Here is a 121,896-nt window from a genome sequence, read left to right as displayed (position 1 = left end):
ATATTTCAGAGCTGGACAAGTACAGAAAATCAGTGGTGCACAGTATTGGTTTGTGATCCATATTACACATGCTTGGGTACTGTGAAATATACTTTGGATATAATCAGGATATAACTGTGCTGTTCAAGGATTTTTTCAGATCTGCTGGGAAATGTGGATTAGTGGCAGGTAGCTGAGAGAGGGAGTATCTGGGGAACAGCAGGAATAAATCAGAAATTCACTCAAGAGAGAAAAACATTGATCCAGTAAAGGGCAGAACAAGGCATGTATATCTAAGGAGGTATTTATCGGGATGGAAGTATGAAAAGGAGAATTTTAAATTGAGTCCTGCCATAATCAGGCAAATCTTCACACAGTCAGGGGAAAGATAGGTTGAATATCAGAAGAAGGTCCTTCACAAGAGAGTGACTGGACACTGGTACGGGCTGCCCAGGGCATTGGTCATGGCACCACGCTGCTTGAGTTCAAGGAGCGCTTGGACAGCACTCTCAGACACATGGTCTGATTTTTGATTGATCCTGCGTGGAGTCAGGAATTGGAAGCAGTGCTCCTTATGGGTCCCTTCCAAATCAGGATATGACTGTATGATATTGAACTCTTCACTGTAGGATTGCCAGGGCAAAGGCAAATTTGTATCAGCACTTTCCTAGCGCTAGGCAATCCTGTCTTTCAGTTGGTGCTCAGGAAAGGCTTAATGACTGTGAATACTGTCTTAAACCTGCAGACTTAGGAATGATCACAGAGAATTGTTCATCTAAACATACTTCACTGGTTCACGAAGAGTGGAACTGATTTCTCACTATTCTCAAAGTGTCTTTACATTCTCTTGATGTGAAGCTTCAAGGTATCTAGTGTGTGAGGAATGGTAAACTTTTGTCTTAAGCTGGTGTCATTGTCCAGAGTGAAGGATAGAAGTAGGGGTGTATTCTGAAGATGTGACTTTTCTCTCAAATTTGATGTTGATTCTGCTTTGTATGAGCAAGTCTCCACATGACTTTCTCTGCATGGACATTATGAACACCACTGGATGTCTTTTTTCTTTTAAATAAAAACAAACAAACAACACCAAAACAACTTAGTTTCTTTTCTACAAAAGAAAGCATCCCAATCTAAGCAAAGGAGCTATTATCTAGCCAAAACCCATTTCCCTCTTCCGTGTCAATACAGCTGTCAGATATATCTTACAGTTACAAAGTCCTTAAGCTGCGGAATGTTTTCTATTGTAATTATATATGTGCTTAGACAAAGTGTTGAGAGATGCCACCAATACCTCTTTTTAATTTATTTTATTTATTTATTTTATTTATTTTTTAAGGTTCTGAGTGTTGTAGTGAAATGAAAGTCAAACAGTTTCTTGGAATACTAACAGACATTGCTTGCCTCAAGAGTGACACCTACCTTGAGCAGATGGTGCCAACATTTCTGTGCAGCATTTGCCACAACTCTGTGTGCACGGAAATGCACAAAGAGGCCCTCTGGCAAAATGTTTCCTTTTTATTCCGTATTGAAGACATTTACAGAGTAGCTGACTGTCCTGCCATACTCAGTGAAAAGAAATGAATTACTTTATCTTTACTACTCTATTGTTCAGTACATTTCTGCTACTGCAATTAGCTGCTTTAAATCTCAGCCTAAAAATTAGATTAGGACAATGAATAAGTCTTCACATTGCAAAATTTTAAAAGAAAGAAAAAAGATATGAAGAGATTCAGATTGTTTTTAAAGTATGTTGAAACTGCTGGAATACAAACATATTAAAATAGTATTGCTGCCTTTGTTCCCTTTAGATTCACAGGAGATATCTGCTTTCGAAGTATAATGTCAAGTACAGCATAAAAATGTGTCTTTTTCAGGTAGTTTGCCAGGAAGAAATGAGACATTCTGTTACTACCTAAAATCTTATAGAGGATTTGTGTGCTCCTTGAGGCATTCAGAATGACATGCAAGACGTGCAGTATTTGCATAGCAAACATGTTACGTTAGGGGTTTGTGCATGTAGCTGAGGCACACAGAGAAAGAAGTTAAATGAGGAAAGAACCCATTCACAAGAGCTAGATTAAAATAAGAAGCTTATGCCCATGCTGGAAATATCCCTCTTGGGATACTGTGCTTCTCCAGATAAAAAAATAATTGTAGCATCATCCATCCGTAACAGCCTGTGTTGCAAAGGTTTAGATAGATTCAAATTAATGACAGTGTTCCTCAAGAATCTAGGAAGAACAGGAGTGTGTTCTGCCAAAAAAACTTGTTTCAGGAACTTGTTTAATGCACTGTTTTGGTCAGGTTCTGTTTAAAAAGTGCCTGTGGCTTCTTTACATGTAGTGCTGATGTCCTTGTTTTGTGTATAAATCTGGGGATGAGAGCACACATCCTAGAGGATGAACCCTTGGGGCCAGAGTGATTCTCAGCTTGGAGGGGTTTTCAAACTTCTGTCTGCAGTCCCTGAACTGTCAGTTCATAGGCGAATGGCTGAGTCATCTTCAAGTGGAATGTTTTATCTTCAGGCATCTTCAAGTGCACGTTTCTAGTCTTTACATTGTTATTATTTGTGTGAATTTTGCATTAATCCAGCCACTATTAATGCAAAATGCTTGGCTCTGATCTTCTTTTTGATATTTAAGTGTGTGAAGAGGAGATATCATTGCCTTTTAAGAGAAGAACCATGGGAACAAAGTATATCTTTGCAGTTATCAATCAGCTCTTAAGGAGACACATGGTTTAAGTTCACTCTCTCAGCACTTGTCCATAGCCACACACCAGGCAGCTGGCCAAGTTGCTTGCATTCATGGGCACTCTTCTCAACCTCTACACACCTCATGTACTACGAAGAAAGACTGGTATCTAGCTCAGCTTCAGGTTCCTTTCTGAGGATGAAGTGCCTAAATTGCAGCTTAAGCAGCTACAGTCACTGGAAGTCTAAAAGTGCTTGCTACATGTAGGCTGCTGTAATCAAAGTATACTATGCATCTCTCTAACAATTATCTTCAAGCTGTAGGATTCAGCTGAAATTAGGTTTTTACTCTCTGAAAGTGCACAGAATAATAAGCAGAAGATGGCATGCCTTGTCTGTGGAAACACTTTCAAGTGGGAGAATACTTGCAAATGCTGCAGTTCCTTTTGCACACCTCTACTACAGAAGTGTTCTTATCTTTTACTGAACGCCTGCTCCAATCCTGGAAGTGATAAAAGTGATAACTGGTAGCAGTGTCTTATGTCTGTATGTCTGAAGTCATTCAGAGCTTATACCAGAGGCAGTATCCATTAGAGAATGACTGTGGGTTCCTTTGGATTATGTAGATGAAGTAAAAGTAATTACATGCATTTTTCACATGATACATCTTTGTTTCAGATGCACTTCCATGTCAGACGCCATTCTGTCAGATAGCCCCTCTGCTGCCATCCATCACATGGCAACAGCCTCTTCTTAAATTCCTTTATCAAAACAGAAACCTGGCTGTGTTCAGTCAGTGTATCAAATGGCATACAATTATTTGCCATCACCTGAGTCAGCACTGCGTTGTGCCCTCCCAGTGCCCTGGTCTTAGCCCATAAAGTGCCAGTCCCACAGTGATGTTCAGGGGGTGCTGGGTGCACAGGCTGCTTGGCAGGGCACTGCTGCTGCCACGATGACACAAGGCAAAGGGTGGCTGAAAGGCAGGCTGGCCAGGCCACAAGTGGCCGACTCAGTACATGCCCTGGGTGTGTGGGCTCACAAAGCCCAGGAGATGCAGGCAAACTTCTATAAAACTGCAGCTCCTTAGTGGCTCTGAATCATTCTGAATATTTTGTTCTAATGACTGTAGTACCCCACATGGATCTCCTCCAAAACTTGCCTAGCATGACAAGAAGCTGCTGAGTTATAAACACTCAGCTGTCTTTTGGTTAATGTGAGAGGTCCTGGGGCAAGATGTCTGCTCCGTGGTACAGGCAGTGTGACAGCACACTGAGTTCAAAGAAGAAGCATGCAGCTGTGCTGGCTATGGCCCTTCATTTCAAGAAGCTGTAATAATAATATGTGTGCCTGTGTTGGTGAGGCATGAAAGTATGTAGTGCTGTACCACAGGATACTCTTGCAAAATGTAGTGTGAATATGGCTATTGTGGAACAAAGAAGGCTGGGACTTCTCTGGTCTGGATGTGACAGGGTCATTCCTACCAGCCTAGGCAGTGATGTGTTCATCTGAACAAAGTCAGTACGTGTGTAGCCAGGTTGAAATTTATGTAGATTTCTGAACTTAAACTCCTACAAAAGAAGTCACAATATCTGACTACTTGGGTATATCTAGCAATATGCTTATCCTAACTTTTGTTTCCAGATAATACTCATTGTACATACTTGAGAATGGTGGTATCTCTTGAGATACCAGGATACAAATCACATGAGAATGGAAATAGAAATTGTGCTGTCAGTGCTGCTGACCAAAGCATTTGTCTGGTGACAGAAATGTGCTAAGAAACACCAGAGAGAGTGAGAAAGGAGAAAATGTAATAATAGTGAGTGACACCAGTCACTTCTATGGAAATGAAGGAGTGTTACCCTGAGGGCTGATAGAGAAACTTAATCAGTATAAGCACTATAAATGACTTAAGCGCATTAAATGACTGTTGCTTAGAGCGAGTCATCATAGACCCCATAGGAAGAAAAGAGCTCTTGGTTCTTTTCCAAGCTGCCACTTAAAAAGCCACTCTTCAATAGTGGCACAAGTTCAACATCCAAAAACTGTGCAACGCTGAAGTTTGAATAAAAAGGTAACTAGATAAAATGAACAAGTGTTCAAAAGGCACTTAAAAGAAGCAACTGAAAGGGTTGAACTAGACAAAATGAACAAGTGTCCAAAAGGAAATCAAAAGGAGCAACTTCAAGCATAGAAGCTTTTCAGGCTCATAGATTTTGTTTTAAAGTAATATAGTGAAAGCTCAGAAGAGAACATACTTAAGATATCTCCCGAAACTCCTCCAGTAAGTCATCATTGGCAAATTTAATGAATGAGTAGTTTTAAGAAAGGTGAAATATACTATCTTTTTTTTTTTTTTTTTTTTTAAACCAAAGATGAGAATGAAGACCCATAAGGAGTCTACAGAGCTGGCTAGAAATGGAGATGTGAAAGGACACCTTATGCTTAAAGCATCTGAAGGCACAATGAAGTTCTTGCTTGCAGTAGTGTTCATTACAGGGAAATATACTAAAGGGTAAGCTGGTGGAAATGTCTCAGAGTCAGTGTTCTACAGGGTCCCATAAATTGCAATTGAAGCCGAAGTTGCAAAACGACTAACAGTGGTGTATGCTGAACTGGCTTTTCTGCAGTAAATATACTGGTAAATGTGATACGCCAAGGGAGAGGCACAATGCCTTTTTGTTGGAAGCAAATCATGCCACTGATGTTTCGGCCAACATCACTGTGCTATTGTATTAATGGTCTTTGGGCTGATTGCTCCTGAACAGTACTGAGTAGGACCTCCATCTTATAAAAGGGTATAGTGAAAATTAGGAGGTATATTCTTAATTTTAAAAATAATATTAATAATAATAATAAGGCAATGCTCAACTTTGTAATGCAAGAACAAGAGAAGAACCCTACTGACCCATTTAGAAGCAGTTTAAACTCAAAACAAAGCAAGTAAACATAGTTTTATAGTGTAACTCATTGCCACAGGGTAATTAGAAGGATAAATAGATGCCATTTGTACAAATGTTATTACAGACGTTATTGAACAAATTCATGTAAGAAAGGTCCAGAAATAGCTATTCAAAATAGTGACATTCACATGGCTTTCAGTTCAAGAAATTCATAAGTTATGGATCACTGGAAATTGGAAGTATTTATGTAAAAAATATTCATAAAAGTAACATATTATATTTAATTACTTTCTTCTTTTGTCCAAGTATGTGCTCTGGATCTTGCTTGCCGTTGGAGAGTAGACTGGGTGGATTTCATGTGTGGATCTGATGAAGTGCATTTTTATGTTTACAAGTGATGACATTTACTTGTTATTTTTTAGCCAAAATAATCTAATGACAATTTGGGCAGTAATGTGACTGTTACCACTTTTCATCTTAAAATAAAATAAAATAAAAAAATTGGAAAACCAACAAACTGGACTCATGTGACAGTGTCGAAAATACTGAAATACAAATGCAGTAGTAGACATCATCTCTAACCAAAAGAAATATTGGTAATGCTTCATCCTATCAGATGGAGTTAAATGTGATTCTTCTACTGTTATTAATGTGAAAATTTTAATTAGAGCATGGAAGGTGTGTGTTCTAGCCCTGTCCTGCTGGAGGATATCCCTAAGTTGTCAGCATACCCTCTTTGGAGTAATACTTCTCTATTCCACCTCAGGCATAACATACCACATATCCTCCATATGAACCAGAAGTGTGTGTTATTGAATACATATTCCCTGCGGTTGATTCTTTGTTAAGATAGCACCAAGAAATGCATTCCTAAGCTATGTATTATTGAGGTGTTGTAGCTCTTGCATACACAGCTTTAAGAGCTGGTGGTGGTCAGCTTCTTCAGCAAAGCCTAATTCACAAATGTGATGAAAATCCAAAAACTGGAGGTAGGCCAATAGGACAAGAGGCTTCTGTTGATACAATTATACAATATGCAAAATAAATCCAAGACACAGATTCCTAGGAAAAAAGAAGCTGTTTTTCTTCTTGATGAGAAGCAAGAAATCAGTCTTCGAAGACTACTTATCCCAACACAAAAACACAAATGTTTTTTTTTGTTTTTTTTTTTTAAAGATACATTTTTATTTTGGTGCATTAGAAAACCAAGAAAGGCAGTAGACACAATAGTAGACAATAATGCATTTTGATTTCAGTGAAGTTGCCTGCTAGAAACAAAATTCCCATAAATATACAGAATTACAGAAAAAAAATGCATTAAACTTCATTCAAATCTGACATGGTGAAACCCAGAAGAAAAAGGCTTTTACTGCAATTGTCAGAAATTCAAGTTTCTCATTTTTCAGTAAGGCACACAATAAATGAACTGAGCATGCTTTATATTTCCCACAACCAGCAATTTTCTGTCTTTGGAAACTTTCAGTGGGAGGAGTTGAAAGGTGCTGTGGGAGGGACTAAAATTCATACTGAAGTTTTGGCTTGAGAGAGAGAATTGTCAGAGTAGAAGATTTCTTCTGACGTTTTTCTTTTCCCTTTTCCCTTTTACTTTTTCTTTTTCTTTTGTTTTTGTTTTCAGTTTAGGATGATAAGTGTTCATGTTCTGATTCTTCTTGTAATTCTATTTTGGAATTATGATTGTCATATTATTCCCAGGATTGAAGAATGTGGACTTTCATGTTCTCAGGTAACCTCTTACTTGTTCTTTGCTACCTCTTAATATAACAGTTGTATTCTGATATAATAATTGTAAACAAAGCAATAAAGGAAAAGTCAAAACATATTTCAACTGTCCTGACCATTTACTTTGTATTCCTGTCATTCTGCATTAAGTATCTGAAGTGGCAATGATGACTTTTATAAGAAAATTAGGAATTGCTCTCTTTCCAGCTCTTGTTTTTGTTATTACCTTAAAAAAAATGACTTGTGTTTGGAGAGCAGTAATGAAACTGATTTAATTTACATTAATTACTTTGGAGATTCGATTTTTACAACAGCAGTGGTGTCAAAGAAGTGACAGGAGGAGGAATGGGAAGTTGCAGAAATTGCTAATTATGTTAGTCATATAGGAAACACAGATTTTCCTGTGAATAAATGGATTAAACTTGAGGAACAGTAAAACCTGTTTTTCATTTTGTGGAATGAATGTGACTGGACTATTGCATTTAATGACTTATGTATGTGCGAAAAATTGGAGTGTGGATTATACTCATCACTTCAAAAGCTTTGAATTCTGAATGCTTCCAAATATCCCCACAAAGGGGCAGCATAGGGACATTCTGCTTCTGTTGGCTTTCAGAAAGTTCAAAAATATGGAAAGACATATCAGAAAATAAAAGAATAGGGCATAAATAACAGGCTATCTGATATTTTCAGTCTGAGTAAGCAAGGATAGCTATGTAGTTGCTATGGAGAAGTGGAATTAATTTCATAAAAGAATTTGGCTGAATGTGGACTTCTGCTTGAAAATACCACAGTACTCTGCAGTCCCTGGGACAGACAGCTGGGACATACTAAGCACTGTCTAAATGTGATAGTGTTGTCTAGATATTGTCAGTATGTTACAGCAGTTAACTCTGTATTTTATATGTGTATTCTAGGATGTATCTGGAGTGAAGATGCTTATAAAACACTGGAGTTGAGAGGAAATAAATTCTCTATTTCAAATACTGTTTTATATTCCCGAATTTAAATTCTGTGCAGTCTCACCACCTTTAGACATTGCTTTTAAACTTATAAAATGTAGTAATCAGAGATCCATTTCTGGATGTACTTGAGCACTTCCCAGCAAATTATGTACTTCTGAATGTAAAGGTGCAGGCATTTAAAAGTATCTATTCTCCCTGGTCTACAACGAGTATTTAAAAAAGGTCTAACTTTCTTATTTATTTCTCCAGAGTGGTTTGCTCTCAGACTCAGAATGTGAAAAACAACAATGATTTTTAATCTGGAGCCCTAGGGAGGCATCCTTCTCTGTCCTATCATAGGTATCTATTTTAGGAAGGCTGGTTCACTAGCTGCCTAAGATGTTGACATAAAGAAAGGACCCCTTTCTTTGCCTTCCAGATATTGTATTGCAACTTTCCAGTGCTGAAGGTTGGATAAATGAGAAAGATCTATATATATCTTTTTTGTTTTCAGCTTACAAGGAAAACACATTCTTTCCAGTGTAACAGAATCAAGTATAAACACCATCTGTGATGTTAAAAGATAGAATTTCAGTTCATGTTCTGTATGTTATGTTTCTGCTAGTTGTATTCAGTAGAATCTTGAATGTATTAATGACTTTTTAAGACAAAAATGTTGTCTTACTGGAAACAATAATGATCTCAACAGGACAAATTACTGCCAGCTTAGCATTTGCAATCCAGTGCAAAGCGTTTTGAGCATTTTGAACTCAAGAGTCTCGTGACTAGGTTCTTAGAGAAAACTCCCTCTTCCTTTTCCAATGGAAACAACATCAGTTTTTCTACATAAACCCTTACAGTTCCATGGTTTCAATCTTATTCCTACCTGAGTTGCTTTAACAAGCTGTGCTTTATGTTCTCTGTAATTCAGAACTCAATGGTCTTTGTCAGAGCACTAGCCAGGGGTTACCGCTAGTCTTTCAGTGAATGTCTGGTAAAGCCCGTTGTCTTCTATAGCGCACAGGTCTTAAGGTAGATAATTAATAGAAGTTAATTGAATTAACTTCACTAGCAATTTACTTAATGAAATAATGAGAAACTGTGATTTTAAAGGTATAAGATACTTTCTGTTGCTGTTATAAATGTATATTATAGGCATTCTTTGTCTTTTATGAAATCTTCCCATAAGTCTGCATAGTGATTTTCTCTTCTGCAGAGTCAGCCTTGCGGTTGTATGGTTCCTCATAAAGTAATAGGGAAACAGAAAGCTTTTTCACCTTTTTTTCTACATTTTTCAAGCTGTGGGTATTGTCAGAGGGATTTTGAGAAGGTTCAGGAGCTAAAAATGTTGAGTTTGACCACCAGACTGGACTTTAGAGTGACAGTGTCTCATAAGTATTTATAAGCAGTTTTGACTTCCTTGGATACTCGTTAGCAAAGTAGGGCTTTGGTTACACTTAGGAGGGAAATAGCAACCTAACTGTTTTGAGGTATGTTACCTAATAAAACCTTTATACTCGGCTGTTTAGAGTTTGGATCCTACTGCAACTTAACAAATCATTCTTAGCTTACCAGGAGTATTTCAGCAAGGCATTTTTGCCTTATACAATATCCAGGTACCATTACTATAGCACAAATTACTTTATCCAGTCTAGGAAAGAGGAAACAAAAGATCACTTCATATTTATGCAAGTATTATGCAAGCATGAAAATATACAGTTGTGGTTGAATGATGGCAAAGGAACATACAAGTTTTTATTATGCATTGCAATTTTTTTCTTCTTTCTTATTTTAATGTCTTTAAAGCTTGCATTATATTCTGGTATTTGAAGGTTAACTACCATGGGCTTGGTCTTCAGACCTCACCCAAAAGCAAATACAACTATCAACCAAGATTCTCTGTAGAAGCACAGGGGAATCCCAGCCTGCAATTGATACTGTCTTTGTGCTCTACTTGCTTTACAATCCACATTGTTTGCAGGCTGTACACAAAGGAATAAGCTTACGCCAAGTTTGACTCAACAGCTGGTAAAGATCATGAGCACTACATTTTAAAAACTTTCCAGAAAACAATGAAATAGTATGAGTATTGTCTGCCTTTAAGTGTAGCAACATTTCCGAAGTTCACAAATAAAGAAGAAATGAATGAAGAAAAGAAACTGAATGTGGGATTTTCCTCCAACTTTAAAGGTTATTGGCAAACAGTTTTTGATACAGCTGTTGTCTGTTCATGCTACTCATAGTGCAAATATGTAGTGTTTCTTGTTTGCATATTTATATAATGGATCAGACTGTTCTGACTGAATACTACACACTACAAAACCAGTGATATATTACAGCTCGCAGGCTACTAACTCAGCTGACATAAGTTGATTGTTCTTTGTCAAGGTAAGCAATTTGTATTTTAAAAGTAATCTTAAGACACTCAACAGTGTAAATGAATATCTAGTATCTGGTTTTATCAGACTGTGATGTATCAGCATGAAGACAAAAGAATGGAAGAATTGCCGCAGGTGTTTTTGTGTGTGAAGGTGTATCAGTGACTGGAGGACACGTGTAAAAAATATGAAAAATATACTCTGCTAACATCTGCTGCTTTGCAGTGCAATCCATGAGAGCATGCCGTTAATGGAAAGCCTGGGTTTTACATCCCTGCCTGTCAATGACTTGTGTGAGCCTAGTCAAGTAGTTTTGCCTCTACAGTTTTCACAAGTACAGAATAGTGCTGACTTTTCTGTGTGATGTGTCTTAATTACATTTTTTACATTTGCTCCTTTGAATACTATAATTAAATATTAAGTTTTTATTAGTCAAAACAGTCATACTTAAGAAGCTCTTAAATCACTGTATTAGAGTGATATTAACCCATTTTCTTTCCTGCTCTGCTCGTAGTCTGGAGAGCTGCTATTTAGCAAGGTTATGTGTCTGTGTTTTGCAGGATCAAAAATAGCTTGGCAATGACAGGGGACTATTAGCTTTTATGTTTCCTGCTGTTTCCTGTGCTATTTATTGGTTATCATCTCATTTCTTCACCCCTAATAAAAGAGTCAGATACGGATACAAACAGGGTCTTAAACTCTCAAATGTTCCTCATAGTTAAAGGATCTGTTACCACTTCTTTCAGGAGAGGTGAAGATGGAGAAAGGTCTGCAGTTCAAAACTTGCAAAAAATGCAGCAGTAGCTCTTATTTCTTTCTTTCTCACTTCTCCTTCCTCGAGAACTCTGGGAAGAGATTACAAGGTTGGGAAGGAGATGAGCCGCTGCAGTAGCAAAAGCAAAGGCACTACAGACAGTCATGAAAGTTTGGGACACAAAACTAGCTGATTTTGAAAATGGACCTCACAAGGTGCCCTGAACTTCAAATACAAGGCACTACTATATGTAATTTGGTCTGAATTGTGGCTTCAAATCTCAAAATCATGGAATAGTTGAAGTTGGAAGGGACCTCTAGAGGTCATCTTGCCCGACCCCTATGACAGTGAAAGGAGACTACCAGGATTGTGCCCATTTGACTTTTAAATATTTCAAAGGAAGAAGATAATTTAGGCAGGACAAATTTTGCAGAGAGAGATAGTAACTTATTCTAGAGAAGGTGGTGTGACCTAGATGGAATTCTTGCCGTGAAGTCAAGAATTGGCTTAATGTGTAAATTTGCAGGAGCTGGCAGTACTGTACCTATTACTTTGTCATGTTGAGTTATACAGTTTCTTTCTCCTACACTTGACTGAATACCTGTGCTGGTGAGAGAATCAAGAGTGATCCAAAATGAGTAGAACTAAGAAGAGGTTTTAAATAATTCCTTTCTTCAGATAGTCTTTGATTGTCTGCTGGCTTTTTGTTGTTTGCCCCAGCATTGAGAAGCTCCCAGATAGGTAGAAAACTTGGACTGAGGGAAGGAAGTAAAAGTTTTCTATCACTGATTGAAAATCATTTGATTTTGGGGAGCCATGAATTCTCAGGTGCATTACGATGGGTACCAAACTGTAAAAAGCAGGAACCCACATGTAAAATTGTATGTGTTGTGATAGCATCATCCCCAGAGTAGATGCCTTGTTTTATACATCAATTTTGGCACAGATCAATCATAAAGTTATAAAACATCCCAGCCCAGATCCAACTTTTTTAAGCAACGGAGCCTGAATGAGATTCTAGTACCCTGTCCAGTTGCATCTTAAAAAACTCCAATGCTGAGGACTTCATCCTGTTCCTGTGTAGGCTGTTGTAGTGATTTTCCGTGAAAATTTTCTTTCTTATATAAGAAACCTTATATAAAGAACCTTTCCTGGTAAAACTTGTACCTTTTGTTGTTTGGCTTCTCCATGTGGCTTCTTGTGAGATAAGAGCCTTTGTCCTCTTCATAGCCACCCTTTAAATACTGGGAAACTGAAAATGTCATTCCTGAGACATCTTTTCTTCAACAAACTCCTTCAGTATTTCATCGTAGAACTTCTCCAGTCATTTGATCATCTTCATAAATAATTTTATAGCACTTTTCTACTTTCCAGAAACCTTATTTATTTGTAAAAGTAAATTTTTTTTCCTTCAATTTTGACAACATTTATTAGATGTTTTTTGAAGACCAGTACAATAGTTGACTTCTTAAAAGTTTAGATAAAACAAAAACCAGAAAATGTTCATAAACAGTAGTGTGTGGCAGAGGAGGTTCCAGAGTAGTTCTGAGCTACTTGGCTAGGAATGATCACAGGACCAGTACATTCATGTATACTCAGCTGGCTCATCATCTCCCTGACTCTGCCTTCACAGATATCTGATTTTACTGGGCCTGGATTTTGTAAAGTTGTGAATGATCTGGAAAGTCACAGTGGCTAATAATGCTGAGCATGCTAATTGATTGCCTATGGAGCTTGTAGAGGTCTTCTCACATGCTAGGCAAATCTCAGATAAAGGTCACTCTTCCTAAGGCAGAAGTGATGAGTAGATGGCATCTTGAATTTTTTTCTAACCACAGTGTCTCTATCTTTATGTGCAACTTTGTCTTTTGGGGGATCTAAAGACGGTCATATTCAAGTCATAATTAACTTACTGCTTTGATCCAAAGACCCATTTTCATCTATTGTATGTGTCATCCTTTCAGTATGCAAAATACAGGACTCACAATTTCATTCAGGAAGTGTCTGCACAAAAGCGAATGAAGTTTAAGTTTCACTTAACGAATGATCAGCGGCTATTTCTCCTGCAGGAAAGTGTTTCAGATTAGTTACTTTGAATATGTGTGGCAAGTTTCAATACCTTCTGGAAAACTGATTGTTTTGGAATTGTCTCTACTTGCCTACATATTTTCAGAAAGTATGAATCATATAAACACCATTGTACAATACTAGATCTGCATTCAGTGTCTTTTCTTGGAAAAGCATTGAGGAAATAGAACTTATTAAAACTGCCTCCAATTTTGTTTTTCCCTTTCATTCCTGTGTATGAAAACTTCCTTGATCTTTTTCCCACTTCCTCATCTTCCTGACCTGCTGTTCTCCCTTCTGTGATGGTAATGACAGATTTCTTCATTGCTTTACAAATATTAATATCTTTGTATTATGATTTTTATTATTTCTACCTTTTTTTCCTTCTTTTTTTTTTTTTTTTTTTTAAATTTTAGCAATTCTCATTGGAGTATCAAGCTTAATGCTGAATTTTGATCAGCAGCACATGTACTTTTCATTTTTTCCCTTGATTTTCATGTATTATTTTTCTGCAGGATATCATAGAATGGCTTGGGTTTGAAGGGACCTCAAGGATCATCAAACCCCAGTGCCCCTGCAGGGCCACCGGTCTCCATGTCTAATACTTGATCAGGACAGATATGATATAGAATATAGTTTTAGATCTTGGTCACATCTGTGTTAGCACCTAGTCTGCTTTTGTAGCTTATTTTCTCATCCACTTTGGAGAAAAAGTAATACATACACTTTTTATGAAAATGTGTGACATAGGTCATTTTTAGTGAGTAAAGCTATCATTAATAATGAGAAGTAAGGTGAAGAAGCATAGGAAGGTACTGAACACTGGTGGGTTCACTAAGCTGAGGCCATACCCAGGAATCATTGCTACCTCCAAGGATAACTGCATGATCAGGAGAGTCAAGTGAAACAATGCTGCTGTTGTAAAGCTGGTGAAATCCTTCCTCTTTGGAACCACTTCTTTTGGACCTCTGCCATCTCTAATTGGACCTGTGCTAACTTTAGCAACTACTGATTTGCAAGATAAAGTTGAACTAGATGAATAGTCCTTAGTTGTTTTTTTTAAGACTTCTTCTCCTCAAATTGAGTTAACTGCACAAAAATGAAGTAGACTAGAGAATGACTTTTAAAGTAATTATTATTTAAAAAAATATTTTATATGATTTATTCTTCCTTAGAATTTCCATTTTCATTCCTTTTTCAATTATCTCAAATTGCAGATCTTTCAACTGAAATGCCCATTATATGTATTTTCCTTAGGATTTTTCAACATAGGGGAAGATTGCTTTGGCTTTTGCTACTCATGGCAATACATGCAGAGAATCTGACATGAATTTTTTGACATGGATTAAGACTTTCAGATGGCATTAAAGTATAAATTGCTCTTTACAAAATAAGTCATCTCCCTCTGAGAGCTCCAAGTGTACAACAGCAAAAAGGTTTTCATCTTCATATGCTAAGACAACTTTCCCTCCTCTGCTACGGTTAGTGTGTTTCTGTAACTCAAGCAAGCACAATTAGTGCTAGTCAGATAACTTTATCATGAGCTCTATAATGGAAGTGTTTCCTTAACTGATACTATGGCACCAAGGAAGAATGCAGATCTCTCAGGATTGCCATGTGAGACTACTTTACTGCTGCTTCTAGCATGGCCTGAGGGATCATTTGCATGACCTTATCTCCTTACACAACAACATAACAAGCTAAGGCTAGAATAAAAACAAAATCAACATAATTTTTTTTTTTCTTACCAGGAAGAACTGTAACTGGAGGTACTCCTAAGTTTATTTCAGTTTCAAATTCTTTTGTGTCTATGGACAAGAGGTAGAAACACCATATTTGTGGAAGCTGCAACAAACAGAAGCATGTTCCTGTATTTTTCTCAATCGCTTTGATGTCTGTCTCCAACCTGATATGTGACTTACAAAGTCTTGAAACTTTTATAGGAAATTATTGTCAAGTTTTCTTTCTTATTCTAAGCTTTGGTATTATTTTGTGATCCACACTGGCAGAGATGGGAAAGGATTAGCATTCTCATTTTTAAGAATTTCCTCTTTTCTACACCCCAAAATTTAGGACAGTGTCTGTAGATCTTTCACACATTCTGTAATCCAGCTGATAGTTCTTTTTCTGTAGTTCTAGGTTATTAAATGCAGGCCAAATGGAGATTGTGAGACAGCATTAAATATCTGCTAACACAGTATGAGAAACCTGAATGTTGAGTGTCATGATGCCCCATGGAAGTTAGAAGTTAAGCACAAGCTTAATCTGAACTCCACTCTCTGGAACCCACACCTGGGGTTAGGAGCCTCCTCACTTGAGTTAGGAACCAGAGTTTGGTGTTCTCTTTTCAGAGCAGCTTTTGAGTTCCACTGCTCCAGAATTTCAGGTTTTCTTTCTGTTTTGTTTTCCTGGTGAAAATGGAAATGGCCTTTGAAGTAAGAAACAGATCTTGTATTTGAATGTTAAAAGAACTCCATCTTAAAAATTACTCTCTCTCTTCCCTATTCTCTCAAACATTTTTTCATTTCCATACAGTATCATTGCTTTAATTGGAGACCTGGGAAACTCTTGTTTAATGGGAAAGCGTTGCAAAAAGAAAACTTGTGTAAGGCTAGAACTTCAGGCTATGGAAGGTGTTGAACTTGTCTGCCTCTTGAGGTCAGGATTTGAATAGCCACAGTGTAACCTCATTGCACTCTACAACTTCCTGAAGGGAGGTTGTGATGAGGAGGGATGTGGCCTCTACTCTCAGGCAATAAACAGGACCCAAGGAAATGGCCACAAGTTGTATCAGATGAGTTTTAGACTGGGTATAGGAAGGAATTTTTTGTCTTAGAGAGTGGTCAGGCACTGGAATGGCTGCCCAGGGAGATGGTGAAGTCGCCATCCCTGGCAGTGTTCAAGAGGTGTCTGGACAGGGATCTAGCATATATTATTTAGTGTTTTTTTCTGTAGGTATGATATAGGAGGACAGTTAGACCAGATGATCTTGTAGGTCCTTTGCAACCTTTTGATTCTATGTTTCTGTCACTTCTCAGTGCTGTTTGTGCTGCTCTAAACTTTTCTTGTAGCCTCTTTTGGGCTACAGAGATCATTATGCCATTCAAATCTTAAAGTACTTGACACCAGTGGATGTCTAAAGAGGTTGCAGAACCTACATCCTTGATTTTTTCAAGAAATGGGAAAATTTTTGTCTGCCTTGGTCTGGTATTGGTCATAGTACTGCTTTTAGCAGGAGGTTGGACTTGGTGACCTACAAAGACTCCTGCCCAAAATTTCCTTGATTCCATTTTATCATCCTATGTTTGCGAAATCCAGTTATTCACTGAAATAGGCATTAATGCTGTGTTAGATTGTTCCTGTCTTGTTGTTAGACTAGAAGTGCTGATTTGGTAGATTAGTTGTGCTTTCAAGTAGCTGAGTGGTCTGAAATTTTTGACACTCTGTGCATGGGATGGTGCTGATTTACACCAGCTGAGAGTTTGGCATTCAAAGTGCATTGTAATTTTACTTTGCCTATTGTATGCAATTCTGTTTTGTTAACAACTTGTTTTAATGTTTTAGGAAACATGACATTAAAATGATTTATTTATTTATTTATTTATTTATGTTTTTTATTTCTAAAAACAAAAACAAAACAACAACAACAACAACCAACCAACCAAACAAACAAAAAAACTGCCACTACCAACAACAAAAACCAAAAAACCCATGCTAGAGCATGCTGTTGCTCAAAGCAAATTCCGTTTCCAGTCCTGGAGCTGAAGCTCACAATAGATCAGGCAGCCTTTATTTCAGACTGTCAGCTCCTTTTGGTCCAGTAATTTTAAAAGCAAGTGTTTTCTTTGTAAGTCTTTTGGTATCATAGGATTATTTTTACATACAGTTCACTTAAGCAAAGTACGAGTTGGGTATATTCCTCCCAGTTGTAAGACCTCAATAAATGGATGTTCTGATTGGACATTCAGTTGTAGGATGAATGCATACCTCTGCAAAGAGTTCCCAGAGATACAATTACTGTGCTGCTCAATTCTTTCACTTGTTCTGTCCTGCAAAAGGGAAACAGATAAAGAGAAGACAATGATTTCTGTTGTACCTGAACAGTAGCAAGTAAACAAAAATCTGAGAGTCCTGAAGAACTTGTGTTAGTCATATACACTATCAAAATACTCCTAGTCTGTAATGGAAACACTGACTTTCAGTTTTGACAAACACCAGGTTGTGAAGGATGGGGTCATACGTTTGCATCAGTGAAGCTTTACTGAGAATTATCCAGTAATCTTCAGTAAACCCAGTATCTTTTTTCCTGTTTATTCATTGCACAGGGAAATATATCAGTGTGGCATTAGCACAGGCAAGAAGTTGTATTTTTTCAACAACTCTTACCAAAAAGTGCGTGTGGCCTCATTAGCCCTGGTCCTGATAATATGCTACTTCTCAGCTGTGCTTATCCTCTCAGTTTCTACATTACACTAATGTGATAAGTTTGTTCAGTTTGGAATACATGTAAAGAGAATAATTTCAGCTCAGAGCTGGATATTCTTGACTCAGAAATTCTTTGTTTTCAGCATTCTATAATAAAATCAGTCAATTAAGTGCTCTTGTAGAAATAGTAGTGCAAAGTAGTCCAAAACAATGTTTTGCTCTAAGTTCTAATGCTCTAATTTCTTTTCTGCTCAGACATCAGTCCAATTGTTTTCTTCTGTGATTGCATAGCTGCTCCCATTATATGCTATTCATGTGTATCTGATTACCACACTGTCAGTACAAGCTGAAGAACAACCTTGTGGTTTGCCTGAAAGATAGTTTTACCTTGGCAATGAAAGTAATTGCAGATGACATCCAAACAAACACAGATGCTCCTTTTGAGAAAAGGTCTCTTGGGGACAATGCATCAGTAGAACTAACCAAATACACAGCAGTTCTAAATGTTCATATTATGTGTATTAATTGTTATAATTTCTCTAGATCTCAGTAAATATTATAATTGATTCAATTGCTAAGTGCGTTCTGTGGGTAAATTATTTTTCATTTTCACTCATTAAGTAACATACTCTTTTGCATAAGTATGTGGCCGAGATGTAATTAAGATTTTTTTAGTGGCACAGGAATAATTACAGTATGCTTTCTCTTACTATAAAGGATTCTGTTTCCTACTTTTCGTAAGATAAATACAGGGGTGATCTTCATACCTGTCTTAAAATGAAATAAAAAAGTGTGAGAAAAATTTCCTGAGGTTTCAGTTCTCACCGTCATGAAGGATATGTAAAATCTGAAGTTATTATCTCATGCGTGTATGAAAACAGCTCTGGGAAAAGCTACAGTATATGCAGTTGTTTCTATCCACAAAGTTTTCCTTAGATGATTTGGATATGAACATTTTTATAAGAAATTACTGTAATGTGTTGAAAGTCTAAGATCATGAGACAGCACTTAATTTTCTCTTTCCATCCAGCAGCTGTTTACCCCTCAAAGACATTTTTTCCTCGTGAAAGTGACTGAAATGACATTAGCATTTTCAGGTTTTTCAGTAGAGACCTTGACAAATCACTTAGAACTTTTAAAAGTCCGGTATCCATAGGCTCTTTTCTCTGCAGAGTGAATGGAATAAGCTGATGGAGAAGGGAAAGTGGATTGCTGGAGGTGGATTGCTTACATGGGAAGGGGTAAATAGATCCCTATCTGTGTTGCAGGATAGCCACCAATATGACGTCACTGAGACAAAGAATATTACCACTTTACAAGGCATCAAATAAACCCTTGTGGAAAACTCTTTTCAGAACTGTGCATGGCTCTGCTCACGTCATTAGGAATAGAGTAGAGTAGAGTAGAGTAGAGTAGAATAGAATGGAATAGAATAGAATAGAATAGAATAGAATAGAATAGAATAGAATAGAATAGAATAGAATAGAATAGAATAGAATAGAACAGAACAGAATAGAATAGAATAGAATAATTCTTCAATGGTCATCTATTCCAACTGTTTGATTTCAGAGTAGATGTGTTAACACACATGAAAAGAAGGAAAAGCTATTTTATTTGAGGAGGATAAAAGAGCTTGCCTCTCATAGCCTCACAAAATAAAATCTGAGAAAAGTTAAATTACTGGCTGCAGATAAATGGAAAGTAAATTCCAGGGTGGAAAGCATCTATTTAAGTGAAAAGCATCTATTTAAGTGAAAAGCTGACAAACACAATCAGAAATCAATACAAACAAACCATTATTGTATTTGCCTTAGAAAAAAAAAGTTTTGTTGCTGAGCAGAGCAACCTCTCTTGAATGAAGAACTTGTCTGGATTCATCAGCCTCGTGAGCTTTTTGGTTACAAACTGAGCACCAGTTTTTGCAAGACCCTGTGCAGTAAGACTACATACAGCTTCATGTTTGCTTTTTATGGTGATTAAAGAATAGAAATTACTGGACTAGAGGGAAATTTCATAAGATGGTCATGTTCCTTCTTCTCTCTGATAGTTGGTCTTTAGGTAGGAGTGTAGGTAATAGTTTTGCCACTGAGAATCTCTCAAAAGATTTACTTTACTTTCCCTAACATTAATGTAGACATCTTGAAAGATTGAATATTGAGTGTCTGACAGCCTGGCCCAAATTATGATCAAAATACATTTAAAAGCATTCTCAGGCATTTCACTACTCTTTTTGGAATTGTGGAAGAGCTGTCATGAGGTGTTCTATGAACCAAGTATAGCAGAGATAGGGAACAGACTAGGAAACAAAATTTATCTCAGACTCTTCCCTGTGTTGACTGGACATTCAGGGAAGAATTTCTACAGTTCTGCTTTTGCTTCAGTGCCTGGAAGTATAAAAGGAAGTGGGAAATAGATTTAATCTTTGTTTCTTTTCCTCAGCAATTTTATTTCATGAAATAACTCCTTGAGCCCTCAAATCCAAATCTTTCTCTGCCAATCTTACTTTCTGCTCTACAATCTTTAAGAGCATAATGTGCTATTACAGTTGAATTAATTGAGAAGTTGCTGGGCTAGCTAAAAAGTTGGCACCACACCTCCTATTCAGAATGATGCATATTGGTGGTGTCTGTTCAGATAACCTCTAGCTACAGTTGAGTAATGCCACAAGTGGGGAAAACCCTAGAGAAATAGGAAAATCCCTAACTGTTTGTGCATTGTGTAAGTGTACATTGCTTAGGATCTTTGCCAAAGCAGATATGAATCAGAGATGTTCTCTGTATTGCACTAAATTGTACCATCATGTTTAAGATTTCATTTTTGCATAAAAGACACCCACAGCATTTGTGAAAGGAGAAGAAAATTTCCATTTTTTAAAAAATTTATTTTTGTTGCATTCATCACTGAAAATTCCTGAAAACAAAAGATATAGAAAGTGGGAAGGGAACGTGGTTCATTTATTTGAGTTCTTCTTTCAGACAAATGGTCTCTCTCTTGACTATTTTGCAAAATGATTATAAAAGAGGGGAAAAAAAGCAACAAAACCCTATGGCATTGTGCAATAAAAATAATCTTATTAAAAAAAGAATTGAACTGTGACTGAGTTCTTGGTTTAACTGGCAAGTGTTTGAGAAAATGCTTGATTATTTATGTAAACCTTCCCAACAACTCCTCATTCAGAACAAATCTAAACACCCATGAACCACAAAATATCTCCTTACCAGAACAAAAGTCACTACTGGATATATTACTTTTTCCCCATGGAGTACATGAGTAAATAGATACAAGATGTTACTAAAAAGTGATTGGAGACCAGGGTTCATATAAATAGTGAAAAATAGAGTTCACTGGGACAGAAGATGTATTTCTGCATCATACTGCAGCCCCTGAGAAGTTGGTGGTTTGTTTTCTCACTTGTAACTTAATTTATTTACCTACAATTTGCATTTTTCAGGTGTCAGAACAGAAGATCTTAAACTTTGGATGTTGAGTATAGTCTAGATGCTTTGAGTTATTTCATTTTTTTTTTGTTTAGTTCAGTGAAAATGGTTTTTTATTCAATGAATTTTTGTAGTGCGATTGTAAGGAGAAGATAGTAGACAACTAGTTTCTTCTGAGAATTTTTCACTTGCAGTTGGGATCTCTCTCAAACCACTTGACTAGAACATTTTCAGTAGTTTGGCTGCAAAATGGGAAGTTAAATATACAAAGATAACTTACTAAATTGTCAGCCTCACTAGAGAATTCCTTCCAGTGAGCAGTAGCTCATCAATTTGCTGATCCAACAGTTAGATTTTCTTACCACAAAGCTTGCTCACTCAATGAATTTTTTGCAGTTTGTTTATTTGCTTGTTCCATTTCCTAAGGCCATCAAGAACATCAAGCAAAAGAGGCTGAATTCACAGAATCACAGAATCACCACGGTTGGAAAAGACCTACAAGATCACTCAGTCCAATCATCCACCCATCACCAATAGTTCTCACTAAACCATGTCCCTCAGCAGGACATCCAAACGTTCCTTGAATGCCTCCAGGGTCAGTGACTCCACCACCTCCCTGGGCAGCCCATTCCACTGCCTGACCACTCTTTCAGAGAAGTAGTATTTCCTAACGTCCAGCCTGGTGCAGCTTGAAGCTATTCCTTCTAGTCCTACCACCAGTTACACGAAAGAAGAGGCCAACCTCCAGCTCACTACAAGCTCCCTTCAGGTAGTTATAGAGAGCAATAAGGCATCCCCTGAGCCTCCTCTTCTCCAGGCTGAACAATCCCATCTCCTTCAGCCTCATAAAGCTCCAGACCCCTCACCAGCTTTGTTGCACTTCTTTGAACACACTCCAGGGCCTCAATGTCTTTCCTGCAGTGAGGGGCCCAAAATGGGACACAGTATTCAAGGTGCAGCCTCACCAGAGCTGCCTCACCAGGGGGACAGTCACTTCTCTGTCCTTCTGTGTACTCCTGCAGGGTCTGATTAGAAATTAACTCAAAATCAGGGCTTTGAAACTGCAGTTAAAATTCCAGTGGAGTTTTGTATGAGTTAGCATGTTCCACTTCTATTAGATTAGTGTTACATGAAGTGAGAAAGCTATACTTTTCTTTCTGTTGATAAATATGCATTGTGAAAATCAGCGAACTACAAACTAAGTCTTTCTTCAGAAATTGGAAGTGACAAATATATCAGTGAACACACTGCAGCAGAAATAAGGTTACATCAGTTACAATTTTACTCCTTTGGGGAATCTGAGGTATTTATGAAATCATTGAAATGGAAGCTCCCCACTTTTAGAATAGTTAAGTAAAGATTGATTTCCTTGGGGGTCCTGATGGATGAAAAGCTGGACATGAGCTTCCTCACTTGGTGCCATCTGTAAACTTATGCACTTGTGCACTCAATTTCTTCATCCAAATCATCAGTAAAGATATAAAACAGGACTGGCCCCAACACTTACCCCCCTGGGGCACACCACTTGTGATAAGTCACCAGCTGGATTTAACTCTATTCACCACTGCTCTCTAGGCCTGGACCTCCAGCCAGTTCTTAACACAGCCAAGTTTGTACCTGTTCAAGCCATTGGCTTCCAGCTTCTCCAGGAGAATACTGTGGGAGACAGTGTCAAAGGCTTTGCTGAAGTGTAGATAGACTACTAAAACAGCCTTCCCCTCATCTACCAGGAGGGTCACTCAGTCATGCAGGGAGATTGAGTTGGTTAAGCAGGACCTGCCTTTTGTAAACCAGGTTCTCTAGGCCTGATTCCTTGGTTGTCTTGTACATGCCTTGTGATCTCACTCAAGGTGATCTGTTCCATAGTCTTCCCTGACATCGAGGTCAGGCTGACATTACAGTCCTTCTTTCTTGTAAATGGCAGCCACATCGGCAAGTCTCCAGTCCTTTGGGACCTCTCCAGTTGACCAGGAAATATTATAGATGGTGGAAAGTGGCTCGGCAGTCACCTCCGACAGCTCCCTCAGCACCCTCGGGTGGATTCCTTCCAGCCCCATGGACTTGTGATGGCCCAGGCGGATTAGTAGGTCTCTGTTTCCACCTGAATTGCGGGGAAGTCTATTCTGCTCCCCATCCAAGACTTCCAGGCCAAGGGTTAGAGTACCCTGAGGATAACTGGTCTGGCTTTTAAAGACAGATGTAAAGATGGCACTGAGAACCTCAGCCTTTTCCTTATTCCCATTTGGTCACGTTCCCTGATGCATCTAATAAAGGATAGAGATTCTCCTTACCCTCCTCTTAACTGTTAATATATTTATAAAAAAAGTTTTTTGTTCTCTTTTACTACAGTGGCCAAATGTAGCCATGAAGGACAGAAACACTTCTCAGCTACTCTGGGGTAAGACCATACATGTGTAGAACTACCACAGGGCTGTCATTTCACACTTTCAGAAATAAGATTTTACAGCTGTGTTTATGAGGTGGACAGAGAAACCCGTGGGTGACAGCCACATAGAAAACCAAGTAATAGTTCTTTTATGATGTGCTAGTACTCTCCCAGGCTGCCGACTCTATTTGTGTACAACTTGAGAACTTCCAAATGTCTGCTGAGAGACTTTTTCTGGCTCTAAATCTCACAGATTGCTGGCTTACTGACAGGATCCTGAAATGCTTTAAAAGGACTAACAGCTGCCAGTCCATGTGAGGGTAGAGGAGACAAGGTGATGTCTGCTTCTTTTGCAGTTGTGACAAAAGCATCTCTGTGAATAATGCACTGATTTTAAAAGGAAGAGGAGGGGAATGTACTTTACAACATACACCAGAAAGGATCACTAGTAGAAGTGTTATATCAGAAGCTTGAATGCCAGAGCAGCAGGAAAGTACAGTTTTTGGTTTAGTAATAGCCCGTATTTAGAAAATGATGCATAGTATTCAAAATAATATTTGTTATTTTTATATTCTACAGAATAGTGGTGTGTGGTTGAGTGTTTATTTTACTTGGAAAATGTGTGCAGCCTGTCTGAAAAACATCTGGAAACCTGCTCAAATCTCAATGTCAGGTTCACTTTGCCTCTTGTAAAAAAACTTACTCACTTGACATAGTGAGTATTGTGCTTGAATAATTTCAGTTTCAGGATTATGAGCCAAATAGTTCTCAGAAATAAAATGGCAAGTCCTATTCCTCAACTTCATTTGCAGTTGATTGTAATATGTTCTGTTGACCTGATGTGACCTTCTAAAACTCATCTAATATTCAAGTGTTACAGATATCTTGCATTAAAAAAATCACTTGGTTTCTTTGCCCAATTTATTTATTTATACCAGAATCAATAAACTATTGGTAATTTATTTTTAATTTTTTTTATTATTATTTTTTATTTTTTTTATTGGGTGACATCTGATTGGGGTCTTTATTTGTTGGAACCTTAGACTTGTAGCAATTACAATTCAGTAGAAAATACATGAAAATATGGATAACACTGATTTTGTGTCCATAAAGTTATCTGGCCATTGTAGGAAGTAGTAATGTACATTTGTACTGTATTTGAAAAACTGTTTTGATTTCAAAATTGATTTGTGTTATGAGCTGTGAATGTGCTTACTTTTTAAACCTATAATAATATATATATTTTTTCTGTTTTCAGGGGATTCATTGTAAAAGCAAACCTTCCAGTGAGTATACATCATTTGCTTTTTACTGCATTTATTTTTGGAAAATAAAGATAATTTGTTGCAGATAATAGATGCACTTTCTTGGTCACTTCAGTTCATTGTGTCATAGAATCATAGAATCATAGAATCATAGAATGGCTTTGGTTGAAAGCAACCTTAAATACTATATAATTCCAACTCCCCTGCCATGAGCAAGGTTGCCTACCTCTGGATCAGTCTGATCAGTACCTCAGGAGTGGGGCATCTACAACTTCTCTGGGCAGCCTGTTCCACTTTCTACAACCCTGTGAGTAATGAATTTCTTCCTAACATCAAACCTAAATCTGCCCTCTTTCAATGTGAATCCAAGTTTCTCTGTACAAAACATAGGAAATTAGTAGGCTGTAGTAAATAATAGGTTAATTATTGCACATTACTGATTAACAATTTTCTTAATCATAGATAGCCATTGGGAGAATTTGCTTTGACATTTCACTCACACGTTTACATTGCTTTTGCTTATTATTTTTGGTACAGTAACAATATAGGCTCATGAATTTCCTAAACTGTGAAGCTTCCGTCAGTCACTTCTCCAATATGTATACTTGCTTGACAAGGAAGTATGACGCAACTGCCTTGCAGGTTGTCCCCTTTCAGAGGACAGTTAGTTATACCTGAAGGCTCAGCTCTGAGTGCTGTTTGTCTTCAGCAAGTTTGTCATTGCAGAATACCCATGGACAGAGAGAAGCTTTGTTAGTGAAACACAAGCATGAGAGGTTCTGGTGCTATGGGGTAGGGCAGTGAGCTGGGTGACAGTTGTCCTGATTCTTATTCTGAAAGTGTGATGTTTACTGGACACATAATATTGAGGTGTAGAGAAAGAACATGGCTTTGGGGGGAATGCAATTCGAAATTGCGCTTGAAAAAGCCATTAGATGTAAAGATGTTGAACCATCAGTGACTGGATCAGGGCTGTGAATGAGCCTTATTTGAGTTAGACAGCTGACCTGCAAGTTGCATAACCTGCACAGAAGGAGTCACAGAATAAGAGAGAAACTGGGATATTGAACTTTGCCAAGCTGAAGCATGCCTTCATGCCTTTGGGTAGCACAGGCTGAGAAAACCAAACCCTGCAACTCTGGCCTCTAAGGGAAGGACACTTGCAATACTGTTGATTATGAGCTAAAATAATTGCTAGGTATTACACAAATGCAAATCTAGATAGTGGAGACACTACTGGTAACAGAAGGGGGTGATTCATTCTAAGGACAAAATGAATTATGTGCTGGGAGGAACGCAAGAGAGATTCTTCCTCTCCTTTGCACACCAAAGGTATCACCTAATGATATGTATGAGCTTAAACTAGTTGTATAACTCTGAGCTAGGTATACTCTTTGGGCCTGAAGAGCATGTAAACTGAAGATGATTATCTTGAATACAGTGTACATCAAGCAGAGCTGGTTGTAGGTTTCCATTGCTGCCTGAAAATGGCTTATCAGCTGTCTTTATTATGAGCAACACGTAGGATGACTCAGCCTTACCAGCGTGATGAAAAAACATTTTTTTCAGTCTTCATCCTAGTTGTCTTGTGCAACACTGGGTGTATACTTATTTCCATACTTCCTTCTCAATAGTCATACTTTGTATTAATTATTTTTGAGGTAAACTTACCTCAAAAGACCTTTAATGTGTAATACTGTGTAGTAGTCATTGCTGCACCAAAAAGATGACTGTATTCTGCAGAATTTACAGGTATCACCTCTGTAGTGTTTGGCAGTTGAGTTTTGTTTCTGTCTTCTCCATCCCCTTCCTACAAACTATTAGTAGTACATTAAGGCTACTGCAGTATTTAAAATTAGCTGTGCTTTATCATGATTCTTTAATTTTAAAATCACTTCTAAAATATATTTGACATAGTGTAAGATCATGCAATTAATTAGTCTTGCAAGTCTGAAATACTGCCTGAACATACAACTGTGGAACTCTTCTTAGTGTACTCTGCATTGAAATCTATAATAGCTGTGTAATGTATCTGTATGATATCTCCATAATATGTCTGTAAAAGAGAAAACTAAATTGTAATCAATTTCATGACTGGTTCAAGTACTTTTAAGTTGCAGATTTTGATATTTGTTAACATAAATGCATCATCTTGTTATCTTAGGTGAGTTACCTAGTCTGTTTATGAAGGCTCCTGAATCATCATAATACGCAGATGCAGTAGATACTGTGGTAAATCATATGTAAATCAGTTTGAAATGTTACTGCAATTCATAGTTGTGGAATGATGCCCCAGTGAAGCAATTTCAGTGCACTGTAGATAAGCTAACAGATTTATCTCTGTTTGTATCCTAAGTAGTTGAGATTCTTACAATTCTTGTAGGGAAGAAATAACAAAACAAACAAACAAACAAAAACAGTTAGGAGTTTCTTCTGGGAGTTGCCCTGGGCCTATTCTTAATAGGTTTTCTCTGCATTTTTTTTTCCTGTTCTCCAATTTCATCTCCTTGCCTCGGGCTTCAAATTATCCGTCTAATCATTTCCACTGCAAATTTATTGCTCAGCTCTTACTTCTATTATCCAAGGATACAAAAGGTGTGTTTTGCTGTCGTGACAGTTCTAGGTTGATTGCTGCATCAACAGATAGATAAAAAAATAATCTGCTGTGGTTAAGCTGATGGCAAAAGTACAAGGAAAGTGTCTACATGCTAAATAATAAGTCTTGGCCTCTTTATGTCTCAGTTTATATCTGTCCATAATTAAGGATTCTTTTATTACAGTAACAGTCTTTCTCTCACGTAGGGCTAATTGCAGTTATAATTCACAAACATAAAGTTTAGGCAAGATTTACTCAGAATATGGTTTGTGTAGCCAGATGTACCTTCATGTGTTCTGGGGTGTAGATCAAACTACTCATTGGAAAGAGGTGTGTGTCCCAGAGAAAGCTATTTAAGGAGGTTTAAAATGTGATAAGGGAAGAGTTTACAGAAGAATTAGTCAGAAGTGAGTCTCCTTTTGTGATTACTGAAATGTCTGTGATGATTTATGGCAAGGAATTTCTTTTGTGTAAGCTTTTTGCTTGTATCATGCATTCATTGAGATTCAAGCTAGTATTTTCATGCATGATATGATCCATTTAAATTATTCTTGATAAGTTTTGTGGCATCTTTTGCAATTCACAAAATTAATGTGAAAAATTCCTAAAATTAATGGAAAAAAATCCAAAGTAAAAGAGTATTTTCACTTTATCCAGTGTATTACTTGCTTTTTTTTTTTTTTTCAGTTTGAATGCAAAACCCATGACCCTGCTTACTGATGCAGTAGTTCTAAAACTGTACTGAGGCAGTGTTGGTAATGCACCTAGGTATGATCTGGGATTCTCCTTAGAGAGGCAGAGCTTCTGGCATCTGGTAATTCAATATCTCAAGCAGTAATAACTAAGGATAAAATTCAATTGGCTCAAAACAATCTCCCCTAAAAGTATATAGGATAAAATAACATGGTCAAGCTTGCTCAGATTCACTTTGCCAAGAAGTATGGCATTTCCCTTGAATCATTTCTACAGACATAAAGGCAGGCAAGATAAGGCCTTGATCGAGAAATTTACACTGACAACTGGGGAACTAAATGAAATAATTTATTGGCTTATTTCATTTTCTTATGAAAATAATATAGGCTGGTTATTTAGGGCAGGTGCGCATAACTGTATGTCATTCAGTATATTTAATGTAGGTAAATCGGGCAGCCCTGATCTGAAATAGGTGGTCCTGGTGGCCGGAGAAGTCCAAGAAAATAAGTTTTGAACAAAGATCTGGAAAAAAAATAGTTATTACATTTTTAGTACATTAGTAATAATAATTATTATCAAGTAGTTCTGCAATATAATTAACTGGGTGGATAGACTGCGTGTTGTAGAATAACTCTCCATCCTGAGACACCTTCAGGATTACTACACAACCCATTCTTGGAAGATGGAATACAGTGTTCACATCTGGCTGCTATGCAAAGTACTTCTTAAATTTGCTTAGTTGAAACACGTTTAAAAATGCTAGAAAAGTCCTTGTACTCTTCTTATGGCCTCATTTTGTGTATTTTGAATGATCGGTGCTTGTTCTTTGTTTTGCTTCTCTCACTTGTTGGTATTACCTTCGATAACTGAGGGTTGGCGTAACTGTCAGTTGAGGTAAAGTGTCCTTGTTTCCTTACTTTTCCACTTAGTTGAGGTCAGAATAACATGTTACCTCCACAGTGTGCTCAATGGCAAGAAAACCACAGGCTAACAGAGTGAAGATACAGATGTTTAGTATTTTCTGATTTGTGATATCCCCTGATTACAAGTGTGAGGGCGCTTTAAGGCCTGACAGAGTCAAGCCAAAGTACAACATTTATATCAGCTTGTCTTCATGTTCTGCATATATCAGAATTTGATCCCTGACAATAGGCTCCTTCTTGAAATGGGAAGTGCTAGAAACTACTCTTGTACAGGTTATTATTCTTTCAGTCATTACACTTAGAGAGCTTTCTTCACAACTGAAGGAGTAAACAAGAATATGCTTTGCCTTCCATCTTATCTTTCCTCTAGTAGAACAGTGGATGCATCTTCCATGTGTATCAATGAGAATCCATGCCTTGACAATAATTATTGTCTAGACACTGAAGGTTGCACACTTTTCTAATAATTTAAGGTAGGATTGTTAGAATGTGAGGAAATTGTCCCAAGCCGTGGGAGAGGAAAGACCATGGCAGGTCAGGTTCACGTTTGGTCTTGATGATCTCAAAGGTCAACCAAGACAATTCTACGATTCCATGCTATTCTGTATTTTTACTGCAAGCACAGTATCATGCCATTGCACTTACATACTCAGCTTTTCTCCTTAATAGCTGGATGCTTTCCAAGAGTATGTTTAACAGTATGACTAACAAGAGTCAAAAGGTTGAAAAGGAGAATGAGCTGTGAAGTACTTTGTTTTACTTGAATGTTTTGAACTTTCATGCTGAAGTTGGGAGGATAATAAATATTTCAAAGAAACTACTAGCATGTATTTGCAGATAAAATGAGGTGTGTTTTTCCCTGCTTTCCCCAGGGAGGTGGTTCAATCGCTGTCCCTGAATGTGTTTAAGAGCCATTTGGATGTGGTGCTCAGGGACATGATTTAGCAGAGGGTTGTTAGAATTAGGGTACTATGGTTAGGCTGTGGTTGGACTTGATGATCTTCAAGGTCTTTTCCAACCTGGGTAATTCTATGATTCTATGATTCATTGTAAACCACAAAACCAAGGGACAAAACCCAATTCCCTGGCTATTCATTTTGGAAGTCTCTTAAACTCTGGTTTATGAGACTACAAACAATGCACTGGAGATAGAGAAGCCTCAGGCAGGCACTGGGAATTACATCCACTGTACCAACATAAACTCATAACTGAATGACCAGCTTTTTTGTTGAGCAGATTGGGAAGTAGAAAGAGATGAAATATGGCTAATGGTGAGACATGGGGCTTTAAGTCTGGTTCTTCTTTTACGTTAGTTTACAGAATGCTGATGTGCAAACCCATGGCCAAAGGATTTGAGGCAGAACTAAATTGGCATAAGAAAATAAGACTAGACATGGTAGTTCTATTTAGAGGCTTCTGTTTACACCTTGAAGAAAGCCTGGGTAATGGATTGTTTTGTTTTATTTTTGTTTTTCATTTCTTAATGGAAAGAAATCTTGTAGGTGTGGGTTTTTTTTTTGGGTTTTTTTTTTTTGTTTTTTTTCATCACTATGAATGCAATGGTGCCCTCTTGTGTGAAAATTGTATTTAACATCAGCTGAGACTATCAGCCAATGACTCCTAAAAGTGAAATAATACCTGTGACAGCACTCACAACATGCAGGCAAATTTTTTTGAAGAAAAAAAAATAAAAATCTCATATGATTAGTCTAGCCGTGATTGGAAAGATGCAATTGCTTAGAATGCTGTTTGTCTAGCTGCACTCTGCTAAACATAACTGTTAGAAATACAATTTTCTTTTTGGAATTCATACTTTCCTAAGCCAGGAAATTTATCATCAAACCCCATCTGTAATGTAGTTCTTTCCCACTGCATTGCTGTTGAAATCAATCAGCCATGAGCTTGCTGTGGTCACATGAGTATCTTAGATACAGTACTAGTGTTACTGGTGATTTCCCACTGACTTCTGAAGAGCTGGAGTTTCATCTTTGGTGCTTCTTTCCCCAGAAATAACCTGTGCACACTGATTTCTCTTTGTGTTTTATGTTTGCAGGTGGCATTTTTAACAGCTTCTGCCACAGTGCTCCTGCATCTTTGTCTTCTATGGTACTGAAGAGCATGAAGATCTCAACAGTTATTAAATGTGTCCAAGGAAGCCCATGCTCTCTTCATTTAAACATTAAAGGATCTCTGAGTCTGGATGGTAGGAAGTGGATTTGCTACTGAATCATTTCTGTTTACTTCTTAGTATTTTTCTGCCAGTTTTTGTTCCAAAGCGTAATGCTTGCGTCCAAGCTGTTTTCATATGGTTGTGTTAGATTTTTTAATGGAACTTTTAAACTACAAACTGGGATAAAGTCCTGGAATTTCTCAAAGGAATGAGAAGTGAGTTTTTTACTTCCAACATATTACAGTTTCCTCTACCAATGCCCCTACAGTACTGCTGTGCTTTCCTTCTTGCTCTCTTACATGTGAGTATTTACATGCACACATAAAGATACCATCTGCCCTGGCAACACGGGCATGAGTGACTGCACCAACAGAACAAACTGTATTTTGTTCTGAATTTACAATTCTAAACCAAAATAAAATGCAGGCACTCAGTTTTTATGGGGCATAGTTTATTTTTACCAACATCCTGCCATTCATGCAGTTTGTGTGTTATTGTTTAGATATTTCCTGGTGCACTCCACTCATTGTGTGATTTGTGCTTAATCATTTGCATGACAGTTTGCATAATTAAAGCCTTAATTTGTAGCAATCTGTATTTAATCCATGGAGGCTTCTCCCTTATACATGTTGTCCCCTTTTTTTAACAGAGGTAAAATACATGTACTTTTCACTTGGAAAGCTTAGAATTTGGTATGTCTTATTTTTCTGTTAAAGATGTTCAAACCACGTTTTTGAAATGTATTCCTAACTTATTTCAGAAAATATTCGTGGTCTGGAAATATGTTCTTTTTCACTGGACACACAGCAATCTCAGTGCACAAATGTGAGATTTGCCAGGAAAAAAAGCAAGATGCTTAACGGAAAGAAGGTAGATTCATTTTTATAGAGTTGTTTTTCATTTAAATGTTTAAAAATCTTTGGAAAAACAAAGTTTTTGTATTTCTCTTTACTATCTTAATGATTTTCTGGAAAACAGCAATGAAATGCGTGCTTCAGTAGTGTCAAATGAGACTTTGAAACAAATGTCTTCTGTATGTGATTCTCCACCACTTTTATATTTCTTCCACTTTTATCAAGAGAAGATGCCTCTATAAATTCTGTTCTTCAAATTGATCTTGTTTCCTTTCTTACTGTACCCATGAAATTATGGGGAAGCTGTTGTTACTCCATTTGCTAGGAAGCACAATGTCACAGGGACCATTAAGTGCATATGCTCCCATCCCACCCACATTTATTTAGATCCAACCATGTCAATAGAATTTGCATATCTAGAAGACAGCCAAGTGCCTAAACACTTGTACACATCTGTTCTAAACTCATCATAATAATTGCAACAGCAGAGTATGATTTTCTATTAAACTAAACCCAGAAGTATTTGTTATTAAAATCTGCAGCTGGCAAAAAAGAAAGAAAGAAAGAAAGAAAGAAAGAAAGAAAGAAAGAAAGAAAGAAAGAAAGAAAGAAAGAAAGAAAGAAAGAAAGAAAGAAAGAAAGAAAGAAAGAAAGAAATCCTTGACCCACTGTTTGAAAGAGGAATTTTTGCTGTCAGCTAGTGGTGAATAACTCTTTTTAATCCCATACAAAACATGTTACTTCATGTGCTCTGTTATATTGATTGCATATGTGAAAGCAATTTCTATTCCCAGACTGCAATTGCAGTCTACACTCAGTATCATCAGTTGATGATCAAAAATCCCTGCAGGCAATGCAGAGCTGGCGTTCAACAATTATTGGCTTTCAGAGAAAGGTGAGTTTTATAGGTGTGACTCAGCAAGTGAATTGAGGAAGATTTTCTTACTTTCAGTTTAATGAGTAGAAACATGACAAATCTTTTACCCTCCAAAGGCATTTGTGTCAAATGGAAGTTACATACATTTGAAAGTCTATCTGGAATATAGTAGTTACTGCTATTGGTGAGGGAATTACCCACTATAATTGGACCTCAACTTTTGCCTCATAAAGTGCTTTCCCAGAACCTTACTGGAACGAATAAATTTTATAGAATCACAGAATCATAGAACAGCGTAGGTTGGAAAAGACCTCGAAGATCATCAAGTCCAACCGCAGCCTAACCATAGTACCCTAACTCTAACAACCCCCTGCTAAGTCATATCCCTGAGCACCACATCCAAATAGCTCTTAAACACATTCAGGGATGGCGATTCAACCACCTCCCTGGGGAGCCTATTCCAGTACTTAACTACTCTTTCTGTAAAGAAGTGTTACCTAATATCCAACCTAAACTTGCCCTGGCGCAACTTGAGGCCATTTCCCCTCGTCCTGTCACTTGTCACCAGTAAGACTTGCCCCACTCTCACTGTAAGCACCTTTCAGGTACTGGAAGAGGGTGATAAGGTCTAAATTTGCCAAAGTTGATGGTAAATGTTTTAACAGACATATTTTTCTATTCTGCAATTGTTTGTGCTTGCAAAATGCTTACAGCTCAGGACTTTTGGTAGTATAAAAGACATTTTATCCTTTTTTTTTTTTTTTTTTTTTTCAGTTCTGTAAGTTCTGTGCTTTTACTATAATTCTTTTACTATAATTTGATAGCTCACGGATCTTTGTTTTTCTGGAAGTAAAGTTGACGCCAAGCTCCTAGATTAGGAGTAATGATGCTCTTTGAAATCCTTCAATTAAACTGCTTAATGCTCCTTTCAAATGTAAATCAATTTAAATCAAAATATTGCTTAACTCTCATAACTAGTGGTTTTCATGCATTGTGGAAGTCACACACAAACTTTATTTTGTAAAATTTTAAACAGGTGCAGGTTCAATTCAATTGCTTTGAAGTCAACGTAGCACAACACATCTATGTGACCATGAAAACAGTACCAAATTACTGTGAAGTTAAGATGAGTCAGGAATACTATGTTGAAGGTAGGAATACATCTACAAACAAATGTTTTTCTAAAGACGTCTTTTCAAAGAGAAGAGCAAGATAAGACTAAACAAAACAAAGCCAAAAATTCCAAACAAAATCAAAATCTGAATGCAGACAAATTATATTTTAGGATACACTGATCAAAATGGTACCATTTTATGTCTGAAATAATCAATATTGTACTACATTTTGGTGATTTACTTAGTGCATGTAAATGTCCGACTTGCCAAAAACAAAACAAAACAAGATCAAACAACACCAGATACCAGAGTCTGTATTTCAAAATATTTGGAAAACATTATGCATTTATCGCAGATTGCATTCCTGTGATTGGAATGTGATCGATCTCTGCCAGCATGCTCAGTCCTACATGTTCTCTGTGCATAAGATGGAAATTATGCTGTTTTCTGTTAGGCCCCTGTTGGTTTCAGAGCTTTTGGAAAGTTTAATAAGAATTATCTCCTTTTCACTAGCTATCTGTTCTGTCACCTGTTTCTATGTAACTGAGTGAGATAAGATACCGTTTGTCCTTGTTTTGGGTGTAAATTGCCAATCATATGCATACTGAAATAGATTCAGTACAAGTGGTCCAACCAGTGTGGCTGATGCAGGCAAGTGGTGGTGGAAAATATGAACTGGGACCCCTTATTCAGCCTATTGCCTGTGCTTGTCCTGCCATCCCGTTGCCAGAGTCTGTGGGCTGCTGCTCTCACCTGTGGCCATTGGTGTTGTACCATCCCTTGCATACCATATCAGACATGTCGTGGCTGCTCAGGTAAAGCTTTGTTCTAATTTAAAAGCACCTCATTTTCTTGCTAAGGCCGCCCCTTCAGTTTGCTACTGAAGGAGAAATGTACCTTGTGAATGAAGAGGGGAAAACGTAAGGCTTTATTGAGCCTAGTTTTAAGCCACTTCAGAGAAAAGAGCAAACAAACAAATGAAAACAAAGGAAAGTACTTTCCTGTAGAAAATTGCAGTGTGAGGGCAATTAAAGCAAATACTGCTCTAATGCACATTTTAGCAAAATATTTTAAAATCAAGATTTAGATTGCGAAGATACAAGTATTAGATACTAGTTCTGAAGATGCTGGTTGGCCTCTAGTTCTGGCAGGCTCCCTGGGAACTAAATAAAGGTAATTCTTTGCAAGTCTAGAGGAAAACCAAAATTGAAATAATGCAGTTGTTTCCAGCAGAGGAATGAGTCTAGTAAATAACTGGAGTGAGTTTCAAGTAAAGGACAACTGAAATTGTTATTACTTATATTATTATTAGCTACTGGATAAAGAAGTGCACTGTTGTATCTTAGTTTGCAACCATAAATGGCTGAAGAGGTTTAACAGTAGAAACCCCACACTGGTGAGATAGCTCCTTAATGCAAGTTAAGACACAGTCATTGTGTGTGGTACTTCCTCCACTTCCTTCACTATCTGGAAGTGGATCTAAACCTACCTTTAAAAGGGATGAATGAGATTGTTTTACTGTTGGGAAACTATTGGATAATTTGGAAGTCTTAGTTACATGCCTGTATAAATAAAGAAATACTGAAGAAAATTCTGGCCTCTATTTTGCAGACTGCAGAAACATTGACGTGGGAAAACATATTCCAGCTTGTTTGGGTGAGCTCATTTTCTGTATAACTAACTTGAAGTTGTGGGATATTCCTTGTGACCTCTACAGTGATGTTTTCATAGCTGAATAAGCAGAAAAAAATATTTACAGCTGCTACTTAAAATTATACATTGGGTATGTTGGAAAAATTCAGCATTTCTCTATATTGACTTATAAATAAATGCTAGATAGCAGATAAAGATATTGACAACCTATTCAATACTTCAACATTTGGAAGCAGGTTTGTGTCTTTTTCATGAACTTTAGATTACAAGTTTCATATTTTGTCTATAAACAGATCTCATGATTAGATTAAAGCGAATTGGCCAAACTGCTGTCCTGATCTTGAGATATCTGTGAATAAGAACAATAAAGAAAAAGCTCCCGTATGTCATATTTGTCCAACATAGCTGCACATATTCTCAAAGAAATAAGATTTCAGCCTTAGGATGATCAATTTTTGAAGTAGCATTAGTGTGTATATTTCAGGTATTTGTGCATTAACCACATAAGATTTCAAGTAATGAAGTTGAGGTTCAATCTGTAGGTGTCTCGGCCTCTCATTATCGACAGTGTTAATTAAAAATTAGTAATATTGAAATTAATTCTTTTGAAAATTATTTTGTCATAAAATAAGATTACCTATAAGAATATCAGGATATGAAAATAATGATTTCAAATATCCTAGGTAAGAAATCTTATTTTATCACTATCAAGTTTTTAAACACATTTTGTATTTTTATAAAGCATCAATGAAATCAGAAATATACAAAGTAATAAAGAACTAGATATAATAATTCAGTGCCTGAGTTTTCTTTTTCAGCTGGAAAGTTAGACTATAATGTAGACAGGACAAGAAAAATCATATCAGTGAATGTATCCAACTTTCTTCGAGATCAAGATTATTACATTCGTTTGTGTCACAAATGGTTTACCTGTGAAGATGTGGGACAGTTTGCTGTGGTGAGTTAAGGCATTGCTTTCTTGAGGTGTCTGGGGGAGAAATGCCAATCGAGATCATATTTATATGAAATTGTTTTATGTTTTTTAACTTTATTACATTGGCCTGGATTAGTGATCGTCTTTTTCATTTCAGATAAAAGGGAAGGATTCTTTAAAATCAGTTTCTCTGAAGTACTCTCAGCTACTTCCTTGTCTTTGTATTGAGGTAACAGTTTGGATTTTATACATGCTTGTGTTTCCGATTAGATAAATTTTATGTGAGCATGTGCTAAAAAAGGTGGGAAAATCTGTAGGAAAAAGCTCTATGCATATTTTTATGATTAAAGCATGTTTGACCTTATGGTTATGGGAAGGTTGAACAGATTTTTCAGAAAACACTAATTAAAGGTGGAGATAAAAGGAAATTAATTTATAGCAGGTTTATTTAACTGAGTTTATATAGGTAATGAAAATGCAACAGGTTTGATCTGAATTTCAGCATAGCATTTGAGGTAGTTTCACATTCAAAGCTAAGAGGTGATTTGAGGAAGCTGGGGTAGATTTTGCTTTTCCTTGGAGAACTACATCAGCTGCTCCTGTTGAATGGTGCAGTGATAATAGGAAAGTTGTTTAAGGATCGCTCTTGGGTCTTATATAAATGTTTTCATCAGCCACAAGGGCACAAAAGGAAGAAACATGTTAATGAGATTTGCTAGTAATACAGTTAAGTGGTATAATCAAAATAGAAAAGAATCAAAATAATTGGAAGAGAATAGAGATCTTCATATATGAAATAACTAAATGAGGATAAAGTATAATGGTGTGAAGTACAAGTTCATGCATTTGCCCTAATAAAAACATTTCATATTGTAAAATATGTGTCCTTATTTGGAAATAACATGGGAGAAAAAAGGTCAGGGTATAATGCTTCATCATAGAATGATTAAAAGAACATGCTTGCATTATGTAAATGTGAAAAAAAGATCTAGGTGACTAGATTATCACAAGTGAGAAGGAAAATATAGGTAAGACCTTCTATGAAATAATGTAGGCAATTATTGCATTCATATTTAATAAACATTAATAAAATGAAAGATGTACATAAAAAATCTAGAATGGCTGGGGAATAGAATGGCTGTCTTAAAAAGGAGATTCAAAGGACATGTTTTCTTTAGCCTGGTAAAACAAGTGTGAAAAGAATGAAAAGAAACTATGTTTTTTAATTAAATACTTCTCAGAATGGTTTTTAATATGAACAGATTTTTTAAGCTAAAGCCATTTTTGACCTAGTCATGAAGGATGATAAGCTCCATTCTTGTAATCACAGTATCTACACTTTTAACTGATAATCTGACAAGCAAGAAGAAGTAAAAAGTCACCAAACTAATATAAAATGAACAAAAGTACTAGTTTCACACTGAGTACTGGAGTAGTATTTTCCTTGTGGCTTAACTATGTTAATAAATGTAGATGTCCATATGTAAATACCTACCTTTTTAATTAGATGTCTAAACCCGTTAGTCATTGATAATCTAATTAATGTGGTTAGTGAAGCCTGTAAAGATACTCAGAGGACCAAATGTAATTGCTTATTTTTGAATGAACTGATTAGCACCATGAAAACTCCATTGCCTGCATTGACTGGACCTTCATGTGGCTACTGTAATCTGAATTTGGGCAGTCTAGTTACATTCAGATGTATACACTGTAGACACATATCATTAATAGTACCTTAATATATGAATTGGACCAGGAGATCTCTTCCAAATCTAGTAATTTTTTTTTCTTTTAGTTTCACTCTGAAAGCTGGGAGGTCACTGGAAAATATTCCACTTAGCATATATACAGAGAAACCCACAATGTGATTGCTGAGCAAACAAATGAGAACTGTGAGCAATAAAAAAAACATTTGTGCATTAGTCTAAACAATTAGGTCATACAAACTTTCATGCATAGATTCCTGCAAGATTTGGTTTAATGTTAGTCCTCGACTTCAAGACTGCATCCTTAGCTATAACAAAGATAATGAGATCTGCCATTATGGTTCTTAAATGTCTTTTGTTACCCCTAGAATATGCACTGTAAGAAACAATAAATATCTAGTTAGAAGTCTTTTTAAATAAAATATGGTCCAAATAGATGACTCAGAAATAGTAGACATATAGGACTGGCTGCAAGGGATCACATCTTCAGCTCCAGGTCATCAGATTCTAGCTAGGCTAGTTCATCATCCCCAGTCTGAAGAATGTTAGATACCAGTGCAAAACAACCTTTTACAAAAATACTTCCCCAAATAACATAATTGACATAATATATGTGCCTTTAGTGGGGAGGCTGGTCTTTCACATCCTTTCTGAAATGTTAAAAATTGTTGTATCTGAAGATCTTTAGTTAAGCGCTAATTTTTTGTTTGTAGGGTTGGCTGGCAATTCCAGATGCCAGGAGGTTACAACTTTGTCCCTTTGAAAATGGCAAGTATTTTTTGATTACTCTTTATCTGAGTGTGTTTTGTCTCAATTTGAAATTCGTCTAAGGTGAAAATCATACATTGCAAAACTGCAAGAAAATTGTCATACTGGCTTGTTATATTGTGGTAGATTAAATACCTTTGGGTCTTAAGATTAACGTATCTTTCCCTGATTGCATTTTTTTGACATTTTAAATAATATTTCCACTTTTTTTTGGTGCACAGATACAAAGGCATTATGGGATAATATTGTTTATAACCCAGTGACGCAAACCCTAGCCTGGGAACCAGCCTGCCCTGTGCTTGTCATTGTTAACCTGTGCAGATTAATGAACTCTAATGACCACTGTGAAGATATACAAGATTCTTTCAAACGTTTCCCTGAGAAGGTAAGGGCTATACAGCTCTTCATTCAAGTAGTGAGATTGGCCAGTGCATAAAGTGATGCTAGACTTTGGAATAAGAGCAGTTGCAAATTCCTCTTTTCTTCTCTGAAACTTTAAACTATTTGTAACCACAGTCTGTTCTTGAACACTAACCACATAATTTATTCAGAAAGTTCAATACTGGTTGACTCACTATTAAGAAATAAAACATGGACATGACTGTGAAGCTAGTAATGTTCACTACATTCTTTGGGGTCGATAGATTCTGCTTTTCATTTATAGTAAAGGCATGATTCATCTGCTCTGACTTTGCTGTCTAAAAATTATGTGTTTGAGTCTAAACTATTCATCTCAGATTTCTTTAAAGTAAGGAAATGAAGCAGACACATTCAGAGGACAACTCTTTTCATCTGACAATAGGTATTTAAGAAAGGTTGGAGGGATATGTCTCTGATGTTTCTCTTCACTATGACAAGAGCATATTATGACTGGATATCATAATATCATAATCTTTATATTTAATGTTAGATATCTAAAATGGAAGTCAGATAAATCAAAATCTCTTTAGATCTTACAAGAGATGCAAATGTACCCTGATGGTAGTTTTATACTCCATAATGTTCTCTTTGAAGTGCTGCCTCAAGCTGGATTCAATGCCTTGAAGTTGTGGGTGTTGAAATACTGTGTTCCTTAGTTCTTTCAGCAATTATATTCCTAATCTGGAAAGGATTTTTAATTCATGTGTCTTGAACTGCTACATATTTCAGTCTGAAGTATTATGGGACTGAATGCATTGGATTTATGAAATTGCATGAAATTTGAGCTTACGTTTTGAAAAGTAAATTTCAGACTTTATTGTGGAGAGAAGCCAGTAAAATCCATGTAACATCTCAAAAGGCAAATAAAATCATATACATATACAATGGTTTTGAAACATTATCAGACTGATTCTGATTACATAATGGCAAGGGAGTATAGGGTTAAAATGTGTTTTTTGTTTTTTTTTTTTGTTAAGGAACTCCTGGCCAAGTGTTCAGTGATTGTTCAGATTCACCATTTTATGCGCTTCAACAAAGATTTGATCTTGCAAAAACACATAAGCTTAATTTTACATATGTGAATGGGCAGTGTGGGATACATCATCTGCTGACAACAAGCACAAATCATTGCTTGCAGGAAAGAAAAAAAAAAACAAAGAAAAAAGAAAGGGATCTTAAAATGAGAAGTGTCTAATAATGGTCATAATGGTCATATCAATTAACCAAAACATTGTCCAAGGTTGTTTTATTACAGACAATGAGTGTTTTCCTGTACTTACTCATTGCTTGTAATTGCTGAATTCATGGACAGGATGATTCCTTTTTCTTCTTCTTTTTTTTTTCTTTCTTTTCTCTCTCTCTCTCTCTCTCTTTTTTTTTTTTTTTTAATTTTTCCTTTTAATTTCTCTAATTTAATTGTGAAAGGTATTGAATTTTGACCATTTCTTGAAGAATATCTTTATAGTATGATGGAGAGATTACTCAGATAATGCCGGCTTTCCCAGTAAGCACACATGATGCCACAAACTCTTGTACATGTACTGACTTAGGCAATTCAACCCTTCCCTTTAATTAGGCTGTGCCTTTCTTTTTTTTGATGTCTCCATCTCTGAACAGATAGTTTCCATTGCACTATTTTCTGCAACCTTACTGTAGATGTGCTTAAGGATGATCACTGTGAGGTTATCAAAAAACATACAAGAAGGAGGTGTTACTTTGGTTGTGACAGTATGTTCTGTGCATTGGATCCACTGTGCTCAACTGCTTGAGCAATGGTGTTTGTCTTTGTAAGTGCACTTCCGTGGGTAGCTGCTGTTTATATGAGATGAGGCTTTTTATAATGAACTTCATAGGAAGGTGAACTCCTGTTAATCAAGAAAGAAACATTTTGTAGATCATTTAAGTGGGTTTCTGAAGTTCATTCTATGTTTAAGTCTTTTCTTGAATAGGGATACTGAAAATTGAGAATTAACTGAAGGTAAAAGTGTTAATCCAACAGCACTCTGGAATGAATGTTTAAACATTCTGCAGCAGTATTGATGAATAAGGGACTGGAAGAAGACTACTGTGTAATCAGAATTTTGTACACAAGTCACAACAAAATCAATTAATTAAACTCTAATGGGTTAGACTGACTGTAGAAATGCTACATGTTATGGATAAATATAAGCGAATTATTCAGGAATCCAAAATAGCAGTTGTTTCTATTTTTAGTATTTCATGCCAGTAAGTAAACCAGTTCCTTTCTCTGTTATCAAATCAAGAACATCTGGGGTAATTAATTTTCTGAAAACAGTCAATGAACCAAGCTAATGCTCAGTACTCTCTTTCAAGCAGGTTAAGTATTCTCGTGTGGACACTCACCCAAGACTTTGCATGAAGGTAGTTTCTTTGTTAAAAACCTCTTTCCTGTCCTCTTTCTCAACTGATATTATTATTCAGGATTTATATATATATATATCTGATGAATGGGAAATAGAAATGAAGGAAATGTGAAAGATTAGATTAAAAGGAGGTTCTTTGATAGTGCAGCTGCAATGATCTGACAAATGTCAGATAGTGCCCAGATTTGTCCACTTAAGAAAAGCAGTGAAAATGCTTTCGGTCATACACGTAAACTCGAAAGCATATATTAAAATTAATGTAGACATTTTTCATATTAAATATTTGATAATAAAAATGATTGATTGAAATGCTACATTTACTGGAGCACTGTTTATTATTGGTGAGGAAAAAATGCCACGTAAGATTAATGTTGGCACATTATTATTACATTGTAGACTACTTTTAAGTCAACAGAACTACATGCTTCTGTAAAATTGAGCATGCAGGGATCTAATTTAAATAAAATGTTAGAGGATACCATAGAGCAGAAAAGCTGTGAATTCATCTTCCTTTTCTGGAGTGCAGTGATATTGTGTACTTGAATCTGTACCCACAGACTGAAATTAAAAAAAACAACAAAGCAGTTTTCCTAACTGGAAATTATTTTCTAATTTCCCTGGTTTCAGTTTACAACCAAACAAGGCTCTTGGGTTAAGTGTCCATTTGCTCATGGAGAATTTCCAGGTAAATATATATTTTTAAAATGACGTAATATTGATTTGTGAATTGCTTTCTCCATTAAGCAAGTTTTCTCTTTTCTTATGTATTCACATCATTGTAGCCTGTAAATTATAGCAAAGAGTTTTGACAGTTCTTTACTTCTATGTATAAACTTCCCAGTAGGTCCAGTGTTGATCAGTATGAAAAGTAATTATTTTTCCCTATTGTCAGCTTGGAAGATGAGAACATCTGCAGCTGCAGATCAAATACAAGTTTTCTTCACATCGCAAACCAAAGCACACTTCTCAGTGCTGGTGTGTAACAGGACACAGCTGGCCTCGTGTGAATCTGCTGGGCTGCGCCATTCAGTCTCTGTGGTTTGTATATCTTCAAATTCTGTAATACTTTTCACCAAATCTAACTGCATTTTTTTATTATTTCTTTTATTGCTATGCAGCTTGAAAGAGTTAATAAGCACATGCATGTACTTATTGGAACAATTGCTGGAACATTTTTAAACCATGAAGTTCTAATTCTGATCTCACACTGATGGAAGATATAAATAAGGAGGCTGAGGTCAAATGAATCATGTCAAAGAAAGTAACTAGCATTGAGCAGAACCTTAATATTTTTTAACATCATTTTTGTGGCACAGTATTTGTGTTATGAATATAGCAAAAGTAACTGTTAGCTTTTCATATATGGGTCACTGATGTAGCTGACCACACATGTCTCACATCATTAAATTTAAGACTTAAGGCACAATTCTACAAAGGTCTTGAGCTACTCTAAATCTCATGGTTGCCAAAAGAAATCCACTACAGCACACACAAAAAGGAAAGTTTTCAGACAATTACACTTTTTCAGACAGCTGACTGGGACTGCACAACAACTTCTGACTGCACAACTGTTTCTTCCAGAAAAAAGAAGGGAGAGAGGAAAAAGACTGTGGGAGGGCAAGACTGCTTTTTCAGTCCTTGATCCTTTCAGCATGCAGCATGCACACAGCAGGGGGTTGTTGACAGGAGGGCAGCTTAAGCAAGCAGTTGACTTCTTAAACTCAAAGGGATGGACACTGAAAACTGAAACTGAATTTATTTTCTAAAGAATCAGTTTAGATTTTTTATTACATCCCTTGTTCTGAGTGTAGCTAAGCATTTGTTCCAAGCTGAGTTTTCCAACTCTGGGTTTTGTTAACAAGTTGAAGCTGAGTTTAAGTGAAACACGGTATCTCCTCCAAGAGATCTGAGAAATGGGGGCACATGTCTATCAAAAGTCACAGACTCACAGAATCACAGAATGTCAGGGATTGAAAGGGACCTCAAAAGATCATCTAGGTGGATGTCACTGAGAAGAGTAGGAGAATTCTGTCCTTATGGAGCAAGACATGCTTATTACTGGCAGAGATGGAGACCAATGTAGAAACAGTTGACAAACAATGTGTTCTGTGAACATTTATCAGTGTAGTTTCCCTTCAATTGGCTTATTTCAAATAAAATCTGTGGAATTTAGACTTTTGGTTTTAAATGCTCACTGTGTGAATTGCAAAGTGAGAAGGCTAATGGTACAATACTGATAAGGCAGAGCAAGGTGTTGTGCAGTGTCTTTCATGAAGGGCACTGATATGTTTAGAAATGCTTTTTTTCTTCCTTCTCGTGCAAAGTTGTGATTTCCTTTGTGTACTGTGACACAGTGGGAGCCCACATAAGTTACACACAGTTCCCGCCTCACCGCTGTGAGCAATATACACAAAATTTTCATAATGACTTAGCTCTGTGTTCCCAGAAACTGATGTTCTTTCTAGTAATCCCAGTTTGGTTGTGCTTGAGTAAGAACACATTCACCTAATTTACCCGAAATTATTTTAGGAGTTTGCCACACTAAAGAAAACAGTGTGAGATGCAAATCTATTAGTGAACTAACCAAAATTAGTTTGAGGACAAACTAGAAACAATCAAATGTTAAGTGTCAGAACAGTCATTTAGGACAATTTTACCCTAAGGCTGAGCTTGTTCTTGGCATACAATATGATGGGAAACCCACAAGAACTGAGAAGAAAGGGTCATTCCTTCAACTCACGTACACCAGGGAAAAGAAGTGAAGATACTTGGTGCTAACATGGTGTCAGCAGCCTTGGTGGGAGGGTGTCCTCCCTCATGGTACTTCACAAAGTACAGGAAGGAATATTTGCCTCGTTCCTATGCACAATCCAGACTGTGCTTGGCAAAACTACCCTGGCTGATTATGGTCATTGAGAGCCAGAGATATTTTCAGATATATTTTCAGATATCTCTGAAAATATGTAACCTTCCATGAGGAATGTGTACTCTTATATTTTTTACTTTATATGTTAATTTTCCAAAACAGTAAAACAGGAAAGAAAAAAGAAAAAAAAAAAAGTTGGAAAGACAATATGTTTTCACTGTTTCAGGATATGGAAAATAATAGTTTTTTTTTTCTTTTTTTTTCCCCTTTCTTTCTTTCTTTCTTTCTTTCTTTCTTTCTTTCTTTCTTTCTTTCTTTCTTTCTTTCTTTCTTTCTTTCTTTCTTTCTTTCTTTCTTTCTTTCTTTCTTTCTTTCTTTCTTTCTTCCTTCCTTCCTTCCTTCCTTCCTTCCTTCCTTCCTTCCTTCCTTCCTTCCTTCCTTCCTTCCTTCCTTCCTTCCTTCCTTCCTTCCTTCCTTCCTTCCTTCCTTCCTTCCTTCCTTCCTTCCTTCCTTCCTTCTTCCTTCCTTCCTTCCTTCCTTCCTTCCTTCCTTCCTTCCTTCCTTCCTTCCTTCCTTCCTTCCTTCCTTCCTTCCTTCCTTCCTTCCTTCCTTCCTTCCTTCCTTCCTTCCTTCCTTCCTTCCTTCCTTCCTTCCTTCCTTCCTTCCTTCCTTCCTTCCTTCCTTCCTTCCTTCCTTCCTTCCTTCCTTCCTTCCTTCCTTCCTTCCTTCCTTCCTTCCTTCCTTCCTTCCTTCCTTCCTTCCTTCCTTCCTTCCTTCCTCCCTTCCTCCCTCCCTCCCTCCCTCCCTCCCTCCCTCCCTCCCTCCCTCCCTCCCTTCCTTCCTTTTTCTTTCTTTTCTTCCTTTCTTTTTCTTTCTTTTCTTAAGGGAGATTCTGTGTCAATCGCAGTGTCACGGGAAATGTGTGGGTCAACAATTTGCATTCAGGTACGTATATTGATTTTGCCAGGTACTGTGTACAAAATAAACAAGTCATAATAAAGAAAAAAAAGAACAAAAGAAAAATAAAAAAATTTTAAAAAAAGGAAATCATCAGGCACCCTCCCAACTTCCTCCTCCTAGCCAGATCTGATTGCTGTGCAAATGGAGTTGGCAGAGAGCATTATTTATAGCTTGAAGTGCTGCCACCACCTCTTGTAGAGATGATTTAATTAACAGAGAAGTTGCTGTCAGTGATCCTGCTGCTTTGTAAGTGGCAGATAAAGGGATATCGACAGGAAACTGTTAATCCTGTCTCTGTATGTTCCTTTGTTTCTAATACAAGGTTAGTTAAGAGATCCAAGTAAATCATAGATGAATCTTTGAAATTTTGACATCAGCTGAAAAAGGTTAGGCATATAGCTAACATAACAGTAAGTACGTAGTATTCTAGAATTAGCGCTCCTGAAAGCACAGCAGTACCAAATCACTGATTGTTTTGCACACTAACTGTAGCTGAACTTCATTAAGACATCATTGATAGAAAATAATATGAAGCTGATTGGTTTTCTCCTCTCTGGAATTAAGAGTTCTCAACTTGGTGTTTCTTGAGTCTCTTGAGTTCTTGAGTTGATATTTTCCTGCATAAATTGTCTGTTGTGTAAATAAGATAACATCTGTCAGAACATAACTCTTCAAACAAGAAAAAACGGATTGATTTTAACATTTAGAAGCCTAAAAATGATAGTGACTCACTGGACTGAAGTCTCCGTGCACATTTCTTTAAAAATAGAATAAAAATGTACTCAGTCAAGTAGACTAATAAAGCAGCATTTTATTATTGATGTAAACAGAATTGTTTAGTAACAGTACTGCTGAAAGGGGAATAAGACTCAGTTCTTTCTTTTACAAGGGCTGGAGGACAGATGTAGATTATTCAGTTCCACTGCAGATCTGTGATATCCACTGTGGTAAGTACTTACAGTGACAAAAGAAAAACCAGGTTATGACTGAATGGAAGAAATCATCTCAAGTGAGGGATGCTTTCATTGGGAAATGAAGATCGGGTTCATCTGACTGAATGTAGATGTCTACATGTGAGCTAGAGATGCTCAGCTTCCTTTATAGACAATGGATTCCTACCTAAACCAGCTTTTAATTAGCTACTGTAAGGGCAACTTGTGTGGCTGTCTGTCTTCTCTGCTCCCTGGGTGAATTTACCAGCCTGTGCCAAGTGCTGCATGCCACACCTACATTTGCCGTGCTCTCGGTAGATGAAGTAACTAGTTTAAAAACAATCCTTGGCAAGTGGGCATGCACTTCCATCATTGTAGTGATTGCAGCATAGCTCTACTGTTAATTCTCCACCTCTGCAAATGGAACAGCAGGAGTTTTCTCCACTGAAGAAGTACTGCCAAGGATAGTATTATGAGTTCAAGTGCACTCACATTCACTCAAGAAGTCATAATATTCTGAAATCTCCAACCCCTGATGGTTGCACTGTAAAATCTGATCAATCTGAAGTAAATAAGCCTCCAGGGTTCACGGTGAAGAACACAGCCTTAGGTTTTGCAGAACTAAAAAGTCTAAAAAGGAGTCGAGCTGAGAGAAAGCTCAATCTGAGCACTGCAAGAAAAAAACACACCCCAAACTCACACAAAGACTTCCCCTCCCAGTTCATTGTAAACATAGCAATTCCTATGAAAGATTTGCTCTGTGTGTAGTTAACTGTAGTTTCAGATTCATAAGCCTGATACTTGGCACTTGAATTTGCAATCCAACTGCGGTTCTCTGTGCAAACACTGCTTGTTCAGTTTTCTTCTATACTCACGATAAGTCCACTCGAGATGAATCAGTTAATTTTTGAATGTTGTGATTCATGCAATCTGGATGCATTCTCCTTATTCATAGTTTCCATTTAACAAATGTGAAAAATATGAAAAAAAGCATCAAAAATAATAGGTTTCAAGGATGACAGTCAGGGAATTCTCTCCTGCCTTCTAATAGGAGAAAATGGATCTATGTATTAAATGAAAATGGTGGAACACTGAAAACTGAATAAAGAGTTTTCTGGACATGTTTGATTAAAATGTGGAATTTGTCATCATAATTTCTGTTCTTATCAAGAATTTGTGGAGATTAATAATAATAACAACATCTTTCCATTAAGAGATTGCTGAAACTTCCTTCTGAGATAGCTCGTGCAAACTTTCTCAGTGGTGAGATTCTAAACTGTGTGGCTCCAACTCATAATCTTTGTGCTCTTACTGGCTCATCAGGAGTCATCAACTGCCTGTTTTGTCATGTGTCAGATACTGAATGCAACAGCATTACTACTAAGAATTTTGAATTCTCAAGTGCTTATTTTCAGAAGTTAAGACATCTTCTCAAGTAAGAGCTTTCAAAAATCAAGAGATGAAGAATGTTCCTTAAAGACAACCTCATCTAGGGTGGTAGTTCTTACAGTGTGGTACCATTTGTCCTTGAACCCAATATGCTAAAAGAAAGAAAGACATATTAAATGTAGAATTTGTCCATAACTTGCGGCAGCTCAATTCTACTAAATGTCAAATGATTGAGAAACAGTCTTACAAAAGTGAAAATATCTATTGTCTGCATCTTTGTGAAATAGGAACTTATATCGTTACTACATTTTAGTAAAGATTCCATGTAGTGTCAGTGTGCCAAAAGAGCAATGATGTTGTTGACATGCATTTTATTTCTCAAACACAAAACCCAAAGGCAAAACTTGCTTCTCTTTCCAGTTTTATTATTCCTTTGCCCACTTCCTTGGACTGCATTAGAAGCAAAATATTCTAAAACATTATTTCGCTGATTTAAGACGAAACATATCCATTCCAAATGAAAAAATAACTGGAGTCAGTTAATGTGAAAAAAATGTATGAGCTGAAATGAAAACAAAATGACACTTTACATTTTGACTTGCTTCTTCAGGTTTTCGTGGACAGACATACGGTAATGAAAACCCTGCAAAGGCCATGACACACAGGTATTCAGCCATTCTCTTCAATGCATTGTTAACAGAATTTAAGAGTTGGCACAGTTAATTCTGGAAACGTCATTTTACTGTCTCTAAGGAATGGAAGAAGAGTGAATTTTTTTTACTTGCTGACAGGAATGTCAGGTTCCTATCTCTCCCCTTTCCTTCTCTCTCCTGTTGGCACCTCTTACTCCTTTGTTCTAGCTCTCATGCAGTCTGGCCTGAGAGATAGCTGCTAGAGAGACAAAAAGACAAACGGTGATAAATAACCAATGGAAGTGAGAAATTTGTAAAACAACCATTCAGCCTTCAAGAGCCCTGGAAAAATCAGATTTACTGAGGATGGCTTTCATATTATTAGCACTTATCTCCTGCCTTTCTCCTGATATTTGCAGGGGGGATCACAACACCCTGTTCTCTCTGCTGTACTTGCTCAGCTGTTCCAGTCTTTTTTCTTTTTCTTTTTTTTCTTTTTTCTTTTTTTTTTTTTTTTTTCCCCACATCCATCACAAAACACTTATTCCTAGGCTGTAAAGAAGTCAGTAATTAATGGAGTCAATGAATGTATGATTTGGTAAGACCCTGAGCTTCTCAAAAAGCTCTTTCTTTAAGGATGTCCTTTTGGAGGCAACTTGGAACAATGGGAGCAACCTAGAACACAAGAAAGAGTAGAGTTTTTCTGAAAAGTTGTCGTTCAAAGATGTTTAAAATACACAGCCTTGCCAAAGTTAGGCAAATCATGTGGTTGAAAAGCTGCTGCCATCTTCGATTTGGGGTTGTCTTTGCTTTTTGCCTTGCTAGATGGTACCACTAAGAACAAAGTATCTCATTTTTGTGCATTTGTTCAAAGTCACTGTGTGGTTTGGGCAGTCAAGTCCTCAAGCTATAGGTAAATCGTTACAGTTATTGCTAACTCCAACTATGTAAGAATGCAACCAACTCTTTCTCAGTGCAAAGAAAAAAATTATCTTTCATTTTCTGTTTCTCCCCTAGAATGAAGAGTGTGCATTCCTTGCATTGAATTTAACAACACATTTTCAATCTCCTTAGCAGCTTATCAACATCGAGTTGCTTTTTGGTATAACTTGCAAACTGGCATCTCACATCTTAATAAATTCTCCTAATTCTGTGGGATTATTCTTATGGGTGGAGAATTTAGCAAGTTAGACCTACATTAATGTCCAAAAGAAGCTGAATTATGATTCCTCATTTCACAGTATTTCAAAACAAAGCACATTTTAGATCATGTAGTTAGAGAATCAGGTTCACATTTTCCTTCTAAAATAATATTTTATATATGATGTGCTTTAAATGAATAATTTCACAGTACCTATAGAACAAGAATTTCAGATGTGCTTATTTGTAACTCTTCTTTTTAAACCATAAGAAAAAGTTTTTGGGAAATGAAGAAAGGAAGTTTTCTCATCTTTTTACAATATCCTTCTTTGTTTTCTGATGCCACTCTGTTGACCTCATTGTGACAGACCATGTTCCTTAAATATATCTAATAACTGATTTCTGTGTTTACATTTGCATTTGACTTGGAGATAACTCCTATTTATCGGAGGAGGTCTTTGGTTTGATAGTTACTTAAAACAGTCACATGAAAATCCAGCCTAGAAGGAAACAGTTAGGTGGAAATAACTGAAGTTTTTTGTTTGTTTTTGTTGTTGTTGTTGTTTTCCCATTATATCAGTATTTATATGTAACATTTGAGAATAATATTACACTTTGTACTGATTATAAAACATTTGGCCTACGTTTTGAGGAACACTCCTGTCAAACATCCTTACTTCCTGTTGTGTAAAAAGGAAATAAAGTCATTTAAAAGATTATTAATAACAAATCCTAAAACCATGTAGAATTGCTCATGTGAGATCAAAAAGATGGGAGGGGAGTGAGGGTGTGGAACAAGAATTTGATCAATAAAAAATATTTTCCATCTGAATGTGTTTGTTTTTTTTTTTTCTCATGATTTTCAGAGAATTTACGGAGTACAAATAAGGTATGAGTCATTTCTGCTATGGTGAAACAAGGTTTTAGTTGGACTCTCAAGAGGACAAACACTACCTGGCTCATTTGATATTAAAACTTCACTGTGTAGAGCACACATCTACTAGATAGATTCCTATTCAGTGCAGTGCTACAGCTCCAAAAGCAGATGTGGAAAGGCAGCCTTTGAGAAGCATTTATTTACTTGCTTTGACTGTGAAATAGAAGCACCGATCTATTCAAACATCTGCTTTTTCCTTTAATGCCTTCCAGACTGCAGCCAGAAACATCGTGTTTGACTAAGGGAGCATTAACATTACTCTTTAGTGGAAAAGCCTTTTCCAAAAGGCAAAAGGTTGATTTGTACAGTATACTGCTTTTTATTGCTGCTAAGTCTTATGAGGAACTTTTTGCCTCTGTTCTCAGACTGAAAATGAATTCAGATTATCATGGCATGGTAGGATCTGAAAACCAAAGTGTAGCTAAGACAAAACCCCACCTCCAATGTCAAGTCCTGAAGCAGCAGTATCTGCACTGGAGGTTGCTGGATACTTTAAATTGCAAAATCTTATTTTGGCTGCACAAGTGCTAAAATTCTTGGGGAAATCTTTTCTTGTTGATGGTAGCAGACATGCTGCTTCATTGAAATGTCTGAAGTTTAACTGTTCATTCAAAGGTAGCAATCTAGATTCCAGTGTGGCCGCTGCAGTGACATGTACTTCTCAAGCATATTTTGTTCTGACCAGACACTTAAGTTAGAGATAGCCTAGACAGCTCAGCCTAGATGCTTACCATTAACACATTCTTGACTGTAGCAATGCTTGCAAATAATTCCTGTTTGTATTTCTGTACTTTGTCTCAGATCTGCCTGTTTGCATTTGTATAGCAGGAAAGTTGATTATGGTTGACTCCTTACCTGAACCTTAAGAGTCCTGCTTATAATACATCACTTTGGATAACCTTTCTCTACTTTGATTACAAAATTATTGCTCCATCTGAGACTAGCTCTTACTGTTCCTTCGAACTGGAATGCCCTGGAAGAGAGTTCCATGTGATGCTTTTTTTGTTCAGAAGTTAAGAGTTCTACATTACTCAGCTACCAGATGCTAGTGTACTTGTGACAATATAGCCACAGATATACATGTAACTATACGTATTTTTTTTCCCCATGAGGCATTTCAAATACTAGTAGATCAATCCTGAAAGAATCAGGTATAGAAATACATTCTAGCGCTAAATGTATTCACTAAACTCTGCTAGACACTGAAAAATTTTCTCACCCAAACTATGCAATAGTTTTGCAATATTGACCAATGCACAATACTGCAATAGAAGTCAAATCCAAAAATCTCATGTGTGATTGCTTATAGACTTGGCTAATTATATAGGGCTTCCTTTTTGTATTTTTTTTTTTGTTTGTTTTAATTGAATTGAATTCTTTTCTTGCTGATAATTGACCCAGTCGGATCACTCTGTCTCGAGACAATTCACAGTTATTTGTTTTCCATGTCATATAGATATCTCTTATTTGCAGTTGTGGATATATCTACTTTATTACGAGTTACAGTTTAATTACATGCACAAATTGCCACATAATAATGAGAAGCTGTGTTTCTGAATATCTTGGAGTATTTTTAGATCATGTAAGATTTTCTCTTAGCACTCTAAGATGGCTGCATGCTACAGTCCTGGAAGTCATTTATACACATTTGTGCATCAGTGTGCTGCGCCTAAGCTAATAAAACTTGCTGAAAGGCAGGAGAGAACAGTTTGACCGCAGCACTGCTGATTCAATATGAAGCATCCTTCTTTTAAGTTTGTATGAGTTAACAATGAGCAGAAAACTGTCCTAAGCATGTAATCTGACTCAATTCCTTGGACTAGCTCACCAGTTCTCGCATTGGATACTTTGGGATTTAGTCCTCTGTGGAGTGCCCAAAGCCTGACAAAGACCAAGTGCAAATCAAGAATGCCTGCTTTCACAGCTAAAGCCTCTATTAGTTCCTCACCAATGAGGAAAGGTAACAACTGTCTAACTTTTTCTTCCTGTGAGCACAGTAACTGGAGCTGAGTGAGAGCTTTATTCCTCTGCTTTTCTTTTGTCCAGGAATGACAGTGGAGATCTATGAATTAAGTTATTAATCAGTCTTCTTCTTCCTCTCTTGTCCTTCTGTTTTATCCATCTGCCGAGCTAGAAACTTGTCTTTTCTCTCCATGTAAAATCTTACAGATATTTTCCCGTGTCCTGTGAAGTGGAATGTCGCTGAGGAGGCAGCACTTTCAATTGCAGCCAGCTGGATCCAACTTAAAGAAATACTTTGCAGAGACAAACACAAGTAGGACACTGAAGTAAATGTGTTTCAGTTGCAACAAAGTTCTTATCAGGAACTTAGAAAAGATAGAAGGATAACTATCTGCAAACTGGCTCTTAATGGGAATTATGAAAGAACCTACAATTTTGGGGAATGCAGAAATCTTTGATTTTTATTTTTTTTTTTAACTTATCTAAGAAAAGAATTTTAGCCTCTATGGTGAGCCTTTGATGTTACAGTTTACTTCAGGGTTCTGATTATCTGCATTACATTCCTTACAGTTTTCTCCAAGGCTTTCATTTGTAGCAAACCAACTTTTCCCATCTGAGAGAAAGCTTGAGTATACCTTTGGCTCTAGGGTGTTTTCCCCTCCTTCAGGAGATATAGACATAGTCATTCTGCTCTTGAAAGAGCCCTGGAATGCTCTATATACCACCTAGTCTGAACAAATTATATTTCAGACTAAGATTTACTCCATTGCAGTGAAAAAGATAGTGTACATGTATTTGTGAGAGCTGTTTATCACTCGTCATTATCTCCTTGGTATAGAGACACTGGCTATCATGGGAAACAGCTGCCACTGCAGCTGTCACTGCTTGAGATGAGAGAGGAAATTGAGATTCCAGAATGGGTGCTGTACTCCAATGAAGCACTGCTCTGTCATCGTTAGAAAGGAAATGCAGTCACTGTGTTTGAAGAACATTAGCTTTTATCTACATTTATTTATAAAACTTATTTATAAAACTCAGATGCTACGGATTTGTTTGATATAGATTCTTACTAGATTTAATTGTCTTTCACTGTTAGATGACTCAAAACTAGATGATCTTGTAGGTCCTCTCCAAAGCTGTGATTTTATGATTCTATGATACAGCTCTCAGAAAAGGAGAACTTTTGCACCAGGTTTTTCCTGGACATAGATAAGTTGTGTAAGATACTTACAAGGTGGTAGTGTTCCTTTATCTATACCTTAAGGTTTTTATAGAAACTTCTTTTATATTTAATAGGCCATTTTAAGGAATTCATTCAGAAGTCCAACAAAATGAGAAGGGCCCTTAGACAATGTTCATTGTAATATAGTTCACAAGCACAATTCTCATCCCTAATCTGTCAGTTGTAAATTCTTGTGAAGCTTGTGCGTGTACATGCATGTGCATGTGTGAGAGTGTGAGACAAAGGGAGAGAATTGTACTCACTGGGAGAAACTTTCTCTTGACTTAACTGATCTGTGAACCACTGCTTGACAGCAGCAGTTGCTGGGCCTGCCAGAAACAACAGCGTTCACTACTCACTTAGCATTGGCATGAAGAAAACAGCCTTGGTCCAGCCCACAGAAGTATGCCTCTAATCTGTAAGTCATCTGTAATAATTACTAGTAAACCCCAGTAAAGTATGGATTCCATTTGTCTTTTGAGGCATTTTTTCTTTTGCTTGGCAATACATGCACAATACTGGGTTTTGTTTCCCGGAAGAACAAAAGTATTTAATTCTGCAAAGTTGTGCAGCGATTCATTCCCAGGTAAGTGGAAAACAGAGCATTTTGAGACCATAAGACATACAGAATAGCTTCCCAAATGTGAGATATTAAGTTTTGTCCAGGGGGTAAAAAAGATATGTATATAGTAAATGAGCATGAGAAATCAAAGACTCAGTAAATAAGCTTTGATGGGCACTGTATTTGGACTTCATGAACTTCCATGCTTTTTCTGGCATCCTTTCTGGGCTTATCTAAAGGCTCAACTTTAGTTCCCCATTGATTTAAGTGTGTGCAAACTTATTTTTTGTGGGGGTCACTTACTTTGTTGCAGTTGCCAAAACTGTGTCCTGTGATTAATCTTCTCCTCATTCAACCATGTTGTGTCATGATGAGACTAATACCTTCCCTTTTGCCATCTCCAAATCAAATCAATCTGGTGGAAGGATTGTCACATTGGAGGTAGGGGCACAAATTCCCTTTTTGCCATACAGCACTGCACCATCTCTCCTATTCTGGGAGCCCATGAATAGATGGCATGTGGGAAACTAAGGTTTAGAATCACAGAATTATAGAATCACCAATGTTGGAAAAGATCTCCAAGATCATCTACTCCAACCTTCCACCTAACACCAATATTTCCCCACTAATCCATATGCCTCAGTACAACATTTAAACTTTTCTTGAACACATCCAGGGACAGTAACTACACTGCTTCCCTGGGCAGCCCGTTCCACTGCCTGACCACTCTTTTGGAGAAGTATTTCCTAACACCCAACCTGAATCTTCTCTGGTGCAACTTGAGGCCATTCCCTCTCTTCTTGCTAGTTAACACTAGTTAAAATTTGAAGGGGAAAGAACTACCAGAATTCACACTGTTTTAGAAAATAAAACAGAAATGACCTGTAATATTTTTCTGCAATATAGATAGCTTTGGAAAAGCTTTGCAACCCACTCATTATGGATTATTATTTTTTCCCACAAATGTACTGAGTTATTAAGCCAGAACAGAATGTGTTCTGTATGTAGATAAGGCTTTGTAGTACAGGTAGTGATTGTGGTATCGATGAAGTTTTTTGTGGTTGATAAACTAAGATTGTTTTCTTTTTCCTCACGTATAACTTTATTTATCAGCATTCTATGTCAGCTACCAGTTTCTTATCAGCTGTACACTAATGTGAAACCCATTTACAATTTGATGATCATCACCTGGTTTGTATTAGTACCTTGACAATTTATGAACTTGCTGAACAACTGAGAAACTAACTCACATTTCTCTAAAGCAGTAAGAATTTACATCATTATTTCTTCTTAAGCTGTTGGATATCTTTTGCATTCCCTTTTTCTGATTCTGATCTTCTATCTATTTTTCATTTTCATTTTCTTTTTCTTTTTTTAGTAGTAGAAGATATCTGTGTTTCTGGATAAATTGCTTAATAACACAATTGGGGCCAAAAATGAAAACCATGGACTGGAATTGCACTTACTTGCAATTGGCTCTGGAGTGCTCAAAAAAGAAGTGTCTCCTGGTATTTATTTCTTAATTTATGCAGATTGCTGTTTACTTTGGATTAGTCATTCTCTTTCACACATTCAGCTATGAATTTTATGAAGTGTGTCTTAGCAGCTCAGTAAGTTTAACATTTGTTTGATTAATTGTGAAAAACCAAACATAACATTCAACTCTAATGACTTGTAGGGAAGGAGAGTACCTATTGGATGTAGTAGTTTTGCTGATAGGGGAAATTTCAGTCTATGTTGAAATGTACTTCACCCATCACACAGTTCTTCCAAAACTGCCTAGCAAAATTTTCCAGATCATCTAATTATTCAGTTGTTCCTCTCTTCCTTCTTTGTCATCCTTCCTTGCCACCCTCCCTTTATTTCCATCCTTCCTTTCTTCCATTTCTTCCTTCAGTTTCTTTGATTTTTGAGACAAGACATGTAGAAAACTTTCTAGACACCATTTATCTGTGTGTTTTAAAGGCCTAGTGGGACTCCTCAGAGGCAATTTAACCTGTTGTTCCTCTTAAAAGTTCTCTCTCAGTGCACTTGTGTGTTGAAGGTTATAGTATAACAGGAGATAACTTGTTTTGTACAATGTGCAGCTAGGTGATAATCGCTAGTTCTGTGTCTGTTTGAGCTGTGGTATCTGACCTCAATCACAACTTGACTTTTTGCACTGTCCTATCTCCAGACTGAGAATTACACAAAATACGCATTTGGTTCTGGAAGAAAATAAGAGGAAGAAGAACTTCCATCCGACTATGCAATAATGAATATAAAGTAGGAACTTGAGGTACTGTGAGGAGAACAAGAAAGTCTGGAATTTCCCCCTGGGAAAATGATAAGACTTAATCTCAGTTCAATTTTTTTTTTTATGGTCAGTACCTCAACACTGATGTATCTCATGTCTTGCATCTCAGTAACTTTAGAGAAGTAACAGGACCTTTCAGTCAGGGCTGAAAAGCTGTGTCCTAAATAGATGGCTATGCTGTGGTACCTCTGCAAAACTGCAGCTTTGGTGGGAATGACCCTTGGGCAGATGAGGAGTACAATGTTTTTGCTGTGTGTGCTGAAAACAGACTGTAAAACCTGGGGCCTGGGCCAGCCTGCAGACTGGGAGAACCTACTGTGTGCCAAGAATTAATCTTTGAAGCATTTATTTGGAAAAGAAGATAGATAATTGGTACGCAAAATGTTCTTCCGGTTTTAATATGCATTTCATAAAAAGCAAACACGTATGCATGTGATGTCATTTGACACAAGGCACAGGAATTAAGCCCAGGTGAGGCACTCTTTGGGCTGTTGCTCCTAGAGGAGAGCTTGTTCATCACAGAGTGGAGGGATTACTTTGGAGATGACTTCCCTGCTGTTTCACTGAAAAAGAAAAATGGCTTTGTGAAAGCAGATCGAAATTAATTACAGGTTGAACAGTTATACTGTGATGGGTCATGATATTTTTTAGTGGTGGCTTTGCTGTGATGGCTATGGGAAATGGATGCATTTTCCATACATGTGGCTTCTCTGTTTCCCCAGTTACTCCACATATAGCTTTCAGAAGGAAAAATGAGCACATGGTGTTGAATCATCATAAAAGTTTTGGCATAGCTTTAAATCCACAGTTTCCTGATATTTTTCTGCAAAGGTGTCAAAAGAAACCTCCCAAATCTCTTTTTTCTTTTTCTTTTTTCTTTTTTCTTTTTCCTTTTTCTTTTTTCTTTTTTCTTTTTCTTTTTCTTTTTTCTTTTTTCTTTTTTCTTTTTTCTTTTTTCTTTTTTTCTTTTTTTTCTTTTTTCTTTTTTTTATTTTTTGTTTTTTCTTTTTTTCTTTTTCTCTTTTCCTTTTTTCTTTTTTTTTTCTTTTTCCTTTTTCTTTTCTCATCTCTTTTCAAACATCCACTTCCCATCCACTTCTATCTACTGTAGATCATCCCCAGCAGTTCTCTTTTCATGATGTTTCAGTTTCAGTTCTAGGATTACCAAAGCATTCTCCCAGTCTGAACATGAAACCGCATTCAGAATAGCAAGTACTGCTGTTTATTTCACAGCTTTGTAGTATAGCAATGACAGATGCCCTGAGGTAGTCCCTCCAGTTTGCAGAGACAAGAATGGGAACTGAATACAAGTTTGCAAACATCTTTTTAATTTTTTTATTTTTATTTTTTTTTTCCCTATAAAAATCTAATTTCCTCTTAGATGCGAGAGGAACGAAAGAAAAATGTTAAAATGATATAAAAGAGTGGAATATGCAACCTATGACTACTTCGGTATCTTTGGAAACAAAATACAAAGGATCTATCTGCTGTCAGATTATCCCCTCCTATGAGGTAATGACTGAGGTATGAATTGCAGAGACAAGCCTTCAGGGTCAACACATGCACAGATTAAGGAATAATTACATACTAAGGAATGGGAATAGCTTGACTGTGAGTACTGACTTCAAACATCAACTGGCTCTCCTCCCTCAGATTTCCTCATTATAAAAGAACTAGTTTATATTAATACTTCTCGAATACTACACAAATAATTTTCTCCTGGTCTGTTCATAACCCAAAGATTTGCTGCCATCTCTGCACACTTCCTGGCTTCCCTCTTTTAGCTTCCACTGGGGGAAAAATGAGCCATCAGTCATCATGCTGTTTTATTACATTGTGACGACTCTTTTGTTTAACTTTTATTCCTTTCCTCCTTTAATTGCCAGATAATTCCAAATGTTTCTTTTATTCTATAAATGCCTTGCAGTGAGAAACTGGCTTCAGGAGTAGTTTCTACATGTTCTTCTTACCAATTATCTGTTTAATTTTAATCATTTGTGTCCTTCAACTGTTTATGCAGAAGGGCATAAGTCATTGATAATGAAGGGGCGCAGTATCTATGTTTGTCTTTCAGGTGAGTTTTTATTTGTTAAAAATATCTTTCAGAATTACTTCATTATCAAGCAGAAAGTTAAAACGTGAAACCTTTTATCTTTCTTTTATCTCTTTCCTCATTTTCTTTCTTCTAGGCCTGTCTGAAGATTGTTCCAAGAAGTCCTTAAACTGTTAGCTCTGTGCTCTGTGCTGAATTCATGGATTGATTCACCACTCATAACATCCATCCCAATGTAAAATCTTTATCTGTAATTTGATTTTTAGCTTCTGCAGGCAGTATAAGAGGATTCTGGAGATAATTCCAGGTGCTCTTTCAAGAGAGCATGTGAACAGGAAAACTGCCCAATTTCAGGGATCTATACCATAATCTGTGCCATGGTGGCTATATCTCTGCAGGGAACAGCCTATTGCTGTTTCTAGGTAATAATGTTACCTGTAATAATATTATCAGTAATAACAACATCACATGTCACCTTCCAGTTAACAATTTCTCTGAGCCTGAACTCAGAAAGTGCACACACTGAGGTTATGATCTGTCACAGAACCCACTTCAGAGCTGCTTATTCTTGTCCACTCTCCAGTTACAATAGAACTTCTTTTTCACTTGTTTTTTGATCAGAGGAGGTAGCTCAAAGAAAGTACCCAGCTGATTCTGAATCCACAATATGCACTCAGTGTCCTGCATGGAAAACTACACAAATGTAATTTAGACCGTAAACCATGTAAGTTTGTTCAAAGTTGAGAATTTCCCCTCAGCAAACATTTCTGAAAACTGGTGCAATAATCATGAATGGTGAATTCTGTCAAGAGTGATAACAACAGGAATGATAGCTTCCAGTAAAATTTTGGAGATACAAACAAGTTAGCTTGTGCTGGGAACTGCTAACAGAACCCAAGAACAACACGCTGTGACAAAAGGAGAAATTACTGCAGGACAGTAAATACCATTAGTGTCAATGATTTTTCATGTGGGACTGTGAGGAAGTGTAACTTCCTCTTCTCTACTGATTATGAGTTATTTTGCATGAGAAAAACCCCTTGGCACTTACATAGATAACACTGAGCAAACCAGGGCCTTTGAAGGCTGGGATCCTTCTGCACATCTTGGGGCAATGCCCTTGCCCAGGCTGTGCTCAGCTGAATGGAAACTAGAAAAAATCACTGCACCTAATGAGAGCACAGATCAACCTGAGAGGTCTAAATCACTGTTATTTGCCATGCTAATAAATCTTGTTCTCATTAAATGCTAGTAATTAACAGCTACTCAAATTACAAGGTAATGAAAGGGAATTAAAAAAGATTAAGACTCTCTACAGAAGTTTTCTTAACATTGTCCTATTAAATGCGCAAGATAAGGAACTTCCAGAGGAAGTCAAAGATATGGCATCCCAACTTCTAGGGTGTTTGGGACATATGGAAGAAGAAGAAGCCCTGAGTGTAGTACTGTCTTGCTGCTGGAGACTACCCTTTCAAATAGGCTGTTTTCTATATGGGGTAGGTAGAAGGCTGCCTAATCTAGTGATAGTTGCCTGCTCACATTTAACCCTGCTGGCATTTTGAACTAGAAATCTGGAGTTAACCAGTACCTCAGTAAGTTGGAATTGTTGCTCCTAAGCTGCAGTCAGGAGATACCATAAGTTTTATTTTCCATGGATCCCCAGGGACCTCAGAGATCTGGGCTACTGAGGACAGTCATCAAGACATCAAGCTGCGTGATTTATGATTGCTCCTCTCCACATGGGTGTGAAGGGAATGAAGAAGTATTTTTACTTGTAATGAAGCATATTATCTGTGTAAGCTAAGAAAGGGATAATGATCACAGTCTGGATACACTCTACTTGCGGTACATCTTTTCTCTTTTTGGGTTAGCTTATTCCAGGTTATTGGATGGTAACACACTGATCACAACTATGGAAACATTAACAGGAATTTCTTGCTGGTACGTAGTAAGCTAGATGACTGTAAGCAAATTGATGTGATAAGAACTGACCACTTCCTCTTTTGAGTAAACTTCTCAACTTTCATTTGTTTGCTAGAATAATTTTGCAATCCTAAGCATTACAACATGTTCTTCTTTGATAAATATACATCTAATTACTTGTTTGGTAAAGAATGACCTATGACTATGTCAGACTGATGAGACCTATCTGAAATATCCATGACAAATTTGTGCTAAACAGGAAAGGATTTTTTTTTTTTCTCTGGAGTTTGAATCATGACAGACTTGATCACATACACAATACACATTCCGAAGTTGGTGTGAAAAGGAAACAGCAGTGTTTTTCCCAATTGAATGTACATTTGAAATGCACTTTCAGATCAGCTGCAGTGGTCAGGAGTTCTCCCTGAGCCAAAAGGATTTATAGGAGCCCTTTCATAAAGGATCCTCACTGCAATTTGTTACATAGAATCAAAAAAAGGAGTGAATTTCTAGTAAATGTCTTTCTCAGTCAGGAGGAGCCCCATCTCAGGAGCACCAGAAACTTAACAACTTCAATTCTGATACAAGCAGTGAAAAGTCCTCTGGAGACAGGGAAATAAAACTAGAGGATAAGGTCATGTATCACATTTGTATCATTCACCAGGCTCTTTAACAGCCAAGTACAGTGTGCTGGTTTTATGTCATAGATAGCAGTGCCTGTGAAACGAGGAAATGTGCCTGTGAAATGGCCTTACAGATCAGGAATAGATGGGTACAAGCTTGGCATTTGGAGGGTAAATAACAGTGTGCTGTCATGCCAGGGAACAATTCCTTCTGGCAACAGCAGTCCCTCCTACTGTCCAAAGGTTTCGTATGGATGGCCTCAGGCTATCAGTCATTTGGTGTTTTATATCTGCTCTGTGCTCATCTCCCTTCCTGTACATGCTGATTCCAGAAAGGAACTGTCTCCTGCAGAAGGCATTTTCTCACCAAATGACAAGGTTATTTACAGAAATTCTTCCCTCTCCTCTCTCGGGAGCATAATATCTCCACTTCCTTGGCCTTTTCTTCCTTTACCTTCTGTGGAGTCTAAAGAAAGATGTTCAATTTTTGCCTCTTGTCAAAACGGGAAAACTAATATTTTTAAAAAAGGAGAGGTGGTTTTGGGGGAAAAAAAAAAAGACAAATTTTCATTCCAAAAGCTGAACTGCAGGAAAATTTGAGACATTTTAAGTTGTGGTAGCTAATAACTTTGATTTAATTTAAATAATGATTGATAAAACTGAATTATAGAGACAGAATTTTGTGGGACTGGTAAAAGAAGTGTGAGTGGGGATTTTGGGAATAAGGAAGAGGTAAATACAAGTTATTTGAAAGGCTGTTTATTTACAATATAATATAATAAGGTAAAAAGTATTACATGCTGTGTTTAGCCATGTGTTTCTAATGTTTGGTTTCATGCAGCTCGTGGTTGCTCCCATGCCAGCAGAGCTACACCCTAGTCAGTCACTTCCCTCCTTTATTAGCATATTAAAGTGCCTGGATTCAACTCCTTTTCAGTAGTGCAGGGATAATCTAGCCCATAAGCTCATCTGGGAAACTCCTAGTTTTATCTTACTCCCAATATTTTCATAATATCATTTCTTCCTAGAAACAAAACTATTTATGCGTTACTTAATTCCTAGCATCAGCTTTCCCAAGCTTGTTTTTGGTTATTATCACCAAGTCAGTGAAACTCTTGAAACTCCTTTACTTGTGTATTTTGGCTGGTCATCCTCTTTACTGTGACATGCTGTCTGAAAAAGGAACCTTGAGATCAAAACACACAGGTGGTTGATGCAGCAGTGAGTGCAAGGTACACACTACACAGCTCCTTGTTGGCTCTACCACCCTGAAACTCTGCAGTTTGTAATCATATATATTCACTAATAATTCTGGTGGATAAAGGATTGACAGGGATTATGTGCGGGACTGGGAACTGAATCAGTTTATGAAAGGTTGGAGACTGTACTTGTGCTGCTATGAGGAGTTGGTTTTAGGTATACTGAAGATTATTGGACATTTTGAATGATATGTAAGAGGGAGCGATGTGGTGGCATGCGGGGATTTCAGACAGATGGTAGGTGCATCTGTGGGGTACCTGAAGGTGTCTGGAGAAATGGGGTAAGTGAGGGCTTTGTAAATGTCTATGAGTGCCTGGCCCGGCAATTGGAACCCCTACACACCCACCTCCCAGCCCAGGTAAAGGGAAAGGCCCTGGGCTCGGATGAAAAAAGAATTTGTCTTCATTAGTTTGACAACAGATGCTATTGCACAGATCCAAAAAGATTTCATGTTTATTACACTGTTTATTGCTATTGCTTTGAAATATGGTTTCAAAGCATATGAAATATGGTGAGCAGTCACCATTCAGCTAGGAGATGATTCAAACATAAAAGACAGTGTGTAAAAAGAGTGACTCCTGAGGGTGTTTCTCAGTAGATTACAAACCTGTATCCACAAGCTTTAGCATAGAGTCTCGGTAATTGTAATTAGTGTTTTTACTAAGACAATGAAAATACCATGCTGGAATTTGGCTGTGAAATACCAGTCCACCTCACAGGTTTATTGGTCCACAAAAATTAAAGGCAGAAACCAAGACTGCTTTTGGGATTTTCTGAAATATTTAAAAGAAAAAAAGAATCGAACACTATAGAAACGTGATATGATTTGTGACCACCCTGAAGTTATCAAAAATACAAAAAAGACCGAATCAGGGCAAACCAACTCAAATTTAAAAATGCTGTCTATGCTACTGCCAAAAAATATAAAATCATGCTTGAGTGCACAGCCTTATTTTATAGCACATGCCTGAAGATAAATTTTATGGTTCAGATAAGGCCTTCTGAAAAGAGACATGCATGAATCTTTTATAATAGGGAACTCTTTGCTGGGCACTACCCTAATAAAATCACATTTCTGTAAAACAGCTAATAACCTCATATTGTTTCCACTCAGCAGAGTATTATTTCAAAGCCTGGGCACAAACATATGCAGAAGTGTTCTAGTTTAGATCAGCACATATATAAGTTATCCTTTGAGCTGAAATTGTGGGTTCTCCTCAACTCCAGTTTTTCTAAATTTGAAGGTGAATTTTGACTTGATATTGGAATGTTTTGGCTTTAGGGAATCTGAGAGTTAACCATGGTTTCACTCTTGGGTTCAACTCTTCAGTCCACGAAGATGATGACTGACAACTGTTAATTGTTTTATGAGAACCTGAAGGTGCTGCTGCTGAATGCACAAGGGCAAAGGAGACAGATTTTCACTATTCACTCTGCTTAGCTGTAGTTTTACTCCTTGGCTCCATTATGGGCTTCCCCAACCTGCTGTAGTTAGGATGAGGCTCTAAATAGTTCTGGGGACCACTCTAGGCTCTTTTCTCAAAAAGTAGTACATAAGCGACTATCCTGCCTCTTGCTCTCTTCTACAGAGCAAACTTTCCACAAAATGACAGCAACTTTTGCCCTCTAACACATCTTCACACATTCTACATCACTCACTATCAAAATATCTTTGAGACGACACCTGGAGTACTGTGTCCAGATCTGGGACCCACAACACACGAAGGACATGGAGTTGTTGGATTGGGTCCAGAAGAGGGCCACAAAGATGATCAGAGGGCTGGAGCACCTTCCCTACGAGGACAGGCTGAGGGAGCTGGGGCTTTTCAGCCTGGGGAAGTGAAGGTTCTGAGGAGACCTTATAGTGACCTGCCAGTACCAGAAGGGGCCTACAGGAAAGCTGAGGAGGAACTTTTTATAAGGGCATGTAGTTGACAGGATGTGGGGAAATGGCTTTAAACTGCAAGAGGGTAGATTTAGATTAGATGTTAGGAAGAAATACTTTATTGTGAGGGTGGTGAGACTCTGGAGCAGGGGGGATCACATGATCCCCAGATTTTCCTTCCAACCTTAACCATTCTGTGATTCTGAGAGACACAACAGTTACTTGAATTCCTTAGCAATGGTAAACTAAAAGCAAGTCAGAAACTATCTCACCAGCAACAAGGCATTGACTTGAGAAGGAGCATCAGTCATTCACACTGATGTTTAACTCCGCTCTCCATGATCCAGATTTGACTCCTGGCTTTTTAACAAATGCTTCCTCAGATGATGGCCAGGGTTGTCTTAAATAATTCAAGTCAGGAGGTTGTGGTAAGTGGTATAGATAAGGCTACACTGCTCTGGAGAAAGAAAAGGTCTATCAAGGTTGAAGCAAAGAAGCCCAGCTGTCCCATTCATTTGCATGGTCAGAAAACATACTCCAACTCTCCAGCTTAATACAGATGTGGTCAGTCTTTCATGGCAATCAGCATTATGTTACCTGACATAAAAGGGAAAACACTACAGACCCGTTCTTCTCCACCATAATGCCCATCTGAAACTTTGTGACTGAATTGGCTGAATGTGGTAGGTTTTTTGCATAGTTAAAGAGAATCCAGTTTTGATCCAAAGCAAAATTCCAACATTTCAACATTTGTTCTTGATACTTGTGAAGAAAAAAATGCAGTTCTTCACAGAACAGATGTTCCCACAGAAGTTTAATTAAGATTCTAAATGTTTTTCTGCTGTTTTTAAAATCTGAATGAAATATTATCATAGTCCACAATCAAAAGAATTCACTTTTTCTTATTGAAGTAAGCCCAAATGATTCATTTTCAGGTTTTCACCTCCCATTGCACACCCAAAATAATTAAGTAATATGACTATGAAGAGTGATCAAAAGAAAACAAACATTCACAATGGAAATTGTAAGGATTGAGAACCTTGTACTTCAGTATTCAGGGCAATGATTTGGCTGACAATGAGATGCAGCTGATCAGGTGTAGACATCTACAACTGAGCTGGCCGCCTACTCTTTTATAATCACATTTTGGAATGTATCTCAACTGTACAAAGACTCAGCTAATAATCTAATTCTGTGTAATTTTAATGAATAGAAGCAGACCTTTTGAAGTTAAATCTATAGTCAGTGTTTGCTTTGGAGTGACAGAAAAGGACCTACAGACAGGCATGAAACACTGAACTTTCCATTTGTATTTTATCATGTTTGAATTCATTTCTGTCAGGTATTTTACTGTCTATACAGTCTGGAAAAGCCATGAATGATCTCTATAGCATATTTCAGTACAATCAGTACAAGTAATAATAGACAACAACAATGAAGGGAGAAACAGTAAAATCTTTTCTCAGTGCCAGGAGGAAATCAAGCTTTTGATCTCAAACATCTGGCACGACATAAGTCTGTGCTGCAGTTATTAGAATGGTCTGGTGGATAACTTCTAACTTCATCAGACATGTCTTTAAACATCAGAAGTGAACAGTCATAGATTCTGAACAACAAGACCTTTTTATTTTTTTCCACCAACTTACTGCAGATTTGACTTCTTTACATGGCTAACCAAAAGAAAATGTAAATGTTTCCATTTTGGAAGAGTTTGGAGTTAGGAATGTCTTTGCAGTGTCTCATGGACAATGGAGGAACTTCTGTATGTTTGCTCCTTGCTCCTGATTACTACAGCTTTTTCCAAAATCAGATGGGTATTCCATGACTTGTCCATCCAACCCAAACCTCTGGTACCACACAGGATGGAGGATGGAAGAAAAACATTCCTCAGCCTAAAGCAAATTTGTTGCAGTGAAACTGTCAATCTCTTCCCTGTTAATCTTCACCACCTCAACTGTCACCAGTAAAAAACCTTTATAGACAGGATCACCAGGCTTTCTGATAACAATAATGATGACTGAGACTTTCTAATACTGTATGTGATGCTGCAAATCTATGCTTCAAAGTATTTTCTGGAGGTGTTAGAAGCACTGAGGAAACCTTTTCTTAAATGTGCTCATGCTACACAGTTTCTGCCTGAACAAAGTATTTTGTTTAGACTGCAAGGCTGGGTACCAAGTGCCATGCAGATGCCAAGAGCTGTCACGTAGTTCCACGTGCAGCTAAAATGACTTCTCATTTCTAAAACAGATTTTCTTCCTGTAATCTTGTCTATGACTGGCAGCTCATTGTGATGGTAGCTCTTCTAGCTTCACTCACGTAAATTTTCTACCAGATTGACTGGCAGAAATGAAGGCCCAGTTCAGCCTATTGGCTGAGTGCAGTCCCTAGGGACCCTTAATAAATGAGCTCAGGCATACACTGTTTTGCACTCCCACGCAGGACTGTAAGGAAATCAAATTAAATTGAAGAAATGAAATAAAGCTCTCAAAGCTTTGAAGAAAAGGTTTCCTCCCAGTCATAAGCAATGTATCGAACAAATGGATCTAAACAAAGAGAAAATGATGGGAGGGGAGAAACAAAACACACATCATGAATATCCCGAGAGGCGAACCATCACCATCAGAGTATCCTGTGTCAGTCTAAACCCAAGCTGTTCCCCTGTAAGAGAGGAAGCAGGAGGCAGGGGCTTACCTCAAACAAATACAGCAGCCACCACATGGTGTGCTCAGTAATTTGGATGATTGTGGCCTCTGCTTCTGAAACTTATTTTTTAGGTTGTGGTTGAAAATGAAGATTCGGGTTTTCTTGGAGAACTGCCTGAAATTTCTCTAAGCCAGCTGCCAGTGAGTAAGAAAAGTCCTCTTCACCTCTAGCTGTTCTGGGTATCACCACACCTGGACAGAGGGCAAGCTGTTAACACTTCATATAGCAAAAAGGATGAAGGAAAACAATATGACAAGAAAAATTAACAGGTCACTTTGATGAATAATCTCACTTCCCACTCTGACATCTTCCATTGCAAATGAGAAAAGGTAATGTCCTCTGTAAGATCTGTTAGCCACTAATATTTTCATGGTAAAAATTTTCCACTGTTGCACTTTCAGCCTCCCACTTGTATCCTGCTATTCTGCTCAGAACAGATACTGTTGGCTATTTGAGAAAGCTGTGTTGCGTATTCAAAAGCCTCTCTGAAGAATTTACACATCAGTGTTAACACTGTTGAGAGCACAGAAATTTAACTACAATGGTAATTGCATCCACTGAGCTAAGTAGGGGATTAAATATGTGCAAAAATATAGGGCCAGAAATGCTTGCTGCTTAAAACTGAGGTTTAGTTTTATATAGAAACATATCCTTATAATAGGATAATAAGCAGGTGAGATAATAAGCAGGTGAAGACACATTTAGGTTATGGAAATGAACTCTATGTTTCATAAGAAGAAGTGCAGAAATTGCAGCTGTGAATGAGAAGACTGTGTTCCTGTGGCTTATGGACATGCTCCCACAGCAGCGGAGCTCAGATCTGCCTGAGCTTGCTGCCTTTACTCCTCAGCTGGCAATGCTGAGATTTCCACTGGTTATGTAGATCCTCTCTGACTGGTTGATATTGCCTGTATAGGGCATGTCAGCTTGTGGTGAACAGCCAATGTATTGACAAGTGGTAATTCTCAGTGCAGTCACAGAGCAATGCAGAAGCAAAGGGAGTTTCTCCTTGTAGTTGATTTGTAATTCCATTGAAGCAATTCAAAATACTGCTGAAGCAGCTGCTTGTGTATAGGAGAACAGGGCTCTTTAAGACTGCTGCTCTTCTGGAGGTGATGGTCACTATCATGAGAACCCACGGTGCTGCCATGTGTGTTACTGTCCTTCACTGGGGCGTGAAACAGCTTTGGTAGAAAAGGATTTCTCAAGAATGGTTAAGAAAAAGCCAAAAGCCAGAGTGGTATGTGCTGCCCTTCCTGCACAAGCACAGTTCTGGGGAACTGGGAAAAAAGTAAAACCAGGAAATTCCATCATAAGATGGGCCTACATCATTTAGCAGCAGTGAGAGCTTCTGATTCTTTTGGCAGATGGTTTGATTAACACTGTTTAGCCAACAAGATGGGGGGAAATATCTAAAGTCAGGACAATCTCTTGTACTTGGGGACAAGGGAGGTTTTGTTTGTGCATGGATTTCATCTTTTGATAGAACCTGTTGAGAAATAAACCATGAAAGTAAAAGAGGTGATGTACACAGTTTTTCATCTACTGGTGGAGGAAATTCTTGGCACTGGATGGCTTGAGCCATCATCACTGCTGAAGAAATAAGGTCTTTCTTCCTGCATGTCTCTTCCCTTGCTCTCAGTTACATCATCTTACTGTTCAACTTGCACCAGTCTGCACACATGAGACCCTGATCATCCTTAGAGACAGGTTAGGCCTGCATGAGACTGATGAGAAGAACACATCTTCTGGAGACCACATCTCCTCAGTAACTTTATTTACATTTAACTCTGGTTTCATGGGTAGGGTTGATCTCTGCACTGAGAAAAGCTTCTATACCCAGGGATGCTGGACTGTAAGTTTTAATGTTTTCCCTACTATTTTGCATGTACGATGAGTACCTGGGCCTGCAGAAAAGGCAGGAGCTGGCTTTAGTTGAACCATGATACTGCCTTTATCTCTGCCCATAAAGTTGCTGAGAATGCTAATTAATATCAGTGCCCTGAGCTGATAATGGCTCTTTACTGCCTTTCAAAGACATAAAGTAATAAAGTACACAAATTCTAAGTAATAGTTTCACATCATGGGACATTCCTGAAGTCTGCATCTTAAAGGGAAGTACACCCCTCTGTACCAAACCTGCCCCTGCTTTTAACAAACCACAGGTTTTCTGTTTACTCAAATGTACAAACTCTCTCAGAATTTTGTCCCAGAGACAGTTCTCTACTCACGACCACATTTTGATTCGCTCAGTAGTTTGACAACGATCAGAAATGGTGTTTCTGGGATGCCATCTGCTCTTGCACAGGAACATAGGGACACTCAGCACCCCTAACTGCCTCTCCCCAGCTCCTGCTCCGTTCGCTAGAGAGCTTGCTAACACTGCAGCTCAGGGATGCTAAATAATCCCCCTTCCATTGTGATGCTGACATGGGCTCTGCCGCGCCTGCCCCTCCGCGGCACTTGAGCACCACCTGGCGGCGGCGGTGGGCGCAGAGGATGCTTGCTGGGCCTGATCCTCCTCCCGTGCGATGGCCCCGTCCCCAGGTATTGGGCTGCTTCAAGGGGATGGGCTGAGTTTGGGCTGGAACGTGGGCCCACGGGTGGGTCCAGCTTGGTGAGGCCCATGGCCTGGCAAGGCGGTGCTGTGGGGAGATGGAGACCAGCACTGGGACAGAGACTGATGACCCTGCAGGCTGAAATGAGATTGTGTGCCACTAAGGCTCCAGGTGGCAGGGCAGGTACAGTGAGGCATATTAGTATCTTTGAGGCCCTGACAATATGATTTCCTCAGGAATGTTGCCTTTTGTAGTATTACCCTGTATCCCAGAGTAGTGCTGTCATTCTACTCTACGGATGGAGAAATGAGACAGAGGAGTTAAAGACCAGATCTACAAAAGCACTTTGGTGCCCACTTTACACTGCAGCCCAAGTTCTGCATCTCAGAACATCTCTGCTGTGCTCAAGGGCCTGAAATGAGATTTCCTGAACTGAGATTTCAGGTTCCTATTGGAATAAGGATGCTTATTTAACTATCAGGGTTAGGTAGAGAAAAAAATAATGTACGTTGAACATATGCATGGCTCTGTTGGGCAGAACTCATTTGGGAATAGTCTCAGTCACCGGTCCTTTTCCACTAAGTCATTCATGGCTCTTAATATCCTTAGGGAATAGAATCAATGCTTTCCAACAGATGTATTTCTTATCCAGTATACTAGAAAGTCATTGTTCTTTGCTCTGAACTAAACACTGAACTTTGGCCAGTAGAACCTGCCCTAGCTGGCCCTACTTTGATCTGAGAGGTGATCTCCAGAGTTGCCTTCCAACACCAGCCATTGTGACCCTCCGATTCCATGCAAAGAGAGTAAGAATGGGAAGGGCTAGTGGATATAGTACTTCTCCTATTATTCAGTTTAAATAATTGCAAGTCTAAGATGGGGAGTTTTTTCCATTGGTCTGTATATCTGCTGGGAAAAACATGTTTTGGCTGTCTGCCCTTTTTGGGAAGATTAGCAGTAGGTTTGTTTGTCTTCATTAGACTAGTCCAAGCTACTTTTACCATTTTAATAGTTTGTGTGGGCATGTTCACACTGCCACATTTATAAATTCATTTAACTGCATATTTTGAATGCTGCAGGAATGAAAATTAACATAGCAATCATGCTCTTTCTGTTAAACTGCATGCTGCAAGATTCTTATCCAAGGAAAACCTCAGCTTCAGTTTTTGTGTTGCTAATCCACTTAATAACTTTTCCATAAATACTACATAGACAGTAAATGCATGAAGTTGCTTTTTGATCTGGCTTTCAGGAGGAGCATTTTATATGACCTAGCTAGAAAATCCACTGCTCAAATGCTACTGCTTTCCTCAGTTCCTAAGTCCACCAGTAAAAACACCATGAGATGGGCAAAAACCTAACAGTAGCACAGTGGAAATAAAGATTATCAGATATTTTGTCTGTGATGGACATTATTAGACTATTCAAGGCAGAATGTGAAAAAGTATCCTAAAAAATCCAGATACGGAAATCCACCCAATTTACTCTTAAAAAAATTATTTATGAGAATGTTTTTTATGTACATGTTTCAAAAACTTTGCTTTGATGTCGGGACTTGAGCAAGTCCAAGAACCTAAAAGTGAATGAAAATGTTGATGAAAACAAATGTCCTGTGGGAAGGAATGCTGTCTGCATATAAGGCTGTCCTTTCTATACTGTTTTAGTCTATAAAATATTAGTCCACATTCAGCAACATGGTGGTAGAAGTAAAATTGTTCCTATGTCAGTACAAGTGAAACCCTATGTTTCTTTTCCAGGTTGTATAGAGTTCTTTTTCAGAAAGCCGGTCTTCTAAAGATTGTACATTCAGTATCCCTATAAAAAGTTTATGCACCATAGATGAATTTTGCCTGGGGATGTATGGTGAGCCAACTGAGAGCTCTTGGGTTAGGATTAACAGCCATTGCAGCAAGTGTCTGCTATAGACAGACAGAAGTAGATGCAGCCTCTGGGCTTAAAAAACCAAAACCAACACGTAATAAAGGAATATAGAAGAGTTAGAAGCAGGATCAGGACATTTCTGAAAACCTTAGTGGAAAAGAGACGCTATCTGAGTGTATAGGAAAACTCTCTGAGCATGAACTTTCTAAACTATATGTGCTTAGGAAAGTGAAAGACCACTTGGAGTTGACCCTTTTAAGGGGATAGATACATCAGGATATGTAACAAAATGTACTTGGATTACAAATGTCAGTGTTATTCATGCATGGCAAAATAACCTGAAATGAGCATTTTTCATAAGGAATGCATTCCATTCAAATAGAAAGATTATATTTTCTTCAAGGAGATTATCTTCTTTGACATGAGTTCACAGCAACCTGAAGATTAAATTCCTTCCAGCTTTCTGTTTATGTATTATGCATTCAATATTTATTCTCCCTTAGCACATCAACACTGTTGTACCAGATATCCATTCTGAATGAAACAACCAACAATGTAGTAACGTTTCCAAGTGTGATTTTCCTGCTTGCATATCTACCTTCTGTCACATAGATTCCATTTACTTATCATTTTGTAGCCAAAATTCATGATTCTGGAAAAGAAGAAAACTTCCCTTGCAGGATCAGAAATGTGTGAGAGTAATTGATAGCAGGATCTCTGGGCCACAACGTGGAGTGAGGAGTACAGATGTTTGGAAAAGGAATTGCTTTCTAAGAGTAACATTTTCCTTTTTATTTTCACTAGTTTGATGAAAAATTACTGTTCTTCAGGTTGAAAATCTTTGAACATCCTTGTAGCATGTGACTCTACGACAGGGACAGGCTGTCTCTTCTTGGACTGATCAGAGTTCAGCCATTCTTGGTGACAAGGTCTGTCCCTTCAGACACAGCATGTTGGGTCTCCTACCTTTGTGTCCCAGCATGTAATCAGGACAGACACTTGGAAGCAAGTCTAAGTGATGTGGTTTGATTTCTAGCCTTGTTTCCATTTCCTTGAGATCTTTGTGTTTTTGATAGGCTGTGAAGCACATTGCTAGTCTTGGCTGGAGTGTCCTGCCACATTCACTGTATAGTCCAGTGTTGGCACCTTCTTACTTCCATCTGTTCAGGCCAATGAAAGATGGACTGTGTGGGCAACATTTTCCCAGCAACAATTGCATCATAGCAGCAGTGAAACACTGGGTCACCTCATCTGGGACAGGTTTTTAAGGGCATGGCATGCACGCCTTTGTTCACTGATGGTGAAAATGCACAGCTAATTGTGGTGACTATGCTGAAAAATAGTGTTTTGTATCTGAGAATTTGCTCTATCAAGTAGTGTTATTGTGTTCTCTGTCCCTGTTGAACTTTCGATGGAAATAAGAAATTAGACCAGAGCAACCCACATAGAGCACTTGAAAAGTTCAGTTAAACATAGGTTTCCCACATCTGGAACAAAGTTGAATGCATCTGCAAGTAAAAAGCCTCAAAACAAAATTTGCAGATTACCAAAACATGTAGTTAAAGGTACAAATGTTGAGCTGATGAACTATTTTGGAATACGTTTACTGGACTCATACATCAAAAACATTTGAACTCTGTAACAGTTTAGACACTCGAACATAAGGCCCCTTGGATTCTCAGATACTTGAAATTACCCAAAGGGAGGTTGTGGTGGGGTGGGGGTTGGGCTCTTCTACAATGTAACTAGTGATAGAATGGGAAGAAATGGCCTCAAATTGCATCATGGGACCATTCCTTAACATGCTGGGTGTTAAGGAATAATTCTTCTCCTACGGAGCAGTCTGGAGGTGGAATGGGCTGCTCAGGAAGGTGGTGGAGTCACCATCAGTGGAGGTGTTCAAGAAAAATTTAGATGTTGTACTGAGGAACATGGTTCAGTGGGAAATATTGGCGATGGGTGGACAGTTGGACTGGATGATCTTAGAGGCCTTTTCCAATTTTGGTGATTCTATGATTCTACACTCCAGAATTAGAATTTTCCCCAATTCTGTGCTGCCTGCTTCCCTAAGCATGTAAATATGCTTGTAACTCTATTCCTAGAGTTAGAAAATGTTCAGGCATATTACTGGGCAAAGCCTAGTGGAAGTAAATATTCATAGCTTGGACTAGAATAAATTTCCTGTAAAATGAATGTTGCTGAATGTCTCATTCTGCTTTTAGAAATGCATTACTTCACTTGAAGCCAGAAGAACTCGGGTGAAGTTGGAAGATAGTTCTCTCTTACTTTTAAAGAAACTACTTAAACTAGGATTATCTCTTGCCTGTAGCCCATAAAGGAAATTTCCTAGGTGTTAAGGCATAAATAGCTTTATGGAAGATTGGCACAATGTGTGCTATACATATTTATAGTTAAAAAGCCTAAGGTCTGTATTTTAAACATGTAGTTCTGATCAAATAGTGTCAGTAAGCTGAAGATTGACTTTAAAATATAACTTGATCAGGCTACAGATCTAGAGTTGTGGCAGTACGTTTTATATCTGGCTGCCTGCTCTGCACAACATGGATTTTAGTGCTGTTCCAGCATTTCATATGCTTTTTTAATAGAACGACCAACATTACAAAAACCATCCCTGATGGGTAGCAGTGCAGTAAAATCATAGTATAAGGCTCTACTACTTGTAAGCAAGTCCACTAGATGTCCTTCCAGCTCTTTCTGATGAAAACACATGGCTGATTTACTCTGACCAAGCGTTTCTAAGATGAAGAGCACTGCATTCCACATTACATATCTTGCATATGTATCATTTCCCAGTTTCCTGCAGAAGTAATAAGTACAACATAAAATCAGTTTCAGCAGGTGACTGAATGTAGGTGCCTGCCTTCCATCTGTGTACGCATGCAGTTTTAATCTTTCAAATTCTTTTAGTCCCAGTTTTCTTTGCAACATAAATTCTGCAGTAATTCATGTGGAAAAAAAATGCACTCTCGCCATATGAGTAGTGAGATAGTGGGCAGATATAACACCAGAATGGAAAAATGAATGCATTTGTAGACCTTGGCTGGCTTTTTATTGGAAAAAGACAACTCAGCTTCAACAAGTTTCTACCCTGCAGGTGAAGGCTAGCCCAGGAGTTAATCTAACACAGCAATCTAGTCAGGTGGCCTGATCGGCCATTCTGTCTTACTATGAAAGTGTGTAACCAAGACACCTCAGAAAAGTTAAGACACTTTTCGACTACACCCTTAATCATGGAGATTAATTTCCTCTGAAGTACTGTTAGCCCTATTCCACAGTTTCTTATGCTATCTCTGAACATGTAATCTACTTTTCCTTCTTGATGTGCTCTTAATCTTTTTAACATCTGGAAATGTAGTTCCAGAATTTGAGTAAATATCATGTGAGAGGTTATTCTGTTTTGACTGAATAAGCCCTTACTTATCTACTTTGACACAGAGAACGTGAATCTTCTATTCTTGCTATTTTTTAGTATTTTTATCACAGTCTTTTATAATAATTCTTATATATTCTATGATTTCTACCTATATTCCTACTTTTTCTGATCAGACTTTCCTTGTTTTTCCTCCTTCAGTTTCCCAGTATTATGTTTTTCTTCATAAAGTGACTTGATATTCTTTAGATAAAAGTAACACAGGAGATGAAGCTGCTGACTTCTTAACAGTCACCAGTTTACACATAGATTCCCTCATCAACAAGATGTGAATGGAACAGTGCATCCCTATTTCTGTTGGCGTGATAATATGCAAGGAATATTGGATGTAGGAAAAATAAATTAAGAAGCAGAAAAATAGTCCTTTGGGTAGCTTCATCTGCAGTACTACTCATCTGATGATTACAGAGACTGATAGTTGTTTTTAATAGAGACAAATTGTGTTGAAAATGAGGGATATTACTTTATAATTAGGAGGTGCTTCTGTTGTTAAATTTAATGTGACCACTCCATTATCTTGTTTGTTGTTCATGCCCAGTCTCCCAAAACATGTATTCCGTACAGTGACATAGCAGATGTATCTAGACATAGAGCTAATAGGGAGTTATTAAGTGCTCTGGAGAAACTTTTGCTGGATGTCTGGGATGTAAATATTGTAGGGTAGGCTCTTGCATAATAATGTACTGCTGCAGGTTTGTACTATAATCTCAGAGAAAAGAGGTGTTTTATTAAGTCATGTAGTAACTAAGAAAAATAGATTCCAGTCAATAAAAACTGGTTACTCAAACAAAAATGAAAAGTGCTATTTAGAACCAGAGCAATAGATCCTCAGATCTACTACACTACTGGTTGCTTCTGCTCCAGCAGTGATCGGCATAATCTGGTTTTGAAATCTAGTATTACTGAGTTGAAGATGTGGCTGAGACATGAGAAAAAGAATCATTTTCTCTATGTAGAGGTGCCAAAACCCTTGAAAATATTTGGCAATGACAGTAGTTTGGAGTGAGGATAGGGGTAGGAGACAATACAAAGGTGCATAGTGCTGCGACCATTTACATCCAAAGATCAGATCCTTGGATAGTGGATCAGCTCAGACACACAAGTGCACTACTTTCAGCTTAAGAGAGGCTAGTCCATATCCAAAACAGAAGGTGGTAATATGACCTCTCCATTAAAAGCAAAGATAAAATACTGCTTTTCTCTGTCTAGAATTAGGCACAAATCACATGAGACTTTTTTTTTCTCTGACTACTGAAACACAGGAAGTTTAGAAAAATGCAAACATTCACTGTGGGAAAAATATCTTGATATATGTATTTAAAATAATAACAGCAACAACAACAACAACAAAGAGAGAGAGAAAGATAGAATGACCAGATGGATAAGTTATTTCTGTACATGTAGGACTTCCTAAGCAAAAGTAGAGCTTATTAACTAGAATTGTCATTTGTTAGTTGGTTAGTCATATCTATTATGTAAATCTTCAGGAGGACAATACTCGAATTCTTTGCTGTTGAAGGTATTCATACTTTCATGAGTATCTTGATGTCAGTTCTGAGAGTCTATATTAAAATAGATTTCAGGATCAAAGTTTTATTGAAATTGGCTCAAATTGTTTAGGTAGGAAAAAGTTGTCTGCAGAAAAATTTTCACTTTGCCTCAGAGATGCAAGCTGCTGCACTTGTAATGGACTGAGGGTGCTATTTGCTGTTTTAGACTCATAAAGATGGATGCATAAACTTCTGACCTTGCTTTACTTTGTGAAAGAAGCCGTAATGCCAATCCTTGCCTGGACAGATGGTCATCATTTATCAAGTGAAAAGAAACATCAGGCTATGTAGGATTCTTTGTATAATATTCTTCAGTGTGACTGGCACAAGGAAATAATGCACTTTTAGTTATTTACAAAATAGCTTTTACTAGGTCCCTGCTTGTTATGCCTCATCTTCCCTGCAGATCTAAGACAGAGAACAAGTCAACCAAGTGAATAACATACACAGAATATTTTTTCCTACTTTAGACTGACTGTCAGGAGTAATATAATCTTTGTCTTGTGTATCAGGTGAATGTAATGTGATAATGGTAAATCAAGAGATAAACAGTCATTAAACACTCTGAAATATATTTTGTAGTTCAGATGAACATAACAGATTATTCATGGCGAAAAAATCAAGTAAGAACAATATTACTTAACTTTCTTGGAAATATTCCCGTGACCAAATGGCATTAAGGTTTTTCTACATATGACTCTTTGTTTTCTTTACCTTTTAAAAATCTACTATTTGATAAGTAACTCAAATTCACAGCAGGTTATATTTTAGTACTTTGAAAGAGGTAGGATCATAACGGCCTAAATCCACTTGAAATATGTCTTTTTTTTGTATTATTATTATTTTCCTTTTTTTGCACAGTTTTTTGTGGGCTGAGCAATAGTCTTGTTTTTTATTTTATTTTATTTTATTTTATTTTATTTTATTTTATTTTATTTTATTTTATTTTATTTTATTTTATTTTATTTTATTTTATTTAATTTTTGAAAATCTGGATTAATTTTTCTTCCTCATTCTCTCAACACTTTCTATTGTTAATTTCTAGGTGAAGAAATACAGGACTGGAAGTGATCTTATCCTTCTTCTTACTGCTATCAGAGTTTTTAAAGATACTATTTCTTGTCTTTAATAAGCTATAAGAAAAAAATCTACAATTTGACTTGTCACAGCTTGCATGGAATATAAGGCTTTATACTACAGCTGGTGACAGCATTAATAAGTTAAGTGGTTTAGGAACAATCCTAATATGACACTTCTTTCTTTTAAAAATAAACTGCAATTTACAAGACTGTTCTCTGATCTTAATTATCTTCTCTTCACAGTAGAATCTGAAAATAAATGCTACAGGCAGTCCAGGGCCACCGATGACTGTCTTGACTTTATCTAACTCTGCACTGGAACAAGATGTAAATATCTCCCTTCTTCCATCCTCCACAGAAGTAAATTCATGTAGGTAGGTAGGGAAGGAGGAGGGAGGCTATGTCATCCTTCCATTGCTCCCACATGGCAAAAGATTGGGACAGCAAGGTTAATGATGACTGTGGAACTTTCTTATAATTTTTGGAAGAAATAGGTGCCAATAAGATGAGCTTATTTGTAAAAGACACATCAAGCTTTGCTCTTCTGTAGCCTGCTCTACTACTTATATTTTGGAGTAGTCATGGCTGTCAGGAAAAGTCCTCAGTGACTGGAAAAGGGAAAACATCATTCCCATTTTCAGGAAAGGGAGGAAGGAAGGCCCAGGGAGCTACAGGCCAGTGGGCCTCATCTGTGTTCTTGGAAAGATCATGGAGCCGATCCTCCTAGAAGAGGTGTTATGCACATGTGAAATGAGGAGTTGATCCAAGACAACCAGGAAGGCATCACCAAGGGCAGATTGTGCCTGATCAATTTGTTGGCCTTCTGCGATTATTGAGAGCTGGCATCAAGGGGCAGAGGAAGGGCAACCAGTGTAACCTAGCTGGACTTGTGTAAGGGCTTTGTCATGATCCCATATCAAATTCTTATCTCTAAATTGGAGATGATTGGATTTCAATGGTGGACTATTAGGTGGATAAAGAATTGGTTGGATAGTCACAGCCATAAGGTTGTGGTCAATGGCTCTATGTCCAGGTGGAAGCCAGTCATGAGAGACATTCCCCAGGAGTCCATCCTGGGACAGGTATTCTTCAACATCTTTATCAGTGACATGGACAGTGGGATCAAGTATAGTCTCAAAACATTTGCTGATGACAACAATCTGAGTGGTGTAGCTGATAGAATGGAACAAAGGGATGCCATTCAGAGAGACCTGGACAGGTTTGGAAATTGGATCCATATGAACCTATTGGGGTTCAACAAGACCATTTGTAAGAGCCCCATTGCAGCCTTCCTATACTTGAAGGGATCTTATGAGCAGAAGGAAGACCAACATTTTACATTGTCTGATAGTGACAGGAGAAGGGGTAATGGTTTTAAAATAAAATAAGTGAGATTTGGGTTTGATGCTAAGGGGAAATTTCTTTACTCAGAGTGTGGTGAGCTTCTGGCACAGATACCCAGAGAATCTGCAGATGCCCCATCCCTGGAAGTGTTCAAGGACAGGCTGGATGGGCCTTGGGCAGCCTGAGCTGATGGGTGGCAACCACAGCAGGGGTTGGAACTGAGTGATCTTTAAAGTTCCTTCCTAAGCCATTCTGTGATTCTATGATTTTATGCTAACATGAGTTTAAACTGAAAGTGTAGGGCAGATTCTGAGATTAACTGGCACTTGTGCTTCTTGTGAAGTGATGAAAAGGACAGTACCAATCATGTAGGAACACATCACCTTTACCCTAATTTCAACAGACCCAAAGTTATCTCTTCACAATTTTATGCATGAGCATGGTGTTAGCAAATGCATTATTAATTTGGTTATTAGTGGGATAACGGATGTTTATTGAAAGATGTAGCTCATTAAACAGTGTCTGAACTGAATTTCTCAGAAGTCAAAGATTTGTCTTCTGTGCTGAATGTCATGGAAAACACTTCCCTTTTTCATTTTATTCATCCTATTTATGATGTGCTGCTTCTCGGATCTTGTTCTTGCCTCATGTTTTCATACTTTTCTTTCTGTACATTAGGTTATTTTGATCCAGGCTTTTATTTTCTTTCAGTTGGGTAATTAAGAGAGCTGGCTTAGCTTCATTTTGTTGTCAAAGCTGAATTTGCCTCATTTCTATTATGCTTTTTGATTCATACGTCAGCAGAGATCTCTAGTTACAGCAGCTTCATATTTCCTGGAAGTTCTGCGTCACAGGGCCAGATTTATGCCTGGTGCATTTTCCACTGACACTGAAATTACATCAAGAATGAATCATTCTCTGGTGTTTATGTTCATCTGGTCTTATTTTTTTCCTCGGACATTCATGGTTTATATTAATATTGCAATCCTGGTAGTCATTTAATTACGTTAAATCAAATTATGTTGTTTTGGGGACTTTTCAAAGACAAGAACACTGAAATAAAATTACAGAGGTCACAAATCTAGGTTAAACCTGTTTCTTTCACATAATGTATCTAGTGCTCATGTTAAGTACTTAACCTTCTGGCAGTCTATTTTTCACTTTTCTAAACAAAAGAATTATAAGAGTGGAAAAAGATTTTAGAGATATAAATGCATTTGGGAGTCCAAAAGCTGCAGACCTCTGACCCCTGCACAGGTCCAAAAGATGACGAGCAGTCAGATAACTTTAAAGTGATGCATACTTAAAAATGCAGAGAACAGTGCTTCTGAGGGCTGGGATGGGTGTCTAATATGGAGTTATCCAATTGCATTTTTCTTTACATTTGCTAATAATCCTAGAAAACTATAAATAAATAAATTAATAAATTAAAATATTACCAAAGCTGCAAAATATTTAAATATAACGGCTTCCCTCTTGTCAGTCTGGTTGTGAACATCTGGAAGAGACAAGCATACAAAAAATGCTATCTTTTATTCTTAGTTCAGTGCCTGTCTTCACAAGCCTTAAGTAGCTGATAAATAAATTACCTAAATCCCTGTATCTCTTGGCAGTAGTACATTCAGTGAGGCTGTGGGGACGGTCCCTGCACTGCTGATGTTGCAGGAGCAGCTGTAAGAGGGCAGAAGGGCATCTGAAGCTGTGTTTTTGTTTATCCTCTTACTTGAGATGCAGCAGTAACAAGCAGCTCTTATGTACTTCTTGTCAGCTGGACAGTATTTCAACACATGGAGATGGAATGGGTCCTGGCTGTGAGGTCCTGGCCTGACTGCCACTTCCAGGAAGGATAAAGGGATGCTGGAAAGTAATATAGCTTTTATCTGGATCATCAGTAGGAGTTGAACTCTGTTATCCTTGGTCCCTTCCAACTTGGGATATCCTATGATGAGAAACTGTTGTCCCCTGCTGTATTAATACTGAATTTTAACTTTCCATGAGGGGCCTTTTCTTTAGTGCATTGCAGGGAGCACTCTGCAAAGGAAAAAACAAATAGTGCTAATTGAATTAACAAAATCTTCACACATAACAAAACGTACTCTGGAATTTTTCTTTTCTTCATATATGTGTATTGCACAACAACTACTTGTTTCTTATAAAATGTGCTTAGATTGGGGTAATAGTTGGGGTGAGCAATAATTACAGAAGGTGAAATTATGGGATCTCTGTAGCCTGCTTGCTGCTTTTTAAGCTCACTCAGGCTGTTTCTGCCTGCTTTCTGCAGCTTAAACTCATTCTGAAGCTGTTTCTGCTTCAGTCATATAGCAGAACTGTGATCTGGGATGAAGGAATTTCTGCTTCTTTAACAATTAAGTGCTGTGATGAGTCTAGTATCTTTGGCTTAGAAGTAAAGCAGATGGGGCCAGGACAAATGTACATATGGGTGCTGGAGTGAGTCACTAGGTGGTTCTTCTTGCAATGATTTCTGGGAGAGCTGGTGAGGGAATCAAGGTGAGAGTCATTTCTAGTGCATATGTTCCAGTGCCCTTGGAGTCATACATATTTTTGTAAAACCTGGCATAACTAATCCTTGCATGCTTTGTTATTTTAAATTGCAAATGAAATCAGGAATAATACTTAGGGCCTTAATATAATTTGTTAGTTTTGGTATTGTAAAAGTAAGTTTAATCCCAAATTCACTAAAACATTTTGTCCAAAGTAAAAGGACAAGCTTTGCAAATGTATATTTGGAAATTTATGGTAAAAGCATGAAGAAACGGCATACATTATTTGCTGAATAAACAGACAAGAGAAAGACTTATTTCTTGCTTTTCCCTTTCCAGTCACTTCAGACTGGGATGCATGTTGATCATGTGAGAAACCCAGATTCAGTTCCTTTGTAGCTCAATGAGATGTGATTCCATATGTCTTAACATTTGACTAAGTACTGTTGAATGCGTTATTCCAGTGTGGATTTGTCTCACATACTGTGTTAATGAAGTTCAGGATTACACAGAATGCTAAACCTTTTGGAGGAGAAGGGATAACTTAGTTGTCTTATCTATTTTTTCTCTTTTTACCTTAGTGGGTATTTATTTTATGTAAAGTGGTCCTACGCTAAAAGGAAAGACTAAGAGTAACATTTGGGAATCCCTTGGAGTGGTTCAAATGCTCTCTGGGATATGGGGGATTAATTTAACTGCTCCTAAGAAGTGCAGGGGTCCTGTATCCTCTAAATAGCCATAACTCTGAGTATCCCATATCTTTCACTCCCACTCTGCACTTTTAGTGTGATATGGGGAGAAAGCATTCGTTATTTGTTATCCCAGACCTATTTTCTCTTGTACTGTAAGTGCAAAACCCTAAGTGCTTTGAATAATGTTTCTTCCTGGGATATTTATCTGTGAATGAGTGAGAGTGAAAGATGTAAGGCTACACTTTACTTATGAAAGCCTTTAGGGAACAGATACAAATGCCCGTCACAACCTTCTGGTAGCAACCAGGAGTGAACAGGCTGTTTTAAAATACTTCTGCTCAGCCTTAGCAGGTTCTGCAGGCAAATCAGTAGTACCTCCACAACAGAGACTGATGAGGGATAAAGCCAAATTGGCAGGAATACTTACTGTTTTGAACAATAAATAGTTATAATGGGGAAATGTAAAATAAAGCAGAAGTAATGTGCAAAACTACAAAGCCTAATGTGGACATTTGCACATGAATGTTACTTGAAGTTCTTTATTTCTCAGTATGTGATCTTGAGCAAATTCATACCAAGTACTGTCTTTGTTCACTGCTGTTATAGCTAAAAACCTCCTTAATGAAAGATGCTTTTACATTTATCATCTGACCATCTTATCAACTTTGCGTGAAATAGAAGCTGGCTTTCTGATATAGCCTTGTGTCTCAACGTGCTCTACAAAGTAAGAGCTTTGTAGACACCGATTGTGTGTTGACATATAAGTAAATGGAATGGACAGGTGTTTTTGACAATAACTTCTACACAGTGTTTTGTTTGAAAGCCTGGAAGAGTTGTCCAGCTGTGCTGCATAATCTTGTTACATTTTTTTCATGTCATAAAGTCAGTCTGACAGAACTAGAATGTGATGAAAAGAAACAGCTCTTACACACTTTTAAGCCGACCTCTAGCTTATCAGGCTGTTGCTAAACAATGGCAACTTGTGCAGATGGTTTCTGTGTGGTGATAGGTCTGTCTTTGTGTGGTTCTGACATAAGAATGTCATTTTCAGTATGAATTAATGTATAACAAACTGTTCATATGTTGATTAAAAATTTATGTCTTGCAATACAAGTTCTTCAGTGTTTGAAACAGTTATTGACATGATGGCAGTATTAAAAATAGCAGCATTCCTAAATGCTAATATTTCCCCACATCAGCTAATATCATTGTCATTTAATTGTTAAAATATATAAACTATATATAATAGAAGAAGCAATATATAAACTTCAATTGCAGTTCAAAAATGCAGACATCATAAAAGACAAGACTTGTTTTTGTTTGTTTGGATTTTTTTTTGTCAACTGAAAAAGCAGGAGGGGGCTGAAAGAATTTATTCCTAGATTTAATTTGAAGAGGATTGCTGATTAGGGCAATGCATTTCATCTTTGTTTTGCTTGCAGGTTTTGGAACAACATGTCCATATTATGAATTCAGTCTGATAAATATTTCTTGTCTCTCTCTTTTGAACGGGAATCCAGTGCACAGCATGAACAAATGTGTCTCATATTTGGAGAAGTGAGATAAGCATTTCAAAATTTAGCCGAAATACCATCAAATATATTTCTTATTGGAAAGAAGGAATATAATTAATCTAGAAATGCTCTTCACTGTGGACAACCATAGTTGCTTTCATTTCTTTCAGGAGTGCATCTTTGGAAATACGTGGCATTTTAAACTATGGGTAAAACCTAGTGGTCTGTGTTTTACTTTGAGAAGACATTTATTATCAGCTTCTAGAGTTCTCAGAGATACCTTTTCATAGGATACTCATATTTTTTTAATGAACAATGAAGGATATACATTCTTCCAAATTTGTACTCCAGTGACAACGCTTTTCTGCGAGTATAGGATAACATGAATTCTGATTTCTTTCTCTCTCTGAGTGACTATTATGCACACATCAGAGCTTTCACAGAAGTTTTGAAACTTGTACTAGGGTTCTTTATTCTCCATAGATTCTCTTTAAGGAACAGAGTTCACTGCACTTAGATATCAATAGTCACTGGGTAGCAGAGTGCAACTGTCTCTGGCACTGGAGTTTTTGAGCATCCTAACCCAGACTAACTCTAACAGTGTCTTTGAGATTTCAGGTGACCTGGATCCTCCCATCAGAAATGGAATGGTAGAGTTTGTTGATTTTATCAGTCTTTTCTTTCACTGAAGAACCTGTGTTATGGTTCTAGGTAACAAGCCTAACTCAGCATACCCTGCCATCAGCAGTGACTTAATAGCAGCTTATTTTCCATTCATAGCACTGCAATTGTTCTTCTGGGTTTAGAGGCATTATCAGGTTGGTTTCCAACGATCTGTGATAAGATTACACTCCCAGTAATACTTGGGGGTGATTAAACTATTCATTTTCAAAACCCATAGCCAATGAAAGATAGTCCCTTATGCTGATTCTACATGTATTTTATCCAGTAATCAGTCCTGGGAAGAAATGTCAGGTTCTTCTAGAGGGAGTGAACTGGTCACTAGTATTAGCACCCTCCTCTTCTCTTGGATTCATTAATTATTAATTCAGCTCTTTCCATTATCAACATCAGGGTTGGAGTGTACTCTTTGCTTTGTTGTAGCCTCTGGCTTGGTTGTGATGACGCTCTTCGGAGAAATTAAAGTAGGAAATGCCATCAAAGTATGGTAAGACTACAGCTGACTCTAGAACATTTGCCAAACCATTAGGATAAAAGAGGAATTACAAACCATAGGTGGTAGCATGAGCAATCTCATTAGAAACTCTTGGTAATGGGGTACATCAGGTAAGCCTTGTTTGCTTCTGCAATACAGAGGGCTGTGTTTTAACACTAAGGCTATTGCAGTATCATGGCCAGTTTGAATGGGTAATGTAACCTTATGGAAATTATACTGATTTCAGGAAAGCTGTTGGACTGTTCAGGCAGCATTTATTTAGTACTGCAAGACTAATACAATCTGAGATTTACCCTTCCCAGCAGATAACTGTTTCCCTACCTTGAAGAATGAAGGTGTACCCAGTTGTGTTAAATCAGAGCTAAAGGGCACTGTGCTTATGCTCTAAATATTCTACTTGCAGTAATGTTAAATGCTTTTTCTCCACAGAGATGTATAATCTAAATCACAATCCTGCAGAAAGTAAATGTTGCTTTAAGCCTTGTGTCTTAATTTATGCAAATTCTAATTGCATGAACAATTACCTCTCATGTAATAGTATATCATAAGGTCAGAGCGAGCATTCCTAGATATCCACTTGTGTTTTGGCTTACAGGTTGTGACTTCTTGCAAAAAACAAACTGGGTTTAAATTCCTCGTAGCTGTTGAAGTGGAGCTGGGCTCACATTGGCTGTGATTTTACAGAAGATAGTGGGGACATACCATACCTCATGTTGTAGTTTCAGAGGAGTTTTTGTTACAGGCATTGCAGTGATGTCTCTTGTTCAGAACATGCATTTAATTTCAAGTAGGCTCTGCTAGTCCAGTGTCATTAGACATATTGTTTGCATTGTTGGTGGAATTCTGAGAAGTGTTAGAAGTAACAAGTGGATTCACTTTTATCTTTAACATGCAACCATACAATCAGTTCTGCCTGCAATATTGCCATCCTCATCCAGCTTTGTTGAAAGAATGTAGCTTCAACATGTCAAGCATTGATGACTTTAGTTATTCTCTATTGTGTCTGGAGAAATGCCATTTGTGTTTTACAGTAACTGGGAAACTTGCTGCACAGTGAATTGAAATCAATGAAGTTAAAGAGTTTCTGTTGTTGTTTTCCAGTGAGGCAGAAGGATTTGTTTTGGGACTTGTAATATTGTATGAGGGAAGGAAAGTTAAACATTGAGGTGCTTATGGAGAAAGAGCAACAGCATAACAGCATTCAGCAATCATTTAGAAAGTAGCAGGAGTCTGACTTGTTCATAATCAGGCTAGAAGGACCTGGGAAAATAGCTCTATGAAGTGATTTGTGAGTGCTCCATCAAGGCAGCTGAGAATACGCACTCAGAAGAGAGTGTGACTAGTGACTTCTGAATTGTCAATGAGTGGTTCAGGAAAAGCAGTAAGTCATGTCAGTGGCTGTAGAAGTAAGCTTGATTTCTGTCTTCTTTTAATTGTAGCTATATAATTCTTTTAGCCTTCCCTTCCCTTCCCTTCCCTTCCCTTCCCTTCCCTTCCCTTCCCTTCCCTTCCCTTCCCTTCCCTTCCCTTCCCTTCCCTTCCCTTCCCTTCCCTTCCCTTCCCTTCCCTTCCCTTCCCTTCCCTTCCCTTCCCTTCCCTTCCCTTCCCTTCCCCAAATTCTCTGCAATATACCAAATGAATTATTCTATTATTTACTTAAAAATATGTATTTGATATCTTGCAAGATTTGAGTAAATGGTTCAAGGACTGATGTCACTGACACTGCCCCAGAAAAGCAGTCTGCTTCTGCTGTTGTATTTCCTTGCACTGTTACAGAAGAGACTTTGAACGAAGTATGAATTTTATTTGAATTTAGTTTTATCACATTTTATCATTTCTATTCTTTTGTTGTAGAAATTGTATTAGTCCATCTTTATAGCAGCTTTCAAGAGCAAGGATCAAAAATCTCCCATCTTCCAAGAGAGCACTATGGATGGTGGAAGCAGTGAATGTTCTTTCTGTTCAGTTTTATTCCTGCATTTGTGCTGTTATTGCCATCCAGATCTTTAATTATTTCTCAGTATCTCAGTCAGGAACCTGTTGCTCCTGATGTTTAATACAACAAAACTCATTTTGTAACATTTGTCAGGCAGTGAAGGATAAAACGGAACTTTTAACCATATCTGATGCTGTGTGTGTCTCATGTAACTTCTGGAGCTGCTGGAATCCAGGCAATCCCATTTTCTTCTGCAGTGTGGGAAAATTGAATGCTGTAATGCCTATTTCCCCCTATTCTTCTCTCTAGTCCCCTTTTTCTAACACAATACTTTGTGTCTAGATAGTTTTTTCAGTTCTCACTAGGTGATGTTAGTTTCCAGACTTGTGCTCAATGACTACTCATTCTAGAACAGAGAATGCTTGGAAAAGGCTTGGAAACTTGAGATGCTGCTTCAGAACAGGGTCCAATTTGGCTTTCAGTCTCAAATTGCAGTTTTCAGAGGCTTTAATCCAACTAGCTGAGTATTTCATTGGCACAGTTATACAAAGGGATTGAGAAACAGTAATCTGCAAAGCACCCTTTAATATGCATATGTTTTAAGGCAAGCTAGCTCATCTCTGTAAATGCCAAAAATTACATGATTTTTGCAGTGCCTTAGGAAGTTCAGCTGGTTTTCCGCCTTATTGTTAATTCATATCTTTCCTTTTGCCACCAAAAACTGAAGAAGTCATACTGCCTTTTTCAGAAAAATAATAATAATAATAATAAAACAATATTTAAGGGATAAGAATGCAAAACAAGCCTGCAGGAGACCCCTTTTTCAACATCCTTTTTGGCTGACTTGTGGTTTGGCTTTTTGTTTTTAACTCAACGGGTGACCTACACACAGCTTATCCCTCTCAGAGAGCTTATTCTATTTCCTCTGAAATATTTGACCAGCCCAACTCTTGCACAAAGGTTCATACAGAGCAAGAATTTTATTTCCTGAAAATCTTTCATTAGTTGAGAGCCAGGATGAATGTATACATCTTTTGTTCTGAAATTTCAAGGGGATAGGGTAAGAAAATACTATTAAATGCAGTCTTGCTCCAGCTTTGTTGTAACTTGCTGCCTATGGCCTAACTTCCTATTGTAACTTTCACGCTGAAACGCTCAGTCATCTGAACTGTGTACACAAGGTATTCATATATAGAGAGAAAGATACACTGACATAGCAGAGCAGTCTGCTTTGTTGCACAGAGGAATTAGTGTCATGTATAGATTCTTGCAAGGATAAATTGCATGCAAGTTCAATGTTGAAACTGCAATTCTGAAATGTATGGGTGCTGCCTACAATTCTTTTTAGTGCCACACGCATTCTCTTATTTCTATTCAAAAGGTTCATTTTCAGTTTTTTACTACTTTTCAAGTGTTTGACTTCTCAATTACTAGTGTCATACCTATTTCAAACTATGGCTTTTTCCTGTATCTCAATTCTTAGTAAAAAGAAGATCCAATTGGAATATTATCTTAATAATATTTTATAAGTAATCACTAAAATTAAGCCAAATCTTTGATCTCGGTAAAAATCTCCTTTCATGAACTTGCACACATTTATATAGACACTTGTATGAATCAACTATGTAGGTGACATAAAGGGCCTGGACCACATTCTGATCCAGTTGCTATACCACTTCTTTAGCTAGAACAAGAACTGATTTGTTTAATAACAACAACAATAATAAAAAAAAGGGGGCTACTTCAAAAGTAATACCTTCTATATTATTATGTTGGCCCACAACGTCAGAGGAAGATGGTGGTATGTCAGTAGAGGCTTAGCCTTCTTGCTGATATTCTGTTACATTTTGTTGCTTTGTGACAGTGGCTGAGTAAGAACCATAGAATCATAGAATGGTTTGTGTTGGAAGGCATATTTAATGACCATCTAGTCCAACTCCTTTGCTATAGGAAAGGATACCTTTCACTGGATCACATTTCTTAAAGCCCCATTCAATCTTATCTTGAACACTTTGAGTGATGGGGCATTTAAAACTTCTTTGACAGCTCTTTCAGTGTCCCATCATCCTCATCATGAAAAATCTGTTTCTTGTATCCAACGTAAGTATAGTCTTTTCCAGTTTAAAAACATTTCCACTTGCGTTGTCACTGCAGGTCCTGCTGAAAAGTCTTTCTCCAACTTTCTTGTAAGTTCCTTTTGTATATTGGAAGACAACAGTAAAGTGTCCCTGGAGCATTCTCATCTCCAAGGTGAACAACCCCACCTCACTCAACTTCTCCAATCCCTTAAAAGCAACAATATTTAAATGATGTAGAAAACAGGGGGTGCTTATTAACACCACATTAATTCATTCATTGTAATAAATAAGTAAATAAATAAATAAAAAGGAAACATTTTTCTTCCAGTTCAAAGTTCGTGTTCACAACTTTTGTCCTCTCACTATTTGCAATGAATTCAGTGGTGCAGATTGAGCTGTGATTCATTTGCCTTGCTCCAAATCGCCAAAATTCTTTATTATTAGCAGGCATTAAATCTTGTTCAAGTGGGAAGGGTAACTCAAGTTTAAGGCATCCTTGTAAGTCAGTGGTATGTGTAGGAAGCAGAGAAGCATTGTATAAAGGGAAGAGCAGCCTGGAATCCATCTTGACAGCTTTTCAAAGGGAAAACTGCCAGAGATTTGATCTGTTAAGTCAATGTTGCCTTTTAATGAATATCCTGGCACATCTGATGCTACAAGTCCCCTCAAGGGAAAATATTGTAAATCTGGCTGGTAGTGCTAGAAACAAGGCTTATAGGCTGGGAAGGAGGTTGTTTCTTCTAGCGTATACTGGGAGCTGAGGAAAGATGTTGCTTCCCATCCCGTGAGGCTAGCCCTGAGGAAGTGTGGCCGGGAATGGCCATACAGTCACTTGCTGCCAAAGGAGAGTTTGCTGTGATTGCTGGAGGTGGCACTGAGCCAGAATGTGAGCAGGGAGCCAACAGTGTCCAATGGAACCCCCACATGGAAAAACATGCCAATAAATAGCATAACATGTGAAATAAACTATCTGCAGATAAAAAGAATATACATACCAGGATGCCTGTGAGTCCTGTGTGTTTCAAAAATATGGCAGTGCACAATGAACTTCATGATTGTATGCACAAAAGTGTAAGGAACATTAGAAAAAATATTTAAAACAAAGAAGAAAGTTTTACTTCAAGGATAGCTTATAGGCATCAGTCGGTTTAACTTTAAACAGTTATGAATTTCCAAAACAATTTTTATGTACTTGCACTTGGAAAATGTAGGCGAACATACTAATGCAATATCTATTACATATCTATTTAATAATAATGAGATTGTCATTTGAGACTGATAAGTACTGAAACAGTAAGTACAAAACATCATGCGTGCATAGGTGGTTGTTCAGCTTCATGGTCTCAGCTGTCAAGGCTTGCTGTAGCCTATTGTGTAGTATCTCCCTGTCTTCTTATCTGATATGCTTCTGTGAAATTCCCCTGTTCTGAAGAAATAAAAGCTTTAGTTACAATAATATATATATATTTTTTCAGAGAATCATGTTCTCCTAATTAGGTGAGGGCTTTCTCCATATTTGTGCTTATCTCATCACTGCCTACTGCACATTTTGGGCTGAAGCAACAGGATTATGGTTTATCTGATATAGATAACTTAATAAAATACACCAGTGACCTTCTGATAGAGAGCGTATTCTATGTTTCTATTTTTCATAATGGATAAATGGCTCAAAATAATGTCTTACTTTCTGTAAATATTCGTTTTTAATCCTCAAAAAACCTGTTAGGAACATCAGTTTATTCATAGGTACTTAGAAATCAGTCAACTTATTTTAATCTAAGTGTGAATTAATCATTCTACTCCAATTATCTTCTCTTAAAACTGTGTGCAGTCTGTGATTGAGTCAGTTGAAATCAAGAGTTCAAAACTTTATTTCTTAATGGTTACTTTAGATGTTACATAAAACAGATCCTTTGTCTTAGAAATCTTTAGTATCTATAATAAGAAAAGCAAACCAGTGGGTATTTACATCAACAGGTTATTTCTTTTTTCTTTTGCTTTTTAAGGTAGCTGTCTGTTTTCTCCATTCTCCTCGTGTAGTCTGTGTGAGAAGTGATCAAGAAAGCTCCAGGAGCAGTTCAGAGCGGGAATCTTTGTTTCTCACTGTATATTTCCCTCTAGTAAAAGCCCTATTTTCTTTCCTATTGGCTGAAAGTGAGAAGAGATGGTTAAATTAGGTGCCTAAAATTGCAGAACTCTATGGTTTGTGTACACATCTCTGTGTATTGCAAACGTTGTAGCCTATGTCTTATTACTACTTCTCAGTTTCAGGTTTCTCTCTGCTATTTAACCTTTCTACAGGATTCCACTGCAGTGAAACAAAAGCACTTCTGTCCCTGCCGGAGTGGGACCCAGGTACAATCCTGCTTCTGTTAACTCTGTATGGAACTGGGCCAGCTCAGCTACATTACTCTCCTTTCAGAAAATGCAACCATACAGTTCTATTGAAAATAGGAGGTTAGTTATCCAGTGGAACAAAAGATCACTTTAGAGAGGCAAATTTTATGATCTTAAGTGTCCTATGTATAATTTTCTCCCATGATCTTGTACATTATCAAAAGCTAATTTGAATGGGATTCCTCCACTAAGATAAAGGAAAGGAACAGATCCAGCCTGCAGTCTTCTGGCAAGCACAAAACTTCTTGAGGCTTGGTGTAGGCTGCTTTGTTTTCAAAGGAACAGATAGAGTGTGTTTTTTTGATTATTCTCTTTATATAATTTTCTTTATTTATTTAGATAATCCACACTCCAATAAGAGTTTTGATTCTCAAATTACACCCTATTTTCCAGAGTTTTAAAGACTAAACATGGGAGGGTTGCTTTGCAAATAACATTTTCAAGCATGTTGGCCATCCTCTTGTGCATTGACATGCATCTTCAGAGAAGTAAAGAAACTCAAGTGGGAACAAACAGTTTATGTGTGGGAAAGGCTGCGACAGATCACAGTTACTCACATCAGTATGGAAGCTTGTCAGGTCTTGAAAATAATTTCAAGAAAAACCCATTTTATGTGGCAGCAGAGTTTTCTCTGAGACAGCTCTGTTCTGTGAATCAAACACTGATTAATGGGGACAATTTGGAAATTTCCTTCGAAATTTCCACCAGACCACAAGTGCAGACATCTGGTTTTAAGTTTCAGCTGCTGCATAGAAGTTTGCAGTCTTTTGAACACTCCTAAGTCTTAATAAGACAGAGAGACACTTGAGTCCACAACTTCTTAATTGCCTGGTAAAGTCACTACATGCTGCAGCAGGAACCAATAAGAACACTGCAATGTAAAACAATGTATAAACCTGGAAATAGGAAGCAGGTTGAACCAAGAAGGAGATAGGTGGCAAGGTATGAAACAGCTCTTCCTTAGTGTTTGGAATTCAAAATTTTACTGCAGTCCTTTCACTAGCTTAAAATCATGTTCAGGAAAGTTTACCTTATTATCAGCCATTCAAGTAGGTACAAAGAAATTCTGTTTCTAATATTCAAATATGTTCTTGGTTTTGGAATGCTCTTTCTTCCTCCTCTTTTTGTGTCTTTTTATGTAATTTGAATATGTATGTATGTTTTCTAAAATACAAGATGTAGAAAAACAGGCAAGGAAAGTTCTTGGGTTGCATTTTACAGTACTTGGATATTTTGTTATCAGTGTTCTCATTTTTGACATTGATGTTTGTCTTTATTAATGGATCTCCTGGAATTACTGGAGGTTCCTTCATATTTCAGTTAACACACTGAGCAACCTTATTCACTCCACCTGTCTGTTATGATATTTTCCATATATAGAATCCCATAAAACTCAGTAGAGATGCAAGAAAGTTTGCTGTCTTGTAATGTCTGTTACATGTATTCTGTGTTTGAATCAATACTGAGGTTTGCTATGTATGGTTGTGGTCAAATCTATGATAAATGATCTTTCCATCAGTGCTTATAGACAATTTATTTATTAACATGCTGTTTTCTTGGAGGAATTCATATTAAATTAGAATATACTTGCAGAAAGAATTCCTGTAGTTTCATCAGATTCTAACAAATTGCATTTAGGATTCATCTTTCCTCTTCTTTTCTTTCCCTCCCCCCAACAACTTTTTTCTTTTCCCCTCCTTCTCTGTTGATATACTCATTATTTTCTGAATGAATGCCAACATCGTAGCAGATTTTTCAAAGACTCTCATTGTAGCAGACATTTTGAGCTGTGGCTTTGACAGATTGCACATTTTGAAAGTGCGATACTGTAGCAAGCTTTTTAGTAAATTTGGCAGACTACATACTGTCTTGAAATCCACTGATGAAAAGTGAAAAATCTATTAGATGGAGGTTGGCAGGATACATGTGACCTGCTGACAGTCTGTGCACATATTTTATTCGATTCCAGGGGCAAGGAATCCAATTCTCAAGGGTTTATGAAGAATTGCAGTAAATGTCACTTAGAGAATGAAAAAAAGACAGTCTTGGAAGAGTCGGATTGTAGGAGATGACTAAAAAAAAGAGTTGTAAAAGCCTTTGTCTTACATATAGGAGTTTTACTGAAAATGTAATCATATTTGCAAAGAGGAAAAAAGAAGTGTAATAGTAGTAGTTATACTACTGAAGAGCTCATTGAATTCTACTCCCCTGTTGGAAAAAGAATTTGCAAGTACGGGAAACCCTTTCATTTTCCAGTGCTCAAAATACAGAAATACAGACGTACAGTTAAGATCTTGACTCTTTGTTCTGATGCTGTGTCTGGGACACTCAGCAGCCCGTGATTTTTTCTGCAGGAAAGAAGTCAGCTTCCAAAAATAGAGGGGTTTCTAAAACAGCTTATTTGCAGACAGAAAAGCTGCTCTGATGAATTTCCCCTGTGGCTTTAAAATCTCTTATTTTGCTTGGTGATTCCTCAAAATATGCTTCCTGTTTTGTATGAAAAGATGTTGAAGTAAAGACTCAGTGAGTTTGTGTACAAGAAGCATCCAAAGCAGAAAAAAAAGCCAAGAGTTCATAACTGGATCAGGAGGCTTGATGGACACACAGGTGCTATTTCTGATGCAAAGGGGAGGAAATGTACTTTCACAGCAAATAAAGGGTAGAATTGCATTTTTGGTGTCCACTTCACCTGGTAGTTTTTTAATTCAGTGAAGTCTAATGTACCTGTCAGAGAAATGAATGGCTTACCCAATTCTCTCCTAGACTGTTGTTGTACGTAAGCTGCTATTCAAAGTGTCACATGAGAAACTGGAGGCATCTACACTGCAGTTCATTGCACTATGAGTGAATCTTATCAGATGCTTTTCTACTGCCTTCATAAAATTTGTACATTAAGTAATTGTGGAATATTAAAATAGGCCTAACTGAAATAGGTAATTGGCTATCAGAATTTCTGCCTTTTGTGGAAGTACATTTCATCATGCAGTCATGCTCATTTCCTTTTCTAAAGAGAAGTGACTGCGCTTCATGTATATTCTGGATTTTTTTTAATGCAAAAACAATATCTGTGTTCTGATTTGTAGTATTTGATAATCCTCTGGAAAACATGTGGCCTTAGCACAGAGCATGTGGTGATGGAGCAAAACATTGCACATATTACTTGTTGATTAACATTTGCTCAAGCAGGGCAAAGTTGACAGATTTTTCATGTCTATTCCTTTCTGTATAATTTTTTTTTGGATGTTAAACTGAGGAGGAGGAAAATAAATGAACAAAATGAGAGAAAGATTCTTTAACAAGAAAAAGGAATATAAACATTTTTTGCAGGTCAGAACTACTGAATTTTGAGTCTATGGTATGCATTCTAGTATTTGAAACTGATTTCTACTTCTAATATTTACTTTTATGTTTTTCAGAAAGAAATAGAATGTAGGGATTATGTTTCTTACTGAATTCCCTAAGTTAAGCTTTGTGTTCTTCTATATCAGATTTGATTTGGAGACTTTGTACTGTTTTAGAGAGGCTTATTCTGTTTTAGAAAGATCAATGCTGGCACCAAAGACAAACAATAACATAAGAAGACAAGGGAGTTATCAAATAGAAATGTCCTAAGGAGTTAAAAAATATTTCTAATTTCTGTGAGTGGGATAAGATGTAAGGGAGAGCTCATAATTATAGGCTTATAATTATGCTTACAAGGACATTTCATAGAATTATTTTACACAGATATGCACTGTTGATCTGATCCCTGTGGTTGTTTTACATGGCATCTCTAAACTCAAGAGAAGGGTTGCCCAGTTTGTAGCATGCTGAACAATTAGTTCTCTTGGCCAAGAGAAAAGGATATGAGGATGCAGGGAAAAGTAGCTGATACAGAAAAGTGGTCAGGTTGCTTATCTGGTTGTCACTGGCATGTGAAGTCTCCTTGCCAGTGCCCCACATTGTCCCAAAGCCACATCAGAAACTTCTTCAGCAGCATGGGTTAGGCAGCCTGGTGGTGGTGTCTGCAAACACTGGGGAAGACAAATAGGTGACCTGGATTTATGAATATGTGGAATATGGTCAAGGAAATGGATGTGTGGAAATAAAGGTGAGGAGGAAATGAAGATGCAAGGAGGAAAGTTAAAGACACTGAGATGAAGTGAAAGGGGATGAGTGGAGAAGATGTTTTGGTTTTGGAAAACTTAGCAGTGAAATGCAGCAATCTGAGCTGCAGAGAACTGTGCTGTAGTTACATAATTAGAAATTTGGGTCTGACATTGTAAATAGGAATACCTAATTAAAAATTGAGATGATTTTCGTTTGTATGATTTGGGTTATAAAGAAGATATTTACAAAGAGTTTAGAGTGTATTTTATTTTTTTCTATAAACAATGTGGTGAAGTATCCTCTGAACTTTCAGTACAGGCTGTAATGAAGGGTAGCATTTCACATAAAATACGGCATTTTTTGTTTTATTCCTCTGTGTCAGCTCCCAGTTTAAATACTAGTCTGGGATCATGTACCACCTATCTATCAATCACAACATCCATGTCTCCATACTTTCCTTTGTTGTCATCTTGAACTGGCATGTTCCAAATATGTGTCATTTTTAATCAGTGTAGCCAGAATGGCATCCAACCTTTTGCAAGTTGTAGTGTACTTTTTCTGAACTGACATCTGATCTGTCAAATTCACACCTCTTGAAAATGTGAAGATGTAGGCAACAGGGTTAGTGTAAGAATTATGTAATCATGTATAAAATGTATAAAAGATTTTCAGTACATTTTTTTTAAACACTATGTATTTGAATACTGGCATTTCATCATTTGAATTACACACACACATATATATACATATATATATTTCAAAGTAATTCCCACAATTAAAATTGCTCTCCAGATATAAATACATGAAATTATCACCCTTAAAACTGAACCACTATCAGCAGGAAAAATACATTTCAAGATATTGCAACTCTTTGCTTGCAAGTTACAAAGTAATTGTGAACAGCAAGAGTTGAGAACTGACTTCCAAAGGCAGAAAAAAGGAAATCCTCTGCAGATTTGGAAACAGCAGTCCTATTCACATCTTTGTTTTTGACTTTTGTTTTCACTTTGAATACAAACTTTAACGTGTTTTACTGAGCTATGAAACTGCTTTCTTCAATTCACTGGGGAAGATGTGACATTCTTGCAGATGCATGAACTAGCTGTGTAGTTACAGAAAGAGGAATCAAAAACACCTTTCAAGTCACATACATTTGCATTAGAAACCATATGCAATATATTTGAACTTCTCTCTTCTGCACTTTTGTCACAGACAGAATCACTACTGCAGAAGGACAGACTGCACTGAATTGAAACACTTATGCAGACAGACAAACAGCACTAAAATTTATTAGGACTGAAATGAGAGCAAGCATATGAGGTCTACTTGAATCTGTAAATGACTGAAGGTTAAACTTACCATGTGTACAGTTCACTTGCTCTGTTCAGAACTATGAAGTCCCCATCCAAGCTTTGTTGGACCTGAGAAGCCAGGAGAGAAGTGTGTGAAAGATGCCGGTCCTTGGAAGGGTTTGGTTTACTAAGCATCTGAATTACACACTGAGACTGAGTTTGGTTCAAAGTAAAGAAATACTGTCCATCTTGGACAAGTAATTAGAGGACTTGGTGAAAAATATAGGACTGAATTCGTAGCTTTTGTTGCAGGGACTTGAATCCTGAACACCTCTTCAAAAAAAAAATATTCCATAGCCATTTTGATACAAGCACACCTGCAAAGATGAATAATTTCATCTGTGACTATATTAATTCCTCTGTGCAGAAGGGAGGGCTGGAGACACCACAGAATAGCAAGTAGAAATTGAAGCATAGACACTGCTGTGCATGTTACTTACTGGAGAAGAGATGTTTCTTGAGCTGCCTGTGGGTTTAGTATTAAGGACTGATTGAAAGGAGTGCATCATCAGCACTGGAAAGCAGGATCTCACCCCAGAACAGCAAATCCACAAAGGAGTGGATTAATTTTCATATCAGTGTAAAAATGTCACTGGAAGCACTTACTTACTCATTTACATCTCTCTTGTCCTAATCAGAAGTACTCTGAATTTGATGAGCTTTGCCATTGATTTTTATACTGTTGGCACAGGCTGTATATTTAAATTTGACTCTGCCTCTGTCAAAGAAGTATCATGGCAGATTTCAAACAATATTTACCACTGATGATATGAGTTGTCATTTTGATTACAAAAAGAGGCTCTGTGGAGAGTAGCTCTAATAAAGTGTCAGGCCATAAAAATCCATAACTCAGTATAAATTATAACTGTTCTTTAATTTATAATTGCAGTCTAACAAAGTGTTCTCTAAGGAACATTTTCAAAATAAATCATCCATGCAGATATTCTTAACGGAAGTGGAATGAAATGTTGCATTTTATATATGGACAATAAAATATATAGAAATAATTACCTTTTTATAATGCAGCAGAAAAGAAAATATTTGAAATGCCAAATAAAACATTTAGAATTCAAGACTTTTTAAGGACTGTGGTTCCAGTTGTCTTTCTCAGCAAAATGTGGTCTATTCCTTTATTCCTTCCGGGAGCAATAGCACATTAACACCAGGCAGCATCAGCAATAAAGTCAGGGTGGCAGGACTGTACTCCTCAAGGCGAGAAGTTAGGGTGCTTCTTATATTTTTATTAAGGATCAAAGCACAATTTTGGATGGGTGTTGACTGAATGTACAAAATTCATAAGACATTTAAGGCTAATAGCTCTAATAAGTAATTTAACAGATGTGAAAATGTTGGAATGGGAATTTAATGTAGCAGAAGGTAAAGAAAAGATGCTCTTTATCTTAAAGTAAATGAAGATCTGTGTTCAACCAAATACTTGCCTGATAAAGACTTTTAAAAATGTTTCTTTTCTACTGTGGAATCAGCTTGAAAACAGAACTTTGGTTAATATGTAACAACTCTCACCTTTCAAAACAACCAGTGTAAATTAAAGGCAGCAAAATATTTTTCATTCAGTGGCAAGGAGCTGTATACATTACCAGATAAGTGATAGTGTGTCATTAATTATGTCCTTGTACTTTCTGCAAGGCAGGAATGGGCAAACCACATTCTGCCCACAGCTCATTAATAGTGGACCTTCTCCCTGGGTGCTGAGCTCCAGGAGGGCTGGCTGCAGTCCGTCATCCCCAGCCTTTCCTTCTCTGTGACCAAGGACAGTAAACACAGTGGCATTAATATTTAGACTGCAATCAAGAGATCATGCTGTTTTAAATCATCCTATTACCATATTTATTTCTTCTTGTCATTCTTTCCTGTGGTGAATTTAACTATCTGCTGTTTATGTAATTTCTTACATAAAGCCTCTATTTCAGAGGTTCTACAACTAGAAGTAAAACACAAACACACAAATCAGAACAGATAAGATGTCTGTTCACATCTGTTGCTTACACAATTTAAAATGATGCATGTTGAAAATAAGGTTATTCAATATTCTGTGGATTCTTACAGGAGTGACACAAAGCTGTACTGTGTTTCTACTGTAATTGTAATGCAGGAAAATATGAGTTTTCAATTACTTGTTTTGGCGCAGTTTGAAATGTGTCCTTTAAAATGCAAAAAACATTTGACAAAGAAATGAAAAGGAACCTAAGAACTGTAACGTATCTGCAAGTTTATTTATGCTTTCTTTGTCTAATATCTGCTTTGCCTTTTTCTGTCAGCTTTCCTAGCTCTGAACTAAAGCCAGGTACTAGTATGGGGATGGACAAATATGCTTATAAAGGCAATCTGATACCAGGTGGCCTTGGGGTGGTTGTGAAATGAGTACAGGTTTCAAAAGGGAAACCACAAATAAAATAATAGTAATAAAAAAACATGTTTGTCATTGGCCTTTGAGTTGGCATGGCAGGACTGGGAGAACTCTACTGCTTGGGTATTTTGAAGGTGGACGTAAAATGTTATACATACCAAGAACTGGAACTCTTGGTCTGGAAGGCTTAAATCTTTAAACAAATAGAGTATTTTGCATATTTAATCAATTAAAATAAAGTGGATTTGTTTAATTTCCCCTGTCAAAACAATGAACCCATGATATGGGGATGGTGTGGTGCAGGAATCTCTAATTTGAATACTTGATGAAGTACTAGTTCTGGGAGACTTGATAAGTCCATCAGAGCAGTTCTAATTTCTATCCATTTCTTTGCGTTTTTGTTACTGGCTATTTCCATGCCTCAGCCTAGTGCCTGTGATACTTTGGAGTGGTCTTAAGGCTTGTGCTTCGCTGCATGCTAAATTTTCTTATTAATATCAAAAATACGACCTCAGAAAATGACAGTTTTTGGAACTCTCTTGCTCATCTCATTAAAAGCTGTACAGATATTGGAACATTGCTCTTTTGGGAGATCTGAAGGTGTGCATTAATCTTTTAATTAATAATTTAAAAGAAAAATGATTCTCTTTGTGCATATGCCCTTATTCTTAACTGAATGATCAAAATGAAATGCAAGGGACAAAAAAAGCAGGTCTGAAGTAGCTGGCACAGCATGTTATACCTGTGGTTAGAATTCAGACACTTTCTATATGCAATTAAAATTCATTATATTTTGGTACAAGAGAGTATTTAGGAAGTCTGACATAGAGAAATTACTTGAGAGATTTTACTTACTGTATTTTTATGTATATAGAAATCTTAGGTTTTTATTAGAGTGTTCAGAATTAACAATAGTTTCACATTTAACTTCCAACTGTAGCAGATATAATGTAACCTAACATATTTTTAAAGGCAAGTCTAAGCATTTCTTATCAGTTCAATTCAATTCATCTCACTGAATTCTTAAAATATGAAAATTATTTTTTTAAATATGTCTTTAAAGAAACCACCAGAAAAGGAAATATTGATGTGAAACGTGAGAGCAGTGCCTCACCATTTGTTTGATGTGAGATGCTTCCAGTTCTCATGTAAACAAATGACTTTTTCCTGCTATACACATCATAGATTTTCAGACTTAGATTTTATTTGGTAATGAACCCACCACAAGTGATGGTCCTTTGGTCCTTTCAAGGTGATGTTATTAGCTGTGCATCTGGATGCAGGTGAGTCAGGAGAGGAGGGAAGCAAACAGTGGAGGAGTGTACAAGCCAGCCTGTAACTAACCAGGCCACAAGCACAAATCCATAAGTTAATTAGCTGGAAGTGGTTAATTTCATCCAATTAACACATATTCCATGGTAAATGGAATGTGCTTTTCATCACAACAGATACATTTACTCACATGAAATACAAAATCTGAGATCAAAGCCACCTAAACACTACATTAAATATGCCTGCTGAAGGTATGTTGCTTAAAGTACCTGGCACCTGTCATAACATTTTAGGTCAAGAAGGTGACTTTGGAGGGCTTATTGTCCACAACTTCCAAATGCTTACTTTCTAGATTAAGAGAGCTAAATTTACAGCTGTCACATTACAAGTACATCAGGGTGATATGACAGTTCCTTCTCCCTTTTTTTTTGCCCCCATCACAGTCTACAAAATTCTCAGTTAGTAAAGAAAAGGAGAAATACTGGGGATCTTTCTTGGCACAAGAAATATTGTACTAAACACATCAGGACCTAGATCATTATTTTTAGTAAAGCGCTCTTGACTGATTTTGTTCTGAAAACACTTATAACTAAGAATTGGCCCCTGTGTGAAGTAGAATCCTGCTGATATTGGATTGATGCTCTCCATGGAATTTGAACTGCAGAGTTTTGGCCACAAAGCATCTCTCATTATGGGCTTTTTATTTATTTATTTATTTATTTGGCTCAAGAGGCCATTTGCTAAATTAGAAGCTGTAATTTGTGTTCCAAGTTAAGACAGAAGAATACAGAAGGATGTCTACTAACTTTTAATATAATTGCTTATGTTGCTGAGTAGGTTGTGCTTGAAGTGTTTCTAGCACAGCAGTGACAGTTCTGCAGCAGACTGGTGGATGTCTGCTCGTGCAAATTAGGCAGTGCTTCTTCAGCTCAGAAGAGGAAAGCTGAATGTATTGATTTCTCCCTATGTTTGGAATACCATGACAAAAAAAACATGCCTTGTGTATCTGTGCCTTAACTGAATAGACTGGAGGATGCTGTATTAATTGCAAAGACAATCTTTTAAGGCTTCAGTTTAAAAAGGAAATTGAAATATCCTTTTGTCACCTGACACAAATGCCAGAACACTTAGTAATATTAGTTTTGATTCTGTAGAAGTGATATTAGGAACTTGCAAGAGCTTAGTTTGCTCCCGATCACTTTCTCGCCTTCTAAGAATCAAGTAGGAAAAGATCTGAGAGTGTTTAAAAATTGGAATCAAATTTGGGAGAATGGGAATATACTTATCGGAATAATATTTATGTCTCTTCTTCAAATGGGAAATATGAAGAAAAAAAGGGCTTGAATTAGAATAATCATGAAGGTATTCCTCTACATAAACAGTGAGAGCATAACCCAGTGCTGTTGACTGTTATTATTATTATTTTTTTTTTACACTTTATGCACCAGATTGTACTGGGTAATAGCCCAGTTCTCTCTGTAGGTTCATTAGCATCTGGATAGGGAGCTATGAGATATGGTTTAGGGGTTTTCTGTAGGTATGGTGGAGGGAGGATGGTTGGGCTAGATGATCTCATAGGTCCTGTCCAACCTTGTGATTCTGTGTGTGATTCTGTGTGTGATTCTGCTGGTTTTGATAAAGCTTGTAAATTCTACAAAGGAGACACTGAATACAAGGCCTATGGCGGTCTTTTTACTTAAAAGTACGCATGCGGTCTATACTCCAGATAGAAATGGATCTCATCTCTGTGCTAATCACAACAATTCATGAAATGGAGGCAAACAATTGCGGAAACTACAGCAGCAAGGCTTTTTTACTGGTCATTTCAAACTGTAGTGCATAGATGTCCTTTCAGTGTTCCCAAGAGATTTGTAAGCATGTGCCAGAAACAAACAGCTGACCAAAAGAAGAGAGTTTTCCCCTGTGCATCTGCTTGGGTTATAGGTTTATGGCAGTAACGAGCTGTGGAAATCAATCTTTTGTAATCTCTGCCCTTTTTGCTTTACTCAGAGGGCTGCTTTCACATCTATAAATAATCCATTTGTGGATCTGTTTGAAGATAAAAGAGACTGGCAAACAAAAAAGCTTTGCCACACTCTCCAGTTACTCATCCAAAAATGAATGTGCAAAGCATGGAGTGATTCAGGTGCATCTTATTGATTTAGATGTTCCTTCCTACAAAATCTTGTTAACGCAGATTGCATTTCAAGACAGGACTTGCAGTACAGGCAAGACTTAAAATTTATATTGCCTATAAAATCCTAAAAGAATAAACCCGTCCAATTCTATCTTGTAAGCAAGGACTTAAAACAGAGGCAACACAAAGGAAATGTTACATCTTGCAGATACAGCTATTTATGTGTATGTGCTTTATTTGCGCTTTGAAGTGCAAGACAAAAGATGGGTGGGAACATTGGTAGAATTACTGTATCATTCTTACAGTTTTATGTAGCTCATTTTTCCTGCTTCAGCCGTGCTGACTAATTGAAACCTTAACAACTCTAAACTGGAAAAAGAGACGAACAAGCCCTTTAAAATGGATCTTTTTCCAGAATTTCTTATATAATTAGCTCAATGACTTTTTTTTTTTTTTTAATCATCATTAATGTTCTTATTTTATTTTATTTTTTTTTCATTAACAGTACTTTCTTTATTTTGATGTCTTTTATTCTTTTACCCTGTCATGCTGCCTTCTCCATGTGCCCACTGGCAAAGTCACTTTCCTTTATGTGTCTATATGGGGGAAAAACTCTCCTGGTATGTAATGAACAGGTTTCACAGGTGGGACTGCTTCTTCCTTGTTGCCTTAGCTTTGCTCTCTTATGAGAGTAGGAGTTTTCTGTATGTATCTTGGATGGAGGATATTATTTACAGCCTAGATGCTCCTTGTCTCATAACTTTCAGGGCAGGACTGTCCTACATTTAGGTTTCCATATATTTTCAGAGAAGCTGAAGTGCCCTTTAAATACTCACGGAGTAGGTACTGTGGTGCTCCAAACTTACATCTCCTCCTTCATGGGTGGCTTTTATCTCTAATTCTTACTGATGATTGGACTAACCTTCTGATACACCTGTTTCCCTGATGTTATTTCCACTAGTCTGAGCAAGCTAGATCTCTGTGGAGACAGCAGTTGTCGTTTTACTGAGATGATAGAGAATTCTAATGATGCAGAAGTGCAGCTCTTCTCTGCTTCGTGACTCTCTGCTTGCCTCTATCCTCACAAAGCACTGTGTTAGCATTTTCTGACTTAGGATCACTTAGGAAGATACCCAGGAAGGTATTCTAATGTAGTTTATCTGTCACTTCTGTGATGTATGAGCTTACCTTTAGAAAACAAAGTAACAAACAAGTGAAGCTGTGAAATGCACCCCTTTCATCACTGGATACAAGCTAGAAGTGGTCCGACTGAAGATGATGGCTTCTGTGAATCATAGTGGTCTTGAGGCACAAATAGTGCTCTGAGGGACCTCCTCCTGTTTTCTGTTTGATTCATGTCTATTATTTTGGGTGCCACTGCTGCACTTGACTCATTGTAGATCAGCATTTTTAATTAAGTGGATGTCTTCAAGTTTCACTGAGATGGGAAAAGAATATCATTTCTGGGGGGTATTTTTTAGAAACGTGATTGGTGTAACAACAGGGAGAGGAAGTACTTTACTGGAAGAGGAGGGGAAGAAAAAAAGTGCATTTATGTCTGACAGAATGAAACAATTATGTAGAAAGAAGTAAGCATATTACTGACTATGGTGAGGATCGAAATTATCTAGGCTGGTAAACTGGCTCAAATTACAGTCTGTGTTCTTTGAAAGGGGAGATGAAAGCATATATGTGCTTCTGTTGTCCTGATTCCTAATAGAGCTCTATGCAATCAAAGAATAGAAGTAATTGGATTTGCCATTGTGAATGGCAGCAGTACCATCACCCTGTGTAACTACTGTGTTTAGCAGATGTTGTGTTGTGATTACCATGTTGTGCGAGTGGTCATTCTTCACCCACAGCATTCTTCATAATAGGCAAATTCAACCAAATCTGATTTAAGCTTTCATTCCAGTTGGTTTCTCATCCTCCTTTAACCTTGTCAAAGCCAAAGCAAAGTGCTTGACATAGTGCACAGGATGTTGCCTGCTGGAGAAGAGCATCACAGATACATTCCAAGCTTGGACAAAGCATTGCTCTTTGAGAAGAGACCTAAAAATTAAAATACAGTTTAAATAATCTTAAAGAAACTTTTAGGAACTATAATTTAAAAATATTTACATTATTGTCTTCCTTACGGAGGAGTTGTTCCTTTTAACATTCTGAGGATATGTAAGAATGGTCCCTGGTTGTATGTCTTTCTCATAGCAAACACTGAGGTAATGAGATGTGCAATAGCACTGAAAAGACATTGGGGTTTTCCAACACCTGTGAATTCTGTCTACTCAGAGAAGATGAAACCTCACTGAAGAAGCTGACAGAAACTGTATAATGCAGAAGGAATTTCCAAAGAACATGCTCTCCAAAGCTTAATTTAGTACAGGCAACTGAAGGACAGAATGGTAACACTGTAAGAAGCTCCATATCATAGAATGCACATGTGAGTCTATTTGTAAGCATGTGAAAGGGGAGAGAGTGAATATCCTCTAAAAATGAGCTTTCTATGAGAAGCTATGAAGTGCCTTTGTAAAGATTAATTGGCTCATCATTCTTCCAAGTTAAAGTATGTATGGGGTAGCTGTACTATGTTTTCTAACTCTAGAGATATTCAAACTTCAGATCTCTCTAAAATGCTGGAATTAGTGAGTTTTGCTAATCATGGTTCTCAGTAAAGCTGATGGGAGGCTTCCTGCTGACAAGAATGATTGGAACTTTAACTCTGGTTTTCAGCTATGATGAAAAGGCTGTTATTGATGTATTACGATAAGCTACAGATAAGATATAACTTCAAGTATTTGATGTTGATTTATACCAGAAATTCCTATATCCTGCTGAAGTTCATTTAGTTTTTGCCTTGACCTTTCTATATATTTAGTACAGTTATTGGCTTTAAAAACATACATGCATGAAATTTCTGTTTAGAGACCTCATTCTTCAGAGACTGTATCATACCCAGTAGTACAAAACAGAAAATAGAAGAATATTGCCAGGCCTTTAGAGAAACAATCTTGCTTTACTGCTGACTTAATTATGAGACATGTATGGAAATTTTATGTTCCTAAAAGAATGTGTTGGACTGCAAATAGAAATGCAGAGTGCAGAAATTCAGACAGTTAATTTCCATACTACATTATGAAATTAGAAATATACCGATCTGAATAGGAACTATAAAAATGGATAATGACTTTTGACAGAAATCATAAATTATGGGCTTTTCAAGGTTATTAAAACAAATTCCATCCACACGGGTACAGCTGCCTTTAAAATACTTGTGTTAGCTAATAGCAGTGCTCTGTTTTGAAAAGCCTGGTTTCCCTTCCCGAATTACTCAAGTGATTGAAATAACTTAATTCCATAGTTAAACTTGTAACAAAGCCCACGGTTCTATAATGTGGTTGTTCTAAATTTGTTGATACATTAAGAATAGTGCTTATGAGAGCACAATGAAATGCTAAAGATAAGACCAGTTTATTCAGTGATATTGTAACACCATCCAGAATACAGTAAAACAGAGATGTAAAAATAAGTGGCTAAGATCATTTTTCTCTGGAATTAATAATGTACATCTTTTTGATTTTATTTCTAGATTTAAAAACATTTTCAGATAAATAATTCTGGAAGGATTTAATAATATTAGTGCATCAGAGTTTTATGTTGAACAATACCTTCCTCTGAAACCTATTGGCTAGGTACTACTCAGAATCAGAATTGTCTACAATTACTGCATAAAACATTTTGCATGACTGAAGACTGTTCATAGGAGAGAAAGGCTCACAATGTTCAATTCCTTCAGGAAATTTACAGATATACTGAAACCCTGCTTAAAACTTCTACAATATTCTTTTTTTCTCCTCAAAATGAAGAATTAAAGAAGTTTTTATGTAGGTTATAGAAAAGATGAAGAGTCTTTTTCTTAATTTTGGGAGTCCATGTTTATGGACTCACTGCAAAATGACACTTTGCTAAGGAAAAAAAAAAAAGCCAACAAGAATAAAACATATTTTTAAGGGGAAAAAAAAAAAAGAGTAATTCAGCTAAATGTCTGTACATACAAAAATGGTGTTCACAAACTTCAGTCTTTTTCACAGAAAGCCCTTAACAAAAGCTGACATAGAATAAGCTTACAACTAAATACTTAAAGATAAGGGTGTGCTTGTACTTCTGTTTAACAGAAAAAGGAGAGAATAACAGAGCAGACACTGATTTCCTGGTGTTACAAACAGCCTCACTGGCAGAGTCATGAAAATTGCCCAAACTGTTCATTTCTTGTCCTTGGTTTTGGGCACAGAAACACAAGTTCTCCAGCATGATTGAAGTCTGAAGTTAAAAGTGGCAAAAGGCAGATGAAAGCAAGAAAATGCAATTTGTATTTCAACAGAATGAAGACTCACTTTTAAAGGAAAATGTGAGTTCAAAAGCTGTATTTTGTGGTTGGAGTAGCTTTCTTAGGAGTGAATTTCTGGCATTGTGTTTGAAACAGTTCTTCAGTTCCTGAAGGTTGCTGTAAATAAAATAGTCCATACATTTATTTGGAAATGAAAACGGTCTAAAAGATTATCCTGCATTTGAAATATAAATTTCTAAGACCGTACCTATTTTTTCTAAAGAAAAAACAAGAGAAGAATCAAAGCTCAACAGAACTATCTGTTGGCTAGAAAGAAGGAAATACTTCAGAAAATGGTGTTTACAAAGCTCGTGCTCTACAGCTTTCTCTCATATCTTAGGCCACAACTAAGGAAATATTTTCATCTGGGGCCAGGCTAGCTGGCACGTGTTGTTGCCCTGAGCCGTCCATATTAGTGCCCCAGATCGCTCCTGGCAGAGCAATCTTCAAGAACTGCAAAATCTTAGTCACCACCTGAACTTCTGTCCGCGACGATGTCCCTTACTTCATCCTGGTATTTCAGGTAGTACCTACAGCATACTTGATCTCTTTTACCTGTCACTTCCAGACTGGTGAGCTGTCTCTCCATCTCCAGCTTGCTTTAGTGAATACTTAGGCAATTTCAGGTCTTAAAGTGAGATATTTTTGACTTTCATTAATAGAACAATTTTTATCTTATTGGTATTGAGAAGTGAAGAGTCAGTAAGTCCAGTTTAGACATGGCTGATATCCATGTATCATAAAACAATATGGATTTATAAAAGCAAACAATCTTTGCAAGTAAATATGCAGTGCTAGAATTGTCTGCTAGAAATTTTAGTATCAACTAGATTTCTACCTAGTTAATCAAGGAGAACACTGAAAGTTAAAGATCTGAGGGAATGGAGGTTTTATAACACCGACCTTAACTTCACTGAAGCATGAATATTGTTTAATTGATCGTATTATTGTCTATGTTACCTAAGATGTCTTATCTTCACCAGTTGTTTTCATACCTCAGAATATATTTAGTCTGTGGTGTTGGCAACTGAAAATAAGAATATAAATTGTTTGGAGGGAGAGAGGTGTTTTTTTTTCCCCCTGATATTTTTTGATTGTAGTTTACAACTTCTCTATCTGTAAAGCTGATTTTAATATTTTTCATTAAATCTAGTACATTCTTTCTTCACAAAAGCCCTGCCTTTTCTTTATAACCATTTCCATCAATGACAAGTTCAGAGAGCATTTTTAATGCTAAGAAGGATAGAAGGGTAGAAATTAGTACTTAAAGGGTGAAACCATTAGTATTTCTGAGTGCTTCTCTGTATTCATCACTGCCTGATAGAGATCAGTATTAATAATAGGAGCAGCCAGACATAATCCATCTGCTGGATATTCCTTTTCTCTCTATGCACTGACTGCCTTGTCGTCTTTCTCAGACACTGCCTGCTCCGGTCTCCAGACAGGAAATCCAGACATAGTCATTCATCAATGCTGCTATAATCTGTCTGATTTTATTAGCTTTTGAATTTTATCATCAAAATGAAAAGGAAGGGGGGGAGGGGGGGGGGGGGGGGGGGCTCAGCAGTATGATTCTCCCATACCTATGCATTTTCCTCAGCATAGTGGGTTGAGACCAGGGGAAAATTGAGAAAGTTACAAGCTACATGGTATATTCCACTTCCCCCTCCCCTCAGTCTTTTGTTTTTAAGAGACTGATCTATTTAATTTTATTTAGTATTCAAACAAACAAACAAACAAAAAGTGTGGAATCATGCAGCCAGGGTTTTGGGTTGATTGTTTCCCTTAATTTTGGATTTCATAAGTATGTATTGAATATTCTGTATTATTGTGGGATTTGTCTAGGATGCATCTTCTTTTGAGGAGCAGAATGAAACAAGAGTTTGAAATTGAGTTGTTTGGAACTATTGCACTGAGTGAGGTGCTCCAAGTCAAGCTGTCCCCATATGAATAACTCCCAACATCTTCTAGTATGGAATAATTTAGAATAGCTGGTTCATGCATGAGCATGAGAATTTATACAGAGAGAATATGGAAATGGAGAGAAAACAGAAGGAGTCTTTTTTCTGGCAAAATGACACAAGCTATTTTAACTTAGGGTGCACAATAGGAAATCATAGAAAGGATTTGTGTTTTATTGGTTTTATTTACCTACTGTGTCCAGATTCTGGCGAGGGTAAAATTTAGGTTGTGAAAAAGATCCCACCTGGAGCTGTGTACAACATATGAATGTTTCTCACAAATTTCCTGTAGATTCTCGTAGATATTCTGCTGTAGTGGTCTAGCTGAAAGTTGATAGTGGATTCATAGAAGTGAATGAAATTAGGGAGTTCCTTACTCATTACCTTTTTGAGACTATATGGAAGTGAACGAAAAGTTATGCAGGTTCTTTCCTTTACACTTTATATTGAATGGGAGAACAAATATATGTACTCATGCATCTTTTTCCTACTGTTATTTTAACATTTGTGAGCCATCTGCCTGACTGTTCCTCTCAGTGTAGGCTTCAGGAAAGAATGCCCTAGAAGTGCCATGATATTCATTTGATTGCTGAGTTGCTGGTAGACGGAATATGAGCTTGGTAGAACTTCTGGCTTGTTATCTGCTTATAGGCCTATTTTTTCTACATGTTGTATGAAAAATGTTGTTTAAAGATATAAAGTAGTATGCTTAGAAATATTACTAGCATTATTATACTAGGTTTTAGATGACCCCTTTCATCCAACCATGCTAATCAAGCATGTGTATATACACATGTATGGAAAATTGAAATTCTAATTATAAGCTACTTCTTGATATCAGGAATCTTTGTACAAGTTTAATACATTTTAAGGAGTTTACCCTACAGTTAATATTATGATGGAACTGTCTGACCAAATTTGCCTCAGCACAGATGGCTGCTTATTCTTTGCTTTCTGATTGCAAAAGATATCACAGTTATGGCCAGTTATGATCAGTTTTGTTATTCAACTCAATCTTTCTGAGCTTGTGCATATTGATTTATTAAAGTGATTCACATTTTAATAAGATCTGTATGTCCTACCACAAGAAGCCAACTTAAACAGTTCTCTCGCTGTTTATGTGTTACTTGAATTGCATGTAACTGCAATTAGCTACAATTAAGGATATTAACAAGGATATTCATTGCCTCAGACATTTTTGTGCATAACATAGATTTTGGGGCAGAGACCTTGCTGTATTTTTCAATGTTTGCACATATGGTTATTGGTTCAGAAACTCTCATACAAATGATAATTTGGAACTTGTAAGTGTAGAATGTATATATCGGCTAGTGGTGATCTAAAGCTCCTACTATGTAAAAAATATATGCAGTTCTAGTTGAAGGTAGATTTAATTGTTATTCCATTTTCAGATGCCTGCAGCTTTTAAAGAGCTTTTATACATCTATAAGTAACTGGAAATTTTCCTAGCTCTACAGCTCCACTTAAGATATTTTCAGTCAATTTACATTGTACTGGTGTGAGACAAAAGTGATCTTATTGTTTTTAATGTAGCTGCACATTCAAACAAGTATCATTGTCTTTATTTCTTATGCAGATGTGTGCATATAGATAAATACAGCAGAATAGTTAGGCATGTTGCTGCATGTAAATAATAAAATCCATCAGGCTTTTTGATATTATCCAACCTGTATGTACAGTGTAATAAACAAAGTAAGATTTGCCCCATTTTTCACTCAGAAAACAGGGCATGAAGCTGTAAAAATAAAATGTAAATTCCAAATAAACTGCTGATGTTTTTTTTAGTTAGTTTGTCTGCTAATATGTGCCTGCAAGTCTTGTATTGTCATTTAATTGAACAGCATTTAATCAAGATCACTCAGCTGAATGTCTAAACACGTCTTTTGAAACTGTGGAGTAAACTGGAATGCCAGGGGTGTTCCTCTGGAAATTGTTACTCTGTGGAACTGTTCATCTGTTATGTCTATCGAGATGCTCATTCAAAGTTTCTATCCTTAAAAACATCCCAACAGCAATAATTTAACTTCCAAGAACATATTTCTTCAGTTCTCCCTCTGCAGGGTGTTTGAGCAGCAGCCCAATAAATGTCTGCCCTCTTACTTGGAGACTGGAAATATGAATAGTATGGGACAGAATCTGGAAAAGGCATCAAGTTGATGCCTTCAAGAAGAGGCAGATTAACTTTGGAACTTTCTCAATTCCATGATGGAATTATAACATTCAAAAGTGGACTGATAATAACTGTATTTTTCCAGAATGATAAATTACAGTCTTTAGTAGTAGAACTGCTATATTGTTTGATGTTTCTTGTAAATTCACTTTACATTACAGTGTTAAATGCCATTACTGTGATTTTATTTATTTTCCACTTCAGTATGGCATGTGGAATGGACCAGTAGGTATTCTATCAGTAGAGATCAAAGCAGCTTTTGGAATTCTTGATGTGTCTGGAATCTTGGTAAATCTGTAATTCTGCAGAAAATACTAGATTGAAGCATATGTAAAGTGTCTGAAGTTTTATATTGGCATGGCATAAATCTACAAGCAGTGGAATTATAGATTTATATAGAAGTTGCACAAAAAGGATCATATGAAATTATTCCTCCCTGAGGAGGAACAACCTCACACATCAGTGCACGTTAGAGGATAACCTGATGGAAAGGATCTCTGTACAAGGGTACCTGGGTCTCCTGGTGTAGGGCTTGTGTGTCCCTGTGGCCAAGAAAGTTAGTGATACCCTGGGGTGTATTAAAGGAAGATGGCTGGCTGGTCAAGGTGATCCTTCCCTTCTGCTGTGCTCTGTTGAGGCCAAAACTGGAGTACTGTGTCCAGTTCTGGACCTCTCCATTCAAAAAAGACGGGAACTTCTAGTGACAGTCTAGCAAAGGGCTGCAAAAATGATGAGGGGCCTGGAGTATCTCATGAGGAAAGGCTGGAACACCTACGGCTGTTCATCCTGTAGAAGAGAATACATAGAGCGGATCTTATTAATGCTTATTAACATCTAAAGGGCTGGTTTCAAGTTGGTGGGGCCAGGCTCTTTTTGATTTCTTTTGCCAGTTGGGATCTGGCAACAGAACAAGGGACAGTGGGCATGAATAGGAACATAAGAAGTTCCATATGAGTATGAGGAAAAGTTTCTTTACTATGAGGGTGACAGAACATTGGAACAAGCTGCCCAGAGAAGTTACGTAGTCTGCTCTGGAAATGTTCAAAACCTACCTGGAGGCTTTCCTGTGCAAACTACTGTAGGGAACCTATTTTAGCAGGTGGATTGGCCTAGATGATCTCCTGAGGTCCTTTCCAGTCCTATGATTCTGTGATTCTCTGGGAAATATTTTTTTCCATATTTCCATTTTATCATTTTTGGAAATCCAAGTTGTGCTTCATTGCAATTTACCAGAACTAGAAATGTAGAAGATATAGTTGTTTGGAATTTAAATCCCAAACAAATAAATAACAATTTCTTTCAAAAATCATGCAGCTGAAAACCCAGGGTTTTTAGTTTTGTAGCTTAGCTACCAATGTACTGTGTGTCAGAACCTCTTATATAACGTTTTGCTTTCAAAATTCTTCTGCAGAAAGTGGAAAACCCATATTTGATCTTTTTGCCTGTATTCAAACCCTACCCTCATATCTTTCAGGAGCTGACTCTAAACTTGTTAACAGTCTGTTCTTGGAGCTTGCAGACTGCACCTCTCTTGGAATTAGTGTTTGAAGAGAAGTGTTTGACTTAGATGCATGGCAGAAGAAGGAAGGGGGAACTTGTGCATAAGAGCACCTACCTTTGAATCTAGCTCTCAGAAAAGTCATCTGTGGTTTCAGAGCAGTAGGACACAGGTCTTGCTCCAAAGGCTTCTGAGTATAGCTGAAGTAGCATCAGTGCACTGGAAGTTGTATTTTGAAATAAAGAAGTGTTTTCTAAGAAGTTGAATCTATCTAGAGTGTAAGAAGTGTACTCTGAAAGCATCTAACTGTTTTTCTGAATTCAGTAATTGAATAAAAAAGTAACTGTGTTATTGAAAATGCTTTTAGAACAATAAAAATGCATTAGAGGATTACCAAAGGCTATGTGAAGTAGTTATCATCTAATTTTGTTTTTAAGCTGTACATGAAGAGAGATAGAAGGTCAAAGTATTACAGCACATGCCTGAGAAAACCCTTCTAAAAATGTGACTTTTGTTTTCCTTGTCTTTGTTTTAAGCTAATTCTAAGAAGCTATTGATCTCACTTCATAGAAAAAGGTGTTTGAAAGAACAGAGGCCTCTAGTCAAAGCAGATGAGCATCATCGTATATGAAAGCATATGCAAGACTTATGAATACTTTGAATTATACAGTTAAAGAGTATACTGAAAAACTCTTTCTCAGTTTAAGAGACTGCCTGGTTGTGGTGGTTTGACCTTGGTCAGCTTCCAGACACTCACACAGATGCTTTCTTGCTCTGCCTCCTCAAAAAGACAGAGGAATAAGAGAAAATGGAAAAGCATTTGGGTTGAGATAAAGACACATAGATCATTTACTAGTTAACATCTCAGTAAAGCAGATCCTACTGTAAGAACATTAATTTAATTTATTGCCATTTAAAGTAGGTTTGAGTGGTGAGAAACAAAAAAATTACAACCCTCCAACCCCCTATTTTTCTTTTTTTCTTTTCAAGGCTCTGTTTAACTCCTTTGTTCTTGAATCTTTTGATTTCTCCCACTGTGAATGCACAGGGTGGTGGGTAGCAGAGACAGTGGTCAATTTGTAACAGCACTCCTCTGCTGTTTCCTCCTCCTCACATTGTTTCCTAATCCAGCATGGATCCTCTCCTTGAGTTGCAGTTATTGGATAAACCTGCTCTAGTGTAGGCCTTCCGTGGGCTGCAGTTCTTCAGGAAATATCCACCTGCTCTGGTGCGGGGTCCTCCACAGGCTACAGTATGGATATTCACACTGTAGTTAATTAAGAGCCTTTAATTAAGGCCTGTTATCTGTTGTATTGTCACTGCTTACTACAGAGAAGTGTCTGTCTCCATGCTCTTTACTGAACTCCACTCTAATACCAACACACAGCTCTGAACCATGGTACTTTATTTCTATCCTTCCCCAAGCTCACTGTAGGAAATGTAGTCCTCTAGCAGGTTTCAGATTTTCTTGTTGCTTTTTATTTCCTACAAACACAATCAGTGTCCTCATCTTTCTAGGTTTTTCTCCCAAGAAGTTTTTCGGCTTGAATGGCTTATTTTTATTTAAGGCTATGTGACAGGGAGATGGCTTCCCTTGTTTCAAGCTAGCTTGTTTAACAAAGGAATATAATTGCTTTGACCTACATACATGTCAGTCAGACATTAGACATTGAAGAAATTCTGATTGAAAGGAGGAAGCCATCAGCGAATAACTCAGGATGATTTTAAAAAAGAGGAATAAAAGTGAAATAAAATACAATATCATGCTTATGTGCTGGTTCAGTTCCTTGAAACAAGATTATTTAGTTATATCAGTTAATCTGTAGAAGTATGATTCTTAGCTTGAGGATAGAGTAAAAACATGTAACAACAAATTTTGATACAGACTCCTCTAGTTAGCTCTTTGTTTTTGTCTTCTTCATGCCAAAGTGGTGTCTACGGATGTATTATAGAAGACTCAAATAATTCCATCTACTCCTAGACTGTGATAAAATATATTAAAAGGATATTATGTAGCTGTGTTGTAACTGTATTGTTTCGGCAGCTAAATTTAAATAAGAATCTACTTCAGCCCATTACAACATTTACACCTTTGTTTCCACAGTTTCATGCCTTATGGTAATTATAAGCAGAAATTTGTCAAGTGAATGATTTTTGCCTATCAGATCCAGACAAACAATGTTTACAGTGTTTCCTTAACCCACCATTACCTACTGGGTAATGTTGATTAATTCTGATGCTTTAGCCCTGTATGGGGTAGCACTAGATGGCAAAATACAGGATTTCCTATAGGCTGACATTTCCCATGTCTGAGATGTAGAAATAATTGTCACTGTACTTGCATATGTGAAGAAATTTGTGTGTGTGCTAATCTGAGGTGAAAAGGTCACTTGTGTGCTTCAGGCAGATCTCTGTAACAAATGAAGATATGATTATATGACAGATAGCCCCCTCCCCCCCAAACTAATCTCATCAGCACAGTATGGTACCTTGCCTTGAATGTAGGCCAATGACTAGCATGGATAGAAGCCTATTCTGCCAACTTTTCATTACTATTATCTTAGCAAACTTGAACTTGGAGCAGACTTGTCTTTCTGCATTCAAATACAGTGTAATCTGCAATGCAGATAAACTTATGCAGGGAGACATTCATTTCTCCTAATGTGCTCTCTGAGAGTTAGCCATCTCATCTAAGTTTGTTTTCTCCTTCAGCGATCAGTGGTCATGAACTGCACTGATAGGGCAATTCACCCTAGAGGGCTTGGTTGTCAAACACAGGAAGCAGGGACCAGAATATCTCTCAAACCTTTTAAGTGGCATTGAGAGAGTCCCACCTTTGAGATTGACTTCCTTTATTTATTTCTAATCCTCATGCCCTTCCTCAGTTTTCATTGCCATTTTTAGTGGATTGAGAGTATCTTTCTGTCAATTTTCCCTATGTATTTCATATGGCATCAGTCTTCCTTTTCCTTCTTTCTTTTCATTGAGCTTGTTTTTACAGACCTTTTTACTCAGTTAACAACCTGGAGTATTGTTTAAAATGAAGTGTGTAGATTGAAATTTGTATTAGCTTTCATAAGTCCTCATTTTTCTTCCCTATAATTTTAAGACTTGTTAAAATGCAGATGACAGTATTGGAAATGAATCATGTCTAATGCATGTTATTATTACTGTGCACTGTAAAACACTGAATAAAATGTTACTCCAAGAAATTCACATGCAAAGCCACTTCTTATTATATGTGCTCCTGAGTAGCTTAAGCATGGATTAACCAGCTCACATTAGCTATAACATTATTCACTTGTGTGAGTCCTTGTTTGTAAGATGGAAATCACTGTGAATAGATCAATTGATACATGAACTTTTCATGGTCAAGATCTTATTTTAAAGCAGATTTCTCTGGTGAACAAAAAAAATAAATGCAATAGACAAGCAAAATTAGGGACTGGTTTAATGCACGTTTCACGCAGAAAATGTATTATGACATTAAGGCATAGCCAATTACATTTTTGTTTCAGTAACTGTTAGAAAAGGGCTAATCAACACCTAATAGACTAACATAAATCTGTCAATATGTAGTTTTATAAAAGGAAGTACAAGTACTCATTGGCCAGAATGTATCTGCATAGCAAAAAACAGTACAAAACAAAAGCAAGCAATGGAAGAAAGTTAGATTCCTTTGAACCCAATCAGTACAACAAAATCCCTTACCCTAGTAAAAATAGGTATTTTTTTTCATTTCTGGAATGCTTTTAAAAATACTCATAAACCAGGATATCAGAATACACTGTTTTAAATTTCCAAAATCTGAGTTGGTAAGTATGAAAGGGATAAGGATTTTTTAATATATTTTTTTTCCTGTTTTTCAGAGGCAGCCCTCCTTTTACTGCATGAGCCTTTGGTTTCTGAGAGTTTCAGATCACTCTGAGATTAATGTGAGCAAACAGCACTGTACATCTAGTAGAGCCAGTACCCAGCTACCAAAAAATGATGTGAAAACAGCTATGACAAAACCTTGCTTTGTGCTGCATGCTTCTAAAGCGAAATCAAGAATTCCCAGTAGAACATACTGGAGAAGCTGCTGGAGACAAAAGGAGAAGGGGAACTCAAGACATTTTTAATTCTTCCTCCTATTGAAAACACATCAAAGGGGTGTGGGAGGTTAAGTGGCTTTTGGCTGAGCAAAATTACTGGGCAAAGAAACCCAGAGAGAGAAAATTAAGGAAAGCAGAAGTAATTGGTTGAATGAGATTCAGATGGCTGCGGGAACAGAAGGAAAATGGAGTGAGTTAATCAGTATCTTATACCATGTATCGCAGATAAAAAATGGAGAAATAGAAACTGAAGTGAGAGGTGAAAATTTGTCTCCAGTCGTAATAAGGGACTGGTTTCACTGCTAAAATGGCAAATTGCATCAATTCATAAATCCCTGGTCTGAATTAATGAACTCCACATAGGCCAATTAGCAGGTGTAAGAAAATACTGTTTTATGATCACTTACACCAAAATTAAGTAATTAATTTGGCAACAGAGACACTCAAGCTACAGGGTTTCAGGGATAACCTTGGTCTTTGAAGAAATATGGCTTGCATTTACAGGTTGGCAAATTCATTAAAATAAAGAAGCAAACATAAAGTTGCTTTTTAGGTGTTGGAAACTGAGCCAGAATCTTTTTAATACATATATAGAAACAGATTGGGGAGAAATGATTTTATAGCTCATGTGAATATCTATTTCCTCTTTAATGATGATGAGCTGCTCACTGTAGTCTTAAAAGGTCAGGGTTGAAAAGGGGCAGAATGGTAAGGTCATTGTACCTTCCAGCAGATGAAATATGCATGGTTTAGCTGGCCTTCGCCCTGCAAATACAGAGAAGTTTTAAAAATGTCAACATTAAATAAGACAAATACTATTGATTTTTCTTGTTAGATGAACCATCTGTCTTTTTCCTGCTAGAGTGAATTACAACTACTGCTTGTCAGTAGCACTGGTGGTATTTGAGTCTTTTTTTCTGCTCAAAGTTAGTCCCTGTTGAAGGCTTGCATTCCTGAAGCACTAGAGGAGCACTTCTGTGCCTTGTGGTATGGAAATACCATCTGGTTTTGCTGGCAGAAAAGGTTACTGCCCCCAACTCCTTGTTTTACTGTCAGGGGATGACTGCCCTCCTAGATCTGCCTGCAGCCTGTTCATGTGAGCTCTCCCTAACCTTTTGCAAGAAAAATGAACTGGGCTAGCTTAAATGGTTTAAAATAATAGTTCTACTAGGCTGTCTCCTTCTGATGAGTGACTGCAACCTTTTGGTAAAGTTTGTATGCAGGGAATAGCTCTCTTCTGTGGAAGGGGACAACCACTGGCATACTCTTCAACCAGAATTTAACTGTTTTCTTTTTTTTTTTTTTTTTTTTTTTATCAAAAAGGAGCACGCTGTAGCAAGTTCTGCCAATATGCTTTACTTCTACTATCATGTTTCAGAATATTTCCCTTAGACACACTAATGCACCTATAGTCCGTCATTCTTTACGTTTCCATTTTATAATTACAGAGTTAATCAGGTGTAACTCAGGCAAAGTACAGAGTGTCTTCTGAAATGCATGGGCACTTCTTCAGAACAGTGCAACATGATTTATATCACTGATTTTCTGTAGCTTAGAATAAATTTGAGAGAAAACAGATTGTTTGCTCTCAGTTATTAGCGCAGTGGTCAGTAGTATCATAACAAGCTAGTCTGGGTTTCTATAATTATGCTGCAGTAATATAATGAATGCAACAAACATAGATAATATGATCAAAAGGGCACTATATAGATTTTTTTCTTTTTTATTACTGTTTCCAGATTGTTGTGAGAGATTAAATTGTTCTGCCTTCCTTGGCTTAGAAAAATGCTCATAATTCTCATACTTTCTCAGTGTTCTGAAGTAAAGTACTGAGATGTGAAAGTGGATTGAACTGTCACAGTTTTTGGAGCATTTCTGCATTTAGAATATTCCAGGAAGGTTAAGTGATCTATAAGACGCTGAATAGGCTACCACTGGATTGATTCTACCATTGTAATTTTCTCTTTATCTCAATATTCTAATTAAAATTATAACCAATCTGTGAGTCAAGGCTGCATTTGCTGTAGAGTTGGATCTGACATTCTTAATGTTTTAGAGCATATTCAGAATTAATGCTAATACAGTAATCTTAAGAATTATTTTATTGAAGTAACTCAAATGATCAGAAATTATTTTTTTTCTTGCAATTTTCCTTTTGTCTGAACTCCGAATCCCCATCCAATCAATCTGCTGGAATTAACACTTCTACCTTTGTCTAAGTTTACATGAAATTCTGCAGAAATATAAAGGGAAAGAGCTTTGCTGAAGAAACTTCATGATGTCTAAAAAGATTGACAACCATTGTCTACTTTGAACCCACATGTTAAAGGTCTACATCAACACTTTCTTCAGCTGATGACCTTGGTGTTCATTGTATCCATTTATTCTTAGGAAAACTGGTACACAAAACTCTTAATAAATTTTAAAAAGACAATTTCATTTTAAACACTATTATATTACTGCAGTGAGAAGTCATCAGCACAATAATGTCCTATATTCTCTCGTGCACCTGTGATGGTTATAAAGTGCATTTTTTCCCCCAGTACTGGATCATTGAAAGATACATATATGTTTCCCTGAAACAGGTATTATTAATCAATAAAAATAATAGTATATTATTTTAGTTCTTGTTGTGCTATTTTCAACACATAGAACCCCAAAATTATTGAATTGCCTCAAAAATAATGAGAAATGGATCTTGAATTCATGCAAGTGCTCAATTTCCCTGAAGCCCATCAGAAATCAATTTTTTTTCTCCCACTGATTTTTAAAGGGGCTTCTCCAAAGTAGTGAAATAGAGGTGAGTTATAGGTAAGTGTTTCCAAGTTAGAAATGACTATGATCATTTTCATGTAGTCTAAAAAATACCTTACAAACTCCAAAAAAATAAAAAAAATAAAAAAAATTGGAATAATACAGCAGCAAGAAACAGGAAAATATTTTTGCAAGCAAAAAGGAATACCCTAGTCCAAATTTTTGGTAAGTATTGCTTGAGGTCAAGGTACGTTTGATGAAAGTACAAATGTCAGTCAAATTGCAGAGGAGGTGATAGTTTTAGAGGTTAAGACTGGAGTAAGATCTTTGCTGTAGTGATGTGAGTTTGTGATCTTCAGAAATATTAACCTGGCAAAGAGCAAAGTCAGGACCCTGAACTTCTAAAGAGCAAAATTATTGAATACATTGTGCAATGTGAATAAAATGTAGCTGAGGGACTGTAGTGGGTCCAGAGGAGAGTCATGATGGTAATTAAAGGACTGGATAAGTTCCCCTACAAAGAAAGGTTGAGGGACTTGTGCTTTTTCAGTCTGGAGAACAGAAGGCTCTGGGGAGACCTCATTGCAGCCCTTCAGCAGTTGAAAGGAGCTTACAAGCAGAAGGGTTCTGACATTTTACATGGTCTAATAGCAATAGAAAAATAGAGAATGGCTTAAAACTAAAAGTGGGGAGATTTGGGTTTGTTGTTAGCCAGAAATTTTTTATTCAGAGGGTGGTCAGGTACTGACACAGGATGCCCAGAGAAGCTGTGAATGTCCCATCTCTGGAGGCATTCAAGGCTAGGTTGGATGGGGCCCTGAGCAGCCTGACCCAGTGGACAGCAACTTGCCCATGGTAGAGTGTTGGAACTAGATGATCTCTAAGGTGCCCTGCAACCTAAACCATTCTGTGATTCCATGACTCTTGTGATTCAACCCAGCAGACAGCTAAAGGCCACATAAACGTTTGCTGACTCCCTTTACAGTGTGATGGGGGAGAGAACTAGAAAACAGTAATACTAGTGAGTTGAGATAAAGACAGTTAAATAAATAAGAAAAGGGGGATAGGTTTGGGGGAAAGAAAAAAAAAAAAACAAAAAAGGATACACAAGACAATGAGCAACACAATTGCTCATTGTGATGCACAGCCAATCCCTAAGCAATAGTAGCCCCCTCTCTCCTGTCAACTCCCACCCCTATTTTATTGTTCAACATGATGCCATATAGTATGTAATATCCCTTTTGCCAGTCTGGGTCAGCTGTCCTGGTTCTGTTCCTTCCCAATTTCTTATGCACTCCCAGCTTCCTCACTGGCAGGGTGGTGTGAGAAGCTGAGAAGTTTTTGACTTAGTGAACTGCTCAGAAAGAATTGAAACATCAATGTGTTATCAATATTATTCTCAACCTAAATTCAAAAAATTGCACAATATATGCCACTATGGAGAAAATTTACTCTATCCTGAAGGAAACCATGTCCAAGGCCTTGTCCTGATGTTCTGGTACACTGACAGTGTAGGATTTCCTTGTGCCAAAGGCTGCTTCTGAAACATAATTCTTAATAACTGCTGATAATGTGGCCTTCTTTGAACTTCTTTAATAATGAAGAATCCTCTTGTACTGCCAGTCATCATGTAGCAAAGAGAACTACAATTTAGTTCTATTCCATGTGGTGTGCAATATAGTCTTTACTGCATATCTCCTAGCCCTGCAAATTATACCTATTTTGATTTGATCTAAACTATGGACATATCATACACTGAATACTAAGAGACCACTCGGTCAGAAAGTAGACAGTTTTCTACAAGCATTTCTGATTTCTATCTCTTAAGAGAAAATTAGTATATATTTTTATTCTCTACCCTGGAGGATTGTGTTTTGTAGTCTCTATGCAAGCTTTAACCTGTTATCTGAAGGTATGAAATATCAATTTGCTGGCTTTCAAGGAGCACTGCCTACGAGGCTTTGACATGCTTCAGTTGTTGGAATCAGAAAAGCTACCAACTTCTCTTCCATTCACACTTTTCCAGGCTATTACACCTTTGATTTAACTTCACATTTGGGCACTCCAACTGGTGGAACAGCTCTTTGAATTTTTTCTTTTACACACCAGGCTTCTTCACCATTGTATTTCACGGATTCTCTGCTGTAAATGTACCTATGTGTGTAGATATGTACAGACATGAAACAGAGAAATGCCATTCTCACCTACCTCCTGCGAGTCTGCA

General features: G+C 37.2%; 1 protein-coding gene across 3 annotated transcripts; it reads left to right on the top strand.

Moving 5' to 3' along the window:
• Positions 1-7,071: 7,071 nt before the first annotated feature.
• IL17REL (interleukin 17 receptor E like) lies at positions 7,072-50,817 on the top strand. 3 transcript variants are annotated; one of them, XM_015852315.3, is made up of 17 exons: positions 7,072-7,321; positions 24,967-24,994; positions 31,239-31,388; positions 32,116-32,225; positions 34,123-34,237; positions 35,813-35,857; positions 36,673-36,812; positions 36,946-37,017; positions 39,208-39,262; positions 39,484-39,647; positions 42,020-42,064; positions 42,694-42,751; positions 42,959-43,104; positions 45,818-45,877; positions 46,782-46,839; positions 48,824-48,878; positions 49,863-50,817. In XM_015852315.3, exons 1-17 carry the CDS (start codon positions 7,220-7,222, stop codon positions 49,888-49,890), a joined length of 1,431 nt encoding a protein of 476 aa, XP_015707801.2. In that variant the 5' UTR covers positions 7,072-7,219; the 3' UTR covers positions 49,891-50,817. The 3 variants fall into 3 exon arrangements, with proteins under 3 accessions (XP_015707801.2, XP_015707792.2, XP_085373969.1); XM_015852306.3 differs by having other exon boundaries at positions 7,109-7,321; positions 42,017-42,064; XM_085517843.1 differs by lacking the exon at positions 7,072-7,321 and adding an exon at positions 10,527-10,649 and having other exon boundaries at positions 42,017-42,064.
• Positions 50,818-121,896: the final 71,079 nt, after the last annotated feature.

The sequence above is a fragment of the Coturnix japonica genome, chromosome 1 (assembly GCF_054131305.1).
Source record: "Coturnix japonica strain WE chromosome 1, WE-NBRP24, whole genome shotgun sequence".
In the NCBI taxonomy this organism is placed as follows: domain Eukaryota; kingdom Metazoa; phylum Chordata; class Aves; order Galliformes; family Phasianidae; genus Coturnix; species Coturnix japonica.
This window is presented reverse-complemented; position numbering and strand designations above follow the sequence as displayed.

What these genes read in the sequence shown, in the direction of transcription:
- IL17REL (XM_015852306.3), top strand. Translation starts at nt 7,220, where the DNA reads ATGATAAGTGTTCATGTTCTGATTCTTCTTGTAATTCTATTTTGGAAT. An exon ending in AGGATCTCTGAGTCTGGATG is followed by an intron (nt 31,389 to 32,115) that starts GTAGGAAGTGGA and finishes AACTTATTTCAG; the next exon opens with AAAATATTCGTGGTCTGGAA. An exon ending in ACATATTCCAGCTTGTTTGG is followed by an intron (nt 35,858 to 36,672) that starts GTGAGCTCATTT and finishes TTTCTTTTTCAG; the next exon opens with CTGGAAAGTTAGACTATAAT.